This window comes from Medicago sativa, chromosome 3 (genome assembly GCF_051527215.1).
Source record: "Medicago sativa cultivar Bolivia chromosome 3, Bolivia_mono, whole genome shotgun sequence".
NCBI lineage: Eukaryota > Viridiplantae > Streptophyta > Magnoliopsida > Fabales > Fabaceae > Medicago > Medicago sativa.
This window is the reverse complement of record NC_140751.1, coordinates 20,528,719-20,657,214: the sequence shown is the minus strand read 5'-3', so window position 1 is coordinate 20,657,214 and position 128,496 is coordinate 20,528,719. Positions and strand designations below refer to the sequence as shown.

General features: G+C 32.8%; 8 protein-coding genes, 2 long non-coding RNA genes and 1 pseudogene across 20 annotated transcripts; 7 read left to right on the top strand and 4 right to left on the bottom strand.

The window, feature by feature from the left end:
• The first annotated feature begins 5,734 nt into the window (after nucleotides 1-5,734).
• Nucleotides 5,735-7,422, top strand: LOC146936295 (F-box/LRR-repeat protein At4g14096-like). The gene is made up of 3 exons (XM_085751220.1): nucleotides 5,735-6,673; nucleotides 6,782-6,990; nucleotides 7,253-7,422. The coding sequence occupies exons 1-3, from the start codon at nucleotides 5,735-5,737 to the stop codon at nucleotides 7,347-7,349; spliced, it is 1,245 nt and encodes a 414-aa protein (XP_085607346.1). The 3' UTR covers nucleotides 7,350-7,422.
• Nucleotides 7,423-11,428: 4,006 nt separating this feature from the next.
• On the bottom strand, nucleotides 11,429-20,322 carry LOC146936294 (uncharacterized protein At4g14342-like). Of its 2 annotated transcripts, XR_015030536.1 has the most exons (3): nucleotides 18,714-20,322; nucleotides 13,821-14,070; nucleotides 11,429-11,680 (listed from the first exon to the last, which is right to left on the bottom strand). XR_015030536.1 is itself a non-coding variant. In XM_085751228.1 (2 exons), exons 1-2 carry the CDS (start codon nucleotides 14,034-14,036, stop codon nucleotides 11,633-11,635), a joined length of 264 nt encoding a protein of 87 aa, XP_085607354.1. In that variant the 5' UTR covers nucleotides 14,037-14,070; the 3' UTR covers nucleotides 11,429-11,632. The 2 variants fall into 2 exon arrangements, 1 of the variants encoding a protein (XP_085607354.1); XM_085751228.1 differs by lacking the exon at nucleotides 18,714-20,322.
• Nucleotides 15,574-41,528, top strand: LOC146936292 (uncharacterized). Of its 7 annotated transcripts, none has more exons than XR_015030534.1 (6): nucleotides 15,574-15,807; nucleotides 15,893-15,976; nucleotides 17,549-17,658; nucleotides 17,786-17,836; nucleotides 20,502-20,667; nucleotides 39,622-39,793. XR_015030534.1 is itself a non-coding variant. In XM_085751223.1 (6 exons), exons 1-6 carry the CDS (start codon nucleotides 15,696-15,698, stop codon nucleotides 40,834-40,836), a joined length of 543 nt encoding a protein of 180 aa, XP_085607349.1. In that variant the 5' UTR covers nucleotides 15,574-15,695; the 3' UTR covers nucleotides 40,837-41,528. The 7 variants fall into 7 exon arrangements, 5 of the variants coding, with proteins under 5 accessions (XP_085607349.1, XP_085607351.1, XP_085607350.1 ...); XR_015030535.1 differs by lacking the exon at nucleotides 39,622-39,793 and adding an exon at nucleotides 20,331-20,414 and having other exon boundaries at nucleotides 20,502-20,762; XM_085751223.1 differs by lacking the exon at nucleotides 20,502-20,667 and adding an exon at nucleotides 40,823-41,528.
• On the top strand, nucleotides 23,970-26,063 carry LOC146936293 (uncharacterized). The gene is made up of 4 exons (XM_085757361.1): nucleotides 23,970-24,256; nucleotides 24,418-24,567; nucleotides 24,741-25,563; nucleotides 25,839-26,063. Exons 1-4 carry the CDS (start codon nucleotides 23,970-23,972, stop codon nucleotides 26,061-26,063), a joined length of 1,485 nt encoding a protein of 494 aa, XP_085613487.1.
• Nucleotides 41,529-43,110: 1,582 nt separating the features above from the next.
• Nucleotides 43,111-46,173, bottom strand: LOC146936291 (protein SRG1-like; annotated as a pseudogene).
• A 1,720-nt stretch (nucleotides 46,174-47,893) lies between these two features.
• Nucleotides 47,894-50,076, top strand: LOC146936290 (F-box/LRR-repeat protein At3g26922-like). Its single transcript, XM_085749188.1, has 3 exons — nucleotides 47,894-48,868; nucleotides 48,963-49,137; nucleotides 50,000-50,076. Exons 1-3 carry the CDS (start codon nucleotides 47,900-47,902, stop codon nucleotides 50,074-50,076), a joined length of 1,221 nt encoding a protein of 406 aa, XP_085605314.1. The 5' UTR covers nucleotides 47,894-47,899.
• A 4,778-nt stretch (nucleotides 50,077-54,854) lies between these two features.
• On the top strand, nucleotides 54,855-75,966 carry LOC146936289 (putative F-box/FBD/LRR-repeat protein At5g44950). The gene is made up of 7 exons (XM_085749187.1): nucleotides 54,855-55,826; nucleotides 55,921-56,080; nucleotides 74,823-74,941; nucleotides 75,286-75,409; nucleotides 75,519-75,606; nucleotides 75,700-75,821; nucleotides 75,917-75,966. Exons 1-7 carry the CDS (start codon nucleotides 54,861-54,863, stop codon nucleotides 75,964-75,966), a joined length of 1,629 nt encoding a protein of 542 aa, XP_085605313.1. The 5' UTR covers nucleotides 54,855-54,860.
• Nucleotides 75,967-80,409: 4,443 nt separating this feature from the next.
• TRM4 (LONGIFOLIA protein) lies at nucleotides 80,410-86,842 on the top strand. The gene is made up of 5 exons (XM_085751217.1): nucleotides 80,410-81,321; nucleotides 81,896-81,966; nucleotides 82,310-84,382; nucleotides 84,517-84,667; nucleotides 85,781-86,842. The coding sequence occupies exons 1-5, from the start codon at nucleotides 81,177-81,179 to the stop codon at nucleotides 86,605-86,607; spliced, it is 3,267 nt and encodes a 1,088-aa protein (XP_085607343.1). The 5' UTR covers nucleotides 80,410-81,176; the 3' UTR covers nucleotides 86,608-86,842.
• Nucleotides 86,843-93,969: 7,127 nt separating this feature from the next.
• Nucleotides 93,970-108,513, bottom strand: LOC146936287 (uncharacterized). Of its 4 annotated transcripts, none has more exons than XR_015030531.1 (10): nucleotides 105,915-108,513; nucleotides 104,510-104,787; nucleotides 103,103-103,380; nucleotides 101,701-101,978; nucleotides 100,308-100,585; nucleotides 98,906-99,178; nucleotides 97,928-98,205; nucleotides 96,539-96,816; nucleotides 95,151-95,428; nucleotides 93,970-94,615 (listed from the first exon to the last, which is right to left on the bottom strand). It is a non-coding gene; the product is annotated as an uncharacterized LOC146936287 (long non-coding RNA). The 4 variants fall into 4 exon arrangements; XR_015030530.1 differs by having other exon boundaries at nucleotides 93,970-94,227; XR_015030533.1 differs by lacking the exon at nucleotides 100,308-100,585 and having other exon boundaries at nucleotides 93,970-94,227; nucleotides 105,915-108,511.
• Nucleotides 108,514-110,143: 1,630 nt separating this feature from the next.
• Nucleotides 110,144-110,452, top strand: LOC146936286 (uncharacterized). Its single transcript, XR_015030529.1, has 2 exons — nucleotides 110,144-110,282; nucleotides 110,404-110,452. It is a non-coding gene; the product is annotated as an uncharacterized LOC146936286 (long non-coding RNA).
• A 14,934-nt stretch (nucleotides 110,453-125,386) lies between these two features.
• Nucleotides 125,387-127,902, bottom strand: LOC146936285 (transcription factor TCP5-like). The gene is made up of 2 exons (XM_085751216.1): nucleotides 127,682-127,902; nucleotides 125,387-127,251 (listed from the first exon to the last, which is right to left on the bottom strand). The coding sequence occupies exon 2, from the start codon at nucleotides 127,173-127,175 to the stop codon at nucleotides 126,024-126,026; it is 1,152 nt and encodes a 383-aa protein (XP_085607342.1). The 5' UTR covers nucleotides 127,176-127,251; nucleotides 127,682-127,902; the 3' UTR covers nucleotides 125,387-126,023.
• Nucleotides 127,903-128,496: the final 594 nt, after the last annotated feature.

Here is a 128,496-nt window from a genome sequence, read left to right as displayed (position 1 = left end):
CTCATAACCCAACACATTTTTCAAAGGCACAAACTCAGGTTGTAGAATGAGAATCAAAGCAACATGATAAGCTCTGCATTTTGGAAGTGACTTTAGACATATTTACATTATTTATCCACAAACAAAACTTACAAAGCAAGCAATTAATCATTACTCCCACACATGCAGCAAAACACACTCAAGACAATAGGTAAAGAACTTCACAAAATTATATAGCATGGACCACAACAATTTTCAAGAATTAGAATGAAAATCAAGCAATTTTTCATAGGTTTTTTAATACAAAACTCAAGAAAATAGCAAGAAAATGCATCAACACTTTTTATCAAGTTTTCCAGTGAACAAACAGCACAAAAACATCACCAAAATCATCAAGAACATGTGTAGATTTTTTAGGAATTTTTACAAGAATTTTAGGCAAGACAGGGGGTGTAACTATCAAACAAAAGTATGAAAATAGCAGGAAAATACGTAAGACATAGAAAATTAATGGGCTTAAGGCCCAAACCCAAACACAAGCTGGGTCTGGATCATCCAGAAGGCTTCTGAGGCGTTGGATCAACCAAGGAGACAAAACCCTAGATCTGACGGTGGCAAAACAAGGTCCAGGAGTGAACCAGACTGGTTCAGGTGAACCGGTCTGGTTCACGCTCCTTTAAAAGCATGAGGACCGGTCTAAAACTCATTTCCCTCACTCGTTTCTCTCTCTAGGGTTAGTTTTAGAGAGAGAAGCTCTCCACTCTCCTTCCTTCTCCGTCGTCTTCTCCGATGGGTTTCACCACCGTCGGTGAAGACGCCGACACTGGAAACCTCAAAACACTCCGATCTAAAGCTTATGTTGCTCGTTCCCTAACCCTAAGCACAGATTCACAAACAAAATCCACAAGAACTTAACAAAACGACGTAGATCTAGCTTCGATCCTCTCGGTTTTCACTTTTTCAAAACTTCTTCAAACAAAACTTGAATTGAAACTTTTTTAAAGCCTGGATCTACGTCGGTTTGCAGAGACACACACATGCAGGAAAAATTACGAAAAAAGAGGAAGAGATTGAAGTATTACCTCTTCGTGAATTTGCAGATTTCGAACAGAGAAGCTTGGAATAGAGCTTCGTTCCTTGCTTCGGGTGAATTCGTAGCTTCAAAGACCGAAAATAAATCAGTTTTTTCACTCTTCTTCTTCTTCACGACTTTCGTGAATTTCTGTGAATTTGTTGTTGTTTATGATGAAAATTGATGAGAATTGAACGATTCAGTGATAGTTTGAGGTGAATTTGCGAATCTGGAAAGTTAGGGTTTCGATTTGGGGATGAGTATTCATCGAATTCTTGATGAACTTTGCTGTTTGATCTATCTTCTTCTCTTCTTCAAACTTCCTTTCGCGATCGTATTGGCTCTCGCATTTCGCGATTGCGCCGGTGCTCGAATTGCGAAAGAAAATGCTCGATGATGAAGATCTTCGATCTCTGAGAGCTTGATTTTTCAAAGAAAAGATTCTGTTGCTTTTTCTGGCTATGTATTCATGTTAATTGACACAGGAATGGTGGATTTGGATGATGAATTCAAGTTTCTGGTGATTTAGGGTTTCGGTTAGGGATGAATGTTTTTGAAGTTTTTCTGGAATTTTTGTGTTTGATCTTGATTTTGCTGAGAGAGAAACTGGATTTGTGTTTGTGATGTGGCGTTGATTCTGTGGCCAATTCTGACACTGTGCACTATTTATAACCTGCCATGTGTACTTGAGACCCATTGAAATGGTGACATGTGTCTTGGACCTTAACTGATTCGGCCTGGGCTGATTTTTGGACTTGAGGGCTTTTCTGCAAAAAAATAGAAGTTGTGGACTACACTGCAAATAATAAAAAAGGACTTAAAATTGAAAATAAAAAAAACTTGAGGACTGGACTGAAAATAAAATGGAAAATGGACTTCTTTGCAAAAATTGACAAATTTGGGACTTGACTAGAAATTTTAAAAGTAAAAGGACCAAAAATAAAATATAAAAGTGGACTAAAAATGTAAAAAAAACTTGAGGACTAAAGTTAAAATAATAAAATTGGGTAAAATTGGTAATTTTGATTAAACGTAAAGTGAAACGAATAAAAATAACAAAACGGACTAAAACGAACCAACTACTTAAATGAGGTACTTTAAAGTAACCTCTCTTTGTCGAAATTTCGTGTGAAAAGACCAAAATGCCCCTAGGGACTAAAACGACTCAAAATGACTCAGATGCAATTTAAAATGGATTTTTTAACAGGAAATTAAAGCAAGAGCTTATACAAGCTAAATTAAAAGACTCAGAGACAATTTTTTTGGAAATTAAACAGAGTTTTAACACATGAAAAGACTAAAATGCCCCTAGGGGCTAAACTGACTCAGAATGACTTCAAATGCAATTTTTAAAATGGATTTTGACATGGAATTGAAATAAAAACTTATTCAAACAATTGAAAAGACTCAAGCAGTTTTTTAAAGGACTAAAATGAGCTTGGACACAGGAAATGACTAAAATACCCTTTTATGTGAATTTTGCAAGTAATGGTGAAATGAAATGTGGAGAAAGATGTAATTGATCAGAGACAGTTCAAATGACTTGAAATGCAAGAAAAGAAGAATGGAGCTAGTATTTTTAGGTCCAAAATTAGGGTATAACATGTAGTTCCTATTTCATTTGATGTAATCGACTTTCAAAGGGAATTATACTGGATTATTTTCTAGTCATGTGCTTGGTCCTTCTATATTTAATTTGGAAGCATGTTTTGATGTTATTATATCAATCTAAAGGAATCTAAAGGTAAGTTGACTTAACTCATTTCTTTAGATTGTTGTAAATTGAATGAGAAAATTTATTTTGTTGTACAACTATTCGCTAGTTACTCAAATTAGAACAAATTAGGGACATCAGTTGTGGAACAAATTAGAACCCAAAAAGCTGCAGTAGAAAGCCAAAAAAGGGATAGTTACTCCAAGATTGAATGGATAAAAATGAAGGAGTGATTTGAAATTAGAAATTAAGAGAAAGTACTAAGGGATTAATTTTGTTTAGTTATTACTCATTATGTTGATTTTATTTTTTTGAGGTGTGCATGGTATTGTAGGTCTGAAGTTTTCTTGTTATTTAAGTTAATCTGAAAATAGGAGCGTTTCAGCTGTTTGTTTATTTTTTTGGGATTTGTAGGTCTCGTGTTTTTTTAGCATAAGGATCAGCTACCGATACATCCACGATGCGTGCTACGAGCCACAAGTCGTGCCCTTGAAGGAAATTTATAAGTGTCTCGCCTCGGCCTCAGACATGATGTGTGTTGTGAGTTGTGCATCACGCAACTATGAAGAATTGAAAGTGCCTCGTCATGGCCTAAAACTTGTTGCATGCTAAGAGTTGTGTGTCGCGTAAGTCAGTTACTGAAATTGTGGAGTGCGAATAGAAATTATTTCACATATTAGGTTATTGGGTTTTATTGCCCGACCCAAATGAAATATTAAGTTGATTATAAATTAAGTCAAACATGTCAATAAATACAAGAGGCAAGCAATACAAAAGGGTATCCATGAGAACCGAGAAAAAGAGACATAAAGTTAGGGTATATTGGAGAGCAAAAAGGAGGAGGCAGCGCGGCGGAGAGAAGAGCAAATTCCGGAGCAACGTCATCTGATGGTTATTTATTCTTCACTCTTTGATTAGGTTAAGTAGAGAATCTTCTCTGTATAACTACTTGAATCATTGAGATTCTTTGAATACAATTGATTGTTTGGTCTTGTTCAATTATATTTGTGTGGTTATTAATGTCCATGAAATGATCCAAATTTCAATGACTATGAACCTTAGCTTTGGTAGTTGACCTGGTATAATTGTTCAATCTATTATGGCGTTATAAATAATCTATTACAACTTTGTGACAATAAATTTGTGTGCATTCAAACCTTACATGGATACGGACTCGCCTCAGACATTAGCGTGCGGTTCATAATCAGAGAACAATGTTAGTAACCAAGTAATGAATGAGAAGCAGATAAAAAAACGACCTAATCATTTTCCTTACTTTGACCTTATTACTTTTATGTCTTTTTTGCAACCCCCTAATTTACACATCCTAAATACAATTGACATTGTTTAGTAGAAATTTCACAATCTTTGTGGAGACATACTTATATAAATATTACTACTTGACGACAGTTTTGTACACTTGCTAAAATCAACCATCATGCATGTATGTAAGGATATATTCTCTTATTTTTATTTTGTCAAGTAAACAATTTAAATTCCTTTTATGTTATCATTTATGCTTATTGGAAAAATCTAAATGCATTAATGTATGTAACAAAGTGAATCAATATGAGAATAAAATAAGTGTAACAAAGATGAGGCTACTGCGTTGGATGTGTGGTAAGACTAGATGGGATAGTGTATGAACAATACAGTGTAACACAGATAAAAGAAAAGTTAGAGGAAAGGCCTAGAAAAACTATCATAAAAACAATTATAAAAGATTTGAAAATTAATGAGTTGGACCAAAATATAGTGTATGAATATTATAGCATTATTTGTTTTGATCTACGTAGCCTACCCCATGGTGTCTCCCAAAAGACTGAGTATTCATGGATGAGATGACTAAGTGCAAGTATACATTGTCCAAATTATAGTATAAAAATATATTGATCACACAGGGATAATGGCACTGTAGCTTCCTATGACTTTCTAGTAAATAACTTGTTTGCAAGAAAATAAAATAAAACATATTTGTCACAACAGTTAAATAAAGTTTAAAAGCAATAACAATTAAGGAAAGTAGTTAAAAAGATTAGAAGTTCTCAAAAGGTAAAAGCGTGGTTTACACAAAGAATCAATTAATACAGAGCTTCACTACTATATATAGAGATCTATATGTTTCTATGGCTTCCTAGAAACCCGGTGGCATTTGGGGTCTCTCGACACAGCCATCATGTTAAACATGGGAAGACACACCTCTTGGGGTACAATCATAGTACTTAAAACTTAACATTACTAAGTTGATCATCAGTAGCTCTCCAGCTTAGCGCATCTCTAGGCTCTTCCAAGATCTGGTTTAAGTTCAAGCAATTTATCTTGTTCCCATACGTTGGTCAAGATCTGTTTAACGAGAACATCATTGGACAAGACTAATCATGTCTTGAATTTGGTCGTCCTTATGTTGCCTCTTACGTTGTTTTCGTGCCTCTACCATTGCTTTCTGAGAACACGTACACAAGGAAACAAGTCTTAAGTATTAAATTAAGAGAGAACACGTACACAAGGAAACAAGTCAAGGTAATTAACAAAAAAAATGTTTGTCTTCAAAACCATGTGTTAAGTTTTCTTTCTTATCGATGAAATTTAACCTAATAACAATGCGAGTATATGACCACCTGCCTCTCTAAGTGACAAATAAATACTGCCTTTTGCTGTCGTCGGAGAGAGAACATTTTTTGCGGGCTTCGGCCTAGTACAACTTTTGGCGAGAAGGATTGAGAATTGTTTTTGGCACCATACTTATTTCTCACGCTACTTTCAAAATTTTAATTTTAGCCCGTTTGAAAATCTCAACTCCATCCACGGGTTAAACAGACCGGCCCGACGGGCTTGATCCATAGTTTTTTTTTGTTTGATAAAAGGGTTTAAACAGTGTTGCTTCCTGATAATGTCCTAAACCCTAATTATCATCATCTTGCATCACGCTCAGAAAAAACTCTGCGTTTCCAATCACTTTGTTTCTTCCAATGATTCTTCTGCCCAAACCCAAAACAAAGAGAATAACAGCAAACCCTAACATGAATATTGAAAACAACCAAGACAGACTCTCTGATTTACCAGATTCCATTATCCATCACATCCTCTCCTTATTAGACACCAAAGAAGCTTTTCAAACTTCCATACTCTCCAAACGATGGAAGAGTCTCCCAAACCATATTCCAACCCTTAGGTTAAGTTCCATGGGATTTAACTCTTTCGACAGTTTCATCAAATCGCTGACTCAAATTTTGTCTCTTCGCGATGATTCAACTTCCCTCCACACTCTAGATTTTTACCCCCCAAAGGATTTCATGGACCCTGACATACTCAAAAGCATGGTAAATTACGCTGTTTCACACAATGTCCAGCAACTACGAATGTCTGTCATTTGTGATATTCAACAACTTCAGTCTTGCTTATTTTCATCACAAACTTTAACGTCTCTTGAAATTTCTATTCACTATGGTATTCAATATCGGAAAATATTATTTCCAAGTTCTCTGAATTTACCAACATTGACCACCTTGACTCTAGAAGGCTTCTACTTTCACTCTGATAATTATGGCTACGCTGAACCCTTCTCGTCCTTGAACAAACTGAATACTTTGATCATTAGAAATTGTAGATTTCCAAAAGCACAAAACCTTTGTATATCAAGTACAACGCTTGTCAACTTAACTATGCATGGATATTATCCTTATAGCTACAAATGCAAACTCGAGTTATATGCTCCCAGTCTTTCTAACTTTGCTTTTACTGGTACTCCGAATCAAAAACTATGTGTGAGCCATCCTTGTTCTATTACACACTTATACATTGATGCAGTATACATCGGCGCGGTCAAAAAGGATTCTGCAACCCTACTTAGCTGGCTGCTAGAGCTTTCAAATATCAAATCATTAACAGTCTCTTCTAATACTCTTCAGGTTTTGAGGCCGCTATATTTATAATTTGTTCTTCAATTGCTTGCATTTTTGTTTCTTTATATATAAATTTTGTCTGAAATGTATAACTATCCAACTTTCATTCCATAGGTTCTCTCCTTTGTTCCTGATTTGTTCAAGATTAAACTAACTTCCTTGTGTAACTTGGAGTCACTACAAGTCGAAATGAAACCGCTTACACCTGGATTATACATATTACTGAAATTTCACAAGTTCAAGAAAAAAGGTGTCGGAATTCAGTTAATTAAAGCTAAATTCATACCTGATGGAGTAGTGGAATTTTTGCTTCAAAATTCACCGTTAGCAAAGATTACCATCATAGATAATGATGATTAAGGTGGAATTTGCTTTCCAATTTTTAAATAGAACTTGTTTTCACTTTGGTTTATTGCCTTTTGTTTTTGGATTGGCTTCCATTTTTCTTGATGTTGTACTTGTCTAGTAAAAAGAAAATGACCTACTTGTTTGAGTTCATATAAGGCTTGTAATCTGAATTTGTGAATAAACAAGTTCTTAATGGTGTTACCTTTTCAGTTGAAACCAGAAGCAAGATCACACAAGAATAGAAGTTAAAGTTGTAGTGCTGGGTTTTGCAGAAAATGCATGGTGGAGACAACAAAAGCTAGAGGAATTTTATATGCATAAGTTTTGTCAATAGATTGGAATCAAGAGAATACTTTTAAGTGTAGAGACATCTTTCTACTTTCTAGATAACATGCTTAAAATTTAATTATTTTCCTGCATTCTACTATATTGTAGTTCCTATTTTATTTGAAGTAATCGACTTTCAAAGGGAATTACATTGGAATATTTTATAGTCATGTGTTTGGTCCTTTTGTATTTTATTTGGAGAGCATGGTTTGATGTTATATCAATCTAAAGGTATGTTGACTTAACTCTTTTCTTTAGATTGTTGTCAGTTGAATGTGAAAATTTATGTTGTTGTACAACTATTCGCTAGTGTATAGATGCATTACATAAATTGAAGATTCTGAGTTTGTGCAAGTTATTCTCTCCAGAGCTGAGTTTGTGCAAACTACCAAAAGGGAAAGAAAATGTTCCATCTCCTCACAATCATAGTACTTAAAATGCAACATTACTAAGTTGATCATCAGTAGCTTTCCATAGGTTGAGCCATGACCTTTGAAAAGACTCCTAGATAGATCTTAGCGCATCTCTAGGCTCTTCCAAGATCTGGTTTAAGTTCAAGCAGTTTATCTTGTTCCCATACCCTCTCGGTTCCACAGGGAATTGTAAGATTAAAAATAAAAATGATCACATTTTACTTTCAAAGATTTTGAGTTAAAACAATTTATTTGGAAGAAGCACAAAGTTATAGCTTTATAAATCTTAAGAGAAGAATATCATAACCTCGACATGTCTAAACACAAAGATGAAGATGAAATGAAACATAAATGAAAACATGAAAAGCTAAATTAATAGATAATATAGAGTTACTGAAAGATTAAACTCAAACAAAGAAAAAGGTGAGCTTGAAGCATCACATAAGTAATCTTGACTCTAGATCACTGAGAATTGGCAATCATGCTCATCTATCGAGAAGATGAGATGGAGTGAAAACTCTAGTGGCTGCTAACCCTAGCTGGAACTTGGCCGTTGAATTCACAATGTAAAATTTTGGACCCTTAGCATTACCATGTGGTTGACCTTTTATAGTACAAGGTCAACCACTAAAAGTTGTACCCTTTGGTCATTTCCATTATGAGTTGTCCCTATCTTATCTTTTCAGCACCAGGCATATTCTTTATATTCCTTGTACTGTCAATCATTGGCACCAGCTCATATAACTTACTCATTAAGCAATGATAAGAAGGGTCACCATGAGTTCATACTATTGTATGACTTGCCTGGCAAATTGGTGTGCTACATCTTCCTATATTTTAAGTGATGAATCTTCATACTCCACGATGTAGCTTCCTACATCTCCATTGCAATTCCTCACCTTGTTCCATCAAACATCCAAAACAAGCATTATTAGTTCAAAATGATTTAATAACACTAAAAACTAATTAAAACTATAAAATCCTAAATAGTCGCATTAGATGCTTTATAAAAGGTCTAGTTTCCAGTTATCATATTATGGAGGATAAGTGCAACGTGATGACCTACAAATTTGCCGGTTATCACGCACTTAGTAGAAAAAGGTCTAGTTGTTCTTGTAGAGATTTGAGTTGATAGGAACATTGTTTATATTCTAAAGTTGTTAAAGAGCTTCAACTTTCTTGGTACGATTTATCAATTTATATACCACAATTATTGTTGTGAGTCATCAAATGCACTCTTAACTTTTCTTTATGCTTGCTTCATAGATTTAGTATAACAAATATCGTCGAGGTCCTCGAGGATGCTAATGCAGAAGTTAAGAAACTCGCTATAAGTTTCAGTGCTAATATGCATTCAGCAGTTAAGGTTCCTTAAAGGACCTATGAACTTCATGTTTTCATCTTCATGTCTAATTGACCCTGATTAAGTGTTTGACATCATCTCTTGATTAGTTAAATCATTAATCTTTTGGGATCACTTAGTTGGGTTGTAATCCGATGGTCTGTTTAGTTCATATTTTTACGAAAATTTTACCCTATACCCCAACAGATGTACATTCGGCTCTATAAATCTTCAAATATTCCAATTTTACCCATTTTGCTATTTAACTTTTAACACATTTCCAATTCAGTATGAGTTCACCCCCACTTATTGATCGCCCACAATTGTAAGCATGTGAAACATCAAAAGCAGAATCCTTTTGATTATCTGTTTCAATGCCAATGCTTGTAAAACCCCAGTTTGAGCAGAAACTGCATAACTGCAGGCTCTGGATGTGAAGTGTGGACCTTCTATCAGCACTATCATTGGTTCAATTAGCACCACAAAATGCTGGCAGAATAAGGCATGTTTCCTGGCTGCTAAACAAGATCAAAATCAGTGGTCCTTTTGAGATATCAAAGAATTCAATTCTATTGACAACATTCTAATGAGATTGCAATGCCAACACCGGCGGACATAGAGAGACTTGTATTGTTCCAGCCCCAGGGCCTTGAGGCTCGCTTACTTTTACCCACTACTTCATCCGGTCCCATTTATAAGAAATATTTAATTATTTTGATTCATTGTATAAATGATGTATTTGGTTGATATTTTAGACAAGATACATCAATTAATCAATTAATCTAAAAAGTAAAAGTTTTCTTATAAATAGAACCGGAGGAAGTACTCATTAAGCAATGATAAGAAGGGTCCCCATGAGTTCATACTTTTGTACGACTTGACTGGCGATCTGGAGTATTATTTTTTAAAGGGTCATGCTAACTTGTGCTCTTAAGGTACATGTTAAGAGTTCTATAAATAGTAAATATTTATTACAAAACATTAATTTTCAATCTCTAAAAAATAAATTGACACAATTTCCTAGACAAAATTTTCACTTTAGGTTCCTTAACATGTGCCCTAAAGACACAAAATAGCATTTCCCTTTTTTAAATTATAATCACTAATCGGAATAGTTAAGCCTAGAACCATATGTATTTTAAAATTATTGAGGAGAAAATTGAGCAAAATGTTGAGAGTAATTCATTTATATATGGAATTCATAACATACAAAAGAGTCGTAATGTGTTCTTTTAATCAATGCCACATCGCTAGTGACTTTCAATCAAATCTACGGCAATGGTTCCAACGACAAGTCAGAAGAAGGTTAGGTGCAGTAGCAGGCATTCTCTCTAAACTTCCTATTAAGCCTCTCAACCGATTTGCTAATGGTTTGAACTTAACTACATTCTGCTTGTGATATGTATATGAACTATGTTTACTTTGGCTATGTTTGGGAAACCCAAAAAAAGAGCTTTTAGCTCTTAGCTTTTAGCTTATATGTTCATTTGACAAAAAAAGCTCTGTTTGGTAACACTTTAGCTCTGTTTGGTACAACGAGCTTATAGCTTATTTCAGGAGCTTATAAGCTATTTTTCAGAAGCTACTTCAAGTAGCTTTTGAGCTTATAACTTTTAGCTTCTCATTTTTTCTTCCATATTTACCCTTATTATTCAAAGCAAAAGCTATCAGCTAATTTTACCAAACACTTCAACTAGCTTACCAGCTAAAAGCTATCAGCTAGCTTATCAGCTATCAGCTAATTTTACCAAATAGAGCCTTTGTGTAATTTATTTGTACATTCTAATTCAATTAACTAAATTTTAGAGTGATAATGAATTTGCAAATTGAGTATTTAGCAATAGCCAGAACACTGCCAAAATTTAGCGGCATGGTCCAGGCCATTTGCAAAGGATTCTCAAATTACTCATAATTCATTCATAGTAAAACTTCTCTATGACAATAATAAAACTGTCATTACCACTGCCAAGTACATAGAAATTAACCATCATTTCCAAAAAACATTGATGATGATTATGATGGTATTATCAGTCTTGAGTCCACTGCCTTGCATCCCAGCATAAAACAGTTAAACTAAAACCCTTTTAAAATATAATTATGAAACCCTAAGATCCAATCTAGACATCGAGAGAGGGGCAGTGCTCGTGATCAGCTTCTAAGTTTTAGGAACATACAAAATCATTTGATGTCTCTATCAATTCAATCATTTTAGGGAATTTGTTACTGATTTATATGTTATCTTTTTGGAGGGTATTGTCTCTCCTATTTCTATGCTACTAAAGTAAATATTTGTCCGAGTTCCCTATTTAGACTAATCTCCAACACAATCCATGAAAAGTACAATATTTTGCTTCAACTCATTGTCGCGTGATCAAGTTTCCGACGCTCCATACCATAAAAACAGGCAAAGTTAAGCAACTAAAAAAAAAAATGATGGAACAATCTCTAAAACATATTTGTTTACTCGATCAAATTATACAGTACAACATATGGTCAAAGCCTTTCAACTCTCCTGTGATGATCCCAACGATAATTCTAATCTTCTTCTCTTTCAGGAGCAAGACCACATGGCAGGAGCATTTTCTGCACAAAAGATAGAAATTTTCAAATTAGAATATAAAGTGCTAGGTGTGATTATAGTGTCAGGAATGTTATTCATATTTCAATCAAGTAGTGTAAAATAAAAATTGAATAAATCCAGGTGAGATTATAAAGTATCAGGAATGTTATCCATATTTCAATCAATCAAGTAATGTAAAATAAAAATTGAATAAACCCAGGTGTGATAAGGAGGTAATGGGTTCAACTCCCCACACTAACAACAACAGCTAATATTTGTCATTTAAAAAAAAACCTTTTGGTTTTCCAAAGATTAGGGTGTCACTACATTCAGCCTCCAAATATTTTTGTCACCACTTGGATTTTTATAATGTTGAGGAACTTATTTGATGAAAAATTCTTAAGAAGGTAATTAAAATTGAGATTTTACACAAAAATGGAAAGGAGTCAAATCATAAATCGTGCAATTGTTAACACCCATATATGCATATAAATTCATATGCATATAAATAGCATAAAACAGAGAAAATCTTAAATCACATTTAAAATACTTAAGTAAATTAAAATTGGTAAGCATAAGGAAGTCAATAAATGAAGTCTCACAAACTCATAACTTACAGCTTCACAAGTCACAAACAAAACAACTAACAATAGTAAAACAACCAAGAACACCTAATCGTCAATCTCTTCTAGAGAAGGCATATCATGACCACCCTCATGCTCTATAACATAATGTTCAAAGGGACTAGGAGTATTATTTTCCTTCACAATCCATTCATTATTAGATGAGACATCATCAAATTACAACCTTCTTAAACATGTTATTGGTAGTGGGTTGTGAGCTAAACCTTCTCTTAAAAATGTTTTTGGAGCTGTCAACAACACCCTCCACTTCAATGCTTTCTCTTTTTTCAGTAAGTTCTATACAATCACTCCTATTTTCAAGACGTTTTAGGCTTTTTCTTTTAAAGGGAAGGATATTCTTAGCTTGTTTCTATAGCTAAGGACAGGAGAGTGAATAGCAGCATGTGCCTCACCAGTAGCAACATGAGAATTTGAAGCCATTTGGTTAACAACCAAAAAACCATATTTCTAAACTACTTTTCTTCTAACCCGCAAGAAGAAAACAGGTTCTTTTCCTAACCCTAGCATGCGCGTCATGCGACCACCACTCCTAATCAGAATCGCAAAAACTCCAGAAAGATCCAGATCATTCAATTCAACGATTGACAGTGGCGATTCCACCCAATTTGAACAAAATCTGATTTTTTAGCACTCTTAGTCCCTGAGGGCAAGCAAAGTTGTACAATTGTGTGATTGTATGGTTTAAAAAGTGATTTTGACTACCATGCTTAAGAGAGCTAATATGGTAACACTTTAATCAAAAAGGAACCAAACTAGTGACAAAAATCTTTGGAAGACTAAAATGACTTCCAAAGATTTTTGTCACTAGTTTAAGCTCAATTTTCATCAGCATTATTGTTTAAGCTCAATTTCTCCAAAACAAAGAAAAGAATAGAAAAATCAGAAAATGACTTTCAAACAATCCCCAAATTGTGGTGCCAAAAAAGAGTCTGAAAAAGTTCTGAGGTTATTATTCCATGCCCCTCTGTTCCCTTCTTAAACTCAAATATTAATATACCTCTCTTTCCTTTCCCTACTGGTAGAAATCTGGTATTTTATTAGAAAGAATAGGGATATGAATCCCAAGTCCCAACCCAAAGGCCCCAATTCTCTGCCAAATCGCTTGAACATCTTCTCATTGTATCCTATTTATTTCTAAATCATGGTCTGCCTCTCTAGCTAAGCCTACCATTTCCAAATAACCGACCTGAGTTTGGGTACCAACACTCTCCTCATCGCCTATTTGTGGCAAACGCTTTAGCATCACAGCGAACTCCTAATCCTCTCCGCTATTTCGCTATTGCCTGCTATGGCAACACAGCACAGCACTACTGACAACACATGTATTTAGCATGTAATCAAAATAAACAAATCAGCCTACTACAAGTTGATGTGTCAAACTGTGCAATCTTAACCTAACCAAGTTCAATGTTTTGACATCATAAAGTGCAAAAAATAATGTCTATGTTTGATGAAAGAAAATAGTAATGATCTAGGCATTGAACATGAATCAAATTGAAAAGTAGTGAATAAAAATTACCTGCATAAAAGTGTAACGCTGTCTACCAATAGATTCGTTTTGAGCAATAGAAAAGTAAGAAAGTAAAGGGTAATGGCCAATATACGAAGCATAGCTATCACGTTGAATATTCACAGCCCATTCAAATCTATTGATATCAGCATGACCAGTTCCAACATATTTAGCTTGCAGATGCTCAAGTTGGGAATTTATGTTAAACCTATCACTCGCCTGCATATTGCCTCTATAATTAACAAGTCACGAGCTGGAACTGAAACGAACAAATCATTAACAAGCTCACTTAGCAAAATAGATATATAACATTTAAGGAAAATGCTAAATATAGCGAATGAAAATTAGTGAAAATATGTGAATGAGTTACAACCGTTGATCAAAACTAGTACTAAGCGATTAAATTAATAGTATTTCCCTCTCAAAGTGTGAACCATGTAACTGTAAATTATATGAAAATTGTGGAAGAGTATGAACTCATAATTAAAAATTGAAAATAACCAATTGAATTAACAAGGATCTAGCATTTACATTTCAAAATAAAATATTAGAATAAGACAACAGTTACATTCCAAATTATATGAATCAGATCAAATTTGTTCTGCAAACAAAGCCAAAAGCTAGTGAAAAATATAAAGAACTCCATATAGAATTATTTTGCAAAAAAGTGTATCAGACAGTCGATAGCCAACGGTAGAAACAGACTTACTCCATCAATTTAAGTCAGAGATGTAGAATATTGATATGTTTGGTTTTACAGTACCTTCACAATATTAGTATCTCACAACTAACTACATTGGTGGACATTGATGAGTGATGACTTATAAGGAGAGACACCGAAGCCTAACCAAACAGGGAAGAAAAAAATGCAGCTCAGTTTCAACACTAACACCTAGCATCTCTACTTCTCTCATTAATTGTCTCAAATTCAAAACCATTAAGTACATCTAATGGTTTTGGAGTACAACTCATAGAAACCATTTCGACAGCAAAATGGTTTTGGAGTCCAACTCACGGAAACCATTTCCACAGCAAAATGGTTTCGAAGTACAACTCACAGAAACCATACCCATAGCAAAACCATTAGACAATTATTTTGGTTTTGAAGGTATTTTGTTTTACATCATCAGCAACTAAATCAATGAAAAATGTTTTTTTTAATTATAATGAATTATTAATGTTCTTCATGTTTTATGGTTTCACTTGGAAAAAATAAAAAATAAAAAAAAATAAAAAAAATAAAAATAAAAAAAAACTTTCACGTGGGGTGTAAAAAGCAATTATGTTGGGTGTAGAAAGCAATTATGCACGGTGTATAAGGATCTCCTTATGCACAATAACCACACCCCAGTTGGTAGGGACAATGCATAAAATATGTAAGGTTTGGGGTTCGAACCCTGACCACCACCAAAAAATAAAGTTACGCTTGAAAAAACAATGATTAAAATAAAAAATAAATTAAATTCAATTTTAAGTAATTATTAATTAGTATTTTGTAAAAAAAAAGAAGTAATTATAAGTATTTTCTCAAAAAAAAAAAAGTAATTATTAGTATTATTTTTTGGGTAAAAAAATGCAGATGAAATGGATCCCCTAGATATCCTTTGTTTTACAGTAAACCCCAGCTCAATTTGGTGAGAACCTGTCGATGAATCAAACGGTTCATATAAATCTCAGTTTTACTTCATCTCTAACAACCCAAAACGGCACCGTTTACCTTAGGTTTTTCTAAACAAAACCAAAAACCCCAAACTACCAAACCAAACAGAAACACCAACTCTTTCACTCTCTTCGCCGCACCTTCTCCGACGTCCGCCGTTGCACTCCGGCCGGCATATAGCTCCTTCACCCTCTAACAACCTTCATCACAGTTGTTAAAATAAAATGTTGCGTAGAAACCAACGTTTGCGAAGAGAGTATTTATACAGAAAAAGCTTAGAAGGAAAAGAGCGTATTCATTATGAGAATAAACGCAAAATCAGAGAAGCTCTTCGAGGTTCGTTTTCATTATTCACTTTTCGTTTACTCTTTTTAATTACTTATTTTTTAATTTTTTTTATTTAATTTTGTTGTTTTTGTAGAGGGGAAGCCTATACCTACTGAGCTGAGAAACGAGGAAGCGGATCTTCGTCGCGAAATTGATCTTGAAGATGAAAACACAGCTGGTATTGTGTTTCTATGTTTTTTTACTGAATTTTTGTGATTATTGATTATGTTTGGATAGACAACTTAATTTACAGCTTATAGCATAAGTGCTTATTTTGTTAATTTATTTTTTGAATTGGGAAAGGGGAAATTTTTATTAATTCAAGCGGCACTGATGACATTTTACAAAATGTCTTCTGATGAGACTGGAACTCATCACCTTGAGGTTTCTTATCATTAAGTTAGCACCTTAGGTGTGATAAGCGCTTATATATAAACTATTTCTATGACAAAAGATAAAGGTCCTGTTTGGATAATCAACTTTTTTGTAGTTTATAGGACACATGCTCATCGTGGTAAGTGCTTATGTATAAGCTATTTCTATAGCAAAAGATGAAATGAAGTTAAATTGGTTTTGCATAAGCTTTAAGCTCTTTTCATAAGCTTTCTTGGAGAACTTATGAAAACGGCCTATGAACAATGTCGAGACTATCTTGGAGAACTTATGAAAATAAGTTGTTTTCAGAAGTTCTCCCAAACAGTCTCACAAGGGTTATGCCAATCCAAACAGGCCCATCGTTTGGTTGTTGAGGGAATGAGCATGGCTTGGATTAGGCTTATTTTGAGCTTATGCAAAAGAACTTATACAAATAAATTAGCTGTTATGTATTATTCATAAGTTTGTAAATGTAGTTTATGATAAAACAATTTATAAAGATACAATTTTCATTAGTGAAAACTTATAAATTAACATAAAATTTATTTATTTGCAAAAGCTGTTTTACATATGCTCAAAATAAGCCTACTCCAAACAGGTCCTTTGTTGTTTTAAAATATTAGTGTGTGGTTGATTTTATCTTTTTTGGATTATTGTTAATGGTTAGCATAATCATGAGTTTTTTTAGCAATTATTACTTTTTAAACCACATTGGTTGGGCTTGAGTGGTTAATGACCTTCAATTCAGTTAAGGTTGAATTGATCGGGAATATTCGAGTTTAATCCATAACTAGAACAATTTTGTTCATCAGCTGTAGTAGTTAGAGCATGGCCATGTAACTACAAGAGAGACAATTCAAATCCGTTCAAAGACAATTGTAAAAATGGTCGTAATTGCCACTGTAATAAATAAGAATTGTATAAAAGGGAAATACAGATCAGTTTTTCAAAAGCTCTGATGTATGATTTCTTTGTGAATACTTGTATACGGTATGCTTATAGAGATTTATGTCAGTTAAGAATCATGGTAGTTTTTTAATTCAGTTTCTACAAATTAGAAGCTAATCCAAAGTATTTGCAGCTTCTCGAAGGAAGCTATATATCATAGTTTATAGTATTTCTTAAGGTGACATTTCATTCAGGAAGCATTTCATATGCAAGTTGAATACATCATAGATGAGTTGTCTGAGTCCTCAGAGATGTTTCACAATGAGCTAACTCATAAAAGCCTTGTAATTGGAGCAATATAACGCTGATTAATAAATTGGTATCAAACAAAATATCTTGAATTTTTTGGGTGGAAAACTGAAAATAAGAGTTACTTTTATCAACTTTTGGAATTATAGTTATTTACTTTGTGCCCTGTTGAATTCAGTCCCAAGATCACACATTGATGATGAGTATGCATTTGCTGCTGAGAAAGATCCTAAAATTCTGCTGACCACATCCAGGGATCCAAGCGCTCCACTCAAACAGTTTGTAAAGGTTTGCTTGTTTTCATTGTTTTGCTGATTGTTTCAAATTTTTTTATAGTTTACATATCTTGTTTCTTTTGTCCGGTGTTATACTGAACTCACTGTATATCATTATCTTCATTTTTTTTTTTGTGTAGGAGTTGAGTATCGTCTTTCCCAATGCTGAAAGAATCAATCGTGGTGGTCAGGTTGGAACCTTTACCATTTTATCCTCCGTTATCATTTTCTATATATCACCCTATTTAGAACTAGCATTTTGCTCATTTTCCAATTTTCAACTTGTTATGATCTACGAAATAGTGTTGTTTATGGTTCCTAAATGAAAATACTGTTGCTCATGTCAAAGAAAAAAAAAATGAAAATCTTGTTGCTATGCTAGCTTCCAGATATGTTTCTAATGATGAACTATAGTCTATATATGCGACTTATTAATTCAATCATTGAACTTTGGTCACTTTTTCTAATAAGATCAAATGGTTTTTGTTAACCATGTTTTTTCGTTTTTTAAAGAATTTAACCATGTTGTTTCTACAACTTAGCAAATGATTAGTCTACACAGAAGAACTTAACTAACCATCTTTGGTAGGAAATCATCTTCTTATTACATTTTGAGTTCACAATACTCAAGCTCGATATTTTATATACATGATCTGAGGTAGGTAGATTAAATGGGGTTTCTACGTTGTATTTTATTTATTTATCAATTGACTGTCGATGGTGTTGAGAATATTCTAGTAATTTATTTCAAGAAAAATGATATTTATATAATTATTTTAAAATAATCTATAAGCAAAGCAAAATGGTCAAAGTCAAAAAAATACACAATGTTCACACTCATAACATAGCAGGAAAACAGTTTATTAAACATAGCATCAACATAATGTTTGAGATAGTCTATGCAAACAGTTTATGACATGTCTATAAGTTTTTTTTAGCTTATTTTCATAAGTTCTCCATAATAGCTTATGAAGATAACTTATAACTTATACGACAAGCGTTTATGCTATAAGCGCTTAATTATACCGTTTATCCAAAGATAACCTTAAAAAGGAAAAGAAGACATACCGTGGAGATGTGAACAATCTAAACCTTCAGTTCCATCAGGACAATAACATGAAAATCTATTCTTATCATTTCCCCCACAAGTTCCATTACTTAAAATGCATTTTAAGCATGCTTGAGTATCAAACACATATCTCACATCAAATCCACCACTCAAAGCTTTGTTCAACCCTTCAATTCCACTACCTAGCTTAGCTTTCTGTGTTACCTGAACTTCAATACGAACTCCTTCACAATTTATACTCTCTGCAGTTGCAGAATCCATATATAATGCACGCTTGCTCTCATCTTCCTTGCACGAAAATGAGCTCACATTCACGCCATTTGGAAACTTGATATCATTAGGACAGTTATATAAGATAGTGATGTTCCTCACATTAGGCATGTAATGAAAATGACTCAAGTTTAAAGAAGCGTTGGTTAAACTAGAAGAACAATGATCATAAACAAGGCCTTTTCGAAACATTGACATGGTGTAACCCAATTGATCAATACGTAAGACATGGAAATTCTGTGAACCAATTTGAATGGTTGTGTTTTGATGAGAATCACATTTAAGGTTGAATTCATTGTTGCTACCACAATAACTTGGTTTGTTTTGTCCCCAAAATGGATAGTATACGCCGGATACTTCACCACATGTGTATGGTTTGATACATTCATCATATTTGTTATGTTGATGTTGTTGGCAAATTGTTGTTGGCAAAGTAACCAAGAAGAACAAGAATAATATAGGCAAAGCCATAGAAGAAAAATGAGAAATGAAACAGATTAATATGAGTTTGAATGATGGTGATTCTATATGATGATGTGACTATAATAGACTAGACTATAGTTTTCTTTTTAATATGTTTGTCCTTGTTATTTGACATTTGATTTTTCAAAATTTGGCTGATTTTTATATGCTGTGTTTCTTGTTTCTTGGTCTTGTTTGTATACGTCGCCTGTTAATAATTAAGTTTAATTAGGAGGTTGCTTTTATTATTTGGTTAAGTGGCTGTGTCATGTGTGTGGATACATAGAATAAGTTCTTCAAATGTTGGATTTGAATAACCCTCAGTCGTCATTTAATAATATGGATATTTAATGCTTAACGGGTTTCTACTGATACTATGTAAATAAATGTACAAATGTTTTGACTTTCAAATTTAGAAAATTGTAACCTTACTAGTCAACGACCTAGCCTATTTAAAGTCTAGCCAGACCCAACTCATTTAATTAGAAGATTAGACTCAAGCTTTTTATAAAATCTGTTTAATTAAATAGATCAGGTTAAGGCTTACAAAAAAACGTATTAAGTCTGTCATGTCAGCCTATTAATCTTTTTTTTTATATAATATCTCTTCCATTATTGATATTGTTGAAGTTGTTTTTTATAAACTCAAACCCTCGTATGATTTGGTTATTTAGTAGACATCTCTTCCATTAAGAAATTGTAACCTTTACTAGATATACGAGGGTAGTATATACTATATCTTGTTCAATAATAACCAAGTTTTTGTTTTATAGACAAAATATTAATAGTCAACGGAAACTCACACATAAGTTGAAGAGTAGAAGTTAGAACTTTGATCATTACGTTCGGCTTAATAGTTTTATCATTTTTGTCAATTGAAATAGGACATGTGAATAGGGGTGGGATTGCTCGACAAAACCTATCAAACAAATCTATGGTTTTCGTACACACTCCTTATCCATCCATACGTAATGTTTTTTTTTTTTTTTTTTTTTTTTTTTTTTTTGTGTGGTGATATGCAATGTAATTTAACCGTATTACTTGAATTTAATCAGGAAAGAAAAAACTTTTGCAAGGGTGGCAATTTCATCTGGTCTACACGTATTCAGGTTCAGCGAAAAGTGAGAATCATTCCTCTTCGAAGAATATTGAATTGTTAGCTGCAGACATGCAAGGCCACTGGTCAGTGGTCCAAACTCACCTTTGTCCAACTCTTATTCAGTTAAGTGATAATGATGAATTGAAGACCCTAGCTATACAAAGTTTGCATTATTCAAATTCTTACTCTTCTTTAGTCCCTTTTCAAAAAAACAAAAGATTTAAATACAAGGAATTTAATAATAATAATAAAATGCACATTTCTTCAAAAAAAAAAATAATAAAATCCACATTAGTTTTTTTTTTTTTTTGAAATAATAAAATGCACATTAGTCAATTTTTTTTACCCAAAATAATAATAATAATTAATTTTGCTCAAATAATTTTTTCTTCATTTAATCAAATGCACACCAATAGAAAACATTAGTTAGTTTTTTTTTTTACCAAAAATATTTGATTTTGTTCATACAACTTTTTTCTTTACATTTAATAAGTTGAACCATTTGATAAATAAACTTTTTATTATTTACCTCAAGATTTGATTTACAAGACTTACATACATTTTACGCCAACCACTTGTGTTATAACCCATTGATATTTGATTCATGTATTTATTTAACATTAATTAAAAAGTAATTGAATTTCTTTAATTTAATCTTTTTGTTGAGTAAAGAATATATTTTTACTGAAACTTATTTTACGAGTTAGAGATATTTTAAAATGCTAACATTAAACAATATAAAATTGATTTACATTGTTTACTACCAAATCAAACTATATTTTAATAATAAAGCCTCACATCGAACCGTCATAAACATCTATATCACGATTCAATTATTTTAAATCGTTCAAATCAATATAAAACCATATTTGATTTGTTCAAACAACCAACCCGAACATAATATCAATTTACAATTCGAGTGGTTGAACCGTCTTATTAAGTTTCATTTTTTAAAAACATCGTACCAAACATCATTTTCTTCTTCTTTTATATATAAGTTCATTGGAGTATTTGTTACAAATATTATCATATTAAGCCATTTCACATAAATTAATAAAACAATTATAAATGGAGGAAAAGTAATGAAAGTTTTATTAAATGTTTTTTGGCTTAATACATCCTCAGGTCCCTTAACTTATTTTTTCTTCTCACTTCAGTCCCTTAACTATCAAATGTGTCAATTTGGTCATGTAAGTCCTCTTCCGTTTACTTAGTTGGTCCAATTTTATTAATTTTAAATCCCTAAAAAAGAAGACCGTTAGATCAAGCAAGTTCATCATATCTTACCGTGTACCACCAACACCTAAGTATCTGAAATTTAATTTTTAAAAATAATATAAATCCATTTATATTATTTTTGAAATAAAAAAATCTAAAAAATTGTAAAATTAATTTTCAAAAATAAAAAAATTTGAAAAAATTTCGGGAATCTTTTTTTTAAAATCAGCATAAAACGCAAATTCAGGAAAAAAAATCAGCATAAAACGCAAAAACAACAGCAAAAGACTTAAATGGTTTCTTTCCTTCTCTATCTAAACACAAAACACTTATCACTTCTCTCTAAAAAAAAAAAAATCTGGAAACAGAAGATGATCTTCATCTTCTCCGGCATACTTCATCACTCCGGCGCGGTGGCCGGCCACCCTTGGGTGGCGGCGCCGCCGCCGGAGTAAAAAAATTTGCTCCGATCTTAAAAATTTTCACCGTTTTAGATATCCTTTTCTTCCCTCATCTCAAATCCAAACTCAAATTTCACAAACAAGCAACCAAAAGACCTAGATCTAACATCAAAGATTCGAAAATTTCTATAAATAAAGATGAACAAAGACGCGAAAATGTTGTTACCTCCTGTTTCAAATCGGAGAAAAGCAAGAATAATACGACGGAAAACTTCTAGATCCGGTTCGGTTCGATCTACTCTTACAAGTACAAATCCGGCTCGGTTTTGGTGCATGAAAGAGGAATCCGGTTCAACTTCGGTTCCCTTTTCTTCTTTGTCCGTCTTTGAACTCCTTCATCCTTTTCCTTTCGAAATCAGATCCGTTTGTGATGTTTTCGAACTGAAACAACTAGGTTATGTGTTGTTCTTGGCTTGAGATCACTTGATATGTTACGTTTATGGACAAATTCGGATTATGTGTAACTTTGGAAGTGGATTTGAAGACGATTTGGGATTGAATCGAAAATGATGTTTAATGTTGTATTTTTTTTAAAAAAAAAACATTCCTGATTTTAAAAAAAAAAAAAACATTCCTGATTTTAAAAAAAAGATTCCTGAATTTTTTTCAAATTTTTTAGATTTTTTTTTTTGAAAACTAATTTTACAATTTTTTAGATTTTTTTTATTTTTTTATTAATATAAATGGATTTATATTATTTTTAAAAATTAAATTTCAGATACTTAGGTGTTGGTGGTACACGGTAAGATATGATGAACTTGCTTGATCCAACGGTCTTCATTTGTAGGGATTTAAAATTAATAAAATTGGACCAACTAAGTAAACGGAAGAGGACTTACATGACCAAATTGACACATTTAATAGTTAAGGGACTGAAGTGAGAAGAAAAAATAAGTTAAGGGACCTGGGGATGTATTAAGCCATGTTTTATTGACAAATTAATTTTATTATCTTTATTAAGAATGGTTATAACTGAATTATTGGTTAACTCTCATCATCCTAAATTACTTACCAACTCCAATGATTTGGTCCAATGTAAAACGACAGACAAGTCTTGATGTTGAAAATTATGAGTTCGAATTTAAGCTCAAAAGTTTTCTCGATCTTAAACCGTGTGAACGTTAAGAACATCCTTTCACCTTAATTTTTTATATATATAAAAAAAAATTAAATAACTTACCTGAAACATTTATAAAATCATTCAAATCACCAAAAAAAAAAAAACAGAAAATGATAGAATTCCACCAAACATGCTATGTGCACTAAACATTATGCAATTTGTAGGGACTAAAGAGCTATGAAAGTTGAAATTAGGAGATTTTGTATTAACAAGAAGAAGAGGAAAACTTAGGGGTAATACAGTAAAAGGCAGCATAGGTTTTAGGTTAAAATTAGGGCAAAAGTATTCACACTTTTATATATAAGAAGATTGATTTTACTACTCTCCCAAACCCTATTCTGTGCTCCGTTTCACACCCTTCTCTTCATCATAGTTCTTCTCCTCTGTTATCTCTTCCCCCTCTCTGTTAAATTCGTATCGTCTTTCACTCACACACAGATCTTGCAAGATGCTAGATAGAGATGTGCTTAGACGCTTTCTGAATAATAATTTCACTTACGATCTTGAAAGTAAGGATCCGAAAGATAAGAAGATTGATTCTTGGCCCTTATACCACGATCAGTCATATATGATTCTAAAAAACAAAGCATGTCGTTCTCTGAAACTCCACTTTGAGACACTTACAATGGTTGCCAATACTTCACGGAAAGGAACATATTTAAAAATCAGTTTTCCTATTATTCGTGGTTTTACTTCATTGTTCATTGTAGCAGCGACTAAAGCGACTAAATCTGGAGATCAACCCTCTGGAGATCAACCCTCTGATGAAACTTGGTCTTATTTTAAGAATTGTGGCGCTGATACTCCCAATCGGGTGGAATTTGTGTGTCCTGAATTATTTAAGGAGGGAAACGGCTACGTGATTCTTCCAAAATCATGTGTCAATGTCAGGATTCAAGTTCAACTTGTTAGGTCAGTTCTATTTTAAATTATAATTACAATTTTTATATTTATTCTTATTGTATAATGAATTTGGATATATTATTATTTTATTTGGTTTCCGATATGTAGAATCATAACAATGTTGTAGTAGTTGCGATTGTTATGTCTTATTTTTTATTTTTTTTTAACAGTAATGATACACTAGAACCAAATCGAGTTTGCCCTTCATTCAGGCTTAACCTAATTTTTCCAGTGTATCTATTAATTGGATGTCAACTTGTGTTATTGCAAGATATTGTTGAAAGGATCGAAGAATTTGAGCAACAACCAAATTGGTCCAGGTACCATAGAGATATTTGAAATATTGACATTGACAAGGATATTGTTGAAAGGATCGAAGAATTTGAGCAACAACCAAATTGGTCCAGGTACCATAGAGATATTTGAAATATTGACATTGACATTAATCACATTTACATAATAAATTTTGGCTGATATTATTTTTTATTTTCAGCTTCTTAGTTTATATTTCTTCGAAGAAGAACAAACAGCTCCTGTGGATGTCGAAGTCCGAGTTTTTAGACCCCTTGATTGATTACTTGAAGAGTCGCTTTGGTGGTGGTTTCTATCTGTTTTTTGACTTGGCCCTTACCGGCTGTTTCAAATATGTATTCTTAGATTTAGTGAAGGGAAAAACAGCTTTAGTGAAAAATATGAAGTTGCAAAGTGAGTTTCGGTTGAATGATTTTCTTTTGAAGGATGCGATGGAGGTGGTGAAGAGCATGAGATGCGACCCTTTACTTAAAGCAGTCAATACTGATTGTGTCATGCCTATTGAGAAAACACTATTTGTCAATGGTTCGAGCATCTTTCAATCCTACTTCGTATTTTCTATTTTGAAGCGAAGTTACAATGAATATGTGGATCTTTTGTCTGAAGAAGAAACCAAAGCTGTTACAATAAAACAGAGTCCGACTGAGGGGATTGAGACAGAGCAAGCTGATCCACCAGAATCCGTTCCGACAGGATCCAACCAGCCTGAGCATGATGAGCCAGAATCTGATCCAGCTTTTGAACAATATCTTGCTCGCATTATGGAATTTCAATGTTTACACTTGATATATATGGCCGTTGTAGATGAAGTTGGAACATATTATAGAACAGCTGCAAAGAAGATTAGTGGAGATCAACCTTGCGATGAGTATAAAAGTGATCTGAATACGAAGTTCTCTGAATTTCATCATGTGGCGCAGGTGGAAGCATCTTACTCATTCAGGGAGGATGATAGGAAAACTTCAGATGGTTATATCTGTCAACCTTGGAGTTCAAAACATAGCGTAAGTAGTTTCCTTATTATTTACATTTTTTTTTTTGGTTAAAATTTTAATTTTTTATTTTGTTGTTGTAGAAACATCACAAAAAAATGGTTTACACAAAACAAGAAACTGATAAAATAGGCCGAGATGGTGAGACACATGCATTTCGTTACTTGAAGGATAAGTATTTGAAGAAACATCATGAATTCAGGTGACTAAATCGCAGTACAGAAGCCTATTTACACTATGACTTCATGGTGTATGACATTAATAATCATACAAATCTTTATTATGAGGCCAAGACATCATCAAATCCATCCAAAGAATGGTTTTTAATCTCGCCAGACCAGTACGATGAGGCCGCTAAGTTTGGTCCCCTCTATACTATATTACACATTCACCAACTTGATTTGCGTGATCCTGATGAAGATAAACATTGGAGAGTAACCGAGTACAGCGACCCCACTCAAAATCCGAACTTAAAACTGTCAATGACCAAAGTTAGAAGGCTCCTTGATTGACAATGTTGATGATCTTTCCAAGGTTTTCACTTCAATCCCTTGTGTCTTCACTTATCACTTATTTTCACTTATTTTCCAAATTTCTGTTTTATGTATAAGCTCAGATAAACAATCCTGTTCTTTGCTTTTGTCAGGTTACCCCAACTGCTCATTCTTGGATGACCATGGAGTGGATAGTTTAGATGCTATAGAGTTTAGAAGTATCTATATCCAAAAGTAAAATACCACTCAAGGTGGCACATCCCTAGCCAAACACAATTCAGGGATTTAAAGGGGTGTGCAGGGAAATGAGTTTAGAAGCAAACAAGCAAGGCGAAAAATGTCTTAAAGTAAAATTAACAGCTTGGAGAGGATTGGATCTTGTCTGCTTCATTATCAGGAATCTGAAATCCAAACTCTTCATCAGGAGCCATACAAATCTCTATAGCATCTAAACTATCTGATCATCCAAGAATGAGCAGTTGGGGTAACCTGACAAAAGCAAAGAACAAGATTGTTTATCTGAGCTTATACATAAAACAGAAATTTGGAAAATAAGTGAAAATAAGTGATAAGTGAAGACACAAGGGATTGAAGTGAAAACCTTGGAAAGATCATCAACATTGTCAATCAAGGAGCCTTCTAACTTTGGTCATTGACAGTTTTAAGTTCGGATTTTGAGTGGGGTCGTTGTACTCGGTTACTCTCCAATGTTTATCTTCATCAGGATCACGCAAATCAAGTTGGTGAATGTGTAATATAGTATAGAGGGGACCAAACTTAGCGGCCTCATCGTACTGGTCTGGCGAGATTAAAAACCATTCTTTGGATGGATTTGATGATGTCTTGGCCTCATAATAAAGATTTGTATGATTATTAATGTCATACACCACGAAGTCATAGTGTAAATAGGCTTCTGTACCGCGATTTAGTCACCTGAATTCATGATGTTTCTTCAAATACTTATCCTTCAAGTAACGAAATGCATGTGTCTCGCCATCTCGGCCTATTTTATCAGTTTCTTGTTTTGTGTAAACCATTTTTTTGTGATGTTTCTACAACAACAAAAAAAAATTAAAATTTTAACCAAAAAAAAAAAAGTAAATAATAAGGAAACTACTTACGCTATGTTTTGAACTCCAAGGTTGACAGATATAACCATCTGAAGTTTTCCTATCATCCTCCCTGAATGAGTAAGATGCTTCCACCTGCGCCACATGATGAAATTCAGAGAACTTCGTATTCAGATCACTTTTATACTCATCGCAAGGTTGATCTCCATTAATCTTCTTTGCAGCTGTTCTATAATATGTTCCAACTTCATCTACGACGGCCATATATATCAAGTGTAAACATTGAAATTCCATAATGCGAGCAAGATATTGTCAAAAGCTGGATCAGATTCTGGCTCATCATGCTCAGGCTGGTTGGATCCTGTCGGAACAGATTCTGGTGGATCAGCTTGCTCTGTCTCAATCCCCTCAGTCGGACTCTGTTTTATTGTAACAGCTTTGGTTTCTTCTTCAGACAAAAGATCCACATATTCATTGTAACTTCGCTTCAAAATAGAAAATACGAAGTAGGATTGAAAGATGCTAGAACCATTGACAAATAGTGTTTTCTCAATGGGCATGACACAATCAGTATTGACTGCTTTAAGTAAAGGGTCGCATCTCATGCTCTTCACCACCTCCATCGCATCCTTCAAAAGAAAATCATTCAACCGAAACTCACTTTGCAACTCCATATTTTTCACTAAAGCTGTTTTTCCCTTCACTAAATCTAAGAATACATATTTGAAACAGCCGGTAAGGGCCAAGTCAAAAAACAGATAGAAACCACCACCAAAGCGACTCTTCAAGTAATCAATCAAGTGGTCTAAAAACTCGGACTTCGACATCCACAGGAGTTGTTTGTTCTTCTTCGAAGAAATATAAACGAAGAAGCTGAAAATAAAAAATAATATCAGCCAAAATTTATTATGTAAATGTGATTAATGTCAATATTTCAAATATCTCTATGGTACCTGGACCAATTTGGTTGTTGCTCAAATTCTTCGATCCTTTCAACAATATCCTTTTGCAATAACACAAGTTGACATCCAATTGATAGATACACTGGAAAAATTAGGTTAAGCCTGAATGAAGGGCAAACTCGATTTGGTTCTAGTGTATCATTACTGTTAAAAAAAAAATAAGACATAACAATCACAACTACTACAACATTGTTATGATTCTACATATCGGAAACCAAATAAAATAATAATATATCCAAATTCATTATACAATAAGAATAAATATAAATATTGTAATTATAATTTAAAATAGAACTGATCAAACAAGTTGAACTTGAATCCTGACGTTGACACATGATTTTGGAAGAATCACGTAGGCGTTTCCCTCCTTAAATAATCCAGGACACACAAATTCCACCCGATTGGGAGTATCAGCGCCACAATTCTTAAAATAAGACCAAGTTTCATCAGAGGGTTGATCTCCAGAGGGTTGATCTCCAGATTTAGTCGCTTTAGTCGCTGCTACAATGAACAATGAAGTAAAACCACGAATAATAGGAAAACTGATTTTTAAATCTGTTCCTTTTCGTGAAGTATTGACAACCATTGTAAGTGTCTCAAAGTGGAGTTTTAGAGAACGACATGCTTTGTTTTTTAGAATCATATATGACTGATCGTGGTATAAGGGCCAAGAATCAATCTTCTTATCTTTCGGATCCTTACTTTCAAGATCGTAAGTGAAATTATTATTCAGAAAGCGTCTAAGCACATCTCTATCTAGCATCTTGCAAGATCTGTGTGTGAGTGAAAGACGATACGAATTTAACAGAGAGGGGGAAGAGATAACAGAGGAGAAGAACTATGATGAAGAGAAGGGTGTGAAACGGCGCACAGAATAGGGTTTGGGAGAGTAGTAAAATCAATCTTCTTATATATAAAAGTGTGAATACTTTTGCCCTAATTTTAACCTAATACCTATGCTGCCTTTTACTGGATTACCCCTAAGTTTTCCTCTTCTTCTTGTTAATACAAAATCTCCTAATTTCAACTTTCATAGGTCTTTAGTCCCTACAAATTGCATAATGTTTAGGGTACATAGCATTTTTGGTGGAATTCTATCATTTTCTGTTTTTTTTTTTTGGTGATTTGAATGATTTTATAAATGTTTCAGGTAAGTTATTTAATTTTTTTTTATATATATAAAAAATTAAGGTGAAAGGATGTTCTTATCGTTCACACGGTTTAAGATCGAGAAAACTTGAGCTTAAATTCGAACTCATAACTTTCAACATCAAGACTTGTCTGTCGTTTTACATTGGACCAAATCATTGGAGTTGGTAAGTAATTTAGGATGATGAGAGTGAACCAATAATTTATTTATAACCATTCTTAATAAAGATAATAAAATTAATTTGTCAAAAAAACATGGCTTAATACATCCTCAGGTCCCTTAACTTATATTTTCTTCTCACTTCAGTCCCTTAACTATTAATTGTGTCAATTTGGTCATGTAAGTCCTCTTCCGTTTACTTAGTTGGTCCAATTTTATTAATTTTAAATCCCTACAAATGAAGACCGTTGGATCAAGCAAGTTCATCATATCTTACCATGTACCACCAACACCTAAGTATCTGAAATTTTATTTTTAAAAATAATATAAATCCATTTATATTAATAAAAAAATCTAAAAAATTGTAAAATTAATTTTCAAAAAAAAAATCTAAAAAATTTGAAAAAAATTCAGGAATCTTTTTTTTAAAATCAGGAATGTTTTTTTTTTTAAAATACAACATTAAACATCATTTTCGATTCAATCACAAATCGTCTTCAAATCCACTTCCAAAGTTACACATAATCCGAATTTGTCCATAAACGTAACAGATCAAGTGATCTCAAGCCAAGAACAACACATAACCTAGCTGTTTCAGTTCGAAAACATCACAAACGGATCTGATTTCGAAAGGAAAAGGATGAAGGAGTTCAAAGACGGACAAAGAAGAAAAGGGAACCGAAGCTGAACCGGATTCCTTTTCCGTCGTATTATTCTTGCTTTTCTCCGATTTGAAACAAGAGGTAACAACATTTTCGCGTCTTTGTCCATCTTTATTTATAGAAATTTTCGAATCTTTGATGTTAGATCTAGGTCTTTTGGTTGCTTGTTTGTGAAATTTGAGTTTGGATTTGAGATGAGGGAAGAAATGCATATCTAAAACGGTGAAAATTTTTAAGATCGGAGCAAATTTTTTTACTCCGGCGGCGGCGCCGCCACCTAAAGGTGGCCGGCCACCGCGCCGGAGTGATGAAGTATGCCGGAGAAGATGAAGATCATCTTCTGTTTCCAGATTTTTTTTTTTTTTTTTTTAGTGAAGTGAGAAGTGTTTTGTGTTTAGATAGAGAAGGAAAGAAACCATTTAAGCCTTTTGCTGTTGTTTTTGCGTTTTATGTTGAATTTGCATTTTATGCTGATTTTAAAAAAAAAGATTCCTGAATTTTTTTCAAATTTTTTAGAATTTTTTTATTTTTGAAAATTAATTTTACAATTTTTTAGATTTTTTTATTTCAAAAATAATATAAATGGATTTATATTATTTTTAAAAATTAAATTTCAGATACTTAGGTGTTGGTGGTACACGGTAAGATATGATGAACTTGCTTGATCTAACGGTCTTCTTTTTTAGGGATTTAAAATTAATAAAATTGGACCAACTAAGTAAACGGAAGAGGACTTACAGGACCAAATTGACACATTTGATAGTTAAGGGACTGAAGTGAGAAGAAAAAATAAGTTAAGGGACCTGGGGATGTATTAAGCCAAAAAACATTTAATTAAACTTTCATTACTTTTCCTCCATTTATAATTGTTTTATTAATTTATGTGAAATGGCTTAATATGATAATATTTGTAACAAATACTCCAATGAACTTATATATAAAAGAAGAAGAAAATGATGTTTGGTACGATGTTTTTAAAAAAATGAAACTTAATAAGACGGTTCAACCACTCGAATTGTAAATTGATATTATGTTCAGGTTGGTTGTTTGAACAAATCAAATATGGTTTTATATTGATTTGAACGATTTAAAATAATTGAATCGTGATATAGATGTTTATGACGGTTCGATGTGAGGCTTTATTATTAAAATATAGTTGATTTGGTAGTAAACAATGTAAATCAATTTTATATTGTTTAATGTTGGCATTTTAAAATATCTCTAACTCGTAAAATAAGTTTCCGTAGAAATATATTCTTTACTCAACAAAAAGATTAAATTAAAGAAATTCAATTACTTTTTAATTAATGTTAAATAAATACATGAATCAAATATCAATGGGTTATAACACAAGTGGTTGGCGTAAAATGTATGTAAGTCTTGTAAATCAAATCTTGAGGTAAATAATAAAAAGTTTATTTATCAAATGGTTCAAATTATTAAATGTAAAGAAAAAAGTTGTATGAACAAAATCAAATATTTTTGGTAAAAAAAAAAACTAACTAATGTTTTCTATTGGTGTGCATTTGATTATTGCTTCCTCCCTCATTTCTTCAGAATATTTTTCTAGTGTTTCCCTGATAATAATATATTGCAAAAGAAGACCGTTACAAACATGCATAACAAGAAGAATGTAATAAAAGTTTTCATCCTATAAAACATGATAGCTTCTTATGAGAAGGATAGTTATAGAGATAAAACAGGTAAAATAATTCTTAGCACTGAAATGGTGTAACCCTATATAATTCTTAGCTCTGGACATCACACACAACACATATAGTGGTAATAATTTCTAGATATATAATTGATTTTACGTAAATACATGTGTGTCAGTGTCGGACACCGAACGCACTTTCAATTTGTAGTAGCAGTGCTATATAGGTCACCACCACTTGAGGACTTTGATATCATTGAAAAATTCCCAAATACTCCAATAGGACAAAGAAAACTTAGTGGAGATTGGCTATCTGATGTCCTGATGCATATTTACAACATTGCACTCCAAACACTTGTATGTCATATATTCACTTTTCAATGCGGCCTATTTCAATACGGAACTTCTTAGAATTTGGGTGGATCTAACTCAACCTTACAAATTCGACTTGTTAGGTGAAGGATGTCTTCCACTTATAACTCATTTTCAAACCATATCTCATCTAATGTGAGATTCTTAACACACAACCCTCTTGCTCAGGACTGGACATTTGTAGCGTAACATTTCCCTAATAATATAATGCAAAAGAACCATAAAAACATAATAAAAAGATTGTAATTGAAGTGTTGAAATTATCTTGCTTTAAACAAAGATGAAATCTTGTTATGAGAAGGATAGTTATAGAGAGAACAGAGGCAGAATATTTCATTCAAATGGTGTCATGCCGTTAGACGTCACACCAGACACCGACAATGACACTGGTGATAATTTGAGGAAATAGAAGCAATTGAATGTAAACACATGTGTCGGTGTCCGACAATGGCACGTCTTAGACACGAGACGTGACTTCAATCTAAAGTGTAGGTTTGAGGCCCCAAAAAGTCCATTGGGACAAAGAAAACTTAAAGGAGACGAGACTACCTTGTATTCTGATGCATATTTACATCACGGTTCTCCATCACATTAAATAGATATTTGGATATATGGTTCAATTAAGTTCTTATTCGATATGTACAGAATGAGAGTATAAGTCTACAAGTTTTGTTAAGGTCAAAAAGAAAATGGGGTAATCTTTGTCTAAGGTCCTGCAATGTAATGCTTATTTTGATTTAATCATATTCAGACACCCTTTGCTCAATGTGTTGGTCAGTTCAGCAATTCAATTATACAATATACCTGAATTCAGGAGGATTTTGAGGCCACAAATCTAATTTTCTGTTCTGAAGATTTGAGGAAGATCATATCATTCCAATCTAGCTTTTGTTCCTCAGACGTAACAAATGCTTGACCATACCCTTCAAGACTTCCTAATTTTTGTGCCCATCTTTTTTTCTCATGTAAAGGAAGATCGAAAAATCTCTTAACTTGATTCCCCATATTCGTAAGGGCTGTGACTCCATGATTTACTATCTGCTGGAAAATGTTCAAAATGACAAATAGGCACTACTCTGACTAATGTTTTTTACTGTATTGAGAATATAAATCAATAAGTTATGGATATGTATGAACTAAATTTGCAAAATCAAAATGAAATATGAATATAAAAACTTCAGTTATAAATATGACAGATTATACAGCTTGATCCAATTTTTATAGTATAAAGAGAGTATCCTCGCCCACAACTACAGAGATTAATCTCTCCTTTCACGAAGGATCACACGGGTGAAAAAGCTCTCCCTCAAGAGTTTTAATGCTGCTACATTCTTATGATTAAATTCGATTTAAGACTATTAAAACAAAATCATCTTATCCGGTCGCTATTGGGTAAGCTTGATCCATTTTAATTATGAATTTACCATATACACAATACAATTATAGGTATCAAAATATCCAAAGCAGTAAACAAAGTTGGTGAGCATAGGGGCGCCAAAGAATTACTAATTGTACGATACCACGAATCCGTACCCCAAATTCTTATAGTGCCAGCACCCTATTGGTCTGGACGCTCAGGAGCTGTGTATTGTACCTCATGAGCGACATCCCACCGTATGGGCAGGAACTAGCCAAGTAGACACTGTTAACTCTCAAAGCGCCTTCACACTTCGGCCTTGATGCTTGGGGGCTGCGTATAATACAACAAGATTAGTATCCCTAAGACATACTAGTAGACATCAAGATGGACGACCGACCTGGAGAGGTCAAGTGACTGACCTGTCGAGCCCAGTTGCTAACTGAGTATGCACATAACGGTTTGAGTGTCGTGTCGTGTCATTTCACCTGAGGGTCGGGTGACCAACCGACCTAAGGTCCTAAAAGCACTGATTAACCTGAGGTTCCAGAAGCACTGCCAGCTAAGGGAGTAGACATCAAGATGGACGACCGGCCTGGAGAGGTCAAGTGACTGACCTGTCGAGCCCTGATGCTTACCGAGTATGCACACAATGGTTGAGTGTCGAGCCAGCTCACCTGAGGGCCGGCTGACCAACCGACCTAAGGTTCCAGAAGCACTGGCAGCTAAGGGCAGCAACGACTGAAGGGCACATAAGCTACCAGAAACCTATGGAGTACTATATAAGGAGGACACTCTCTCACCGGGGGCCGCCTCCTAGGTCAAGGCTAGACAAGAACTACATGGCCTTGATTCCCCTGTCAGGCTATACTCTAGACCAGAACACTAACTAAGAATTTCAGAGTTAAACTCCACCTTAAACTAATATAATCCACTAATTTATTTTTGTATTTAACCCTCTAATTCTCATAAGACACCTTGATAATTAAAGACTAACCAAAATTTCTTTATAAAAACAAATGGCAAAAATTGCTAAATGGAATTTTTGCTACTATAAATAATTGGAAGTTAACAGAAAAAAGATTACTAGTGGTTTCTTAATTTGTAGTACCTGAAAAACACCCCAGTTTTTACAAGCAAGATGAAGCTTAAGAAGCTCATCTTGTTGTGTATCAGCGTTGACCAACTTGGCTTTATCTATTAAAGGTATGATAAGAGATGGATCAGAAGAAGGAAAGGTGCTGAAATCATCATCACCATCATCTCTTAAGTACCTTTGTGGCACTTTTTGTTGATTTTGAAGTGCTAGTTCTTGAACACTTGGAACTGCAAGTAATGATTCTAACTCTTAGTTTTTGATTCCATTGTTAAATTCTGTTCAAGCTTTGACAAGTTTATTGCACTTCTTGTTTTAGTCAAATGGTGATGTGCGGTCCAATGCAATATTTTTAGTTTTATATAGTATAATATTGTTTTACCTTAAATGTCTAGCTATATGATTTTTAAATAGAAGAGTTACATTTCCTAAAAAAAAATTGTAAATTGAAGAGTTGTAATGTTTTTATTTTAGTTCCTGTAAATATTTTGACTTTTTTTTTTTCAGTTTCTTAATTTATTTTTTCAACATTTTGTCCTCTAAAAGTTTTTTATTACCATTTTGAGTTCTTGATTTTAAGTCAAATCTTGTATGAAATTTTGAATTAGTTTTTGCATAAATGTTTATAATATTATAAGAATCTTTCTAAAAAAATAAAAAAATTATTAGAAGATTAATTAAGTATGAATTCTTAAGCGCAAAAGACACTAAAATTCATGTCTAATTTATCCCAGGGTAAATAAATTTGAATTTTGCACAAGATAATTATACGATGTGCTAAACATGTTTACAAAAAAAAATTCAATTTTTGAATAATCCACATGAGTTGACTTAAATTGGTTTCAAAAGTGAAAAAAAAATTGGGGGAGTAAAAGTCAAAGAAAAATTTTAAGGGTCTAAAACGAAAAAGTTGAAATACCGATAACAACAAAAACATATTTAATAAACAAAATTCACACAAATGATTTAATCTAAATACAACTCACATGATAAAACGATCCGCTCAACATAAAGTATAGATCTCATTAAAAGTTTCTATTTTGTCAACCTCTTATCGCTTTAGAAATCATGCTTCTTTTGATCTTTTTTTATTGTTTGGTCACCTCATATCACTTCATAACTTGTTATTACCCATTGAACCTATTTTATCATGAGTGATTCACTTTTTCATAGGCAGTAGTCCCATCTTAGTCGATGTGATATGGACTTTCTCTCTAGTTGTTAATCATTTCGTCTAAAGATCAACTAAATTTTCATCCGTGCATACATGATCCACTCTTAAAAATCCAATAAAGAGTAACTCTCTAACAGTGTGGTGTTTACGACATATTTGTCATCTCTTACTGTTATAGTAACAGTTCTCCATTTTTCGATAGTGTTTACCTTGATTTTTGGTAAACAATCGCTGATTTAAGATTCATTACTTGCAAAATCAACCAGTAAATCTTTGGGACATATCGGGTTTGTTATTTTCCAGAAAATGATGAATGTTCTGGATATTTTTGTATAAAGGATGAATATAACCGTCGAATTCAACAAAGGTCAAATTGTTCGAAGTTATCTTAGAAGGAATAAAGTAAATTGCAATGGAATTTAAAGGAATAAACATAAATTGCATTGATTGAATGAAAATTGGTATACAGATTCATACATTCTGACTTGTTACTCGTTTCTTTCTAAATGCGGATAGTTGAGTGTAAGTTTTTTGTATGGTTGAATTGTGACATGTTTTTCCTATGAGAAACTAATATTTATACTAGAAAACTAATTACACAGAGACATTCGAAATTAACTGCTTTCGACTCCTTCTTTCCAGTCGAACCATGACCTTCAAAACAACATTTCTTTCCAAGTCCATACATTCGACTAGACCGGCACGACGAACATATTAACTTTTCTTCAAAGTTTAAGTCAAACTTCATTGACTGCATTTATTATAGTCTGTCAAAAATACAGGCTAACAGATAGACACAATACTATCACAGTGAATCAACATAGCTGGTAACAATTCTTTCTATAAGGGAATCTCTACTAGCAAGAATTTCAACCAAATTACTTCTTTCGTTGTAGACTGAGCTAATATTGTATGTTTGTTAGATTTCCAAGAAACAACTCCTCTTGTGATACTAAATATATAACAATTGATCACTTTGGAATCATCTGATAATATGTTGACTAAATTAAAGGTATCTTATATGTACAACATAAATTAGCTTGTTTGTTGTTTTTATACCCAAGCAAATGTTGTTAACTGTAAATGCATATTGTTGTGAACAATTGTCCAGGAAAAGATACGAGGGACAAAACCCTAAACCTCCACAATAAATATTGAGACCCTTATGCTTGTGGTTCGGTAAGTTCACTCCACACATGCACTGGAGGAACCAGGAGGTGGCAAGGGGGCGCCACGGCCACCCCGTCTTAAAAACCTAAAAATTACCATAATGCCTTTCAATTAATATGAAAATTATCAATGCCATTTCATTTTCTATTCCTCTTTTATCTGAATAGCAGATTTAGTGAGCAAGCAATGGACTTGTTGACACTAAGTTGTGCATTGTCTCTTGAGGATAGATATGTACTCTTATTGAAAAATATTATCTCAAGAATTTTAGTGATCAAGAGAAGATTAATTTGTCAATTCATCTTCGACATTTCCTTTTTGATGCTCGCCAATCATCAACTTTGAAGAATTTATAAACTATTCAAGAATTATGCTCATGTTTGGCTGCCAATGGACAAACCAAAAAATACTTCTTGATTGATAGGTTGTTGCGTCTTATTATGACTCTTCTTGTTTCTACAGTCACAACTGAAAGATCTTTTTCAGCAATGAAAATTATTAAGTCTAAATTGAGAAACAAGATAGGGCCTGAGTTTCTAACAAATAATATGTCAATTTATATTGAAAGGAAAATTAGTGGCTGTATTAGTTCTGAATATATTATTGATGATTTCAAGTCATTCGGAAAGCGTAAAATGTCACTTTAAGTATTTAATGATCGACTTTATATATTATGTAGTTTAAATTTTGAATGATAGATTTTTTGTTTATTACAACTTAAATGTGTTGTATGCAATATGATTTATATATTTTAGTTTATTTTGATGGCCGCCATCCCAATTTTTTTTGTCTGGCTCCGCCATTGTACACATGTACACATATCGTCCCACACGACTCATTGATTTGAGCGTCAGAGCACGTGTAGGTACACTATTTTCATTCGTTAGGAGAAAAGGAAGCAGACGATGGAAGTGTCCTACCGAAAGGTCATTCAAACGCCGCCATCAACCTAAAGATCTCATGTCTTAAAGGATCAGTTTTCAATTCCATTCATAATGGATTCTATCTTTTATGTTTTCACTTATTAAGATTAAGATAAGATGATAAACGTTTTAGTTTCATTTTAAAAAAACGCATATATGAAAAAAAGATATTTGAAATGAATAAGATTTGAGATGTTTTAAACATTAAATCCTGAGACCTTACAGTAAAAACGAGGGCCCTCGCTAAAAGTTTTAGTTATATCAAAACCCTAAACCTTCAAAAAAAAAGAAAAAAAAATCAAAACCCTAAAATAAAATTGTCATTGTAAACTCTTGTCTATCCTCTCTCTCTCTCCGACGGCAGCAGAAGGTTGTATTTCTTTCTGAGAAGTCAGTCGAGACGGTTCGTTCCGATCCATCCAACCTGGTCGCCCATCTTGTTTTTTCTTATTAGTTTTTTTGTTTTTAATTAGGTTACATTTTTTGATTCTTCGAAACAAAAAACATGGTGAATGATACATAGGTTTTTTTTTTTTTTTTTTTAAGAATATTTATTTATGACATTGTTTGATCCATGAAACCAACCACCCTTAGTGGGATAAGGTTTGGTTGTTGTTTGTTGTGCTTATAATTTCAAGGCTTTTATATGTGCTTGATCCTTTTTTTTATTATTTAATTTAGAGAGTATAGTTTCATGTGGATTTGAAGGTTTCATATAACTTAATGACAAAATATCAAGATGTTTATTTCATTAATTTTTTTGTTCTCAGAAAACAATGATGGGGACACGAAGGCAACGAAAGGAGGACGGACAACTTCAAGACAGGATCAGTGATTTGACCGACTGTCTTCTCATTCACATATTGTCCTTTTTGAACACCAGAGAGGCCGTTCAAACTTGCATTTTATCCAAAAGATGGATCAATCTCTGGAAGTCGCTTCCCACTCTTACATTAGATTGTTACAAATTTAGTAACCACCAAACCTTTGAAAATTTCCTTTCTATGTTTTTGTCTCTTCGCGATCACTCAACCTCTCTCTGTGATCTCCTTTTGCACAACTATCATTGTCATTTTAGGGACGGTAGCATATACCAAATGGTTATAGAATATGCTTTCACTCACAATGTCCAACACTTTAAAATCGATTGCACTACTATTAAATGCTTTCCACCGTGCTTCTTTTCATCGCACACCTTAACGTCTCTTACTCTTACTGGTGTACTTCCCCATCGCTATGACCAAATATTTCCATATTCTCTCAGTTTCCCAGCATTAACCACTCTATGTCTAAAGCACCTTGCCTTTCGTCGCAACGATGATGGTTGTGTCGATCTCTTTTCCGCATTTAACATGTTGACTACTTTGATCATTGACAAATGTGTACTTCTGGATAATGCACAAAACCTTCGCATTTCGAGTACCAAGCTTGTCAATTTAACTATATGTGTGTATGATTTCTTATCTAGTTGCAATCCTAGAACTGCCAATTTCGAAATCTATTTTGGAATCGAGTTATATGCTCCAACACTTCATACCTTTGATTTTTACGGAGGTCAATATATTCCAAAACTTTTTGGGAGCAAGACCGATCTCTCTTCTATCAAACAAGTAAATATTAATTTAAGGAATTGTATGGAGGATAGCTTTAGGGAGAACCCATCAATTCTATTCAACTGGTTTATTGATCTTGCTAATATCGAATCATTAACCATCACTAACCCTGCTCTCAAGGTACTTTATATTGTAACATTGATGCTGCTTTTTATATAATTATTTTATTAAAAACGCGACTTGCAACTAATCCTAATACTTCATGATTGCTTAGGTTCTTTCCTGCATTAATTATGACTTATCGAAGATCGAGTTCCCTTCCTTGCGTAACTTGAAGTCACTGAAATTAAACGGGTTCGTACGTCCTTCATTGTTGCCTGTCATAGATTTTTTGCTTCAAAACTCACTTTCTGCAAAGGTTGACTTCACTTCAGGTTTTCTTACAGGTGCTTCCAACAACTTTTTTAAAGATAGATTTTGATTTCGTAATTTCTGTTTTTCTATGTTTCTGTTTTTATTTCCCACAATGTCTTTCGTTATAATAACTTATTTTCGGCGGATAAATTACAAAACCCTCCTTTTTTAGAATAACAAATGCGTGTCTAACGCGTATGCATGTTGATGTGTGCATCTTGAATCACATGTACAACTAGTTTGAGAGTTACAAAATATTCATTTACAGCTGATATAAAATAAGCTTTAGTTACTAACTTGTAAAAAAAAAAAAAAGCTTTAATCTTTTTAATTCTCCATGTCTATAATTCTAATTATTCATTCTTACTCTAAGAACTTCGTAGCCATGAAAAGCTGAAACTGAGAAAAAGTGATTATCATTAAATTGATCAATCCTGTTATAGATTATGGCTTATATACAAGTTGGAAGTGACACCTTAGCGTAACTAACTTGTAAAAAACCTAATGCGGTCTAAATGAAACTGAAATGCACATGAAATTCAAATTTACAAGATGTAACTTGCGCCCTAAGTAATCTCTGGCATATGTTCTAAAACTCCTTCTTTCTTGTCATTTTTGCCTTGCTCTAAACAATTAAAGTAAACAAACCCACATGACATCATGTTATAAATCACTTTTTTCATATTACTTAGTTCAGGTGTAATTTATACGAACTATACATGATGAGAAATTTTCTGTTTGTTTGCGTGAATCGAATTTGGATGTATATATAATGGTAATGGAATTGATTTTCCTTGAATGTATTTCCATGAATGTGTGTGTGTTTGTTTGCATGCATGCAACTTGAATGACATGAAAGAGTAGCTTGATTGAATTAACTTAGAGCTTACTCTGTGTGTGTGTGTGTCTTGAATCACAAGACAAAAAGACTTGTGCACAAAATAAAATCATATGTGCTTAAATTAATTTTCCCATAGATAGATTTAATTTTAATCTTGTGTCAAATTCCTTTGCAATTTTCTAGAATAATCTTGTGAATTTATTGCTTTGACTGTCTGCAGAAAAAACATGGTGAAGGATACAAAAGTTTTTCAATGAATATCGGAATCAAGAGATTCCTCGAAGTATTGATACATTATTACAAGAACACTTTTGCTTATGTCTACTTACTAGACTTATTTATTTTCGTGTCCTTTACTAGACTTAGAGGGATATGCTACAAATAATTTACTCCCCTAAAAGATGGCAACAGATTCATTATCAAGCACGTAGTAGATTTTCTTTGTTAACCATAAGCTTTTTGATTCCATTGTTAAATTCTGTTTAAGCTTTGACAAGTTTGATTGCACTTCTTGTTTTTTCAAAAGGGATGTGTGGTCCAATGTAATGTTTTTACTTTTTTTTTTTTGACAAAGTAATATTTTAATTTTCTATAGTATAGTATTATTTTACGTTAAATGTCTAGCTATATAATTTATAATTAGAAGAGTTGTATTTTCTAAAAAAAAAAAAAAAATTGAACTGTGAAACATGCCTGTTTGGTTTGGCTTCTGAGAAGCAATTCTAGCCCAAAATCAATTCTCTACAGTGCCAAAAGCAATTCTAGCCAAAAACAACGTGTTTGGTTCAGCTTTTCAGAATTGCTTTTATCCTCCAAAAGCAATTCTCCATGAAGCTACAAATCCTAGCTTCTAGCTTTTCTAGAATCAATTCTCCTTGAACAACGTGTATAAGTTTGTATATTTTATTATTACAACATGTTATTTTACTTTATTGCCCTTTATCAATTCTCATTCGTTATCAATTCTCCTTTAGCTATGTCTATTTTAGTAATTATACATTCAAAAGCAATTCTACATAATTGCATCTAAACATAAATCATTTTGTTTAATCAATTCTACATAATTGTATCCAAACATAAATCAATTCTCTTAGAATCAATTCTGTTAGAATCAATTCTATCAGAATCAATTCTCTCAGAATCAATTATATTCAAAGCTGAACCAAACGGACACACGTGTCTATAAATATTTTGACTCTTTGTTTTAGTCTCTTAATTTTTTTTTCGACAAAAAGATTGATCTTTTGTAAAGATAATTCTACGATGTGTTAAACATGAGTGAGAAAAAAAAAAATCAAAGTTTCGAATAATACAAACGAGTTAACTTAAAAGCAATGACAAAAAGTGGTAATGAAAAAGTTTTAGGAGAGAAAAGTCGAAGAAATTTTTTAAAGGTATTGAAAAAGTTGTAATATTTATAACAAAAACATATTTAATCCTAAATAGAATTCACACAAATGATTTCTCTAAATACAACTCACATTATAAAATGATGCATGAAATTTGCTTAGGTGTATTCTCAAAAAGTCTATGCATTAAAGGCCCTGTACGTCAAATCCCGATTTAGGGAACGATCTAGGAGTTTTGCCTAGAATTCCATGGAAAGCTACCCCCACTTTCATATTCACAAAGGGCAAGTCTATCAAGATTGCTCCTCTAGCTAGGTATTTCACTTGACATTGAGTATAAATCTCATTAAGAGTTTATAATATCTCATCCTCTCATCGCTTCAGGAATCATGCTTCTTTTGATCTTTTTTTATAACATATTCACCTCATATCAATTCATAACTTGTTATTACCCATTAAACCTATTTATTGGGATCTCCAGTCACTTAGGTTGGGTTACCACCATGAGTGATTCACTTTTCCGTAGACAATAGTCTCATCTTAATCAATTTGTTATGGATTTTCTCTCTAGTTAATCCTTTCGTCAAAAGATCAACTAAATTTTCGTTGATGCGTACACGATCTACTATCAGCTCTAATAGAAAGTAACTTTCTAACAATATTTTGTTTACGACGTATCTGTCATCTCTTATTGTGATAGTAACGGTTCTCAATTTTTGCAATTGTCACGGTACTATCACAATGGATCAATACAACTGGAAACAAATTTTTTTCCATAAGGGAATCGCTGCTCGCAAGCATCTCATCCAACTTACTTCTTTCATAGTAGTATAATAATATGGGCTAATATTGTCTGTTTCTTAGATTTCCAAGAAACAACTTCTCCAACGATAATAAATATATAACAATTGATTGCTTTGGAATCATCGGATAATATGTTCATTAAATTGAAGTTATCTTGTGTGTACATCAAAAATTAGCTTCTTTGTTGTTTTTGTACTCAAGAAAGTTCCGTTAACCGTAAATGTATATTGTTGTGAAGATGGATAAGCTCAAATATGGTGATCTATACTGGTGTGCAACAATGTGTGTATACGACTGATTTGTCTTGAGACTAGATTTTGTCTAATTACAATTCTTCTTGGAGATTGTTCATTTTTCAAATCATCACCTGCACAATTGGATAACAGAATGTTACTATCGATAATCTTTCTTTCATCTTATTTACTACAGCTCTGTGCTCTGGTGCTTTGTATATTCCATTGGTCATCACCTGCCCAATGGAAGAACATGCATCATCAAACTCAATATTTTGATTTTAAATTTTTCCTTTTTGTGCCAATCTCTTTTTTATAAAATTGCATTGGTTAAAATTTAATTTAAATCGAAGTAACTTTGGTCTAGCCAAGCCAATGCTTGACTCTTCTACGGCAAGCTATGAAGCACAGACACTCTTAGGCATGCCCCGGGGTCGGACACGCATTGGTATTCGACACTGACACAAACCAACACCTATGATACACTAAATTATGTGATTTTCTAAAATTATCATCGGTGTCTGTGTCCAGTGTTCGTTTTTGTGTTTGTGCTTCATAGACGGCAAGACATCCCATAATCACGTTTAAGTAGGTTAAATGTTTCCATTCTGAAAGCTAGGTTACTTGCAGTAAATTTTGCGAATCAACACAGTGTTGTCAAAAGGCGGCACTTACAACAAGAAAAATTTGCGTTACTGCTGGCCAAAAGCCCTTGGAAATACAAAAAAAAAAAAAAAAACTGCCGGTAATGTCAATGCATAGCAGAGTTTGGACAAACTGCTATTGTTCGACGATACACAATTTAGTACAAAGTGCTGTCAAATTGCAGCTATACCGCTTAGTGATACATAATTTGAACATCCCACGATGGACAACATTGACTCAACTTCAAAAAACCACGCTAATCAGTTTAAGTATGTGTTTGGTCTGGCTCTTGGTTTAATGCAGCCGTGAGGTGAAACAGAAGCTAGAAAATCCAACTTCACAAAATCACAATCAACATTGCATTGGGACACGATATTTTACATTCTGACGCTGAACCAAACATTGCTTAAATTGAAGTAACTTTGGTCTAGCCAAGCCAATGCTTGATTACAAGCATGCAATGAATCATTATTTAAGGATTAATTTGCAGCTTATGAGTCAGAAAATACAAACCTCAATTATATGACCAATGTTAGCAACAATGGCCCCTTCTATTGGTTCAACACCGATCCATTTTCCATCTTTGAGAAACTGCAGCCCTGGAAAATCACCGAGATCAACCAAGAGAGTGATCCCAGAATTGTCAGCATGAGGAATAATTCCAAGAACTCTTTCAGGCTCTATACATGGTGGATAGCAATTCATCCTTATATCGTATAGTCCTTCATTGAAACTTTCTGATATCTTTGTATCGTCAAGTCCCAAAGCCAAAGTAACGAAACTCACAATTGATATTGCTTCCCCCCCCCCTCATTTCTTCAGAATATTTTTCTAGTGTTTCCCTGATAATAATATATTGCAAAAGAAGACCCTTAAAAAACAAATATTGTAATAAAAAATTTCCAACGGAATCTCTTGCTTAAAATATTTCCTATCACTTAAATGGTGTCATCATACAAAGCATCACACATAGTCGGAAATCATCACACCAGACACAAAAATTGTTAATAATTTGAGAAAACATAAATGATTGAATATAAATAAATACATGTGTCGGTTTCCTACACCGGCACGTATTGGACACTGGAGTGACCGGACACACCTTTGATCTGAAGTGTCGGTGACAAATAGGCGTCATGACTGCTAGAAGAGTTTGATAACATTGTTGAGGCCTCAAAAAATCCAATAGGCGCAAGGAAACTTAAAGAGACTATATGGTATTCTGATACATATTTACAACACTTTACACCATCACATTATATAGATATTTGTATAAATAGTTCAATTAAGTTCTAATTCAATATGTTTAATATGAACTTATGTAAAGGCGATAAGTTGTTTTTACACTCAGAGGGAAAATGGGGTAATCTTTTATCCTAAGTTTCCAAACACTTATACAAAAGCTTGTATCTCCTGATTCCAATATTAAAACCGAATCATCCATTTTAATTAAGAATTTACCATACACATAATACATATATAGGTATCAGAATATCCAAAGCAGAAAACAAAGTTGGTGAGCTTAGGGACGCCAAAGAATTACTAATTGTACGATACCGCGAGGTCCGTACCCCAACTTCTCAGAGTGCCAGCGCCCTATTGGCCCGGACGCTCGGGGGCTGTGTACGGTACATCATGAGCGACATCCCACCGTATAGACAGAAGCTAGCCAAGTAGACATTGTTAACTCTCAAAGTGCCTTCACACTACAGCCTTCACGCTCGGGGGCTGCGTACAGTACAGCGAGATCAGTATCCCAAAGACACACTACTCCGGTCCCTACTACAAGAAAATTTTCCTTTTCCAAGTTTATTGGCCTGGAGAGGTCAAGTGGCTGACCGACCGACCTAAGGTCACAAAAGTACCGACTGACCCTAGGGCGCCTCTCTCTCATCACGGGCCGCCTCCTAGGTGAAGGCTAGACAAGAACTACATGGCCTTGATTCCCCTGTCAGGATATACTCTAGACCAGAACACTAACTAAGAATTTCAGAGTTAAACTCCACCTTAAACTAATATAATCCACTAATTTATTTTTGTACTTAACCCTCTAATTCACATGAGAAACCTTGATAATCTAAAGTTCGTACAGAGATAATTAAAGACTGACCAAAATTTCTTTATAAAAACAAATGGCAAAAATTGCTGAATTGAATTTTTGCTACTATAAATACTTGGATGTTAACAGCAAAAAAAAAAATTACTAGTGCTTTCTTAATTTGTGGTACCTGAAAAACACCCCAGTTTTTACAAGCAAGATGAAGCTTATGAAGCTCATCTTGTTGTGTATCAGCGTTGACCAACTTGGCTTTATCTATTAAAGGTATGGTAAGAGATGGATTAGAAGAAGGAAAGGTGCTGAAATCATCATCACCATCATCTCTTATATACCTTTGTGGAACTTTTTGTGGATTTTGAAGTGCTAATTCTTGAACACTTGGAACTGTAAGTGATGATTCTAAGCTCTTGGTTTTTGATTCCATTGTTAAATTCTGTTCAAGCTTTGACAAGTTTGATTGCACTTCTTGTTTTGTCAAATGGTGATGTTCGGTCCAATGCAATATTTTTAGTTTTATATAGTATAGTACTGATTTACATTAAATGTCTAGCTATAAATATGTTTTTAGTCCCTATAAAATTACAAGCTTTAAGTTTAGCCTTTATAAAATTTTAATGGTAATTTTAGTTCTCCATAATATTGTAGTTTGTAAGAATAGTCCTTATTTTGAAAAGTTCTTAAAAAAAATGGACATTTTTAGTACTCCAAAATAGTCCCTATAAAATGTAAATCGGGACTAAAAGTGAATAAATTTTTTGTAGGGACTAAACATAAAAGCTTGTAATTTTATAGGGACTAAAAACATATTTAACCATATAATTTATAAATAGAAGATCTACATTTTCTAAAAAAAATAAGGGTTAAATATGTTTTTAGTCCTTACACTTTGCGTCTCTTTGAAGAATAGTTCCTACATTTCATTAAATGTTTTTAAAATCCTCACATTTTATCTCCGTTATCAAAATTAGTCTCTGCCGTTAATTCTCTAACGGAATGTTGATACTAAATATATAACAATTGATTACTTTGGAATCATTTGATAATGTGTTCACTAATTGAAGATATCTCATGTGTATATCAGAATTTAGCTTGTTTATTGTTTTTGTACACAAGCAAGTACTGTCAATTGTAAATACATATCGTTGTGAACAGTGGCAGAGCCAAGATTGTTACAAAGCCTAGGCAAAAAAAAAAATTGCAACACATTTATAGGTGTTTACATAAGAAATTGCAAGCAAATAAACAAAATTAAAGAAATTGTCCAATCAATAGGGGTTTATATACGAAATTCAGAGGAATTTACATAAGAAATTGCAAAAAAAATTGGGCCGTAGCCCGGGCCCGTGCCCGGGGTCGCCGGGCAGTGAAATCACCACTGGCTGTGAACAATTGTCCAGGAAAAGATACAAGGGCCAAAACCCTAAACCTCCACTATAAATATTGACCCTGATCAGGTAAGTCCACTCCACACATGTACATATATCGTCCCACGCCACTCATTGATTTTGAGTATCGGAGCGTGTAGATACTTCTCCGTCATTCGTTAGGAGAAGAATAATGCAGCAGACGATGGAAGTATCCTACCGAAAGGTCATTCAAACGCCACCATCAACCTATAGATCTCATGTCTTAAAGAACAGTTTTCAATTCCATTCATAATGGGTTCTATCTTTTATGTTTTCACTTATTAAGATAAGATGATAAACGTTTTAGTTTCTTTCTAAAAAAAACGCAGATATGCAAAAAAAAGATATATGAAATGAATAAGATTTGAGATGTTTTAAACATTATCGCAAGACCTTACAGTAAAAACGAGGGCCCAATAGCACTAAAAGTTTGTTATATCAAAACCCTAAAATCAAAATACCATCACAAACTCTTTCTGTCTCTCTCTCCAACGGCAGCGAAAGGTTGTATTTCTTTCCGATACATAGGGTTTTTTTGTTTTTAATTAGGTTACATTTCTTGATTCTTCGAAACAAAAAATATGGTGAATGATACATAGGGTTTTTTTTAAGAATATTTATTTATGACATTGTTTGATCCATGAAACCATCCCCACTTAGTGGGATAACTGTTCATGTGTTTGATCCTTTTTTTCCTTTAATTTGGAGAGTATAGTTTCATGTGGATTAGAAGGTTTCATATTGCTTAATGACAAAATACCATGATGTTTATTTCATTAATTTTTTTGTTCTCAGAAAACAATGATGGGGACAGGAAGGCAACGTAAGGTCGACAGACAACTTCAAGACAGGATCAGTGATTTGACCGACTATCTTCTCATTCACATATTGTCCTTTTTGAACACCAGAGAGGCCGTTCAAACTTGCATTTTATCCAAAAGATGGATCAATCTCTGGAAGACTCTTCCCACTCTTACATTAGATCGTTACAAATTTAGTGACCGCCAAACCTTTGAAAATTTCCTTTCTATGTTTTTGTCTCTTCGCGATCACTTAACCGCTCTCTGTGCTCTCCTTTTGCACAACTATCGTTGTCGTTATAGGGACCATAGCGTATACCGAATGGTTATAGAATATGCTTTCACACACAATGTCCAACACATTAAAATCAATTACACTACTGCTAAATGCTTTCCACCGTGCTTCTTTTCATCACGCACCTTAACGTCTCTTACTCTTACTGGTGTAAATGATCTATTGCGTCCCCATCACTATGACCAAATATTTCCACATTCTCTCTGTTTCCCAGCATTAACCACTCTATCTCTAAAGCACCTTGCCTTTCGTCGCAATGATGATGGTTGTGTCGATCCCTTTTCCGTATTTAACATGTTGACTACTTTGATCATTGACGAATGTGTACTTCTGGATAATGCACAAAACCTTCGCATTTCAAGTACCAACCTTGTCAATTTAACTATATGTGTGTATGATTTCTTATCTGGTTGCAATCCTAGAACTGCCGATTTCGTAATCTATTTTGGAATCGAGTTATATGCTCCATCACTTCATACCTTTGATTTTTTCGGTGGTCATTATATTCCAAAACTTTTTGGAAGCAAGACCGATCTCTCTTCTATCAAACATGTAAATATTAATTTAAGGAATTCTATGGAGGATAGCTTTAGGGAGAACCCATCAATTCTATTCAACTGGTTGGTTGATCTTGCTAATATCGAATCATTAACCATCACTAAAACTGCTCTCCAGGTACTTTATATTGTAACATTAATGCTGCTTTTTATATAATTATTTTATTAAAAACGCGACTTGCAACTAATCCTAATACTTCATGATTTCTTAGGTTCTTTCCTGCATTGATTATGATTTATCGAAGGTCGAGTTCCCTTCCTTGTGTAACTTGAAGTCACTGAAATTAAACGGGGTCATACGTCCTTCATCGTTGCCTGAAATAGACTTTTTGCTTCAAAACTCACCTTCTGCAAAGGTTGACTTCAGTTCATGTTGTATTTTAACAGGTGCTTCCAACAACTTTTTAAAGATAGATTGTTTTGGTTTCGTAATTTCTTTTTTTCTCTGTTTCTGTTTTTATTTCCCATGATGTCTCTCGTTATAATAACTTACTTTCGGCGGATAAATTACAAAACCCTCCTTATTTAGAGAAACAAATGCGTGTCTAACGCGTATGCATGTTGATGTGTGCATCTTGAATCACACGTACAACTAGTTTGAGAATTAACAAACTTCTAGACAACTTTGAGATATGTTCTTGCTACTTACTGTGTGTATGTGTGTGTCTTGAATCACAAGCAAAAGACTCGTACACAAAATAAATCATATGTGCTTAAATTTTCCCATAGATAGATATAATTTTAACCTCATGTTTAATTCCTTTGCATTTTTCTAGAATAGTCTCGTGAATTTACTGCTTTGACTTTCTGCAGAAAAAACATGGTGATGGGTACAAAAAAAATTTCAAAGAATATTGGAATCAAGAGAGTCCTCAAAGTGATGCATTATTACAGGAACACTTTTGCTTATTTCTACTTTCTAGACTTATTTAAAGTGTCTTTTGATCCACGTAACTGACCCGACTTAGAGGGACATAGTCGGGACATGGTTTGGTTGTTTTTGGTTGTACTTGCTAGATTTGTTTATTTTCTTGTCTTTTACTATATTTGCTAGATTTGTTCATTTTCTTGTCTTTTACTATATTACTGTCCTATTTTATTTCATGTATTTCTACTTGCTAGACTTAGAGAGATATGCTAGAAATAATTTACTTCCCTACAAGATGGTAACAGATTCATTATAAAGCACGTAGTAGATTTTCTTTGTTAACCATAACCTTTTTGATTCCATTCTTATATTCTGTTTAAGCTTTGACAAGTTTGAATGCACTTCTTGTTTTGTCAAAAGGTTATGTGCGGTCCAATGTAATATTTTTACCACCATGAGTGATTCGCTTTTCCATATACAGTTGTCTCATCTTAATTAATGTGTTATGAATTTTCTCTCTAGTTAAACCTTTCATCAAAAGATCGACTAAATTTTCATCAGTGCGTACATGATCCACTCTCGGCTCTAATAGAGAGTAAGTTTCTAACAGTGTTGTGTTTACAACGTATTTGTCATCACTTATCGTTATAGTAATGGTTCTCAATTTTTGCAATGGATCAACACAGCTGGTAACAGTTTTTTCCATAAGGGAATCGTTGCTAGCAAGCATCTCAACCAACTTACTTCTTTTATTGAAGTAGGAGCGAATATTGTTTGTTTCTTAGATTTCCAAGAAACAACTTCTTCGGCGATACTAAATATATAACAATTGATTGCTCTGGAATCATCTGATAATGTGTTCACTATATTTGAGGTATCTTATTTGTACAACAAAAATTAGCTTGTTTGTTGTTTTTATACTCAAGAAAGTACTGTTAACTGTATATGTATATTGTTGTGAAGATGGATAAGCTCACATATGGTGATTGACTAAGCGTCAAGTCATCTAAAGTGGTGTGCAACAATGTCTGGATACAACTGATTTGTCTATGTGGAGACTAGATTTTGTCTGATTACAATTCTGCTAGGTGATTCCCAATTTTTCAAGCAGAGGTATAAAATGCTCTAAACTGTGAAAATTTGGATGAGCATATTCTTCTTTGTACAAGAGATGAAATCCAAATTGATATTGCTATATATGTACACAGGTCTGTTTTTCACTTTGAATGTTTGACAAATGAATTTGTTCTAGCTTAAAATTGGAAAAAATTAGACATAATTTATGCATAACTTAGGGGAATCCAATATTTTTGGCGCTTACATTCTAGCAATTTATGAACATCATAAATATTAAGCTCTCAAAAAAACATCATAAATATTAAATACAGTACTTGAAACCAAAAAGAAAAAAAATGCATTACTTAATAATAGATGAATCAAACATTCCATCAATGGTTCTACATAGTGTGATGCTCAAGTTTGAGTTGTTTGTTACAAATGTTTCAAGTTAAGTCCCAAAACATTAAAGAAATTGCTCATTCCCCCTAACTTTTTTTTTTTAACCAAACAATATTATCTTATTTCATTAATCAAATCCAGAACGATACAAACTTTGCCTCAAAGTTACAATGTAAAGCTTAAATGCGCATAACAACAACAACAATGGTGCTGAAATCAGACACTCCATCACAATTTGCATAAATTGCATTACATAAAATCAAGGAATCCTCCAACTTTTGCTTAGAGAATGTAAAATACATTATCGGAAGCCTGCTTCTCGTAATGCGTTTTCCCACAAATAACACTACGAGAAGAAAGATGATCCCGGTAAAAGGACGAAAAACTTTTTAACATGGGCCGAACCTTTTAAAAGAATGACCGCCATGTAGTCCAATTAAAATATTGGGTCAGACCAGACTAGCTCTTTGAGTTTCGTTCTGACTCGGCTCCGTATGAAAAGTATATTTGTCATCAGCTCACTGATGATGTTTGCACTTCAATTAAGTCTCAATTTTTATTTCTTAACTATCACCATCATGTGAGTAGTTAATTTTTCTAATGGAAGTTGAATAATGCTCTAATCCAACCCCCATTTTGTCTCAACCTTCTACCATGAATAAAATGGCATGTGCTTCTCTCTGTTGACATATCCAATTGGGTACACATTACATACCATGCTAAGCCTCTTTTTCTTGTGCATGCAATCAAACTATTATTTTAAAAAAGTAGTGCTATACTTGTTCCTTTTTTTTCTAAAGATTATGTTCCTTAGGACCACAAATTTCTAGGCTCTCTTTTTTTAAGCTACGTACGAAATGGTCCCAATTTTTGTTTGTTTCTTCTACAACAACAACTAAGAAAACAATAAAATCCAAATTTGAAGTGACTCAACTGTATATATGTGGAGGAAAAAACCTTTTGCAATCTCATTGGTGTGACATAGAAATTCCCAAACTGATGATTCTCTAAATTTTGATACAAATCATATTAGTTTTCTTTTTGCCCTCCTTATGTATCCAGTACGAATCAAGTTTTGCCATTTTATTCATAACTGCCCTAGAATCAATGAAGATGACCACTAAATTAAAGGTCTTTTATGTGTTCAGCAAAAATTACCTTGTTTGTTCTTTTTGTCATGCAAGTATTGTTAGCTATAAATGCATATTGCTATGAAAATGGATAAGTTTACATATGATGATTGAGTAAGCCTCAAGTCATCTCTACCGGCGTGCAACAATGTGTCAATACAGGTGATTTGTATTTTAGGAGTCTAGAATTGTCTCTAATTGCAACTCTGCTTGGTGATTGCCAAAATGCTATAAACTGAAATCAAAAAGAAAAAAAATAATTACTATGTAGTCGGTGATTTTGGATATCAAGCCATTGGATTGGTCTTGAATCGTAAATCTTTGAACTTTCTACTTTTATTCCTGGGAAGGGAAAAAGAGAAAAAAAAAACCCTTGTGAGATTAAGGATCCGGGGGTTGGTTTCGCGGAGGGAAGGTGTTACACACCCACCGCGACTTTGGTATTCCAAAGGAACCTAGGCATGGCAACAAAACCCATACCCACGGTTACCCGCCCGAACCAAACCCAAATTGACGGGTTTTCCCCGTTTTGACTGGGTTTGGGTATGGGTATGGGTTTTCCCCGATTTTAAAACACGGGTATGGGACGGGTAACGGGTATATAGGTATTCACCCCGAACCCACACCCAAACCCGTACCAAATGTAAAAAAATTATTTTATGTTGATATGTATGTTATTTTGTTTGATAATTGCCATGTTAATAAAAACTACCATTGATATTTAAAGTATCAACTAAATCATTCCGTCTAACAAATGTTAAAGTGAGTGTATTGTTCGATAATGTATTGCAACGTTGCTCTTGGGGATGAAAAAAAACTATTTTTTTATTAAAAACAATTATTCAATGCGGGGACGGGGATGGGGCGGGGATACCCGAACCCGTCGGGTACGGGGACGAGATTCAATATTTCTCATCCCCGTTGGGTATGGGTAGGGTAACGGGTAAGTATATGAGAATCGGGTATAGGGACGGGGAAGGTAAAACCCGTCCCCACCCCGCCCCATTGCCATGCCTAAAGGAACCTCTTGCAAAAATTATCTTGTGCTAAGTTATTTGCTTATTTTGAAAATAAGTGCTTAAAAGTTTAAGTGAAAGAATGGAGGGAGAAGAAGCATGTTTTTTGTTGTTTTTATTCATTTGGAAGGATTGAATCCTTTGCCTACATATCCACAAGTGGAATCAAAATCAAGTGGTTCTTTTCCAAAAATGATTTATGAGTTGGGTTAATTTTAAAGTTTGGAAAAGGTTTTAGAAGGGTTGAGAGACCTCAAAGGTATAGAAGGATAAAATGAAGTGAGGTTGATTAATTTTGATTAATAATCCACATGAGTTGACTTAAAATGGTTTCAAAAGTGATAAAAAAATCGGGGGAGTAAAAATTGAAGAAATTTTTTAAGGGTCTAAAACGAAAAAGTTGCAATACCTATAACAACAAAAACATATTTAATCCTAAACAGGATTCACACAAATGATTTAATCTAAATACAACTCACATGATAAAATGATCCACTCGACAGAGTATAGATCTCATTAAGAGTTTATATTATGTCATCCTCTTATCGCTTTAGGAATCATGCTTCTTTTGATCTTTTAATATTGTTTGTTCACCTCATATCACTTCATAACTTGTTATTACCCATTGAACATATTTTTATCATGAGTGATTCACTTTTCCATAGGCAGTAATCTCATCTTAGTCGATGTGTTATGGACTTTCTCTCTAGTTAATCATTTTGTCTAAGGATCAGCTAAATTTTCATCTATGTGTACATGATCCACTCTTACAATTCCAATAAAGAGTAACTCTCTAATAGTGTTGTGATGATGATGTATGTCATTCTTATTGTTATAGTAACGATTCTCAATTTTTTCAATAGACACCCTACTATCACAATGAATCAACATAGATGGTAACAATTCTTTCCATAAGGGAATCTCTGCTAGCAAGCATCTCAACCAACTTACTTCCCTTCCATAAGGTCATTCAAACGCCGCCATCAACCTAAAGACCTCATGTGTTAAAGGATCAGATTTCAATTCCATTCATAATTGTTTCTATCTTTTATGTTTTCACTTATTAAGATAAGATGATGAACGCTGGTTTCTTTTAAAAATCGCAAATATGGAAAAAGATATATGAAATGAATAAGATTTAAAATGTTTTAAACATTAAATCCTGAAACCTAAAAACGAGGGCCCAAACGCACTAAAACTTTTAGTTCTATCACAACCCTAATATCAAAATGCCATCGCAAACTCATTGTCTATCCCCTCTCTCTCCGACGGCAGCGTAAAGTTGTATTTCTTTCTGAGAAGTCAGTCGAGACGGTTCGTTCGATCCATCCAACTTGGTCGCCCATCTTTGTTTTTTCTTATTGGTTTTTTTTGTTTTTAATTAGGTTACACTTCTTGATTCTTCGAAACAAAAAACACAGTGAATGATACATAGGTTTTTTTTTTTAAGAATATTTATTTGACATTGTTTGATCCATTAAACCAATCCCACTCAGTGAGATAAGGTTTGGTTGTTGTTCTTTATTGTACTTATACTGAATATTTATGAACTGTTCATGTGTTTGATCCTTTTTTTTCTTTAATTTGGAGAGTATATCATGAAGTTCACTTCATTCATTTTCTTGTTCTCAGACAACAATGATGGGGACAGGAAGGCAACATAAGGAGGACAGACAACTTCAAGACAGGATCAGTGATTTGACCGACTGTCTTCTCATTCACATACTGTCCTTTTTGAACACCAGAGAGGCAGTTCAAACTTGCATTTTATCCAAAAGATGGATCAATCTCTGGAAGACTCTTCCCACTCTTACATTAGATCGTTACAAATTTAGTGACCACCAAACCTTCGAAAATTTCCTTTCTATGTTTTTGTGTCTTCGCGATCACTCAACCGCTCTCTGTGCTCTCCTTTTGCCCAACTATCATGGTAATTTTAGGGACGATAGCGTATACAGAATGGTTATAGAATATGCTTTCACACACAATGTCCAACACTTAAAAATCAATTACACTACTGCTAAATGCTTTCCGTCGTGCTTCTTTTCATCGCACACCTTAACGTCTCTTACTCTTACTGGTATAGATCTATTGCTTCCATATCACGGTGACCAAATATTTCCATATTCTCTCAGTTTCCCAGTATTAACCACTCTATCTCTAAAGCATGGTTCCTTTCGTAGCAATGATGATAGTTGTGTCGATCCCTTTTCCGCATTTAACATGTTGACTACTTTGATCATTGACAAATGTGTACTTGTGGATAATGCACAATACCTTCGCATTTCAAGTACCAAGCTTGTCAATTTAACTATACGTGTGTATGATTTCTTATCTGGTTGCAATCCTAGAACTGCCAATTTCGTAATCTATTTTGGAATCGAGTTATATGCTCCATCACTTCATACCTTTGATTTTACCGGTGGTCATTATATTCCAAAACTTTTTGGGAGCAAGACCGATCTCTCTTCTATCAAACATGTAAATATTAATTTAAGGATTCCTATGGAGCATAGCATGAGGGAGAACCCATCAATTCTATTCAACTGGTTGGTTGATCTTGCTAATATCGAATCATTAACCATCACTAAAACTGCTCTCCAGGTACTTTATATTGTAACATTAATGCTGCCTTTTATATAATTATTTTATTAAAAACGCGACTTGCAACTAATCCTAATACTTCATGGTTGCTTAGGTTCTTTCCTGCATTAATTATGATTTATCGAAGGTCGAGTTCCCTTCCTTGTGTAACTTGAAGTCACTGAAATTAAACGGGGTCATACGTCCTACATTGTTGCCTGTCATAGACTTTTTGCTTCAAAACTCACCTTCTGCAACTTCATGTATTCTTACAGGTGCTTTTCGGTTTCCTAATTTCTTTTTTATTTTTTTCGCTGTTTTGTTTTTATTTCCCATGATGTCTCTCGTTATAATAACTTGCTTTCGGCGGATAAATTACAAAACCCTCCTTATTTAGAGAAACAAATGTGTGTCTACAGTATGATGTCGATGTGTGCATCTTGAATCACATGTACAACTGGTTTGAGAATTAACTAACTTCTAGCTCACAAAATATTTATTTACAGCTTAAAGCACGAATATTCCTCAGAGTAGACATGTCCCGATGTCACTGAATTATGTGATTTTCTCAAATAATTAAAGGCGTCGGCGTGTCATTGTTCGTGTCGTGTCCGGTGTCTGTGTCAGTATCCGTGGTTCATAGTTTACAACTGATATAAAATAAACTTTAGTAACTAACATGTAAAAAAAGCTTTAATCTTTATTATTCTCTATGTCTATGGCCATTTTCTTTATACAATTCTAATTATTCATTCTTACTCTAAGAACTTCACAACCATGAAAAGCTAAAAGTGAGAAAAAGTGATTATCATTAAATTTATCAATTCTGTTACAGGTTATGGGCTTATATACAAGCTAGAAGTGACACCTCAGCATAACTAATATGTAACAAACCTAATGCAGTCTAAATGAAACTGAAATGCACATGAAATTCAAATTCACAAGATGTAACTTGCGCCCTAAGTAATCTCTGGCTTATGTTCTAAAACTCCTTCTTTCTTCTCATTTTCGCCTTGCTCTAAACTTACCACTCCATAAGATAGAGAGGTGAAGTAAACAAACCCGAAAATTGATGTTGACACATTTGGTTTGGCTGAGAAACACGAGTAATTTACCCAAATGCCCCTCGGCAGTTAACTGCCGAAGTTTACTGGATCCGGCTGCAGTTAACTGCCGAGGAAAACCTCGGTAGTTAACTGCCAAAGTTTTGTTATAAGAACAGAACTGGCATAGGAGTTTCCAAAACTCCATTGTTACGTTTTTGGTTGTGCAAGGTGCGATTTTCAGCCTTTTGAAGCCATTCCAAGCCATTTTCAATCGCAAAAACAAGTACGTTGTTTGAATCTTATTGCATTGTTGTTTCGTTGTTGAATTGTTTGTTTTTTTTTGTTAAATTTCGATTATATAGGTTTTATTGATTTTATGATTTTATGATATGTTAGATTTATGTTTAGGTTTTATTGTTTTGACGATTTGTTGTAGAATTGTTAAAATTGTTAGAATTGTTAGGTTTATGATTTTAGGATAGTTTAGGTTAGAATTTTTAGAATTGTTAGGTTTAGTTTTGATGAATTGTTGTAGAATTGTTTAGGTTTAGTTGTAGGTTTTGATGATAGTTTAGGTTTAGGTTTAGTTTTTGATTTTACGATTTTATGGCATTGTTGTTTAGTTTAGGTTTTGATCGCCATTTTTTTTAATGTAGATATGTCTCAGAATCAGAATCAGGGTAACGTTCAGGGTGATGAGAAGAACAAAGAAAAATCGCCTATGACATGGCACGGAATTGTTTGTGATGGTTCCAAAAAAAAGAAAGGTTCGAAGGTGCCGGTGTACAATCACTCGAGGTTGAGGAGGAGCGGGAGGACATGCTATTTTGGTCCTCAACCAAAAGAAGGTGCCCCAGGGACTATAGCGGGCAACCCGATTAACCTGTGTGACGAGAAAGATGTGTAGTGGCTTGTAATGCCTACTTGTGTTGGGTTTTTTTTATGTTTTTTTTATATGTCGTGCTCATTTTGGTACATCAAAACTACATTTTCCTAGTGCTTTGAATAAAAATCGCGTTTTGAATAATTTCGATTAAAGTCGCGTTTTGAATAATTGCGTATTCGAATAAAAACTAATTGAATCTAACGTGAATTCATATAATTAAAATTGCGTAATGAATAAATAAATTCGAAAAGTGAATAAATAAGATAATTATCACAGTACATTCCGGAATGTACCTTCCAATTGCAACAATTATCTTACCCTGAATGAGACAAATTCAAACTAGCTAAGCAGCATACGATCAACATCTTGAATGATGGTATTCAAGTGCCAAAAGAATGAGGTCCATTCCTTGACACTTGAAAACCAGCATTCAAGAGGCTTATCGTATGTTGAGTCATGCCGATTAACAAGTTTGAATTGCCCCATCCAGAGTAAGACAATTGTTGTAGTTGGAATGTGCATTCCAACTACAACAACTGTCTTACCTCTGAAATGGGGTAAATTCAAACTCGCCAAACAACAGGACTCAAGCATTACACCCGGCATTCATGTTTTCCTTTGAAAAGAATAAATTTTTGTTAGGCTTGCTTTAGATGATGGTATTCAAGTGCCAATGAAATGAGGTCCATTCCTTGACACTTAATACCTTCATCTAAACCAGCCTGACAAAAATTTAATCTTTTCAAAGGAAAAACATGAATGCCGAGTGAAATGCTTGAGTACTCGCTGTTTGGCAAGTTTGAATTAGCACATTTCAGAGGTAAGACAATTGTTGTAGTTGGAATGCACCTTACCCTAACTAATGACGATCTTCAGGCGGAATTAGACTCTTGATAATATCTTCAATTGATCTCAGCAACGTCACTCGCATATCGATACACTGGAACATGTTGTGCTCCCAAAACATGCTCGTCACGTTTTCGTCGTTCTTTAACTCCACCCAAGTGAATGATACCCTCCCCTCGTCGAGTGTTGGGTTTATACCGGATGTATTCCACCCTCCTTGTGTCTTTGGGATTGACTCCTTGGTTGAATTCATTCAGTTGATCCTTGAGACCTCTTAACGTTACATCAAGGCACTGAACCTTCAGCCTCTGAGGTTCTCCGCCGTTGAATTATGCATGAACGTCGATCCATCCAGCCATTGCTTCAAATCTACACAATAAGAAATTGAAAACAATCAATGAAAAACTCATTCAAACATTTCATCAAACACTTGAAGTGTAAATTTTACATAAACCCTAAAAATCATAAAAATAACCCTTTACCCTAAAAAAAACACAAAAATAATGTAAAATATAACAAAATTATTCAACTTATATCTAATCTTAAAATAAATCATATACTCTTACATGTAAATATACTTAAAAACTAAAATAAAAAATAAATATAAAACACCAAAATAAAAAAATAACCCTAAAATTCTAAATTATAACAAAAACATCATGCAAACATTTTAACAACATTAATCAACTAACATCTACTCTAAAAATGAATTATAACATGTAAATCTACTCAAAAACTAAAATAAAATAAATCTACTCAAAACCTAAATAATAAAAACATTCATAACAACTAAAATGTAAGTTAATACCATTATAATTACTTACTTGTGATTTTGTTGAATTAATTTGGTTGGATTTGGTTGGGTTTTTTAGAGAGATTTGGAAAAAATATTGTAAGATGAGATGAATAATGGATGAGAGAGCTTCTGCCAGATTTGTAGCAGAAGATCATCGGCAGTTAACTGCCGAGGTTTTCCTCGGTAGTTAACTACAGCCGGTTTTGAAGAAAATCGGCAGTTAACTGCCGAGGGATATTTAGGTAAATTACTCGTGTTTCTCAGTCTTTGCATATGTGTCAACAGCAATTTTCAACAAACCCACATGACATCATGTTATAAATCAATTTTTTTCATATTACTTAGTTCTGATGTAATTCATATGAACAATACATGTTGAGAATTTTTCTGTTTGTTTGCGTGAATTGAATTTCGATGTATAATGGTAATGGAATTGATTTTCCTTGAATGTATTTCCATGAATGTGTGTGTGTGTTTATTTGCATGCATGCAACTTGAATCACATGAAAGAGTAGCTTGATTGAATTAACTTAGACTTTACTCTGTGTGTGTCTTGAATCACAAGACAAAAAGACTTGTGCACAAAATAAATCATATGTGCTTAAATTAATTTTCCCATAGATAGATATAATTTTAATCTTGTGTCTAATTCCTTTGCATTTTTCTAGAATAATCTCGTGAATTTATTGCTTTGACTTTCTGCAGAAAAATGGTGAAGGATACAAAAGTTTTCCTAAGAATATTGGAATCAAGAGAGTCAACAAAGTATTGATGCATTATTACAAGAACACTTTTGCTTATTTCTACTTGCTAGACTTATTTATGGGTGTTTTTGATCCATGTAACCGACCCGATTTATAGGCAGCGGCGAAGCTAACACAATTTTTACGCGGGGGCCTAATATAAAGAAGAAATAAAATATATTTTAAAAACAAATATATTAAACTTAATCAACAAGTAAAATAAATTCACAATAATTTTTCCTTATATTAAATGAAACGACAACGAAGAAAATAAAAGTTAAACAATAGTTATTTATAAAAGTTGAGCTCTATAGAGTTTTTGGATGAGTAAATTGGATCCGCCTTTCCCAAATCGAGCTCTATAGAGTTTTAAGAAGTAAAATTTATCCATAATTGACACTAAGCTAAATATATTATCAATATTTGTGTAATATCATCTCCCTTTGAACCAACAAAATTGTTTGGAGTAGCCAAATTACATATTAATGGGGTAGCCACATATAAAACTATACTAGTTATTCAAGTTTTTTCTTTTCTTTTGGGGTAGCCAATGCTACCCCATTGCCATGAAGCAATTCGCCTCTGTTTATAGGGACATGGTTTGGTTGTTTTTAGTTGTATTGCTAGACTTGTTTATTTTCTTGTTTTTGTTCCATGTATTTCTACTTGCTAGACTTAGAGAGATATGCCAGAAATAATTTACTTCCCTACAAGATGGTAACAGATTCATTATAAAGCACGTAGTAGATTTTCTTTGTTAACCATAACCTTTTTGATTCCATTCTTATATTCTGTTTAAGCTTTGACAAGTTTGAATTCTTGTTTTGTCAAAAGGTGATGTGCGGTCCAATGTAATATTTTTACCACCATAAGTGATTCGCTTTTCCATATACAGTAGTCTCATCTTAATTAATGTGTTATGAATTTTCTCTCTAGTTAATCCTTTCATCAAAAGATCGACTAAATTTTCATCAGTGCGTAGATGGTCCACTCTCAGCTCTAAAAGAAAATAACTTTCTAACAGTGTTGTGTTTGCGACATATTTGTCATCTCTTATCATTATAGTAACGGTACTATCACAATGGATCAACACAGCTGGTAACGGTTTTTTCCATAACGGAATCGTTGCTAGCAAGCATCTAAACCAACTTACTTCTTTCATAGTAGTATGAGCTAATATTGTCAGTTTCTTAGATTTCCATGAAAGAACTTCTCCGGCGATACTAAATATATAACAATTGATCGCTTTGGAATCATCCGATAATATGTTCACTAAATTGAAGGTATCTTATATGTACATCAAAAATTAGCTTCTTTGTTGTTTTTGTACTCAAGAAAGTACTGTTAACCGTAAATGTATATTGTTGTGAAGAAGGATAAGCTCACTTATGGTTATCTAAACTGGTGTGCAACAATGTGTTGATACAACTGATTTGTCTTTATGGAGACTAGATTTTGTCTAATTACAATTCTTCTTGGAGATTGCTCATTTTTCAAATCATATGTACAAAACAAGATGCTCTAAATTGTGGACTTTGGATTCACATATTCTTCTTTGTACAGGAGATGAAATCCAAATTGATATTGCTATAGGATAATTGATAGTTGGAGGCATTGTATAGTCTTTAACAACTTGTTAATATGTCATGAAGCAAAGCAAAAAGCCAGAAAGAATAAAAAAAGGATGGCTTAAATATGTTTTTAGACCTATGAATATAAAAGTTTCAAGTCCCTAAACAAGGTAATTACTCATCTCCCACCAACTTTTTTTACCAAACAATCTTATCTTATTTACCGAGTGATACAAATTTTACCTCAAAGTTGTAATGTAAAGCTAAAATGTGATTAATGATAGTAACAATGGTGCTGAAATTAGACACACACCATCACACTTTGCATAAATTGCATTGCATAAAATCTGGGAATCCCCCAACTTTGCTTAGAGAATGTGAAATACACTATTGAAAGTCAACTTCTCGTAATGCATTTTCGCACAAATAACACTACTGGAAGGGAGATACCCATAAAAAGAAGAAAAACATTTAAGGTGTCAAAATTGTCTTCATCGCATGAATCAACCCATTAGACTATATTTTAACGTTGCTTCCCACTCTATCCTTTACTAGCGCGCCTTGTAAATTTTTCGAAAATGTCCTTGAGCAATTCAGATTTTATAATCCAAATTCAGTTTTTTCTTTGTTATAGGATGAAAAAATGAGTTATTCGCCAATTCGGAATCTCTGCTAGCAAGTATCTCAACCAACTTACTTAATTCTTCCGTAGTAGATTGAGCTAATTTTGTTTGTTTTTTAGATTTCTAAGAAACAACTCCTTCCGTGATACTCAATATATAACAAGTGATCACTTTAGAATCATATGATAATGCGTCACTAAATTAAAGGTATCTTATATGTACACCAGAAATTAGCTTGTTTGTTGTTTTTGTACTCAAGCAAGTACTGTTAACTATAAATGCATATTGCTGTGAACAATTGTCCAGGAAAAGATACAAGGGGCCAAAACCATAAATCTCCACTATAAATGTTGACCATTATGCTTGTGGTCAGGTAAGTTCACTCCACACATAGCAGAGATTCCAAAAACAAGCAAAATTCTATCAAAATCCTATCAAAATCTCACAAAATCGCACAAAATCGTGAAATCCGTTCAAAATTGCTGGATTTTGTTCATTTTTTGATAAGGGTCAATTTTTTACCAGGTTCGTCAAATGACCTAATTTGAATTCATGACCCGGTTCTATAAATACCCAAAAGGCCAAGTTTTTTCATTCTTTCACTTCCGCCACACTTCCTCATTAGTCACATGGTTCATCTAGTTCAAAATGAACTAAACCTAACTAGATTGCCTCCTTCCTGAAGGTGAGAAAAACACAAGAAGGGGGGGTTGAATTGTGTTAGATTTTTCTTTGTTTCTCCTAAACTGAAGCACACTGATCAGAAGCAAAGTGAGACAGCTTCTGAAGTGATATTCAGGATCTAAATGCAGCGGATAAAAACAAAAAGAGAGAAGAAGAAAGACACAAAGCAATTATACTGGTTCCTTCCACAAACCGGAAGTAGTCCAGTCCCCCTTGCACTTCCAAGGAGAGTTCACTAAAATGTAATATCTGATTACAATTGCTCAAGCACACAGCAAGAGACTTCCTTTGCTCAAGCACACTTTGCAAGAGTCTTCCTATGCTCAAGAACACAATCAAGAGACTTCTATGCTCAAGCACAACTGCAAGAGACTTCTAATCAAACAAGATTACAAAGAAAAATGTTTGAGGTTGAACACTTGATATACAATCAGTGGTGTTCACAATACAAATCAGATAAGACTCTTAAGACTTAAGAATTTCTAAGATATGAAAATGAAAAACAGAAATTCTAAGTGAACTTTGAATGCAGAACAATTTCAGCAGAGTTTTGGCACTTGTAAAATGTTGTTAAGTCTTGTGTTCAGCATTACCAAACACTAAGTCTTCACTCCTTTATATAGAGGTGTGAAAGAGACGTTGTGAAATTGGCAGCACATCAAAAGAGTCGTTGTTGAAGCTTGATCAATCACCAATGATCTTTTGCCTGATATGGTTGATGTCGTATGAAGAACCAATTTGAAATCCATTCCCATTGTGAAGGAACATCTTTGCAGGCATAACTGTTATTCTGAATCTGTTTTCTTGTTCTGTAGCGTGGACACAAAACAGAGTAGTGGAGAAGGTGGTTGTACAGTTCGTACAAAGTACAATGTCAACGCTTTTTGAAGATAAGGTTCCAAGGTCTTCAAATCTTCACCAAAATGACCGTTGCAACCATCCACTAATCTTCTGCAGTGTTTTCGAATCCAATAGACAGCTTTTGAAGTGTTGATCTTTGAATCTTCAGCTTGTGGTGATAATCAGCTTCTGACGAGCTTCAGCTTCTGATGAAGTTGCTTCTGAACTATCTGCTTCTGATGGCTATCCGCTTCTGAAGGTTATCTGCTTCTGTTGACCTTCAACTTCTGATGACCTTCAGCTTCTGATGACTTTCAGCTTCTGATGATCTTCAGCTTCTGATGACGTCATCATTCTTCAGTAGCACTTATGACTTCAGATGCACTTCTTTTCAGATGCTTTCAAGCTTCCTCTTCTTTAGTCCATAGCTCTCTTTTTGTTCTTCAGAACCTTTATATGATGTACATTTTTTTTTAACTATGGTCCTGTACGCTTGAACAAATATTAGCTAGTCCAATTTACAATTTTTAATACCTTATTATCATCAAAACTCTTTAAGGTCCATTAGACTATATTTTAACGTTGGCCGAATCTTTTAAAAAAAGACTATTACTTACCCACTCTATCCTTTACTAGCGCGCCCTGTAAATTTTCCATAAATGTCCTTGAGCAATTCAGATTTTATAATTCGAATTCATTTTTTCCTTTGTTATAGGATGAAAAAATGAGTTCTTCACCAATTCGGATTTTTTCGGATTATATAATCCGAACACCCCATAAACACTCTTTTTCAAGGGAAAAAAAGTTCGGATTATATAATCTGAATTGTATCAGGACAAATTCTAAACATGATTGTAACATGAGTTGTCATTTTATGGACAATATTAATCTTCCTAACTCTCATCCTTCTGTTTTGGGTCATTGTTAGCTGTTCTTAATCAAAAATCGGGTTTTCGGACTACTTGATCGGATTGCTCCGAAACTTCCCCAGAAATCCAAAATTCAAAACTGCTGAAATGTGATAAATTCTGATTGTTGATTATACATAAGCATACTTTAGACCTATTTTTCATTTTTTTCTTCATATTCTCAGAAAAATCCGAAAAAATTTGCATTAGTTTTATTTGATTTTTAGAATTTTTTGGTGGTATTTTTATATTTTTATGATTTTATTTGACATATTTTTAGCATTTTTTTTACTTTGTTTTTTGTTGTTTTTAAAAGCAAAATTCAAAACTGCTGAAATGTGAGAAATAATGATTGTTGATTATACATAAGCATAGTTTGGATAGAAAATCTGAATTAGTAAAACATGAATTCGGATTTTAAAATCCGAATTGCACAAGGGCATTTTTGGAAAATTTACAGTGCGCACTAGTCATGTATAAGGTGGGAAATGTAATAATCTTAAAAAAATGACCGTCATGTAGTCCAATTAAAATATTGGATCAAAACGGGTAACTCTTTGAGTTTCGTTCTGACCCAACCGCATATGAAAAGTATATTTGTCATGAGCTCACTAATAATGTTTGCACTTCAATTAAGTCTCAAATTTTATTTTTTCTAATATCTTCTTAACTATCACCATCATGTGAGTAGTTAATTTTTCTAATGGAAGTTGAATAATGCTCTAATCCAACCCCCATTTTGTCTCAACCTTCTACCATGAATAAAATGGCATGTGCTTCTCTCCGTTGCCATATCCAATTTGGTACACATTACATACCAACCATGCTAAGCCTCTTTTTCATGTGCATGCAATCAAACTAGCTATTATTTTAAAAAGTAGTGCTATACTTGTTCCTTCTTTTCTTAAGACTTTGTTCCTTAGGACCACAAATTTCTAGGCTCTCTTCTTTAAGCTACAAAATGGTCCCAATTTTTGTTTGTTTCTTCCATAACAACAACTAAGAAAACAATAAAATCCAAATTTGAAGTGACTCAACTATAAATATGTGGAGGAAAAAACCGTTTGCAATCTCATAGGTGTGACATAGAAATTCCCAAAATGATGATTATCTAAAATTTCTGTTATACCACATCTTCAGATATTCGTTCAATTATATTAAATTGTTATTAAGTTTTTCATTAAATTTAATGAAATGATACAAAATCCCCATTTATTGGTTTTGTCATATTATTGTTTTCTATGTAATGTCATTTTCATATATTTTTAAAAGGATGATTAAAATGACATTTAGTTTTCTTTTTGCCCTCCTTATGTCTCCAATGAATCAAGTTTTGCCATTGTGGATAACTGCCATGGAATCAATGAAGATGACCACTAAATTGAAGGTCTCTTATGTGTTTCAAGCAAGTATTGTTAGCTATAAATGCATATTGCTATGAAGATGGATAAGCTCACATATGGTGATTGATTAAGGCTCAAGTCATCTCTACCCTCGTGCAACAATTTGTCGATACAAGTGATTTGTCTTTGAAGAGACAATAATTGGTCCTCTCAAATTAGTGATTTGTCGATACCCGCGTTCATATGAGTCGTTCGATGGCAAATTTACTCAACATTCATCACCATTCTCATATCATCATAGTTGAGAGGACCATTCAATTGGCTCTTCAAATCACAAAGTATAATATCATCATTGTTTGTATACAAATTTGATTTATCGCTGTTATAGCAAACATCAACTAGGTAATGTTTGATGCATCTATTATTGAGTAATGAATTTTTTTTTTCTTTTTGGTTTCAAGTAATGTATTTAATATTTATGATGCTATTAGATTGCTAGAATGTGACTACCAAAAATATTTGAATCACCTAAGCTAATCCCCTAAGCTATGCATAAATTGTGTACTCATTGATTTGTCTTTATCAAATTTGTATGCAAACAATGATAATATTACACTTTGTGATTTGAAGAGCCAATTGAATGGTCCTTTGAACTATAGTGATATGAGAATGGTGATGAATGTTGAGTATATTTGTCATAGATCGACTGAGATGAACGTGTTTGGATCACCAAAATGAAACTTCAAAACAAAGACAATGTGTGAATCAAGTTCTCTATTTTCACTCAGTATAATTTCAAGAGACTAATCGAGTTAACGCTACCTTGATAAGATATGTTCATTTGAAACAAGTCTAATCATCTAAAGACATTTGAAGAAATTGCGGCGTACATGGTTGAGCCTGATGAATAAAGCACGTCATCTTATGAGAGTGCAACTAACTTGACTAAAAAATGAAATACAAGGGGCGCAGAACTATAAAAAAAAAAAAAAACAATTAATCAATTTTGGCCCAAAGGAAAAAAGCATATTAGCCCAACTCATCGGTTAACCCATTCGATTTCATGCTGACTTGGTCCTTGTCAACGTAGATTTTCCATCAAATACTCCACTAATAATAAGAGAATTGTTCTTCTTCCGTATGGTTTTACTCATTCCCGTCCTACTTGAGTTTACTCACAATGTAAAATACATCTACGTAATTAATTCACATTGAAAATACACATGTGTGAGTTAACCCACGATCGGCTATTTTATGGGAATGAGCAAAAACAGACGAGAGAAGATCAATTACCTAATAATAATGGTTGTAATTCAATTGAGTCTCAAATCTATGTTATTTTTTCCAATATCTTGTTAACTATCAACATCTTTATCTTCATGTGAGTAGCTAAGCTACTAGCTAGTTTCTAATGAAGTTCAATAGAATGGCATGTGATTCTCTTTGTTGACATATCCATCCAATTTGGATACATATTACACACCAACTATACTAGGCCTCTATTTTATGGTCATAGCCTCTTACTACAATCAAACAATTATTTTAAAAAGTAGTGATATACTTGTTCCTTTTTTTTCTAAAGAATATGTTCCTTAGGAGTTAGGACCACATATTTCTAGGCTCTCTTTTTTAAGCTACAAAATGGTCCCAATCTCTGTTTTCTTTTTTTTCTTTTTTTGAGGGAGTCCCAATCTCTGTTTGTTTCTCCCATAGCAACTAAAAATAAATAAAATCCAAATTAGAAGTGACTCAACTATATATATATATATGTGTGTGTGTGTGTGTGTGTGTGTGTGTGTGTGTGTGTGTGTGTGTGTGTGTGTGTGTGAGAACAAATAAACCTTTTGCAATTTATTTGGTGTGGCATATAGATAAAGAAATTTCCATACGGATGATTGTGTAAAATTGTTAATTTTCTTTGTTATAATACATTTAAAAAATTTCATTCAAATACTGTAAAAAAAATGTTAAATTTTTCATTAAATTTAATGAAATGGTACCAAATCCCATTTGTAGGTTTCGCCATATCAATGTTTTCTATGTAATGTCATTTTCGCAACTAATTACACAGGAAACAAAATTTATTATTCATTAAAATTTATAACACTACTATATGCTTTATTCCTTGTTTTCCAAGGAATTGGAATATGTTGTTAGGGACCATGAATTTCTTGGCTACTTTTTTTGACCTACAAAATATTGTCAATTTATGTTTGTTGTTGTTGACGGATATCTAGCATGACTTCAATCTCTTCCCCGTAGAGAATTGTAGTTGGATTTGGTTGATATCACCGCAAAAGTAACTGGATGAACCCCATCGTTGAATATGTTGATCACGGGAAGCTACCTCGAGATCAAACCGAGGCTACGCCCATAAGAAAGAATGCTTGTCGGCACTCGGTAATAGAAGGCAAACTATATACAAGAGGGGATTCTCAACTCCTCTCCTCAAATCCTCAATGAAAGTGTGGCCGCCTACACCCTTGTTGAAGTTCACGAGGGCATATCTGGACGACACTTGCGAGGAAGAGCTTTAGCTAAGAAGGTCCTCAGGGAAGGATACTATTGGCCGACCATGACCGACGATGCCATGGAATTTGTTAAGAAATGCGAACAATGTAAGAGGGCATGGTGACGTTCATGTGGCCCCCAGAACTCACCAATTTGACATCACCATGGCCCTTCTCAAAATGGGGCATGGACATTTTAGGGCCCTTCCCCAGACACTAAGCCAGCTAAAGTTCCTAATCGTTGCCATCAGCTACTGTACAAAATGGATCAAAGTTAAGCCCCTAGCTAGGATCGCGGCAGCCAACGTCATTAAGTTCTTCAAGAAAATTATCTTGGCCCGCTATGAGATCCCACAAACCGGCATCCTAGACAACGGAATCCAGCTTATAGATAAGAGTATAAACAACGACCCACTTCGATTTTCTCCATTGTCAATTTTGATGGACTAGTTTGACTTCTTAAAAAAATTGAATGAAGCGGCTCATCGAAGTTTATATATATCTAGATTAAATTTAGATGATGATTTTTTTTTTTTGTGGTGGTCGGGGTTTGAACCCCAGACCTTGTATATATTATGCATTGTCCCAACTGAGCTAAGTTCATGAGGACAGATTTAGATGATGATTTAGCATAACTTCACAAATTTCCCGCTTAATTAAAAACAAATATTAATTTCAAAAACTGGGCTGCACCTATTAGCGGTTTTTTTTCTCTTTCCCGCTTAATTAAAAACAAATATTAATTTCAAAAACTGGGCTGCACCTATTAACAGTTTTTTTTCTCTTATTTGGATAAGTATATATCAATAAGTAATCACAATAAAGGAGTAAAAATGGGATTTGAGTCCTAACTGCTTTTTCATTCAACTCTTAAGCCTTCCTTCAAAAAAAAAAATTAACTTTTAGGCCTAATTATTTGTGGTTTTATTATTTGTGTCGAATCAACCCAAATCATATTAATTCTTTTTTATATATAGTTCCCAATTAATTTAAAATTCGCTTGCTTGATAAAAATAAAAACAATCCATGATAAAACTAAAAGTGATAGTTGAAAAGTCAATGTATATGGTTTTAGATTATATCACAATTGAATTGTGATTTCTTTATTTTCAAACTACTGTAATTTGGATCAAATTTACTCGTATTTTTTATTATGTTTATGATTTTAAACAATTTTAGGGTTGAGGGCGTAACATGACCATCTATGGCGCATATGGATAAATATAGCTGGGATGAGCCAAACAATACTTTACTTAAATAGACATGCCATATCAGAAAAATTCATGGGCCTCGATTTTGTATGTCTAATTTAGCTTGTTAGTCTACTTAAAATCCATTAAGGATGAAAATCTATAGGTCAGATCGAGTTTTATAAAATTTAAATCTAATTTATTTATATAACATAAATAATTTGTAAGGTACAATCTAACGTTTTAGAAAGTCTGACATCCATGTAATTTATTTTGTAAATATAAGACCTTTTAATAGGTCATAAAAAATCCCCTAAAAAATTGTCATAAAATATCAACCAAAGAAAAAACTAATCAATTGAAAAAATAGGTCATATAAATATCTCTAATTAAGATTATAAACTAAGTCATAGTACCATTATTCAAACAATTAAAGTGAAAGAAGGTGAATAAAATAGTGTCTTCGTGAAAATAACTCAGTTGATAGGGATATTGTATAATATATGTAAGGGTCAGTGTTTAAACCTCGAACACTCAACTTATTCATTTTAAGAGGTAAATTTTTAGTCGATGCACTATTTCACCAACAAAAAAAAACAAATGGATTTGTCCACGAATCTTAACTTAACTAATAAAAATTCTAAAAGATTTAAGTCGGACGTCATGATTGAAGTTCGAACTTCGTTCCCCCACTTAAGTATGTGAATTTTCAATGATTACTGTCATTTCATTTATCCAGTAAAAAAAGAAAAAAATAATAATGGATTCAAATTTATTTGCTTCCGCTTTACTTCAAATGCAAGCATGGTAAATTATTCCATGATTTCCATTTCACTTCACAGCCTTAAAAAAGCAAAAGATAAAGTAAAATTTCATTTTCCCCCCAACGCCATGCACTTGAGTAGGCCTTCATCAAGATTCTTTTCTTTTTGTTTCTATATTACACAATCTGATATGCTTTTTTGAAACTATATATAGCCTATTGTTCCTTTACCCTTTCTCTCTATTTAATCCATCATTATTACTTTTACGGTTTTGATTGGATATAAAGCCAATTCTAATATTGGTTTAGATTCAACCTTTGCATATAATCATCTAGTGCTAAATTTGAGGTTATTATAATCTATCTATAATCTACAAGTATATACACATGATTATTATTGGTAGGGTATGATTTCCAAAAAGGTAAAGAATAATGTGCCAATCAAATTGGTGAGTTGTGAGCAATGTTTCCTATGAATAGCATGGATTAGTAATGATTTGATTAGGTAAGTTGGTCTTGCCTTATTGAGTCCGGCACATCACATGTGACTTCCTTTTTTTTTTCTTTAAGGTTGTGGGGTTACATTGGTATAGCTTCTATGTCCCCATATATTTCACTATCACTTTCAATTAAATTTGTAGATAAGTTGATGAGGGTGTGTGTGATTTATATGCATACAAAATTAATGGAGTGATTCAATTGGATGGATACATACGATATATTTGGATTCGGTACTATTGAGTATTTCCCGCATTCACACATTTATGGTGCATTTGATTTACTAAACAGTATGTACTTGACAGAACAGTACAAACGCAAGATAGAATAACATAGGACAAATTTTTATAAAATTGAATAATTTATGGTCTTATACGATTTTTTGTGGACAAAAGACTATTTTTGTATTTTAGATACCTTATACACGGGACAAAAAGTAATGTTGTGGTTTAGTGAAGGACAAAAATTTATGTTTTTGTCCCGTCCCTTGCCCTCAATATGTCTTGTCCCAGAAACAGTTTTACACATCAAACGTTGTACAACTTGACTTGTTCGGTCGTGTCCTTCATTTTGTTTTTTTAGCAGATCAAATGCGTGTAGATAGTTGTTCGATCAAGATCAAACAAACCAGATCCAAGCTCATTTTTAAATTACCAAACAAAGAATAAAATCTAGATTGTATTGACTAGAATCCTTCAATCTTATAGAACAGCCATTGACTTTTTAAATGCTTGATTATAGAGAATACTAACAATAGGGAATCCGAATTCCATATATAATATGAGTTGTGATATTTAAACAAATAAAATTTAACAACTATTGAGACACCGTATATAAAAATTCACACAAAACAAGTGTTAATTTGATCAAATAAAAAAGAAAAAATTATTATTAAAATGACAACCATATAAAAATACAATGGGTGGCAACTTTTAATTGTCAAAATCATATGAAAATATATATACTATGTGAGAATATGTTTTTCCTCATGGTTGCATGTGTTAAAAGTTACTCTACTTTGGACTTTTCTAAGATTCGATTACATATTATTTTTTATAATTGAAACTTAAGAATCAAGAGTAGAAACAAACAAACTAGTGAGGATGAAAAAGCACAATGCAACGCATTACATGTAGGGAGAATTTGGAATGTATTGTGAATAGGTTAGGGAGCCATGTGCTTAGAGAAATCTGACACAGATGGAACACCCTATTTCATGAAGAATAACGAACTTTTTCATCACTTATTCTCTAGGGGGTACCTTCAATTACAATCTAGACAATGTTTCGTTGACACTATCTACATGTATGTGAAATTTAATAAAATTATATATTTAGTAAATTTTCTATAGCTATTTAAGTTTTTTGGACTAATATACTCCCCTGAGACCTTTTTTTATTTTTTTACAAGAGTCCAATAATTTTTTTTAAATGCTCAAATATTATTATTGGAGTGTTAGTTCAGTGGTAAGAGATTAATTTTGTAACCTCAAGTACATAGTTTAAATTTTCTTATAGACGGTTGTGCAATGGTTTTTAAGTGTTAGTTTAATTAATAAAGAATTTTTCTCCCCCGTAATTTTTTAAAAAGTATTGTTAAGTTTTTTTTTTTTTTTTTTTTGTGTTGAGAGTGGTCATTAAATCTGCGACCTCATTATTGTCCCACTCGTTATTATTCTATAGACTCAATTATAAGAAGTTAAAAAAAAAAAAAGTGTATATATTTGTTGATCTTAAATATTAATTAGTTCATGCTCTGCAATTTTATGAATTTTGTTCAAATAATTGGGTGATGCATGAGAGATTTCATCTTTTTTTGGCTTGCATTTGGATGATTTGTAAATAATGCAAACTTTTTCGTCAAAAGAAAAGCAATGTCGATCATATTTTTGATTACATACAATTACATTTTTTTTTTAAGAACATACAATTACAATTTTAGTGGTGGGATTAAAGTGAAAAACAAAAACATTGATTTTGAATTAAATCGGTGGTTGTTTACTCCCCTTAGATATTTTGATTTTATAGAATATTTAATTTCTTTATGGAGGATGTGTGAGTTTTGTTATTGGAGGGTTCTTGGTGTTTATCATTTGTTTATTTTTTTGGTTTAGACGTATTTTTTATTTTATTTTGTGGTTTTGTTGTTTACGTATAAAATTAATCACTGATTGTAATTTCCGTAGTTTATGTCTGCTTTTAATACATTTTGCATTGTGAGTAGGTTTCTTAGGGTAACGATATTTCTACAATTAATTTGTGATAATGTTGTGTTATTTGAACAACCATTTGAATAACAACTTATGGGACAACCATAAGTTTATAAAGAAATTGGGTATTGGTACAAAAAGCAAAACAACATAGAGAGAAGAAATAAAAACATAATGTGAGTATGAAAAAGAAATATGTCACAAAAGTTATTAAAAATTTGTTATACAAATAACATTTCTCTTTGTAATAACGTTTTGAGATATCTCTCTTATACTTTCTTTATGTTTTTACTCTCTCTCACTTCCTCTCTTATATTCTTGTTGTTTTTATATAAATAGCTTCACTCATTTTGGAGGGATATACACTTGTTGTCTAAATACAAAAAAAAAAAAAAAAATAGTTAATTGTTTCCTAATCTGTCCGGTGGAATGGATGAGTGTCAATGGTGACGGAAAGTGCTCCGGTACGATGGCGATGAGTCTTTGCGGTGGAACGAAAGGTGTCTGCAGGCACGTTATCATTTCAATGCTCAAGTCAGTAATGGAATTGAGAAAGAGTGTGTAGAAAGTGTTGTGAAAAGTGAATCATACCTTGAGGGTGAAGCAATGTCACCCTTATATAGGCGCGTGTTGAGGGTAACTGTCTCCGGGTTTTACGGCGTGTGATTAATGAGCGGTTAGAGAACATGTGTAGGGTGATCCTCACGCGGGGGCGTGCTTGGATGTGGTGTGGTGCACTAAATTTGGCGTGTTCGTTCAGGTGCGGGGCCTTAAGGTAGTGCAAGTTTAGGCCACGTGTTAACGTGAGATTGGTTTTTTGACCGACCCAGAACATTTCCATAATTGTATTTGGAGGGATATACAACCAATACAAAAACTTTATGATAATCATAAGCATATAAGGATAAATATATACCTCATGGGAGAGCCTCCCCACAATGACTAATGGGTATCATGTCAAGTGAAACAACTTTATGCTTACCAATCTAGCGGATTTCCCTAATTTCTAATAAGCCAATATCAATTTTTATCAAGAGAAATCTGAACAAACTTGTTTATCCGAAAGCAAGGAACTATCTCACCAAAAAAGAAAAAGAGGTCACATTTCTCCTTTTACAATGAAGATCTCATCAACGAAGTTCCGATCTTTCACACTATCCCTCCTTTTGATAAATGTGTTCATGGATGATTGCAACATTTGTCTAGTCTTAGACATGGTACTCTATATGCTTCCACTAGAAGGATGGATTAAATAAAATTTGATGAATTTCAAAGTCTTTTACAAATCCATACACTTGACAGCACGAGGTTACCAAATATCATTGTAGATGGCCAATTTTACATGGTTTCGATTTTTATCCTCATTCTCTATTCCCTTTTGCGGCGTCGTGTGTGTTTGCAGACTACAAAGGTGTTTTGTCAGTTAATTTTCTCTTGTTGTCAGACTATGGTATTTTCCCCCCCAAATAGTTTTTTAGGTTAAAGTTGAATTTGAATTTCATGGGCTCCACTTGATTTTTCTGTCTATAAATGCTCAGTGTTGTGTTTTTCATTGTCACAGATTATTCTCAAATCAGATTCTATCCCTTTGTTCTGAAAATGAAAATGAAAGGCAAGATGGATAGCTCCTTTGATGCTTTGTGTGATGTTCTTCCTGGCAGAGAATCTTGGAGGATCAAGGTTCGTGTCGCAAGGCTCTAGACTGTGCAGACTTTTATGAAGCCTGATCAGATCAACTCACTTGAGATGGTTTTAATTGATGAGAAGGTATGTTGTAGAGATTCATCTGATTTGTTTTGTCGTTTGTTTTTTGGTATGTTGTGGTGTTTTTTTATATGTATTATCTGTTTTATTTGAGTTTTTGTGCGTTTTCGTCATTTAGGGTGGAAAAATTCATGCCACCGTTCGCAAGCAGTTGTATCTGTTTCAATAGAAGTTGGTTAAGGGAAAGGTCTACAAGATCACATTTTTTTTCGGTTGCTCCAAATGCTGACTCATATCGACCAACCTTTCATCCTCATAAGATAATCTTCCAGATGAAGACTAAGGATTCAGAATGTGGCAATTCAATGATTAGCCCATATGTTTTGACATTCACTAGTATATTAAAGGTGTTCAATCGTTCTGTTGATTATGATTACTTGGTTGGTAAGTAATTATGGGTAAGGTATTTGAATACTTTTTTGAGATGTTTCTGGATTTTTCTTTTTGTTTATGTAAGCCGAAGTTTATTGTGTTTATGTTGCGGATGTAATAGGTGTGATGACTGGGATATCAGCTGAGAGGCAATATGTTAGGGATGGGAAGTTGACAAAGATGATTGTGATTGAGTTAATTGACCAAAGGTGTGTATGTAGATCATAATTTACTTAGACCATAGTGAAGTAACCTTTTTGCTTAGTGAAAAAGTTTTAGATGTTTTTCCTTTATTTATGCAGTGGTAAGTGTGAGTGTGCATTGTTTGGTAGCTATGTTGACAACCTTCAGAAGATGATGGGGAAATCTGCAGGTGGGTTGCCAGCTGTGATTGTTAAGTATGCGAAGATAAAGATTTTTAGAGGTATTTGTCATTTTCATTGTGGTTTAGGTTTTTTTTATTGTATATTGTGTTAAGGTTTTTTCATTGTGTGTATGCTCTTTGCTTTCATTGACAAGGTTTCCATACAGAATATCATGAATATCACCCGACTCTTGGTGAATCCTAATATACAGGAGGCCATAGATTTTAAGAACGGGTATGTGACTTATATGATTGGTCATATCCCCTTGGGCCATCAATTGAGGAGAGTATTTTATCTTCTTGCATTCACAAATCAACGAATAGAACTTTTAGGGCTCCTTTTCCCCATCTTTTTTTTTCTAACTTCTCATTAACACCACCCTTGCCGCCTTACCTCCATCACTTCCAACCACTGTTTTCCTTTATGTAGACTCGGGATTCTGGTGGTGTAACGAGTGGAAAATTATGTCAACATCACCTTCTTTAAAATCCTTCTTTTGGGGTCATTTTCAAAAACACGACGGCGGTGGTCGCTGTCCACGATAGTGGTTGAACCCATTTATGTCTTAAGGAGATCCGAGGTTGTTTGTGTTTGTGTTCCTTTAGATGGTGTGATTCTATCTTTCAATCTGGGTTGTTGTTCTTATGGTGACCTTGAGTAGGGTTGTATCCACTATGTTACTTTTATTTTGATGTATCAATTGTTAGGGCTAAAACACATGGATTGACTGGGTCATGGTTTTATGTCATCCAGTTTTTATATATAAAATACTTGAATATATAAATTTAAATACTACTTTAGTAAATTGCTCAACAGTGGATCTACCTAGGGAAAGAGTTTGGTCCCCATCCCCAAACCACTCTCAAGAATAGACATGGCGACACAACCCGCACCCGTTGGGTCCCACCCGCCCCACCCCGATTTTAACGGGAAAAAGCCGAATTAACTGGGTCCGGGCGCAAGTGCGCGGAAAACCCGGAGTTTTAATGTGGGGCTGGGGTCGGAGTCGGGGGATACGCACACCCGCCCCGCACCCACCCCCGCCCTGCACTGGTATATGCGAATTTACCTTTTTAACATATTAGCATAGTCTATTAGCAAAGTACTCAAGGATTTACTAGTTAACAAAGTCTTGTTATGACTTTTGTAGGAATATGAAGCTACTATTAGCATATCAATGCAATGTTTAAGTTTTAGAACCTCTGTGCTATATCACTTGTTGTTTCATATTCAACTTTGCTTTAACACAGAAAATTATGATTTTCTAGAATGACTAAAATTATGAAAAATCATTAATTAAAGTGCACCTAAGGTGACAAGTTGGTATATTCACTCAAGAACAAAATTAGTATATTTTTACAGTTGATGTTCTAGCGTTATTGGAGATCTACAACTTTACTGAATAGTTACTTTCTCAAGTGCACTCTTAACGCACTTTGTCTTTACTCATTTTGCAACTCATTTATAATTTATAAACAAATTATAGAATTGAAAATTTTCTTTGAAATGCTTATTATAAGAAACTTGTGACAATCATTTAGACAATCATGTTAAATTTGTGTTGCAAACTCAATCTTAAATATAATGTTTGTCATTGTCATTGAGTGTTTTGCTGTGAATTTAATGTTTGTCCCTGAAACGGGCTTACTGTGATTTTTTTTATTTTTTTCTACAATTTTCGCGGGCGGGGGTGGGGGCGGGGCCGGGAAACCCGTCCCCTTTGGGGGCAGGTCTGGGGGTAAATTTTCTAGCCCTGTCGGGTTTGGAGGCGGGGCGCGGGGCTGGGTACAGTGAAACAGTGGCGGGCCGGGTATGTTAAAACCCGTCCCCGCCCCGCCCCCATTGCCATGTCTACTCAAGAAGACTTTCTAGCTTATCCTCACAACCTCCAAATGGAACAATCTCCCCAAAGATCCCCACTTACACTCACAGATACAAATTGAAATATCTATTTGTTTTTGTAAAAATAATAAAGGTTAACTAAACATTCCAACTCTTCGTTTTGATCTCAAAATTTTTCTTCAACTTTTAATAACAAAAAAGTTTTCAATCACTGTTTTTGGTCTATACTTTTAATTAAACTCGTCTAGATCATTCAAAATTTTGATTTTTTTTTCTCAGCCATGTTTACAATATTATAAAAATCTCTCCAAAATATTAGAATTTTTTAATAAAACATGAATTACATATGAATTTTTATGTTTTTGTCCATTAAAAATTCATATTTAATTCTTTTTTTTTAAAAATTATAATTTTTTTTATGATAGATTTTTGTAATATCTCATTTAAAAGTAGAGATCAAAAGTGACGATGAGAAATTTTTAAGAAACTAAAAATCGAAGATAAATTTTAATATGACTAAAACAAAGCGTTAGAATATTTATAAGGATCAATAACATATCTAATCCAAAAAGTAAATAGATAATTAACATTATATTGACCTTACAAAAACATTAGATTTTCGTTTACATGGATTTCTTCTCCTTTAAATGATCCACCCATGTTTGTCAAAAAAAATAAAACAAAATAATCTACCCTTCATGGTTTTTGGCATTGAACACACACCCTTCGAGTCCTGTTTTGTCATGAGCTGGTCATACGTGGGTGAATTTTACACTCTCTGGTCCCATGCATAAACAAAATGTTTGGAGTTTTCCTAATCCCAATTATAAGAAGGGTTAATTATGTTTCTAGTCCCTATAAAATAGCGACCTTGTAAGTTTAGTCCCTACTTAATTTTAATAGCATTTTTAGTCCCTAATTTTGTTTTTCTGCACTGAGTATTAGTCCCTACTCAATTCAAATTTGTTTAATTTATACTTAAACTCTTAAATTTTTGAACAATTTTTTGCAGACAAGTTTAGAACATTACTAAAAGTTCGTCCGAAAAAATTATCGCAAAATTTGATTTCTACATCCAGATTTTATTACTTTTTATCTTTAACTTTTGTCGTTTTAAAAAATTCATATTTAATTCATTTCATGTCAGAAAATTCTAAATTTTAGTAAACGAACCTTTCATAGTGTTCTAATCTTGTCTCAAAAAAATCGTTCAAAAATTTAAGAGTTTAAGGATAATTAATCAAACTTTGTTTTAGCAGGGACTAAAATTATAAGTAAATTTTTTTTTATAGGGACTAAAAATGCTATTAAAATTAAGTAGGGACTAAACTTACAAGGTCGCTATTTTATAGGGAGTAGAAACATAATTAACCCTTATAAGAAAATGTTAAACATTTTAAGATATATTTATTATTTTCCTGAAGAAAAAAAATTATTACTTATTATACTTACTTATTTTTTTAGGAAACATTTTTTTTTGAAAGTTTTTTTGTTTTTTTAGGAAACTTATCATACTTATACTTGTTAACACGGTTGATAATAAATAAAAAGTCCAACATCATACAAAATAAAGAGTTAAGAAACCCACAATTGAGAAAATTATTTGGGTAATTGTTTGAAGCGCAAAATATTGAAATCTAACCCTTGTTGATAAACACCATTAGATTTATCTCACTTTTAACTAAAATTAACTTTCAAATAATGAATCTTCAATGTTCCATAATTAAAATTAAATACTACACACGGTTAGTTCCTTTATAAGTTCCACCCATCATTATTTATCTAACATTAACATTACACCCTATCTGTCTGACAAAGGCACATGCACATGCAGACAGCTCCACAATCACACATCCTCATCTCACATGGACTTATGAGACACCAGACCTTGGTTAACATATGACCCACACAAACATTTCTTTCCCTCTTTCTCTTTCTCTTTCTTCCCCATAAAATATTCAACTAATTCACAAAAATTAAATAATGAAAAAAAAAACCTTTGTGCCAACAAATTGAGTAAGATTTTTGATATACACTCCACGTAAATGTTTTTACACTATTAATAAGTCACCAACCATCAATCATATATGTTTGACACAGAAATAATTATGATTATTAGTAATAATTTGAAAATTATGATTGATAACCTAAAAATATATGAGAAATATTGATGACTGTTTCCACGACATTCTTTAAAACTTTTAAATGATAATTTTTTTTATAAAAATTTGTATAATCAATACATTAAAAATTAAAATATTTGACTTTTTAGAATGATTTTTTATTTTAAAATCTTTAAAGAGTTCAGGTGGGACACTCGTTAACAAGAAACAAAATATATTTAAAAAATAAAAAATACTTGTAAGATAATAATTAATTAGACGCACCGTATAAACACACTCACATAAAAATATATATAATTTAATTATTTTAAAAATATATTTAGAGGCACCATTTAGACACACTCACATAAAAATATGTACAATTTAATATTATTTTATCTTTTAATAAATTTATGTTTATCTAAACAATGTGACCAAATAATTATGATCAATTTCCTTTACATAACCATGTATATTTTTGGTATAAAATGGATGTATTTTCTAAACAATGAATTAACAAATTTATAAAACAATATATATATATATATATATATGTAAACCTTTATGACAGCTCTAACCAGATTGTTAAGCACTTTTTTATGACAAACCCCACCAAATAAAAACCAAAAACATAAATAAATAAAAATTAACAATTTCTTTCTCTTCCATTAAGATATGTGTTCTTTCCATTGACATTGGTTTCACTTTTGGTGTTTTGTTCAAAAGCTGTTTGGTTCCATTCCTTAACTGTATCATCTGTGTCCATTACCATACACCTTATTGTCTGGTTTCTTTTCTGAAACCTAACAAGGTTTTTCTTCAAACCAAGTGAAAAAAAAAAAACATTTTTGTATAACCCCAAAAAAATTTAGTAGTAGTTTATGCTTTTAACAGCATAAAGTTTCAATTTTTATTATGTTTTTGATAATCCAAATCTATGTAGAGTTTGATGAAAATTGGATGAGTTAAAGGGTCATTTTTTTTTTTTTTTTTTGGTTTGAGTGATTTTAAGTGCTTCAAGAAATTGTTTATTTTGCAATTTTTGCAGCATTTTTTCCCTCTTTATGTGACTACAAAACTGTGGAAACTGTTCCATTCTGTTTGTAGCTTATGATTACACAAAATTGAGGTCTTTGTTAAGTTTTGAGTGTGAATGAAAGAAGAGAAAATTGGTTCATTTTTTGTTTAAGCAAAATGGGTTTTGTTTTGTTATGTTGTTGATCCATTTGAGCTTGTTGAAATTTTGGATTTTGTGTTGTTAAGTTAGTAGCAAGAGAAAAGTTACAATCTTTACACAAAAGGGTTTTGGAATTTCTGGTTTTGTGTAAGTAGATTTGACTTTTGAGAGAGTAATATAGATCAAAACAGATTTTGAATGAAGAGTTTGTAGTGTAGTAGTTGATTGTGGTTGGTGGTTGAGAATTGAGAGGTTGAGTTTAGTTTGTGAAGAAATTAGAGAGTTGACTTGACATGGCTGCAAAGTTACTGCATTCTTTAGCAGATGACAATCAAGATCTGCAGAAGCAGATTGGTTGTATGACTGGAATTTTTCAGCTCTTTGATCGTAATCAGATGCTCACGGCTCGTCGGATTAGTCAAAAGAGGCTTCCTTCTGGTATTACTCTTAGTTGTAATATGATTAATTTAATTTTACCAATTAAGTTTGCTAAATTGTGTTAATTTTTGTTTTTGTCTCTTTATTTCTCCAATGTTAGTCTTTATGTATGTTTGGTTTCACTTTTGGAAATGCAAAACCGACGTGTGTTACGTTATCGAGTAAAATTGATTATAACTTGAATCTAGAATTTGGAGTTTTTGTATTTACAATTGATTTTTAGCCTTGAATTTATCGCTCAGCCCACTTTAACAAAATTGTATTGGAACATAAATCACTTTATAGTCAACTCGCTTTTAGCCAAAATCAATTTTATGAAAGAATTCATTCAAAAATAATTTTTGTCACTGCAAAATCAAACACATGAAATGATTTATCATTTTAGCTGTTAATTTTGCTAATTGAACTCGGGGTGATAAGATGGTTGTGATTTTAATTTTTTATGAATTTGTATTGGTTGTGTATGGTGATCTTCTCCATGAAATTGTAGGTTCCTGTTATTGCATCACTCTGACTTGTCATATGTTTCAGTGTCATTGTAGTACTTTGCATTAAATGTTTGTGGTTTCCATAGGCAATTTGCACTTCAATGATGGCAGCTTGGAAAGAGATTCTGATAGCATGCAGCATCGACAAATGGAAACTGTAAGATTCTTGTTTTTATCTTCATTTTGACAAATTTTTTACTGTTTCAGTTCGAAATTGAGTGAATAAGGCTTTTAATTGAAGCAGTGAAATTTTGTTACAATATCAAGTATGCATATATATGATATATTATTCTTGGCATATAATTCCATTCGATACAAATATGGAGAAAGTTGGTAATTTTCGTTATTTATCCTTGATTTATGCAAACTCAGTTATCTGAATCTTGTTTCTGTTTTTCTCTTGATTTTATTTTCATGCGCATATAGTTTCTATTGCTGATGAAAAAACTGCAAGCATATACATGGAAATTGGCTTATGAAGCATCGTTAATTCATTGCAGGATGCAAGTTTAAACAGAGGACTGAATGAAAAGCAAAGACTTTCGACGGAGTCATCAAGAGCATCATTCTCTTCTTGTTCATCATCAGTGTCTTCTCTTGATTTTAAGGCTGAAGTTGAGACTTCCTATGAAACCCCTTCAAGGGACACGTTTATGAACCAGCCAAGCATCTCTCCCCGTTTTGGCCGTCACTCCCTCGACCTGCGTGATGTGGTGAAGGATTCTATGTATAGGGACAATCGAGGGCCGTCTGGAAAGTCTACGGCCAAAGATCAATCTACTATTCATGCCATGAAGCGGAGGGATTCGCCGCGACCTCTTCCGATGTCGAAATATGTTGATAGGTCTTATGGAGTTGAAATAGATGAAAAGCAAAGTGTGCCCATTGATCTAAAGGAGTCTATCCGAGTTCTTTCTAAACTTAGAGATGCACCTTGGCATTATGCAGAAAGTTCTAGAGAAAATCCACGATCTTCGCAAGAAGTAAAAGATGGACATTGGCATTCCATATCAAAGGATGCTCCTTGGTTAGCTTACGATGGAAGAGAAACAAGTCGTTTATCTTTTGAATCGCGAGAGACGATCAGATCTGCACCAAAGCTAAAAGAGTTTCCTAGGCATTCACTGGATAGTAAGGAAGGTTCATGGCGCACTTATAGCTCCGAGGCCAAACCCGACCACCTATCAAGAAACGTTTACGGTGCCACCTCCACCTCGAATGAAAAAGTCTCTAGCCCACAACAGTCTTCTTCATCAAGCCAGAGTCGGCCACCGAGTGTTGTAGCAAAACTAATGGGCTTGGAAGCAATACCTGATTCCTCATTTGCCGGTGATACTCAACCAGGTTCAACTGAAACTTACTCAGCTCAAGATAACAGTCAGTTTCCAAGAGCATCGAAAAATGGATTCATAAGACCGCTTCGAGTTACTAACTCTCCCAAAATCTCCTTGAAAGATCCAACTTCCCCGAGGCGGAAGAATTCTGAGGTGGTTATGAAACCGGTCTCTAGTTCAAAGTTTCCGCTTGAACCAGCACCATGGAAGCAGCATGATGCAAATAGAAACTCTCAGAAACAAAGTTTAAGAACAACAAAAGCTCCATTGAGAACACTGGATTCATCTCCTTCGGTTTATAGTGAGATAGAGAAGCGGTTGAAGGACCTTGAATTCAAGCAATCTGGAAGGGATCTTAGAGCACTAAAGCAGATACTAGAAGCAATGCAAGAAAAGGGTTTGTTAGAGAGCAGAAAAGAAGAACAAGTTCCAAACGTTGTTGGAAGTCGAAGTGACTATGAACCTAAAGCTACAAACCTAAATCAGAATTTCAGATCGGTAAAGCAACAAAATCCTCAAAGAAACAATTTTCTATCTTCAACAGTCAAAGGAAATGACTCAGCAAGAGCTTTTGATTCACCTATCGTGATAATGAAACCGGCAAAACTTGTTGAGAAATCCGAGATTTCTTCGTCTTCAGCTATTCCAATGGGTGGATTTTCTGGTTCCAATAATAGAAACAACATATCTTCTACTCAAATAGCAAAAGAACAGTCTTCGAAGAATATTCGGAGGGACGCTTCTCCGGTTTCCACCGATAAGAAAACAAGCATTACCAAGCCTACAAGATCTCCACAATCTCAATCAAGGTCTCATCAATTTCCTAAAGAAAATAACCAAAGTTCAGTGAAGAATTCAGGATCAGTGAGTCCAAGATTGCAACAGAAAAAGTTGGAGTTAGAGAAGCGATCTCGTGTACCTACACCACCACCATCAGATTCAAACAAATTCAGAAGGCAATCCGGTAAAAAGGCAGCATCAGAATCAGTTTCCCCGGGTAGAAAAGTACACCACAAAACCCTCAACTTGCAGCATAGTGAAGAACAACTGAGTGAGATAAGCAATGATTCTAGAAGTTTCTGCCAAGGCGATGAAATTTCTCTTCAATCCGACAGCGTCACTTTCGACTCTAAATTGGATATTGAAGTCACTAGTAGTTTACGTTCTTCTGAAATTGATGACAGTCAAAGTCCCTCTTTGAAGGCTATAAAGCAATTGATTTCAGAAACAGTTCAGAAAGTAAGAGCCATTCATTTTTCTATTTTAAAATCAAACTTTCAACAATAACAATATGATGAGATTTTAAATTTTGGCGATATCATATTCTTTTTATCAGCTAACAGTATGTTGTTTTGTTTTGCCTAATGTTGTAGAAATCAACTCCAAGGTTGGATGAGGATGAGACAATTTCAGAATTTGCAACTAAGGCCCCTGAACATCCTAGTCCTACCTCCGTTCTCGATGGATCGGTGTACAAAGATGACGAGCCATCGCAACAAATGCAGACACCGAAAGATCCGAAAGGTAGTTTATGCTTTCTATTTAGGATAAATTTATAGGATCCATATTATCTTTAATGACCACACTTCATATTAAGTACAACGCAAATCTATGACACGGGCCTTGTTTGGACAAGCAACTTAATCATAGCATAAATGCTTATCCTGTAACATTGTAACCTATGAAGCACAAATATGGACACCATACACGACACTAACACAGGCACGTCGACAACGGTAATAATTTGAAAAAAATTTATCAAATAATTGAATGTAATCACATGTGTCGGTGTCGTGTCAATGTCTAATGTGAAGTGTTGGTACTACATAACATACAAGTGCCTATGTATAAGCTATTTCTATAACAAAAGATAAAGTAAAGTCAAACTGTTATCATATAAGCTATAATCTGTAATTGCTATCTTAGAGAGCGTATGATAATAAACTGAAATAAGCTTACGAACACTTCTTAAAAAAAAAAGCTTATGAACACTTCATAAGTTGTTTCTATAAGTTATCCTGAAAATTCTCACGAGTGCTTATTTATGTCAGTAGATAAGCTAAACTAAGTCATTCCAAACAATGTCATATTCTTGTTTCACAATCAGTTTAACAAGAGGAGTGATTGTAATTTTACATACAAAGAAAACTTTTTTCATTTTTATTTATTAGATGTTTTTAAAAGAGATTTAATGAGGGTTTGATAAGTGATAACAGTTTGAGAATTTCAGTTGATCAAGCTTACATTCACACTTGTGCATCATAGTAAATGTATGATTTTCCCATAGATGTTTGAAGTGTACGCACATGGTGAACTAGTCGGACACAGATCGAGTGTAATCACAATTCACAACAATATTAACCATCGGATGTGATTTTTATTCATTTCGAACCGTTGATTCCTTTGTCCTAAAAAATTGTGAAAAAATACAAGTTAGATAGATTACGAAATCCAATAATAACAATATAAATTGTGTTGGGCGTGGCATTACGAAACCTTGGTCTTTTTTACACTATTCCTTGCTTAATCTTCATTTTCTGATATTTTTAGCCTGAAGATTCGACCAATGCATCATAGTATTTTAAGTCATCTAGAATTATTATTTTAATTATCTCGTTATAATATCAAATTTTGCAGTTGGAAATGCTCAAGAATCCAGAGACAATGAGGTCAAAGATCAATGGAAGCCTGATGGTGACCTTTCATTTAACGGCACAGGATCTGGAGAGATTAACCGCAAGAAATTACAAAGCATAGACCACCTTGTTCAGAAGCTTAGACGGTTGAACTCAAGCCATGACGAAGCTCGAAACGACTACATTGCTTCCCTATGTGAAAACTCAAATCCAGACCACAGATACGTATCTGAAATACTACTAGCCTCTGGTCTCTTACTTCGAGATCTGAGTTCTGAATTTCTAACATTTCAACTACATTCATCTGGTCATCCTATTAACCCGGAGTTATTCCTGGTCTTGGAGCAGACCAAGGCAAGTAGTTTGCATTCGAAAGAAGAAAGCAGCTTTGAAAAAGCTGCTTTCTCGAAGCAAAATACGGAGAAATTTCATCGAAAACTCATCTTTGATGCTGTGAACGAAATTCTTGTTACAAAACTAGGTTATTCACCTGAGCCATGGTTTCAGCCAAACAAACTCACAAAGAAAAACCTCAGTGCTCAAAAGCTTCTTAAAGAACTATGCTTTGAGATAGAAAAAGTTCAAGCCAAGAAAACCGAACCCTGCTTAGAAGATGATGAAGAGGACGATGGTTTGAAGAGTTTGTTGTGTGAAGATGTCAAACATGGAACGGAAAGTTGGGAAAATTTCAATGGTGAAATACCTGGAATTGTGTTGGATGTTGAGAGACTTATATTTAAGGATTTGGTAAATGATATTGTGATTGGTGAAGCAGCTGGCTTGCGAGTCAAGTCATCAGTTCGGCGCAGGAAACTATTCGGAAAGTAGTTTGTTTCATCCCTTTTCTTAATTTCTCACTTATATTAGATCTTTATAATATTGTGTCATTTGCATATAATCTATTTCCACTATCAAGGCATTATAGAGCTATGCTTATATTTTTTGGCTAAGGTGTAAAGAAATGTGACTTACCATGGATTTATGGAATACATACTATATAAAAACTAAATTTTCTCCTTGTATGAAAGTAAGATTGTATCAACAAGGTGAAATTTCTGTATAATTTTCTACTTGAATCTTGTATGCTCATTAGAATAGAATGTGATTCGGCGTGGATCTTGAGATCGGCTTGAGTGTGACAAACAATTTATTGATCAAGTCAATGTATGATTGAGGTGAGTGAGAAGTAAATAATGACGACGTACATTTTTTAGAGGGCTAGATTGCTATTTATAGTGTGTTAAAGAGTGTGTTCGTAACGTTATTCGTCTGTCTATTTATATGCTTGACTCGACCGGCTTGAGAGAGTAGTGTATTTGGCCACAAAAAAATTATTATAATAGGTGAAGTGAATGATCTGGTGTGATGAAATGCATTACAAATGTTCGTATTTATTTATATACTAGTGTTAAGTCTCTAACTAAAAAAATTTCCCTAACTAATAGTGATCTATGTGATTCTTAGGTTTGATGCTTTTATCTGTTCCAAATTTTTTTTTTTTTTTTTTAGGAAAGGATAATTCACTATTTCATCCAAAATAATAAGAGAAATACAATTTAGAAGATAATAGAAAGTACTCATATTAGCTTATAATATAGACGTTCTAGCAAGGTTGTGAGCTGTTCCAAAAATTTGATTGACTAGAAGAGAAATGTTTTTTTGAAAACACTTTGAAAAATCTATAATTTTACAATGTCAAAGTGACCATAGACCGATTTTCTTATGACTATAAAAATAAATATTATTTTTTATATTTTCGTTATGTTTGTGTGTAAGTATTTTTCAAAAATTATTTAAAAAAAAGATTTTTATGCTGAAATATGATAAGTTATTTGGATTAGCTTGAAGAAACTCAATTTTAATTGAAGAAAAATTAAACATGCTCTCAATTTTTACTTTTCTTCAAAATATCTAAAGAATAATTACTAAGTTATTTATATCAAAACCATTTTTTATTTTAATATGTAACAAATGATCCTATATGGCATTGTAAATAGAAACTCATGGTATAATTGTAAACGACTAGATTAAAGTTATAGTATACAGGTATTAAATTTCGAAAGGTAAAAAAAAGTAAACATTCTAGAACATAGTTTCTACGTTCCAGAAACTAATTTTTGAGAAATTGTGAAAAGGTTGTTTGGCAAAGTGGTTTTCAAGTGATAAGAGTATTTTGAATATTTTCTAGGGTGTAGGGGGTGTGTTTGTTCATGTATGGAGTGTTGGTAATAAAACATTTAACAATTCTTTGTTGTTTTTTAAGTGCTATTATTTTCGCATGGATCTAGTGTTTTTGGTCTTGATGGACTGAGCCCGTTTTAAAATAAGAGATTTTCTTTTGAAAAATGCTCTTACGATCACTCCCAACTAAAATGACGAAAATACTCATGCGTGACTTAAGTCATGTTGAGTGCTTTCTACGTGAGTTGACTCACGCTGAGTTTACTGTTTTGTACAAAACCCATCAGTCCATAGTCCAACCACCAGTTTCTTACCCTCCACCTCCAAAAACCCAAAAAGTGCGATTTTTTATGTCAAAATCTTCATTCCAAATCATTGCAAATCGTCAGGAAGCAAGTTTCTACACTCATCAAGCATCAAATATCAGGTATTGTATCATCTTAACTCATTTGATTTTGCTGGTTTTTGTGTTTGGTTCGTCAGTTTTGGGAAGAAGGTCGCAGGGTGAGTTAACACACGCAGGGGCTAACGTGAGTCAACTCACGCAGGAGTTAAGTTGGCGTGGCTTAAGTCACGCAGGAGTATAATGCTATGTTTTTGAAATGTTGCGCCACTTTTTTCTTTGTTAGCTTGTTGCATAAGTTATTTATTTTTGTTCCTTGTTATTTTGTTATTCAATAAACATAGAGTGATATGGTTGAAAATGTGGCCGATGATGGCGTTGAATCGAAACCGGCCAAAATTGAAGCTTCTGGCGTAGCTTCCGGCGATATCAAACCAACCGTAAATGTGAAGTTCAAAGTCAAAATTCCCTTTCAAGCTCACATTGGTCACAAGACGGAGATGTAATACTTGATTTCAAAGTTGGAGGAGCATAAATATGTCTATATTACAAGAGCAAATAGTGAGGAAATCACTCTTGAAGAGATATTTTTGGGTTAATACGTTTTTACCCCCCCCTGTAATATAGGCGAGTTCCGGTTTTCCCCCCTGTAAAAAAGATTCTTTCGATTCCAACCTTGTAATATAAAGATTCCGTCGAAAACCCCCTGGTCGAATATTGGACCCCCCAGCTGATGACGTGGCGTGACGTGGCGCGCTGAGTCACCCTTTTCTGCTGACGTGGCGTGCTGACTGTATAATTAATTTTATTTTTTATTTTTTTATAGGGTACACGTGGCATTTGTCATTTGTTTATGTCTTTACCCCCCTGTAATTTAGGCGAGTTCCAGTTTTTCCCCCTGTAAAAATTTTAAAAATAAAAAATAAAATCTGGAAAATTTTAAAAAATAATTATTTTTTTAAAAAAAATTCTGGAAAATTAATAAAAATTGAAAATAAAAAAAATAAAAAAATTGTTCAGTTTTCCGGTTTATTTTCTCTTTTATGTTGTTTATTCCTTTGATGATGTCTAACTAATTCCTTTATGATTGGGTCATAAATGATTTTGTTCTAGCTCATGACCATGAAAGTTATTATAGTTTATTCAGTATAAATTGTACGTAATGCTTTTATGATTCTTACCCAATATAATTGATTTTAGGGAATTATAATTAGAGAAAAGGGCTTTGAGTTAAGGGATTGATCTGAGCTGTTTTTTTAATTGTCGTAAACCGATTTAGGTGCAGATTACTAATAAGTGATGAATAGATGATACGAAAGACCTAATCATTTCTCTAATCATATTTCAAAACCAATTTTATTCTTCAGTAATTTATTTATTATTGCAAAAAAACATGTTTTCCTAAGGCAACCCCCCATTAACATACATCCTGAATATTGACGAAAATTTTCAGGGTTATGATTTTTTCTGGGTATTTTTTTTATTAATATTGATGAAGATGATGAAGGTGATAAGAGAATAAGATGAAGAAAGGAAAAAAATATCGGGTAGTTATAGTGCACTATTACTTACAATAGATGTCTAAAATCCAACGGTTTATGTTTTATCAAATAGATTCCAGTTATTGATCCTGATTTTTAAAATTTTAAATATTTTCAGTTTTTTTATTTTGCAAAAAAATCTAAACTTTTTTTTATATTGAAAATTAAATTCCAGTATTTTTAAATATCTTCTAAATTTCAAAAAAAATCCGAACTTTTTTCCAATTTTTTAAATTTCGAAAAAAAATCTAAATGTCTTTTCTGCTTTTTTATTTTATTTTTCGAAAAAAATAATCTGATTTTTTGTTATTTTTAAAATTTAAAAAAAATCAATCTTTTATTTTTTAAAAAAATTAATCTGATTTTTTGTTATTTTTAAAAGATTTTAAGTTTTTAATTTTTATTATTAAAATGATTTAATGATGTGGTATGTATACACACACACGTCATGCGAATTTTTTTTTTTCAAGATTTTTAATTTTTTTAAATTTTTTCAGTATTTTTTTCATTATTTTCAATTTTTATTAATTTTCCAGCATTTTTTTTAAAAAAATAATTATTTTTTAAAATTTTCCAGATTTTATTTTTTATTTTTAAAATTTTTTCAGGGGGGAAAACTGGAACTCGCCTAAATTACAGGGGGGTAAAGACATAAACAAATGACAAATGCCACGTGTACCCTATAAAAAAAATAAAAAATAAAATTAATTATACAGTCAGCACGCCACGTCAGCAGAAAAGGGTGACTCAGCGCGCCACGTCACGCCACGTCATCAGCTGGGGGGTCCAATATTCGACCAGGGGGGTTTTCGACGGAATCTTTATATTACAAGGTTGGAATCGAAAGAATCTTTTTTACAGGGAGGAAAACCGGAACTCACCTATATTACATGGGGGTAAAAACGTATTAACCCGATATTTTTTCCTCATCCTGAGTCAATTAATATGCTTAACACTTTTTCGACCGTTTTGGTCATGGACTCCACTTACAAAACTAATACCTACTTAATTCCGTTATTTGAGATTGTTGGTGTCACCTCTACCAAAATGATGTATTGTGTTGCTTTTGCCTTTCTTTCCTTTGAACTATAGGATAACTTTACTTGAGCACTTATGATGTTGGTTGGTCTTTTGACCTCAAAACTCAACATGCCTAAGATGGTTGTCACCGATAGGGACAACACTTTGATGTAATATTTTCGATAAGAGAAAGAAAAAATTGCTTATTCTATTGGATGAAGTACACCCTCATTGGAAAAGGTTAAAGTTTACATGGAGAAGAGGTTGATGAACATTTTTCCATCACGGAGGAATAGAACGCCATTCAATAACGTCTCAAAATAGCCCCTTACAAGATGAAACTCCACATTAAAGAGGCGTTGCGTCAACTAGGATTTCCGGAGGACACAATGTTGTCTCCATCTCCAAGAAAAGTGGTAACCGAGGGAGCACCTAAAAGGGTGAGGTCTACACCGAAATCGACATCCACGGGTCGAATCCCCTCTACGTGGGAGCGTGTTGATTCTCAAAATCCCGATAGTCAATCCTCAAAAGATGAAAGGTGCACGTCTTGGCACTTACTCCCGCTCACAAGCTTCGACGCCTACTTTAAAACCTTTTTTGAATATACCATACCTTACACAAATGCCAATGATCATGAGACCTTTCATTGAAAAAATTGTGAATGTTAAACGGGATGGAAATTGTGGATTCCGGGTCATAGCTAGGCACATGGGAATGGATGAGGAAAATCATGTATTGGTTCGTGATGCACTTATTCATGAGTTGAAAAATCATAAGAGTGATTATTTGCCGATATTTGGTACCGAGAAGCGTTATAATATATCTTGGATGGTTTACACCCTCCACCAAGTAGTAGTGGAATTGCGCTTGAAGATAAGTGGTTGACATTACCGGATATAGGTCACATTATTGCAACTTGCTACAATAGAGCCGTTGTTCAATTGACTTTGCCCGAAAGAGGTATACGTGAGACATATTTCCCAATCCGAGGGGATCCACGACTTAACCCACATTCCAACATCATGTGTCTTGGCTTAATTCCCGACTACTTTCTTCATGTTTTTTTTGAAAGAAGGTTGGCCGTTACCACCGCCTTGTGGGGAATCGAGTAATAACAAGATCAGTGAGGCAGAGAAATGACATTTTACTTTTACGGATAGACAAGCCGCCTTCAATGACCTCATGTCTAAGGAGCCAAAGCTGCCAAAGAAACCAACAAATGAGCACAATTCAATTATTTGTGGCACTCCCACTCCAGAAAAACCAATACAAGAATTCGAAGTCATGAAAGAAGGCGAAGATTATGCACTATTCTAGTTAGATAGATTATGATACTTTTTGGTCGGTATTCGTTCTATTTTTTGTCGATATTACATCGATGTATTTTTTTGTGGCCGGTTATGTAATTTGGATATTTGTGGCCAATATGTAACTAATATTATATATATTATATAAATATATGAAATGAAATATATTTTTGGTGGCCGGTTATGTCACGTCAATTGCATTTTTTTGTCTCTAATTATTCAACTATTTATTTTATCTTTCATTTGGTTTTATTCTCATACTTGTTATTCCATTATATTTTGTGAAGTGAAACAGGTATGAAGATGCACAGGTTCCAGTTGAAGCTCTTGTCCGATACGAGAGCGTGAGAATGAAGGTTAAGGTCTTTTTAACCCCCACCGACAAGTTGGACGAGTTGAATACACAACTTAACAGATACTTTATCCAAATTGGTGAAAACCAAAGAACATCTCATGCAATAGTATAGGTGCCATGCGTGGACTTGGGGGAGGATAAAGAAGAGGACTTTTGGAAGACCGTGTATTATCCATAACTTGTCAAAGTTGATAGCGACATTGCTTACATGTTTAACGTGATGGTTGAAATTAACATTTTACATCTTTATGTCCGATCCGTTGAAGTGTAATATTTATTAGCGTGTAATGTGTTCGAATTTGTGTCAGTAATGTTGAATTTTAATTAATTTGTGTTATGTGTAATTTAACGACAAATGTGTAATTTGAATTGTTTATGTGCAATTATGTGATTTTGGGAATTTAAGGACGAATTTGTGTAATTTGGATCGTTTATGTGTCATTAAGTGTGATTACGTGATTATGCGTCATTAACGACGGATTTGTGTAATTTGGATCGTTTATGCATGATTAAGTGATCGTGTGATAAACGATGAATTTGTGTAATTTGAATTGTTTATGCGCGATTATGTGATTATGTTGTTAAACTGCCGTTATTAGGTTCAATTATGAGTGTGTAAAGATTACGGGTCATTAATGACTTGGTTGCATTGAATGCTATGCGTTAAATGCTATATGTTGATACATCAGTAACAACGTGAGTTAACTCACGCAGACCTATAGCCAACGTGAGTTAAGTCATGCTGAGTTTAACACATGCGTGACTTAACTCACGTCGGGGACATTTTCGGAAGTTTGGTTGAGAGTGAGCAAATCTTGTTGGAAGAAGAGCATTTTTCTTTTCTTTTTCCACTATCCTATTTCCCACGTGCCTTTCAAAATTTTCATTTTCCACCATTTGAATTATATAATCAAAACCGTTTTTTTTTTCTTTAGAATTTCGAATTATATAATACAAAAGTTGACAAAACTCAGAAAACGTAATATAATTGATGCAAAAGTCTCAGCTGACTATAGTACCATCCCCACAAATACTGCACAAAGATAGTAAGAATGATTAGCAGTTACCATGATACCATAATCCAGCGCCAAATTAAACCTAAATAGGAGAAGTGTAGACATAATGAAGAAGGAATTTGCAATGAAAATGCAGAAGAATATAAGGGTATTTATAGCCACAAAACCATCCTAGACTATTACTACAATAAAAGAAAACATTTAAAATGACAAAAAATATATTAAACACACCACAAATTGTCCAAACATTATTTGTAGCGAAACAATCTATATTTTGGACTGGTTTGAATTATATACGTGAAACCTTTCTTACATTGGTTCAAATTATATAATCCAAAATTTGCCGAGACTGTGTTAAAACTTATGATTAGGAGGGTTTTACACGTTTTGGATTATATAATCCGAATCGTACCCAGAACACATGAAGTTGAAAAAACTTTCATTATAAATCAAAATATACAACAACAACATGATAAATTAAACATAACAATTTGAACAACACAATTTCAACAACGTAAAACAAAACAATAAAACACAAACAAAATCATGGATCAACCATACTAAATTCTTCATCTGGGCTATCCACGCAAGTCTTGATTTCTTCATAGATCCTGATCTGAATCAAACTTTCTATAATATCTTGAAAATATCTGACCAAGGAAGCGCCTAACTCGATTGGTCTCTTCAAATTGTGCGGCCAAATATACATAACATGATTAGATTTAATCGACTTAGCTACATTGTTGCGAATCGTTTTAATCGTAGTAGATATTTCCTTCATAATTTCATAGAGAATTGTTTGGGAACTCATTCAAATTGTTAGATAATGCATCAAATGTCATTTTTTATTTAGATATCTTTTAACCACTAAATAACATTAACCCATTTCTTTCAAAAAAACATTAACCTATTATAAAAGAAAATAGTAGTTGACACGTTTGTCAAACACATCCATTTTCATTGTGATTACTGCACGAAGCAATATAGTAAGATTTCATTTTTCCAATAAGTTGATTGTGATGTTGATAATTTGTAATTGTAGTGAGAAAGGCGTACATAGACTGCTAAACCTACATAGACGAGAAAAATTACTTTTGCAAATGTAAAAGCAAATTGCGAGTCTACTATTTCAGCATGTAAAAGCACAATCAATATCATAGCAAACCCAGATTAAAAGAATAGCAAATTGTGAGGCCACACGTTGCTATGATATTGATTGTGATAATTGGTTCATTGTGAGTTTGCACAATCAATATCATAGCAAACCCAGATTAAAAGAATAATAAATTGTGAGGCCACACGTTGCTATGATATTGATTCTGATAATTGGTTCATTGTGGGTTTGCACAATCAATATCATAGCAAACCCAGATTAAAAGAATAGTGAATTGTGAGGCCACACGTTGCTATGATATTGATTGTGATAATTGGTTCATTGTGGGTTTGCACAATCAATATCATAGTATATTTGCATTTCTACAATGACTAAAAACAAAAAAAAAACAGATCACAATCAATATCATAGCAAACCAATTTATACTATTTTTAATCAATATCATAGCAAACCCACAATCAATATCATAGCAAACCCAGATCGAAATTTACCTGAGTTCTGATTGAGATCTGAGTGAAATGGGTCAACACGTGTGAAGAAGTAGAAACCTGATTGAGATCTGAGTGAAATGGGTCTTTTGGGTGATAGGATTGAGGAAATGCAACCCATAATTTGGTACCTTCTCTTTACCTTCAAATCTTCTTTGAATTATGTAACTTTCCTCCTCCTTTACCAAGTGGACTCCAAAATTGAAGGGAAGTCGAAGTTTGTAACTGTAGGGGGTTTTGTCGTAACTGATCTTAAAAATGATAACACCGCCATTCCTAAACTGTAGGTAAAGTATTAAATAGTTAGACACAGATATCAATATTAAACAGTGAATCAAATAGTAATAATTGTTAGTAATAGTTCACTTAAAAAAGGGGACACACTAAATTATCAATATTAAACTTAAGTGGTTTTTTCGATTTAAATTGAACTCTGCATCAATTAGCTACAAACATCCATCTTCGAGATTAACCACACTAAATTATTAGAATAGCAACACATTCAAAAAAAATAAACTGCATCAAGGCAAAACCACAATAAAAAGTGACATCGCAGAACCAATTTGTTCATCAGCTACAGGATAAAAACAAATCGACTACCTAGCATCCCATCATCAACTTAGCTACATTGTCGCGAATCGTTTTAATCGTAGTAGATATTTCCTCCATAATTTCATAGAGAATTGTTTGGGAACTCATTCAAATTGTTAGATAATGCATCAAATGTCATTTTTTATTTAGATATCTTTTAACCACTAAATAACATTAACCCATTTCTTTCAAAAAAACATTAACCTATTATAAAAGAAAATAGTAGTTGACACGTTTGTCAAACACATCCATTTTCATTGTGATTACTGTGCGAAGCAATATAGTAAGATTTCATTTTTGCAATAAGTTGATTGTGATGTTGATAATTTGTAATTGTAATGAGAAAGGCGTACATAGACTGCTAAACCTACATAGACGAGAAAGATTACTTTTGCAAATGTAGAAGCAAATTGCGAGTCTACTATTTCAGCATGTAAAAGCACAATCAATATCATAGCAAACCCAGATTAAAAGAATAGCAAATTGTGAGGCCACACGTTGCTATGATATTGATTCTGATAATTGGTTCATTGTGGGTTTGCACAATCAATATCATAGCAAACCCAGATTAAAAGAATAGTGAATTGTGAGGCCACACGTTGCTATGATATTGATTGTGATAATTGGTTCATTGTGGGTTTGCACAATCAATATCATAGTATATTTGCATTTCTACAATGACCAAAAACAAAAAAAAACAGATCACAGTCAATATCATAGCAAACCAATTTATACTATTTTTAATCAATATCATAGCAAACCCACAATCAATATCATAGCAAACCCAGATCGAAATTTACCTGAGTTCTGATTGAGATCTGAGTGAAATGGGTCAACACGTGTGAAGAAGTAGAAACCTGATTGAGATCTGAGTGAAATGGGTCTTTTGGGTGATAGGATTGAGGAAATGCAACCCATAATTTAGTACCTTCTCTTTACCTTCAAATCTTCTTTGAATTATGTAACTTTCCTCCTCCTTTACCAAGTGGACTCCAAAATTGAAGGGAAGTCGAAGTTTGTAACTGTAGGGGGTTTTGTCGTAACTGATCTTAAAAATGATAACACCGCCATTCCTAAACTGTAGGTAAAGTATTAAATAGTTAGACACAGATATCAATATTAAACAGTGAATCAAATAGTAATAATTGTTAGTAATAGTTCACTTAAAAAAGGGGACACACTAAATTATCAATATTAAACTTAAGTGGTTTTTTCGATTTAAATTGAACTCTGCATCAATTAGCTACAAACATCCATCTTCGAGATTAACCACACTAAATTATTAGAATAGCAACACATTCAAAAAAAATAAACTGCATCAAGGCAAAACCACAATAAAAAGTGACATCGCAGAACCAATTTGTTCATCAGCTACAGGATAAAAATAAATCGACTACCTAGCATCCCATCATCAACTTAGCTACATTGTCGCGAATCGTTTTAATCGTAGTAGATATTTCCTCCATAATTTCATAGAGAATTGTTTGGGAACTCATTCAAATTGTTAGATAATGCATCAAATGTCATTTTTTATTTAGATATCTTTTAACCACTAAATAACATTAACCCATTTCTTTCAAAAAAACATTAACCTATTATAAAAGAAAATAGTAGTTGACACGTTTGTCAAACACATCCATTTTCATTGTGATTACTGTGCGAAGCAATATAGTAAGATTTCATTTTTGCAATAAGTTGATTGTGATGTTGATAATTTGTAATTGTAATGAGAAAGACGTACATAGACTGCTAAACCTACATAGACGAGAAAGATTACTTTTGCAAATGTAGAAGCAAATTGCGAGTCTACTATTTCAGCATGTAAAAGCACAATCAATATCATAGCAAACCCAGATTAAAAGAATAGCAAATTGTGAGGCCACACGTTGCTATGATATTGATTCTGATAATTGGTTCATTGTGGGTTTGCACAATCAATATCATAGCAAACCCAGATTAAAAGAATAGTGAATTGTGAGGCCACACGTTGCTATGATATTGATTGTGATAATTGGTTCATTGTGGGTTTGCACAATCAATATCATAGTATATTTGCATTTCTACAATGACTAAAAACAAAAAAAAAACAGATCACAATCAATATCATAGCAAACCAATTTATACTATTTTTAATCAATATCATAGCAAACCCACAATCAATATCATAGCAAACCCAGATCGAAATTTACCTGAGTTCTGATTGAGATCTGAGTGAAATGGGTCAACACGTGTGAAGAAGTAGAAACCTGAGTGAGATCTGAGTGAAATGGGTCTTTTGGGTGATAGGATTGAGGAAATGCAACCCATAATTTAGTACCTTCTCTTTACCTTCAAATCTTCTTTGAATTATGTAACTTTCCTCCTCCTTTACCAAGTGGACTCCAAAATTGAAGGGAAGTCGAAGTTTGTAACTGTTGGGGGTTTTGTCGTAACTGATCTTAAAAATGATAACACCGCCATTCCTAAACTGTAGGTAAAGTATTAAATAGTTAGACACAAATATCAATATTAAACAGTGAATCAAATAGTAATAATTGTTAGTAATAGTTCACTTAAAAAAGGGGACACACTAAATTATCAATATTAAACTTAAGTGGTTTTTTCGATTTAAATTGAACTCTGCATCAATTAGCTACAAACATCCATCTTCGAGATTAACCACACTAAATTATTAGAATAGCAACACATTCAAAAAAAAAATAAACTGCATCAAGGCAAAACCACAATAAAAAGTGACATCGCAGAACCAATTTGTTCATCAGCTGCAGGATAAAAACAAATCGACTACCTAGAATCCCATCATCAACTTAGCTACATTGTCGCGAATCGTTTTAATCGTCGTAGATATTTCCTCCATAATTTCATAGAGAATTGTTTGGCAACAGATCACACGTTGTGAATTGTTTGCACAATCAATATCATAGCAAACCCAGATTAAAAGAATAGTGAATTGTGAGGCCACACGTTGCTATGATATTGATTGTGATAATTGGTTCATTGTGGGATTGCACAATCAATATCATAGTATATTTGCATTTCTACAATGACTAAAAACAAAAAAAAAACATATCACAATCAATATCATAGCAAACCAATTTATACTATTTTTAATCAATATCATAGCAAACCCACAATCAATATCATAGCAAACCCAGATCGAAATTTACCTGAGTTCTAATTGAGATCTGAGTGAAATGGGTCAACACGTGTGAAGAAGTAGAAACCTGATAGAGATCTGAGTGAAATGGGTCTTTTGGGTGATAGGATTGAGGAAATGCAACCCATAATTTAGTACCTTCTCTTTACCTTCAAATCTTCTTTGAATTATGTAACTTTCCTCCTCCTTTACCAAGTGGACTCCAAAATTGAAGGGAAGTCGAAGTTTGTAACTGTTGGGGGTTTTGTCGTAACTGATCTTAAAAATGATAACACCGCCATTCCTAAACAGTCGGTAAAGTATTAAATAGTTAGACACTGATATCAATATTAAACAGTGAATCAAATAGTAATAATTGTTAGTAATAGTTCACTTAAAAAAGGGGACACACTAAATTATCAATATTAAACTTAAGTGGTTTTTTCGATTTAAATTGAACTCTGCATCAATTAGCTACAAACATCCATCTTCGAGATTAACCACACTAAATTATTAGAATAGCAACACATTCAAAAAAAATAAACTGCATCAAGGCAAAACCACAATAAAAAGTGACATCGCAGAACCAATTTGTTCATCAGCTGCAGGATAAAAACAAATCGACTACCTAGCATCCCATCATCAACTTAGCTACATTGTCGCGAATCGTTTTAATCGTAGTAGATATTTCATCCATAATTTCATAGAGAATTGTTTGGGAACTCATTCAAATTGTTAGATAATGCATCAAATGTCATTTTTTATTTAGATATCTTTTAACCACTAGATAACATTAACCCATTTCTTTCAAAAAAACATTAACCTATTATAAAAGAAAATAGTAGTTGACACGTTTGTCAAACACATCCATTTTCATTGTGATTACTGTACGAAGCAATATAGTAAGATTTCATTTTTGCAATAAGTTGATTGTGATGTTGATAATTTGTAATTGTAATGAGAAAGGCGTACATAGACTGCTAAACCTACATAGACAAGAAAGATTACTTTTGCAAATGTAGAAGCAAATTGCGAGTCTACTATTTCAGCATGTAAAAGCACAATCAATATCATAGCAAACCCAGATTAAAAGAATAGCAAATTGTGAGGCCACACGTTGCTATGATATTGATTCTGATAATTGGTTCATTGTGGGTTTGCATAATCAATATCATAGCAAACCCAGATTAAAAGAATAGCAAATTGTGAGGCCACACGTTGCTATGATATTGATTGTGATAATTGGTTCATTGTGGGTTTGCACAATCAATATCATAGTATATTTGCATTTCTACAATGACTAAAAACAAAAAAAAACGCAGATCACAATCAATATCATAGCAAACCAATTTATACTATTTTTAATCAATATAATAGCAAACCAACAATCAATATCACAATCAATATCATAGCAAACCCAGATCGAAATTTACCTGAGTTCTGATTGAGATCTGAGTGAAATGGGTCAACAGTGTGAAGAAGTAGAAACATGATTGAGATCTGAGTGAAATGAGTCTTTTGGGTGAGAGGATTGAGGAAATGCAACCCACAATTTAGTACATTCTCTTTACCTCCAAATCTTGTTTGAATTATGTAACTTTCCTCCTCCTATACCAAGTGGACTCTAAAATTGAAGGGAAGTCGAAGTTTGTAACCGTAGGGGGGTTTTGTCGTAACTGATCTTAAAAATGGTAACACCGCCATTCCTAAACTGTAGGTAAAGTATTAAATAGTTAGACACAGATATCAATATTAAACAATGAATCAAATAGTAATAATTGTTAGTAATAGTTCACTTAAAAAAGGGGACACACTAAATTATCAATATTAAACTTAAGTGGTTTTTTCGATTTAAATTGAACTCTGCATCAATTAGCTACAAACATCCATCTTCGAGATTAACCACACTAAATTATTAGAATAGCAACACATTCAAAAAAAATAAACTGCATCAAGGCCAAACCACAATAAAAAGTGACATCGCAGAACCAATTTGTTCATCAGCTGCACGATAAAAACAAATCGACTACCTAGCATCCCATCATCAACTTAGCTACATTGTCGCGAATCGTTTTAATCGTAGTAGATATTTCCTCCATAATTTCATAGAGAATTGTTTGGGAACTCATTCAAATTGTTAGATAATGCATCAAATGTCATTTTTTATTTAGATATCTTTTAACCACTAAATAACATTAACCCATTTCTTTCAAAAAAACATTAACCTATTATAAAAGAAAATAGTAGTTGACACGTTTGTCAAACACATCCATTTTCATTGTGATTACTGTACGAAGCAATATAGTAAGATTTCATTTTTGCAATAAGTTGATTGTGATGTTGATAATTTGTAATTGTAATGAGAAAGGCGTACATAGACTGCTAAACCTACATAGACGAGAAAGATTACTTTTGCAAATGTAGAAGCAAATTGCGAGTCTACTATTTCAGCATGTAAAAGCACAATCAATATCATAGCAAACCCAGATTAAAAGAATAGCAAATTGTGAGGCCACACGTTGCTATGATATTGATTATGATAATTGGTTCATTGTGGGTTTGCACAATCAATATCATAGCAAACCCAGATTAAAAGAATAGCAAATTGTGAGGCCACACGTTGCTATGATATTGATTGTGATAATTGGTTCATTGTGGGTTTGCACAATCAATATCATAGTATATTTGCATTGCTACAATGACTAAAAACAAAACAAAAAAACGCAGATCACAATCAATATCATAGCAAACCAATTTATACTATTTTTAATCAATATCATAGCAAACCCACAATCAATATCATAGCAAACCCAGATCGAAATTTACCTGAGTTCTGATTGAGATCTGAGTGAAATGGGTCAACACGTGTGAAGAAGTAGAAACCTGATTGAGATCTGAGTGAAATGGGTCTTTTGGGTGATAGGATTGAGGAAATGCAACCCATAATTTAGTACCTTCTCTTTACCTTCAAATCTTCTTTGAATTATGTAACTTTCCTCCTCCTTTACCAAGTGGACTCCAAAATTGAAGGGAAGTCGAAGTTTGTAACTGTAGGGGGTTTTGTCGTAACTGATCTTAAAAATGATAACACCGCCATTCCTAAACTGTAGGTAAAGTATTAAATAGTTAGACACAGGTATCAATATTAAACAGTGAATCAAATAGTAATAATTGTTAGTAATAGTTCACTTAAAAAAGGGGACACACTAAATTATCAATATTAAACTTAAGTAGTTTTTTCGATTTAAATTGAACTCTGCATCAATTAGCTACAAACATCCATCTTCGAGATTAACCACACTAAATTATTAAAATAGCAACACATTCAAAAAAAATAAACTGCATCAAGGCAAAACCACAATAAAAAGTGACATCGCAGAACCAATTTGTTCATCAGCTGTAGGATAAAAACAAATCGACTACCTAGCATCCCATCATCAACTTAGCTACATTGTCGCGAATCGTTTTAATCGTAGTAGATATTTCCTCCATAATTTCATAGAGAATTGTTTGGGAACTCATTCAAATTGTTAGATAATGCATCAAATGTCATTTTTTATTTAGATATCTTTTAACCACTAAATAACATTAACCCATTTCTTTCAAAAAAACATTAACCTATTATAAAAGAAAATAGTAGTTGACACGTTTGTCAAACACATCCATTTTCATTGTGATTAATGTACGAAGCAATATAGTAAGATTTCATTTTTGCAATAAGTTGATTGTGATGTTGATAATTTTTAATTGTAATGAGAAAGGCGTACATAGACTGCTAAACCTACATAGACAAGAAAGATTACTTTTGCAAATGTAGAAGCAAATTGCGAGTCTACTATTTCAGCATGTAAAAGCACAATCAATATCATAGCAAACCCAGATTAAAAGAATAGCAAATTGTGAGGCCACACGTTGCTATGATATTGATTATGATAATTGGTTCATTGTGGGTTTGCACAATCAATATCATAGCAAACCCAGATTAAAAGAATGGCAAATTGTGAGGCCACACGTTGCTATGATATTGATTGTGATAATTGGTTCATTGTGGGTTTGCACAATATCATAGTATATTTGCATTTCTACAATGACTAAAAACAACAACAAAAAAACGTAGATCACAATCAATATCATAGCAAACCAATTTATACTATTTTTAATCAATATAATAGCAAACCAACAATCAATATCACAATCAATATCATAGCAAACCCAGATCGAAATTTACTTGAGTTCTGATTGAGATCTGAGTGAAATGGGTCAACAGTGTGAAGAAGTAGAAACATGATTGAGATCTGAGTGAAATGGGTCTTTTGGGTGAGAAGATTGAGGAAATGCAACCCACAATTTAGTACATTCTCTTTACCTCCAAATCTTGTTTGAATTATGTAACTTTCCTCCTCCTTTACCAAGTGGACTCTAAAATTGAAGGGAAGTCGAAGTTTGTAACTGTAGGGGGGTTTTGTCGTAACTGATCTTAAAAATGGTAACACCGCCATTCCTAAACTGTAGGTAAAGTATTAAATAGTTAGACGCAGATATCAATATTAAACAATGAATCAAATAGTAATAATTGTTAGTAATAGTTCACTTAAAAAAGGGGACACACTAAATTATCAATATTAAACTTAAGTGGTTTTTTCGATTTAAATTGAACTCTGCATCAATTAGCTACAAACATCCATCTTCGAGATTAACCACACTAAATTATTAGAATAGCAACACATTCAAAAAAAAATAAACTGCATCAAGGCAAAACCACAATAAAAAGTGACATCGCAGAACCAATTTGTTCATCAGCTGCAGGATAAAAACAAATCGACTACCTAGCATCCCATCATCAACTTAGCTACATTGTCACTAATCGTTTTAATCGTAGTAGATATTTCCTCCATAATTTCATAGAGAATTGTTTGGGAACTCATTCAAATTGTTAGATAATGCATCAAATGTCATTTTTTATTTAGATATCTTTTAACCACTAAATAACAATAACCCATTTCTTTCAAAAAAACATTAACCTATTATAAAAGAAAATAGTAGTTGACACGTTTGTCAAACACATCCATTTTCATTGTGATTACGGTACGAAGCAATATAGTAAGATTTCATTTTTGCAATAAGTTGATTGTGATGTTGATAATTTGTAATTGTAATGAGAAAGGCGTACATAGACTGCTAAACCTACATAGACGAGAAAGATTACTTTTGCAAATGTAGAAGCAAATTGCGAGTCTACTATTTCAGCATGTAAAAGCACAATCAATATCATAGCAAACCCAAATTAAAAGAATAGCAAATTGTGAGGCCACACGTTGCTATGATATTGATTCTGATAATTGGTTCATTGTGGGTTTGCACAATCAATATCATAGCAAACCCAGATTAAAAGAATAGTAAATTGTGAGGCCACACGTTGCTATGATATTGATTGTGATAATTGGTTCATTGTGGGTTTGCACAATCAATATCATAGTATATTTGCATTTCTACAATGACTAAAAACAAAAAAAAAAAAATGCAGATCACAATCAATATCATAGCAAACCAATTTATACTATTTTTAATCAATATAATAGCAAACCAACAATCAATATCACAATCAATATCATAGCAAACCCTGATCGAAATTTACCTGAGTTCTGATTGAGATCTGAGTGAAATGGGTCAACAGTGTGAAGAAGTAGAAACATGATTGAGATCTGAGTGAAATGGGTCTTTTGGGTGAGAAGATTGAGGAAATGCAACCCACAATTTAGTACATTCTCTTTACCTCCAAATCTTGTTTGAATTATGTAACTTTCCTCCTCCTTTACCAAGTGGACTCTAAAATTGAAGGGAAGTCGAAGTTTGTAACTGTAGGGGGGTTTTGTCGTAACTGATCTTAAAAATGGTAACACCGCCATTCCTAAACTGTAGGTAAAGTATTAAATAGTTAGACACAGATATCAATATTAAACAGTGAATCAAATAGTAATAATTGTTAGTAATAATTCACTTAAAAAAGGGGACACACTAAATTATCAATATTAAACTTAAGTGGTTTTTTTGATTTAAATTGAACTCTGCATCAATTAGCTGCAAACATCCATCTTCGAGATTAACCACACCAAATTATTAGAATAGCAACACATTCAAAAAAAAATAAACTGCATCAAGGCAAAACCACAATAAAAAGTGACATCGCAGAACCAATTTGTTCATCAGCTGTAGGATAAAAACAAATCGACTACCTAGCATCCCATCATCAACTTAGCTACATTGTCGCGAATCGTTTTAATCGTAGTAGATATTTCCTCCATAATTTCATAGAGAATTGTTTGGGAACTCATTCAAATTGTTAGATAATGCATCAAATGTCATTTTTTATTTAGATATCTTTTAACCACTAAATAACATTAACCCATTTCTTTCAAAAAAAACATTAACCTATTATAAAAGAAAATAGTAGTTGACACGTTTGTCAAACACATCCATTTTCATTGTGATTACTGTACGAAGCAATATAGTAAGATTTCAGTTTTCCAATAAGTTGATTGTGATGTTGATAATTTGTAATTGTAATGAGAAAGGCGTACATAGACTGCTAAACCTACATAGACGAGAAAGATTACTTTTGCAAATGTAGAAGCAAATTGCGTGTCTACTATTTCAGCATGTAAAAGCACAATCAATATCATAGCAAACCCAGATTAAAAGAATAGCAAATTGTGAGGCCACACGTTGCTATGATATTGATTCTGATAATTGGTTCATTGTGGGTTTGCACAATCAATATCATAGCAAACCCAGATTAAAAGAATAGCAAATTGTGAGGCCACACATTGCTATAATATTGATTGTGATAATTGGTTCATTGTGGGTTTGCACAATCAATATCATAGTATATTTGCATTTCTACAATGACTAAAAACAAAAAAAAAACCCAGATCACAATCAATATCATAGCAAACCAATTTATACTATTTTTAATCAATATCATAGTAAACCCACAATCAATATCACAATCAATATCATAGCAAACCCAGATCGAAATTTACCTGAGTTCTGATTGAGATCTGAGTGAAATGGGTCAACACGTGTGAAGAAGTAGAATCCTGATTGAGATCTGAGTGAAATGCGTCAACACGTGTGAAGAAGCAGAAACCGTGTGTGGGTGGATGGTGATCAGAGAAGAAAGGGTTTGGTTTATATAGAAGAAGCAGAAATCGTGTGTGGGTGGATGGTGGTGGAGGAATGTGAAGAAGCAGAAACACTGTTTTTCTCTGTCATTTCTCTCTATGCGTCTGCTTCTTCGCTTTCTTTCCTTTTCTACTCTATTTTAATTACGTGTTACTTTTAATTGATTGATAGTGTAATATTTTTTGCATTAATTTTGTATGAAAATTAATATCCCTTTTTTTAGTGAAGATTCATTTTGATGCTAAATAATTCTCGTGATTTAATTTAGTTACTACAAAAAATAATAGATGGTGGATTGCATTTCTACGGTCGATGAAATCACTACTTTCATAATTCTATTCTCCTCATTCATCTATTCTTTCTTTTCTCTCTAATTCAACAAAATCAAACCCTTAGAAAAACCCTAGCTTGTTCCCCCAAATTGGGGGATTTTGGGGGGTTAAACATACTAATTGACAAAATTGTCCTCATAATAATTCAAAATTTCAATTATAATTTACAAGATAAATTACAAAGTATAACACAATGTATTGATTTTAAAAGAAAAAAAATGGTAAAATAGTAAAATTATCACATAAGCCCTCCATCTCATTTCCTTGTTGGTTTGTTTAACCTCCAAACAAGGGGAAGGCTATCCCTCCTTTCTCCCTTCCCCTCCTAAGCCTTTCCTTCCCCACCCCTCAAAACTCGCAAACAAAGCCTTAGTTGATATGAATATTGTATTATATATACAGATATTGAGGTTTGAATCCCAAATTTCTCAATTATTGACCTTAAAAGATGATTTTCTAGCACCAGACTACTGGACAAATAAAAAATGAAGACTAAAACAATTAAAAAAAATGATAGACAATCAAGCTATAAGTTTCAAGTATATTTAAACCTATTAGTTTAAAGTGCAGGAATATTCGATTTAGAATAATAAAAAAATCGATTTAGAATACTTTTCGAAAACAACAAGTACTTGTTGTCTAGTTATGTGGGAATAAATTCAGCCCCACTCATTCGTTCATACTATTGAAAATCTAAAATAAAGTTAAAAAGTTAAAATGGGCAACAAATAAAATCAATACCAATCAACATAATCTACCAATGACATTGCTATATTTCTAGAGGGAAGGGGAAAGGTGAAGTGGTTTAGTGGGGAGCTAGAAAGGAAGGTGGGTGATGGTATGAGGAAATTTTTTTGGTTGGATAGGTGGCAGCCCAAGGGTTCTCTTCCCTCGTCTATTCGACATTTCAAATCAAAAGGAGAGTATGGTAGGGGAGGTTTGAAATTTGACGGCTTTGATGCGAAGGTGGTATTTTACTTGGCGTAAAGAGTTCTTTGTATGGGAAACCGACTTACTTGGTAATTTATTGGGTTTGTTAAATGATTTTGTTTTCCATGGTGGTAGAGACATGTGGGTGTGGAGGCCAGGGGAAGAATGGATTTTTTTCTGTCAAAGCTTGCTACAGTTTCCTTGAAGGGATGTATTTGGAGGATGGCGAGGTGATAGTGGGGGATAGGGAGGTCTTACGGTATCTTTGGAAAGGGTGAGCCTTCTAAGGTATTAGCTTTCTCATGGTCCATGCTCTTGGATGGAATACCGATAAAGGTGATTCTAACATTACGAAGAGTCTTAGATGTGGAAGGTTCCAAGAATTGCGTGTTTTGCGAAACGAGGGAAGAAACAACGGTACATCTCTTCTTGCATTATGATGTTGTAGCAAAGGTTTGACAATTGGTGATGAAGTGGATTGAGGTTAATTTTTTTTATTCCACATAATCTGCTGGTTCATTTGGATTGTTGCACACATGAGGCAACTTGCAAGAAATTTAGACATGGTATGTGGATTATTTGGAATGCGACAATTTGGTCGATTCGGAAGGTGAGGAATGATATAATTTTCGATAATGGTCATGGGGAGGAGGATGTGATGGAATCGGTGGAAAGTATTAAGTTGTTCTCTTGGTATTGGAGTATGAATCACATAAAATTGCATATTGTCTTTACTGTGAGTGATGTTGGAATCCGCAGGATTGTTTGGTGAGATAGTGGTTTTTCAACGGCTAGCTGTTAGATTTGGTTCGGTAGTTGTTGTGTTGTCTGGTTGCCAATCCGACTGGGAGACGTTTCTTTTTTAGCAGCTGGTTTTCTGTTTTTTCTTTTAGATATTTTCTGTATCTTAGTTGTTGTCACAGTTTTGGTGATGTCGTGGCGTTTGGGTATGTTGGGGAATGGCTAGCAGTTGTAATTGGGTGGGTTATTTTTTTTCTTTCTATTGTGTGCACGTATGTCTTGCGTTGGGGTTGCTGATTTTTGTATTTTCTTTAGCACCAACATCTCCTCTTTAGATGCTTGGGAGCTTTAATAATATTGTACTATTTAAAGGAAATGATGGGTTACCTTTTCATCTATACTTTTTATTCATCAATTGATTATTTGCCTTTCTGTTACTGCTATATTTAATTGTTGTTGTACAATAAATATTTTATATGGTTACTTCTCACTGATTGCAATTGCCATTAAATTGACCATTGTTGTGTTTACACTAATTTTTGGTAAACAACAGCTGGTTTAAAATTAATTACTTGCAAGATCAACTAGTAAATCTTAAGGACATATTGTGTTTTTGTTATTTTCCAGAATTTGTGATTGTTCTTCAAGAACATAGAAAACTTACGAAGATAACTTATCGAATCTAACTCAGTTAAATCCATCGAAGTTACTTTCAAATGAAATAAAAAGAAATGCTTGAATGAAATAAGTAAATTGCAAAGATACTTAAGAAAATAAACTTAAATTGCATTGATTGAATATAAATTGGTACACATATTCATACATTGCAACTTGTGACTCGTTTATCTCTTCCATGCGGATAATTTGAGTGTAAGTTTTGTGTATGATTGGATTGTGACCACTTTCCCTTGCGAGAAACTACTATTTATACTAGAAAAAAATAACTACCTATATTTGAATTTAAAACTACAACTGCTACAAACGAACAGTACCCATCTATTCGATTTGAATTTCGAATACATATATCTGTTGTTTGACCTTATCCGAAACAAACTGCCCTTCGATGCTTTTCGCCTTGTCGAACTGAAACACGTGTCTCGAGCATTTCCAACAAGTCCCATCTTCGATTTAAATACATAAGAATAAAAGAGCATCTTTTATTTCTTCGATCACAAGGTCAAACTTGCTTTGACTGCATATAATATAGCCTTTTTTAAAATACTCCCTCTGGTCCTATTTACAAGAGACAATTTACTTTTTAGATACATTAAATAATTTATGTATTTGGTTTAGGTTCTTGACTAGATACATACATTATTCAATGTATCTAAAAAGTCAACTTTATCTTGTAAATAGGACCGGAGGGAGTATAGGCTAACATGTTGGTGGACATGTATGTGTTTCAATTGTTATTTAATGATGTCATTTTAACGAAAATAGGTGAATGATTCATTTTCCATGTCTTGGTTGATATATAAATTCAAATTGCACATTCTAAAATAACACAATAAAAGGAAAGCTAGTATCAATTTTGATTATCAAAATAGATGAATGGTTCATTTTCCATGTCTTTGTGGATCAATAAGCCCAATACTTTGATGCTAGAAATTGCACTTATCACATACCAACATAATATAATGTTGGTTTTCTTCTCTCTATTATTAAAGAATAGATAAGAAATAAATATTAATAACGAAAGTTTGGTGAATAAAAATGAACTTTAATTATTTAAAAAATTATTGTGTGAGGTATATTATAGGAGTTAAAGGGTCAAATATGACTCATTTGTATACTTTAGAGACATTTAATATATTTTTCTAATATTAAAGAAAAGTTTCTTCCAACAACATATTTATTAAAAACTATTCAATTGATGTAAACATAAATAGAGGGATTTTACTATATAATGTGATCAAACCATTTTATATATGTTACATGAAACTGTGAAAATAAATGGCTGAAACTTTGAAATTTGTTTATATTGTGATCCTTTTGGTTTCCCTATGTCTTGTTGCCGTTGACGGCATAAGGACTTATAGTTATGCCATCATTCTCATTTTTTTTGTTTATTTTATGTACAATCTTTTACTTTTTTTGTAATTTTTGTTTAACATTACAGGGGAATGTGCAAGTGCTAGTGATTGTTATTCAGTATATAGGCGTGCTCCTTATGGAACTATGAGGTGCGTTAAAGGTGTTTGTAAACAACTCAAAGATGTTAAGGTAATGAAATTTCTCTATTGTGTATAAATCTTTTACTTTATTTACTCACACTAATGGTGTTACTCTTATAATTTCTCTTACACATTCATTTATTTTTCTGAACTTTCAATTTCTTTGACAGCCTTAAATATTTTTCAAGGACATACATACACACATGTCTATACTATATATAAAGAAAATAGGGGGTTTCAGGGAGATTTTGTGCTGACATTTTTGTTATTCTAATTGTACCTAAATAATATTATATTGTTGATGTTATTAAAAAAGATAATTTTTTTTATTATATTTGTTATATTATTGTTGTCATTGAAAAATATAAATATGGTTTGTTGAGTTTGTTACATTTGAAAGTCACAAATATCTATACTTATAATTTTTTTATCTAGATAAAAAAATTATATAAAATATCGTTTGCAATTTACACACAAATTTTTTATAAAATTTTGTTGATAATCTACAAGCGTTGGCGCAATAAAAAGAGCAGAAAGACGGACACAATAAAAGAGCACAAATATTTTTACGTATTTAGACTCAAAAAAGACCAATAACACATTAACAAGGTAACACTCTTGACAACACGCGAAAAATGGCACCCCTTTAAAAATGGGGTGTGGCCATGGAAAACAAAGAGGATTACCACTCTGAACAACGATGAATCATGTGTGGTTGAGCGAGATTTCACAACAGTTTCAATTTGATCGAAAAAAGGAGAAACAGTGGCGGTGATGGTGGTGGTGGACAAGAGAGTGAGAGAGATTACTACTATAAAAAACTATTTATTTTCTGATATTTTTCCTTCGGAACATTTCTCATTCCAAGGCTCTAATATTACAAAATTCTCAAAAACATTGTCTTAACAATTTATTTTTTTTTGAATAAATTTTGACGATTCCTAATGTCCATTCAATTTTCATATACGTGCAAATCAATATTTGGTTCTATCCAAATCCCTAAATGCAAAGAATCAGACAAAACTTAGAATCATGTCCTAAGACTTTTCACATATCTCAAATCATCAAACATATTCAACTATATTTTTATGTTAATAAAAAATTCATACAAATATTCTCAATCCCCTGAGAAATAAACTACATATATACATCAATATTAAACCTCACATAGTTAACTTGTTCAACAAGTTTTCCATTTAAAATAATGATTTTAAAATCAAAATAACTTTATGACAAGAAAATCTCATTTACATAATTTTGAGAAATATAAAAGGGTCGTCTTTCTATTATAACAACATATAAAATTCTTGTTTAAATTTTTAAGACGCTCACATTCCGTTGAAAATTTAAATAGCGAGAACATCTTGCCCATTTTTCTAAAAAAATCAATAGAAAACTAGTTTTAAAATCCCGATAGCGCCATGACACTTCATAAAAGCAATTGTCAACAAAGAAAACATGAAAACAAATGTGAAACCCTATATTCAATCATAGATAAATTACGAGTCTTACAACAATAGCATTCAAAACAAACTAAAACTTAGGCCTTAGCAGATTTGGTATTAGTTAAATAGATAATTCATCAATTCGTCGATTAGTTAAATTATATACGTTTGAACTGTCACTACTATAAAAAATGAAATTAACAACGAAAATTAGTGACGAAAAAAGTGAAATCCCTCACCAATTTTGTCCTCGCAAAATTTTGTGAGAAAATTAAGAGGAATTTTATGTTTTCATTCTCTAAATTTCACTATTTTTTAATTTTTAAGTTGTGTGTAACTCAATTGACTTGTAAAAATAAAAAAATGTAATACAATTGAACCAATCAAATCATCACCAAGTTCAACTACATTGAGCGGATATATTTATTCATGAAAAATGCTAGTAAATATCTAGATAGACGCTTGCTAAAGAATCAAATATAATAATACTGCATTAAAATTTATGTAGTCAATTCTTTAAAAAATTTATAAATATAATTTTTAATCTAACTAAGCGATTGAGTTCAAGTAATTAATGACATTCACGTAAGGATGAATCTTTTAAAAACTCGACTTCGAATTCTAGCAAAAACACCTTTAGTCAGATTTTAATTATCTACCGGACAACCTCCATCCATATATTAACAAGCACCTTTCCAAAATTTTAAACACTACTATGCACAAAACTTGGATAAAACCATCATTCCCTTCAAACTAATTTTTAGATTTGTTTTTCCGATAAACAAAATATATAAAGAGTACAAGGGATACTCTAACCTATCAATACAAGACTTGAAAACAACAAATGAGATTATACCACCAATCATAAAAAACAACACCTGAATTTCCTCCATCTTATTTATAAACCAACCGCATGATAGAATCTTTATATGTGAAACAACGGTGTTTGCAAGTTCACCATAGAATACGATTTTATTTCTAATATTCTACAATCACCAAAAAACTTCAAGTCAAATTAAGAGCTCCAAGATATTCCAACTTAGACCCTTTGAACTTGAACTAATCTCCTAATAGTTTAACGATATCATACTGCTTCCATTCCGAGAGATAGTTATATTATCCACTTTTTCATCACCATGTAGGTTGGAACTATATTTATTATAATAAGGAACCCTTAAATTTTTATCAATTAATTAACCCTTCAATATTATATGCCTATTACTTTTCTAATCTTTTTATCAAAAACTAAAAGAGAAAAGAAGATAAAAAGTGGTCCCTTTTCTAATATGTAAAATATATATAGGACCACAAAGCCAATAAATTTTTCTTTTGTAGGCCATGACGTAGCACGCCTACAAAGCGCATGCAACTCAACTAATATGTAAAATCTTTGTTGTGATCGAATTTTTCATTTTTGGGTACAAACCGGTGGTTTTATTCGCTATATTCTTCTTGATTTTGGTGCAATTATTTTAGTTTTTTTTTTTTTTTTTCAAATAATCTAATGATTAAAAATTCACGTTCAATAAGTAGGATGTCTGAAGTTCGATCTTCAACTTCTGAAAATATTATACAATGTCCCTACCAATGAATCAAACTCACGGATACATTATTTTCTCTATTCTATCATACCATATTAATGTCCATATGTCCAACTGTTAGATATTATATTAAGTGATCATATAAATGTTTTTTTAATATAAAAGTTTCAAAAAAACACACTTTTATTTAAGAGTTGTGCATAATTTAAAAAAAAAAAATCAGTAATAATTAGTTTTAAAAAAATCAGGATATATAAAAGTTTTTTTAATAACGGTGATACTAATAGATGAGATATGAACATTGTTTCTAAAGACGTTTTATCACCAAAATAACACCACTTCTTAGACACCTAGATATTAGTTAGAATTATTTTAATATTATTTAAGGTGGTTAAAAGTTTGTTATGATTAACTGTTGCTTCGTTATATTAATTATTTTTGGATACAAAGTTGGTTGTATATTAGTTAGCTTAAGATCACTATTTACAGTGATCATACATTCATTGTAATAAACTTCTTCATACACTAAATTTCAAAAGCACCACTTCATTTTTCTTTTTCTTGGACTTTTTTTTTTTGGTACAATCTTTTTCTTGGACTTTACTATGCTTCTAAACAAGATATAAGAGCTATGATCCACCTTGAAGAGATAAATAATCTTCACTATATTCCTAGAAAATTCAGTTTTATGCGTTTGTTTAATTTTTTTTGAGAGTTTCTTGTTTTCTTTGGAACTTCCAAGCATTTGCATTTTCTTGTCAGGTAACACAGAATTGTTGCAGGAGTGTGTCCATGTTGTGGAATTGGGTGGTATGTGTTCCACAAATAAAAGATGTTAATATAGATTTTTTACAGACTTATTTATGGAAGGATGCATATGAGATATATTGGTTGGTACATGACTTTCAATTTTGGACTATTATATAGGGGTGGCAATTGAATCAATTTATCCATCATCTTTCCACTTAAAAATTTATCCAATTCATCCACCACAACCACACACTAGATTTGTCAATGGATTGGATTTAATCCATCAATTTAATAACATGGATCAATCCAATTCATCCAATTTTTTTTAAAATCCAATGGATTATATTTTTTTATTCTCTTAGATTTTTTTTCAAGGAATTCTCTTAGATGAAATCCAATGAATCACTTTATTCATACTTTTTAAAACTTTTTTTAAACTAAAATAGATATAATTTTTTTAATGATAAAAAAAGGGAATAATGTAATATTATTTCTATTCATTTTCATATTGTTCTATGATAAAAATAAAAAAGAAATATTTTTTTTATGTTAAAGACGGGTTTTATATTGAATTGCACAATTTATTTTACTAAAAAAAAGTATTATTTTGTTAAAAAGGAGAATTGAAAACACATATTTACCTAAAATTAGATAATAATTTCCCCTAAAATTATGTAAATATTTAAAATAATTTTAATTTATTTGAAATATAACATAAAAAGGAAGTAAACACCACCGTTGGAGATCTGTTGGCCGCCTCCTTGTACCACAAGAACTCCATCATGGATCGTCGGAAAACCACAATTGTTTGTCTGAGTCGCTGTGCTCCACTGTGGAGGTTATTAGAGCTCCTGCGTTGATCTGATGTTGACCTCCATGGCAGCCGCCACCACCTTTGAAATAATTAAAATATTTACTTATTAAACTATTCATATTAATTTTTAAAAAAAATGAAAAAAATGTAGTGATTTTAAAGAAATTTTTATTGGATGGTTTTGATTGAATTTTTTTAAAGAAATTTTTATTGGATTATTATTAGATTGATGGATTGTTTTGATCAATCAATCACAATCCAAATTTATCTATTTTGTCATCCCCTACCATTATTACGACCTTTTTCAATTGTTGTAATTAATGGTGAGAATATGCCAAGCCATTCAAAAGGGACCTATGATCTAACCTAATTAAAGCTCGATTTGGCATTTCTTCTATTGAATCTATTTTTAACTGTTTTTTTTCTCGAGGTTGTGAGGAGGTTAGGAAAATTTCTTGGATTATCTGGAACACTATTTGTTCCAAAAAGGAGAATGACGGTTTAGGAGTGCGGAAGATTCAAGAATTTTAATTTGGCTTTACTTGATAAATGGTGTTGGCAGATGCGGGTTGAAAATAGGAGTTTGTGGCAGATACGACGAGGTAGGAGGTAAAATCACCGAGGAGGGGAGGTTTAACTCTGTTTGGTGGAATAATTTGATTAATATTAAAAATGGGGCTGGTGTGGGAGGTGGGCGGTGGTTTGACGATAATGTTGGGCGGGAGGTAGGAGATGGTGCCCAAACTTTATTTTGGTGGGATCCTTGGATTGATGGGATAGTTTTGAAGAATAGTTCCAGTCACCTTTTTGATCTTGCTACTAATAAAATGACAACAGTGGCTGAAATATTCTTTTGAGTGTTGGGGGGGGGGGGGGGGGTGGGGGTGTTTAGGGTGAAGCTTGGCAGTGGCGGCGTCGTTTGTTGTGATATTTTATCTAATATTGTTTTGCAGCCTACTAATTCTGACAAATGGAGTTGGCACTTACACGCCTCCAGTAGTTATAACGTCACAAATGCTTATAACCATCTGTTGACATCAACCAGCAACAACTTGGCAGTTACTCACATGACTGAAATTTGAAACAAGGAAGTGCCCCTGAAAACCAGTCTCTTCACTTGGGGCTTGTTACATGATAGATTACCTACAACGAACAATCTAATCAAAAGACACATTTTACATCCAAATGCTCAGTTATGCATGGGTGGATGCGGTGTGATAGAAGATGCAAAACACTTATTCCTCTCTTGTGATTTTTTTGGCAAACTTTGGTACGGTATTTCTCACTGGCTTGGTTACCACATAGTGTTTCCTGGAAATGTGTCAGACCATTTATATGAATTTGGTACCTTAAGCGGTTTTTGTAACAACAAACACTCAACTCTTAATCTTATTTGGCTATCTTGTGTGTGGGTGATTTAGCTTGAAAGGAATGCTCGGATCTTTCAGCAAAAAGAAGCTTCGTTTAATCAATTGCTAGATAAAGTTAAGTTTCAATCTTACTGGTGGCTGAAAGCGAATCATCCTAGTTTTGTTTTCTCCTACCATTCGTGGTGGTTGAATCCTTTACATTGCTTGGGAATATTTTTGTAACAGGGTAGCTTGCTTTTTTGTTCCTGTTTTGGTTCTCCGTTTTGTTATTGCTTGTAATTGACACTTTTTTCAGCTGGAGTTTTGGCACTCCTTGTGCTGAAATCTCCAAACTTTCAGTACTATAATCCATTTTAGCTTCTTCAAAAAAAAAAAAAAAACTGGATTCGATCAAACATGATTAAAATACAAGCAAAATTGGAGCACTTTGCAAAACCTATTTATTTAAAGAGAAATGCTAACATCCGAGACACTCTTTGAAACCGTTAAATGGCAACTTCAATGCGGTGATATGCTTATTTGATTATTTACTCATTATTCACATTGTTGTATGTTTCTTGGTTAAACATTATTATTTTCTTGGAACTTATACCGTATGGTGGTTAAGCAATTTTTTATTCTCTATATGGTTTTACCCTATTGTAGTCAACCATTTATCATTTTCAGTAAATTTCTACCTTGTGGCAGTTTAGCATTTTTTTATTCATTATATGCTTCTATCATATGGTAGTTGAACATACTTTTCATTCTCTCTGTGTTTTTTTTTTTTTTTCATATGGTAGTTTAATATTTTTTATTCTATATAAACATTTTGAAACTTCTCATATAAAGGTAAATTCACAAAGTCGGAGTCACTAACCTCAAAGTCATCATGGTTATGTGCATTGAGACATAGATTGGAAAGATTTTATTCTCATTGGAGCTGCGCTTGTTGATGAAGCTTTATCATCATCTTCCCAAACCATTTAATTAAGCTTTATCATCACTATATTTTGGTTTACCTTGAGGTTTAAACTTCTTCTTCAAAAGTGTTGGACAATCATTCTTCTAATTCCCTTCTTTGCCACATTCATAGTGAGGTGACACTAATTTTCTCACCTTTTACAAGAAGTGATTCAACATTATAATAAAAAGAGCCAAATTAGTTTTGGTTCAAAGTGTTATTTTAGTAGGTGATGACACCTATGTTCTTTGTCATATCTGGAGCTCTAGAAGTCTGATTGACTTTCATCTTTGATTCATTGGAAATCTTTGAAAATTGTCTATATTTCTTATTTTAGACTCAAATGAAAATTTTCTACATTTCTTATTTTAGACTCAAGTGACACACAAATTTTTTTCTTCGATTTTTCAAAGTTGGTGTAGCGAAATAGCGATAGTTTTTATATTATGTTTATTCGAATATCGCAAATGACAAGTTGACCATTAATGAAGATCAACGTAAAATACAAGATGTCAAATGAGAGAAAACCAATTGAAGTAATCAAATTAAATTATAGAGAAAATCACTTAATTTGAAGATATTGATGATAAGCTAAAAATATATAATCACTTATTTGAAAGAAGCACTTAACTTGTTAAAACTTATTTTAAGCCGAAATGAAGTATTAAAAATTCAATGAAAACAACACAAGATTGATTCAATTGGTTAACAAATATGATGGATTATAAGCTTGTTCTCGATGCTATGATTCTTAACAAACTAACAACACTCAATTGGATTTCTTTCAAATCAATCAAAATTAGGTTTTTTAAAAACAATTTTCAAAACCACAATTGAATCAATACAAAAACAAAAATTTAAAGAGTTAAGGGATAAAGAGAAAGAACACGACAATTTATAAAGGTTCACTCACATTGTCCTCGATAATGGGCTAATCCTCTCACAAAGACGTAAGTAAATGAAGTTTTCTTGAATGTTGAATACCAATTGTTTATGAAATTGTTTAAATCAATATTCTTTATTAAGACTTGAGATATTCCATGAACCGCGACCTCTCAATAATTCTTGGTGTACCCCTTGAACCTTGACACCCAAGATTCAAACCCCCAAATCTCCTCGATAACCACTCATGTGCAACCAATCCGATAAGTCAATCAATCCGAGAATCTCCTCAAGCTTTACATGAGTCGCTCCCAATATCCCTATGGGTCTCCTAATTAGATCGAGATCACTCAAGCTTTGATTCTCCTTTGATTGTTGACAAACCATCAATTGATCTTGGGATGTTTGATGATAAAAACCGTCAGTTTTTCAAAATGGAGGTGAAAAATCCTCTCTTTCCTTTAGGTTTAATTTTCCCCAATTGCAAAACCTAGAATATCACCTTATGACGTACAAACAATTCCTATCTAAATAACTCTTAATTTCTCAACTACACGGTCAATATCTTAGAGTTTTCAAAGAATACAAGGTAGAAGAAGAGATTGTGAAAATTCATGTTTTTTGAAGTGGTGATGTGTTTCACTTATATAAGTTTTTGAAACAAGTGAGAAAATGAAGTTAAAAAATATGATGTCAAAATAATGGAGTGAATCGATTCACTTGAAAAAAACAACAAAAATTTAATTTAAAAAAATAGTGAAACGATTCATTTGAAGGATTGAAATGATTCACTTTAAGGTCAAATATGTGCGGTTACATCTTAACGTATTCCCCCAAGCCAATCCTTATTAGAGAATCGTCGTCAACTTTGATCAACATATTCATTATAAAAAAAAAAAATTGACACATGACAACATAACTATATTTTTCACATAATCATTTATATGGTCTACTTCAAGCTACTCGTGAATGTTATATAACACAAGAACACATAACACAATTGTACATCATAATATAGAAGTTAAAGACTTTGGATACACATAAAATCGAAGCATTCCACATAAAATCAATTAAACAATATATCTTGTCAATTAGAACATCACATTATAACTGAAATCACACAACAACTTTGACATTCAAAGCTTATTTTAGTCCTAAATTAGTCAAATATCACAATTAATTGGTTATATTGCAAAATATGGCTTAAGCAATTGACAAGAAGGCATGGCAACGGGGGGTGGTGGTGGGGGGGTTGAGTGGGTTGGGGGGTTAAGCATTACCGCCCCCATCCCCAAATCATATCGGGGGTCAAAATTTAACACCCAACTCCACCCCCAATGGGGACGGGTCTCCCCTGCCCCTTCCCCCACCCGTGAAAACTCTATTTTTTATGAAATATTCAAAAAATACAATTTTTTTCATAGCAACAAAAAACAATAACTATATTAATAATTATAATAAACATGTTTCTAATGGAAATAAGATTATAAAATTTAATAAGGTAAATTTCATAAAGTGGGTGCGAGGCTGGGGTGGGTGCGGGCGGGTATAAGCATCCCCCGCCCCTATACAAAAAACTCAGATTTCTCCCACACCCGCACCCATACCGAGTTAAATCGGCTTTTTCCCGTTAAGTTCGGGGCGAGGCCGACCGGGTCTGAGCGGGGGCGGGTTTTATTGCCATGTATATGACAAAGTCCAGGAAAATGTGCGTAGATATTCCCATTTGTACTACTCATTAACATACACATATTCCCATTTGTACTACTCATTAACATACACATGACCTAACTGATTCATCACCTCTTTACCTTGGTTAATAGGAGTTTTACCACAAAAATGACTTTTCACCTTAATACTTGAATCTTTGCAAAGTACCACATGCAGACCCGCCCGACCCATAGCTTGTACAACTGGGGTACCACATAGGGCTCAAAATTTTGTATGATTTAAACTTTGCTAAATAAAGTTCCCTTACTCATTTGTCGTAGTTCAACCGTGACTAAATTGAAACCCCTAGACCAGACACCCAAAATGTTTAAGACGGACCTGAACATATGTATTATGATATTGACAATGACGAGGATGAACACTATATGATGTAAGCAGGGCCGTCTTAAATAATTTGGAGACCCCGTTATAATTTTAGAAGTTGGCCCCTGATAAAAGTCACAACAAAAGCAATTTTTTATAAAAATTACAAATAACATCCAAAAAAATTTAAAAAAAAAAAAACGTCAATTGTATGTTGCGTATTACGGTTATAATGTTTCTATTACTTAAAGTTGCAAGGTTTTTTTTAATTAAAAGCATCAATTTGATTTGGGTTAAATATATGATGGACTCACCAGAATAAAGAATAAGTTATAAAGAATAAGTTTATGGGGCCAAACAAACTGATGCAATATAGAGAAAAGTAATTGACTAACATAATTATAATAATAAAAAAATTATAAAAAAAGTACCTAGTGGGTGTTGAACCAAAGAGCTAACGGCAAAATGCAGGATGCTATACCACTGGAGTATAGCAGCGCGCCTGTGTATGTTTTAACTTTGCTAGTATATAGCTAATATTTTTGGGGTTTATATTATAAAAAAAATATTATGGGCCCCTAAAATTTTGAGGCCCGGTGGCCTAGCCCAGCCTCGACGGGCTATGGGCCGGCCCTGGATGTAAGCTTGAGTTACCAGACGCTGAGACACAATTTGTGCATTACGTTGGTCATCAGATTCAAGCTACTATATAATCTTCATAAGTTTGTTTCATATGATCTATATTGTTAGAAGATAAATAGTTCTTATATTGTTGTTATCATCAAAATAGTTATGGTCATTATTCTTAACTAATTTGTTTCCATGCAACAACAGTACCAATAATGTATATGTAATTTTACATAAGTTTTCTTCTAATAGATCAAACTAACCTAATAAAAAGGTTATACAAAATATATCAAGTTAAGAGTTTATTGAGTGTTGTTTAGATTTATAAAATAAAACTGTACAAATATCTACTTTAAAAAACTTTTATGATTGTTTTATGGAAGGTAAAATTATTCGAGACATGTTGGTCATTGGATGTAGATATCTCTCGCATTTAGGGTTTGAATCTTGATTCGTCATGTTATAAAAATCTAACTCCTTCCGCTAGACCCAACATCAGTTGATTTGTTTCAGGTAAAATTTAATTGCATACTTTTAAATAAATAATTAAATAGGAAACATTTATTTGTGTAGGGTTTAACAAAACTGTTGCTCTATCAATTATTTTATTTCTTCCATCTGTTTTTTTCCCTCAAAACATGTATTTAATAAAGTAAAATCTTCTTAAGAATTAATTAAAAAAAAACTTCAAGTTATTTATTATTTAAAAAATAAATAAAATTAAAGTTCGGACTGCATGGTATAAGAATCTGACCCTTATTGTACTTAGAACGATGTTACAAGGGATATGAGTATTTTCCAGTCAAAACAAAGTTTGTACTCCATGATTCATGATTGAGTATACAAAATTTATAGTAACCACTACCGATTTATTCTCATGTGCACTATTTTTATCACTTCACCACGTCAACACTCAAAGTAAATAATGATGATGATAGTGAACCGTTGGTCAAAATTTTCACCACTGCCACATCATAAATTGTTATGCATAATTTTCTGATTTTTCATCCTTTCTTTCTTTAAATATATTGTTGACCAGCACTGACTGTAGTTAGTTAGGTCAGTAATTACATTTCAGTTGAACTATAATTTATGCATGTTAATATAGCATACTCAATAACTAATGTATACAAGTGTCTTATAAGTGCTTATAGATATTTAAAAAAAAAATAAAAAATTAAAGTTAAGAAACTATTCATTAAAAAGTTATATACTTCAATTTTTTAATATATTGAATATAGTTTTCAAAAAAACTTACTGTTTTATCAATTGGATGGTACATATGATATGATCATATCTTATACTAACTGTGATTTGGGTCCAACTATGAATTCTTTTGTTGATATATTAAACACCAACTGTACTACCTGTGATTCATTATAATTGATTTTACTTTATAGGTATAATTTAAAGTTTGTGTCTTTACAATAATTTCTGAGCTTTATTATTCAACAAACTTTCTCATAATTTATTCAAACATAAATCATTTATATCGTACCCACTTTTAACAAAAATCATTTGTACAAAACAATTATAAATCAGCTCTCAAAAAAACAATTATAAATCAATTCTGATTACCGCAAAACTAATTAAATACTTACTAAACTATTTATGGGATTAATACTTTTTTTTTTAATTGTGGTTCTTGTAGGTTTTCTCTAACTGATATTTAAATATTAGTTATCACATTGTAAGAGTCTAACACATTATACACTTTATACAAGATAAATCCAACCACTTATTAATTAATTGATATTCTTTAACTTTGCACCGAGTGTGCATTTACTAATCTAAGTTTAATTGTACATGTTTTTGGGTGGACGGAGTAAAGTTTAAGAGTTTAATAGTGGTGAATTGATAGTCCAAAACAACGTTGCACACGCAACCAATCAATACATTTAAAATTACCACATTAATTAATATTTTTAATTTATGTGCCAACCAATCAAAATATTTATAATTGCCACATCATTAAACTCAGTTTAATATTGAAAAGTGTCTATCTCTTATGCTCCATATTTTCATTATGCTGGTGGTTGTATTTTGGATTCTTTATGCAATAATATGAATTAACCTAGTTTGAGTAAAATGTGAATTGCTTAAAAAACAAAACCATAGAATTATTTGTACTAGTTGGAGAGAATTAGTTGGGGACTTAGTTGGGACCACAAGAAAATGAAAGTGTTTTGGATGATATTGAACATGCTGCCATCTCAAAAGGACAGTTTGAAAACCTATTTTGCTGCAACCCCTGAGGCTCCCTAATTTAATTTGATCTTGGATCTTGTGCTATATTATTGTGTACAGAGAATTCAGAGTACTGCTTTCAAATTCAGTCCTCTCCCTGTGATTTTATGTCTTCTCATTTTCATTGTCAGAATAACCGTAAGATTTTGGTAACATTTCTTCACTTTTTCACTTTTTTTGTGGATAGATGCTTCCCCTTCCACTTCTTTTCTTCACAATCAAATAGGGTACAAAGATGAAGATAAACTACACACTTGTTCTCTACTCTTTCTCTCACTGATTTTTTTATTTCATTTTTCATATTTTCTATATAAAGAGACATCATATCTTTAATTGGACTGTAGCAACTAAAACAACTTCAATTTTGAAAATTGAATTTTTTCTAATTTGATAGGGTTTACATATACATATATATATATATATATATATATATATATATATATATATATATATATATATATATATATATAGATGTTTATATATTAGTGATTGGTAATAAAAATCAATTTTAATAAAATCGACTTGGGAAAGATAAATCACTTTTAAGTGCTATTTTGCAATCGTATACTAGGGATTTGAACTTCATTCGTTGAAGTTATATAAGATAAAACTTTTACGTTGAACTAACATTTCAAGAACTACATTTTTTTTCTTGTATGTTCTTATTGGTTTTATGGTACAGCTAAGGCTGGAAATGAGTCGAGTTGTGTTGAATGTAATTCAGTTCTACTCAACTCGATAAAATTTAAATCGACTTGAAACTCGATTCAGGTTCGTCACAAACTGTCTTCTCAGTTAGAGCTCAACTTGATTCAAACTCGCAAACAACTCGTTTCAGCTTGAGCTCAAATCAAGTTTGATATTAGTTGCATTAGCAACTGTTAATTTCCTTTATTCCTTATCTTAATTCCTATTTCCTAATAGGTCATGTGTAGAGCTTCACATGCAGAGAGATATAGTAGTAGGTCAGCATGCAATGCTATAGCTGCATGCATGAGAAAGACTAATTCTCAAAACACTCATTAACAAAAGGCACCCCCATATTTCTTGATCGTATGTTTTTTATTTATTTTATATATCATGCTAGTCAACTATATTCTAAACAAATTTTTAATGTTTTGTAATATGAATTTTAATATTCAGATTTTGCACATCTATAACCAGTCACAAACTCGGTTTTAAATCGCGGTCTGCACTCAAAATTGCGTCTTCAATATAGAGGGTTTTGATGTCACTGCAATTTCAACCTCATCGCTAACATTTTTCCTACAATTTACCGCAATACAAAGGTTCGCAGAGTAACCCACAACTACAATTTAAAACCATGCATTTAATTTTTTTACTGCATAAAATTTAGAACTGTTTAATACCTTATCACCAACAAGGTACATCTTATGAAACAACAAAATTAAAAAGAATCTTGCATTTGAGTACTAAAATATGTCTATGAGAAAACATGCAACAAACCATAAGACACATGCATATGTAAAAAGTACTCATGTTAAATTGTCTTTCCATAACAGTTTTCCAAAGTAATGTCTTTGGAATCAAAATCGTAACTGGAGTTAGCACTAGAAATGTGTCAGTGGTTACAGTTCTAGTCCGATAAAAATTATTAGGAAAAAAACTTTTGGCATGTGATTCTCTATTTAAAGCTGCATTATATATAAAACTGAGAAACAATAATGAAATCGTACGCAGACAAACATACACACAAAGGTTAACATATATAATTACTTCTGTATATAAATTTCCCTTACTTATCATTCTCTTCATTCAGGTATAAATAGTACATTCCCTTGATGTACTCAAATATGTGACAAACAAGTTAAAGTAACAGTAATTTAACACTTGCAAAATCTTGTGCATGTGTTCATGGTGAGCTTAGCAAGATCATAGTGGCATCGTGATTTTGTTGAAATTTTAAAGTGTAGCTATGATCAGAATCACGGTGATCTACTGTGATTCTGTTAAGCTTATATGGATGATAAATTTTATAAATATTCACATGCGTGTGCAACTTCTGCATCGGTGCAACCGTTGTAGAAGATCAAAATCTAATCATTAATTGAAGGGTAATTTCTAGGTCAAGTTTTTGTTTTCTTGGCATATCATGTACAATTCAAAGTATTATTACAAACAATTAAGAAAAAAATTAATAAAAGATTATTATATAACTAAATGCTAGTAGGGAAGAAAAAAAGCATAATTTTTAGGGTGGACAATTATTTGTTAAACAATATTAATGACTATAAGAGCTGCACTTCTCCTAGCTATTAACCACTCAAGTTGAACAATATGACCATTCATTGACCTTATAGCTAGCACGTGCATTTATAAAAGTGTAATTAAGCTATTTGAATAATCAAAATTAAAACTCAAACAACTCTTCCAAGTTGTGTACGTTTTTTTCATTGTTGCTTTGACTAGCTTTAATAATGGAATTAAGTACTATATATATATCCCTTGCTATAAAGTATATATAGAATCAACAACACAATTTCTTTTTTGTTCATAGAATTGAAATAATTTATGGCGTAATTCATATATGAGTACAATAAAATATGAAGGCAATTGAAACTTATTCAAAGTTTTACAGCAATGGTTTGTCATCAAGGTACAAATATAAATAAGATCACAAAGATTTGTCTCCAATAGGTCAAATGGTTGAGTCGGGACACATGAAGGAGTCTCGGAATGAGGTTTAGGGTTCAAACCCTGAATCTTTAACTACTAAGATAACATACTAACGTTAACATTTGCGTATAAAAAATCATAACGACTCAAACACAAAATATAGCATTACCATACTTACTAATGTGCATGTATCGTTCTAAACTGCAGTCTAACTGCATTTATGGTCGGAATGTAAATGATTTTGAAGGCACCGCAACAACAATTATGACCGCATCAGTCACATTTTGCCGTAATATTAAAAATCACAACGCAGCGATAACCACAATTTAGAACCATACATGAATGTACTCACTCACCTTGGCTAGCAGAGTATAAAATACAATGAGCTTTTGGCATATTGATATGATAATTGCTATGCAGAATATATATCCTTGGACCTCTCCAAGTAGTTGTTGCTTGCTCACTTCACATCCTTTGTTGTATAGAATCAACAACGAGCTTCAAGAACGACGAGCACTATCATCATCCGGTTGGTTACTATTGTTATTGTTATTAAAATCCAGAAGCTTGGAGCTAAATGGTACCGGAAAAGGTCTAACCGGAGGTGAATTGAATGAGTGATGAAAAGATGGAATGAGAGGATGAGGCATAGTTTGTGAAGAACTTGAGTTTATGAACTGAAAATGGTTGAATTGTATTCTTGGATCATTTTCAACTGGATTGTTCATAAAAGGACTACTACTCAAATGTGATGATGATGGTGTAGTAGAAGAAGAAGGACCAAACAATAATTGTGAATTTCCAAAAGGAAATGGGAAGTGCAAACCATTTCCATTACTTTGATTTGGATCTACTTGTTGATGAGATTGGAACAATCCATTACTACTTCCAAATTGAGATAAAGACAAACTAGAAGCTTCTGAATGGTAGTTGTTATATGACATAGCATTGTTAAGAAAATTAGAATGAGTCTCCATAGGGAAAAGCTTTTGAGTTGAAACTTGAAGAAAATTGTTGTAACTAGCTTCTCCAACTTGATTTTCTTCCTCATTTGTTTTGATCCACTTATCCTTTTCACTAAAGTACTCTCTTTCAACTTCTTTACCTTTAGTCCTTGAATCTATGTCCCAAAATTTTGACCTTGCCATAAGATTTTGAATTCCAACAAATGTGGAATTAGGATCATATAAAGGACCAAGAGAAAGTTCATGAGAAGCAATATTACTTGATTGATCATGAAAAGGAAGTAGGGTTTGTGAATGAAGAGTATGAAATTGTGAAAAGCTTTGAGGAAATTGAAGTGGAGGGAGTTTATCAATGTCTAATTTTGTTGCTTCAAGTAACCAATCAATTACTTTACTTGGTTGTCCTAAACCAAGTTTATCTTGAAGATCATATAATTGAATTGCTGTTGGAACTGAAAGCCTTATCCTTCTATCTCTTAACCCTCTTATTGTACAAACTTTGCTATGCCTATCTTTGCCTCCAAATGTTCTTGATACTCTCACAATTCTTGGATTTCTTAAACTTGATGTTGACCATTGTCTTGATGTACTTGAAGGTGCCTTGAATTTTTTTTCAATATTATCCATACTAGTATCACCTCCTTCTTGCTTAGCTTGATAATTTCCTTCTCTTGAACTTGCCATCATCTGGTTTTTATAAAATCCTTTTCTCCTTCAATTATACTTTACATATAAATATTGTGCTAACTTCAAGTATATATCCCTATGACAAACAATGAAAAAATTAATTGAATTATTTCTAGGTGTATAGAAATTTGTATTAATTGTGATCAACTAAAAATTAATTAAAAAATTATTGCACCCTTGACTATGAATATTAATTTACATTTTTCATAGTTATTTTTTAATAAAAGAAATATATTAAAAAGTTCAGAGAGAAAAAAGCAAGACTCTTGTACTCTTCATCTAATATAATATAATTATATTTTGTTGCTAAAAAACTGATCTCCAAGATATGCAAGTACTCTATACTGAAATCAGTGTTTTTTCCCTCCAAAGTTGAAAGAAATAAATAACAATTATTTCTATTATTACTTGATATTTTCTGAAACTAAATTGAAGAAAATTAAAAGTACGATTTGAGTGAAAACATGAGAAGATTGAAAAGCTTGAGATTAACAAGAGCAACTTACTTGTAAGAGAAAATTCAGGAAGCTATTTGGTTATTGTGTTCTATGATTTCCACCAAAGCTTAGCTAGAAAGAGAAGAAATGAATATTGGAGCTGCAGCAAGTAGGAGAAGTAGAAATATATACCCTAAAATGAAAGTCTTTCCCAAATGAGGACAAAAATGTTAATTATTTGAGAAGATGCTTTTCAAGTCTTAGATTTCAACCTATTCCTTCAATGGAATAATAAATGATTTAACACTAGATGAATTTAGACTTTTGGTAAAGAAAAGGGATGTTGAATTTTACAGCATGTAAATGTAAAATATAAATAAATTAATTAAAAAAATTGTATTTCTCTTGAAAAAAAAAAAATTATATTGCTATCGTATCATGTTTGCATCTTTGTAAAGTGACACATCAACTAAACTGTTAGTGGCAAGTTACTTCCTCGATTTGTTCATTCCATATTTATGCTGAGCAATCAGAAACTTAATGATTAACTTTTATAAATTTTGTAATTATTCAACTGTGTTGAAAGGCACAGCAAGCTAGTTTCATTATATTGCTGGCTCAAATGGAGAACGATGAGAAAAAAAAATAGAGTAAGTGAAGTGAAAATAGTTTACCTTGGAGTACATATAGTACTTGATTTAAATTAATATTTTTTTTGAAACATTTTAAATTAATATTATAAATTAGATTTTATTATGTATGGGTGTAATATTTTTCATACAAATGTCTAATCAGATATCAACATTTAGATATATTATAATATAATTAAAATATATATATATCATGATATGTCCTCGTGAGCATAGCTTAGTTGGTATGGACAA

Excerpts from the sequence above, each read along its gene's own strand:
- LOC146936295 (XM_085751220.1), top strand. The coding sequence starts at position 5,735 with ATGATTCTTCTGCCCAAACCCAAAACAAAGAGAATAACAGCAAACCCT. Across the intron at positions 6,674-6,781 it reads TCTCTTCTAATACTCTTCAG|GTTCTCTCCTTTGTTCCTGA; the intron begins GTTTTGAGGCCG and ends TTCATTCCATAG. Across the intron at positions 6,991-7,252 it reads TTTTTGCTTCAAAATTCACC|AATAGAAGTTAAAGTTGTAG; the intron begins GTTAGCAAAGAT and ends AGATCACACAAG.
- LOC146936294 (XM_085751228.1), bottom strand. The coding sequence starts at position 14,036 with ATGCAGGCGAGTGATAGGTTTAACATAAATTCCCAACTTGAGCATCTG. Across the intron at positions 11,681-13,820 it reads AGCGTTACACTTTTATGCAG|AAAATGCTCCTGCCATGTGG; the intron begins GTAATTTTTATT and ends TCTTTTGTGCAG.
- LOC146936293 (XM_085757361.1), top strand. The coding sequence starts at position 23,970 with ATGGTTGCCAATACTTCACGGAAAGGAACATATTTAAAAATCAGTTTT. Across the intron at positions 24,257-24,417 it reads ATTCAAGTTCAACTTGTTAG|TAATGATACACTAGAACCAA; the intron begins GTCAGTTCTATT and ends TTTTTTTAACAG. Across the intron at positions 25,564-25,838 it reads CTTGGAGTTCAAAACATAGC|GCCAAGACATCATCAAATCC; the intron begins GTAAGTAGTTTC and ends CTTTATTATGAG.
- LOC146936292 (XM_085751221.1), top strand. The coding sequence starts at position 38,571 with ATGATGGGGACACGAAGGCAACGAAAGGAGGACGGACAACTTCAAGAC. Across the intron at positions 39,528-39,621 it reads TCACTAACCCTGCTCTCAAG|GTTCTTTCCTGCATTAATTA; the intron begins GTACTTTATATT and ends ATGATTGCTTAG.
- LOC146936290 (XM_085749188.1), top strand. The coding sequence starts at position 47,900 with ATGATGGGGACAGGAAGGCAACGTAAGGTCGACAGACAACTTCAAGAC. Across the intron at positions 48,869-48,962 it reads TCACTAAAACTGCTCTCCAG|GTTCTTTCCTGCATTGATTA; the intron begins GTACTTTATATT and ends ATGATTTCTTAG. Across the intron at positions 49,138-49,999 it reads TTCATGTTGTATTTTAACAG|CTTTGACAAGTTTGAATGCA; the intron begins GTGCTTCCAACA and ends ATTCTGTTTAAG.
- LOC146936289 (XM_085749187.1), top strand. The coding sequence starts at position 54,861 with ATGATGGGGACAGGAAGGCAACATAAGGAGGACAGACAACTTCAAGAC. Across the intron at positions 55,827-55,920 it reads TCACTAAAACTGCTCTCCAG|GTTCTTTCCTGCATTAATTA; the intron begins GTACTTTATATT and ends ATGGTTGCTTAG. Across the intron at positions 75,607-75,699 it reads ATTGAGTTAATTGACCAAAG|TGGTAAGTGTGAGTGTGCAT; the intron begins GTGTGTATGTAG and ends TTATTTATGCAG.
- TRM4 (XM_085751217.1), top strand. The coding sequence starts at position 81,177 with ATGGCTGCAAAGTTACTGCATTCTTTAGCAGATGACAATCAAGATCTG. Across the intron at positions 81,322-81,895 it reads TCAAAAGAGGCTTCCTTCTG|GCAATTTGCACTTCAATGAT; the intron begins GTATTACTCTTA and ends TGGTTTCCATAG. Across the intron at positions 84,668-85,780 it reads GACACCGAAAGATCCGAAAG|TTGGAAATGCTCAAGAATCC; the intron begins GTAGTTTATGCT and ends CAAATTTTGCAG.
- LOC146936285 (XM_085751216.1), bottom strand. The coding sequence starts at position 127,175 with ATGATGGCAAGTTCAAGAGAAGGAAATTATCAAGCTAAGCAAGAAGGA.